Raw genomic sequence first — 144,179 nt, forward strand, 5'->3', positions numbered from 1 at the left:
TTGATTCTCTAGGTACCACGCCAATACAATGCCATCGATTATGGCAACTACGTCATGGAATACATAAAGCGTCTCATTGATGGTGCTTATGGGAAGAGATCTACAAGTTGGGTGAGTTTTGCATAAACAATAGTCCCTTTTTGCTAATTTCATGTTGAAATTAAAGGTCTTCAAGTCATGAAATATCACATTAAGTTCTCTTTTATTGTGTGCAGCTAACAAAGACATGGTTCAAGCATGAGGATGTGTTGGGGTTGAAGGAAGGACTTGTCCACTAGACTAGGAGTGCCTTGGAAGTGGAGAACAAGTGAAGCTCACATTTTGGATCTACTTAACATTTAGGATATATAGATAATGTACTAAACATTTTGGATGTATGGATGCAAATCTACCCTTTCCTATGTAGGGAACATTTTGGATGTATAGATGCAAATCCACCCTTTCCTATGTAGGGAACATTTTGGATGCACAAGCTAAGTTGTGGGTATGTATCGTTGTGATCTAATGCATTAAGGCATTATGAAAAACCCACAAGATTTTTGTGATGAGTGGCTCTCAAATACTTATTTGAATGTAATTTACCTTTAGACAAGACTTCTCTATGATCGAGAAGTAAGCTTGATGGGGGGGATAGAGGGGTGGATATAATCAGAAGTGAACTAGGTGTGAACTAAGGGAAAACTAGAAGTGAACTAAGAGTGAACTATGGTATGCCTAAGAATGTAGGGAACATTTTGGATGCACAAGCTAAGTTGTGGGTATGTATCTTCTCTATGATCGAGAAGTAAGCTTGATGGGGGGGATAGAGGGGTGGATATAATCAGAAGTGAACTAGGTGTGAACTAAGGGAAAACTAGAAGTGAACTAAGAGTGAACTATGGTATGCCTAGGAATGTAGGCTTGATGGAGGGATAGAGGAGTGGATATAATCAGAAGTGAACTAAGGTAAACTAAGGCAAAACTAGAAGTGAACTATGGTATGTCTGGGAATGTTGGCTTGATGGAGGGATAGAGGGGTGGATATAATCAAAAGTGAACTAGGGGTGAACTAAGAGTGAATGTACTAAACACTTTGGATGTATTTATGGCTACTTTGTTCTCAGTATAGAGAGAGATGTAGGGCATTAAAAAACACAACCTTGAGTTCAACTCACGAGAGGAGAGAGAGAGAGAGAGAGAGAGAGAGAGAGAGAGAGAGAGAGAGAGAGAGAGAGAGAGAGAGGCACAGGGGCATGGAAAATCAAGACCTACGTAGGTTGGAGCAACGGGTGAAGCCTAGTTTTTTCAAAATTTTAAAATCTACTTGTTTTTTGTTAACGAACACGCCTCCAGAGCCATTAATGGCATTGAATCCATTTAATTTCCACTTTCTGTGCTAGAGAATCCAACAATTCTCCCTCGTGATAATGGCCAAGGCTCACAGGGGAACCAAGGCCATTGATCCCTTTGCCAGCTGGGTCACATAGTCCTGAAGATGGGTAAGAGCATACCAATTTGATATTAATCACTACGTGTGTACGGGGATGGGTACGTGTGTATTGACTCAACGAGGATGGGTATGTGTGTATCAATGTACTTCCAATTGATACATGTGTATTAACCTTATGTGCATACCAGCTTGTTGGGAATGGATTTGTGACTACTAACCTACAATGAATCAGCGATATGTGCGTCCTGACCTAATGAGGCTCGATATATGTGTACCAATTAAAAGGTAAGCACACCCATATTGGGGGAAAGATAGGTATGTTTGTACTACCGACTAAGAGATTGGTATGTCATGGCGAAGAGATGGATATGTAATAAGAAAATGTATCATAATAAAAGCAAGTTCTTAGGTGGAGATGTTGTCCGCCCACTTCTACAAAGAATAAACTGCCCGTGTATGAAACAGCACTCCACGCGACGAGACATGTTGTTATTACCCCACTATGCATGGAGGGGCTTTTCACAGTTCTCTTCCTTAAAGCTGATTTCCAGAAAGCCCTCTTCTGTACTGCCTTCAGCTCGCTGGTTTGCAGGGATGTCTTCAACTTCAGAGGTCAGACTCTAAAAAATGCCTAACTTATTTTTAATCTCTCTTAACCTTGCCACAAAATTAGTTAACTATATCTTAATCTTTGCAAGAAAAAAGCATATCTTTTCTTAGCATTTTCATTTTAATCTTTGCAAGAAATGCATATATTTTTTTAGCATTAAAAAAAAAATATTTGCAAGAGAAGCATGTTTGCTTTTTTCAAAGCTTCTTTGAAAAGCAATTCTATTCCATGAACTAGAGCTTGCTGTCCAGCCATGTAGAGTAAGAGTAGAGTGATTCCTTTGATGTAGGATGCACATGGTTAACTCCTCTACAAGATAATTGAAAGCGTTAAAGCAAATCAAAGGGCATTTGTAGGAAATGGTACATGCTGTGGCACATACTACACACTACGGAGAGGAGGAGGGGGAAAGGAAATCTCTTTGTTGAATGGTGGAGTACAAAAGTTCATTGCACTTTTCACTCTGTTTGTCATCATGTGGTGGTGAGGAAGGAGCTTCACTAACAAGGTGATTCAAAGACAAAGGTAAGATACTGGAACGCCGACACGGGGGCTACAGATACACTGATGCTTGAATGCTGTGATCCCTATCTCATGGTGACACTCTAGGTGCTTGCGCCCTGAAGTGACTGTCATAATCTACTCTCCAAACCCTTAATAGTGCTCTTAGTGACTCCAGCAAAGTCAGTATAAGCTAAGTTTTGTGATGATGGGCTATGGAAGATATTGTAATTCGACAAATTAGTTTTGTAGTGTGTGGTCTTTAGAATTTGCTTCGTGTATTTATAATGAGAGCTCTACTCATTTTAGGGGTTTTACTTCAGCTTTTTATATATTATTCTCTTGCTTATTTCTATTTTCTTACTCCAACTGGGCTCTTACTATTGAATATATCTTTTTACTTACGTTTGAGATGTTGAGCACCTGCTTCTTCTTCATGTTTGCATGCTATTGGTGCAATTTAATTTGGGAAGAATACCTGGGAGTGATTGGAGATTGAAGTGCACATGTGTTGAGTTTTTGTGGAAGTGACTTGATCTAAGAGAACTCATGAGAGATTAGATTGAGCTTTTTGGATGTAGAGTTCCACAGCACTACTCCTTTCCTTCACTCAACCTCCCACTGGAGCTCAAGGATCACCACTACACATGCTATAAGCTTTATACAATAAGCTTTGCAAGGAGAGAGAAAGCGGCCATTCAACCTTGTAACTCAGAATTATGAACGCAACATCAAGGAGCTCTTTTTGTTCAGGGGTACAAAGGTTTGAAGTCTCATCACCAACTAGAGGAAGAGGAATGGATATAGAATCGGAGGGTAAATATCAAGGAACAATAGGGAAAATATTTGGGTTGCAATGATGTTACCCATGGTAGCATGAGAAGAAGTGGGAGAGAGAACCTAGGAATCAGTGTACAAACACAGAATTGTAGTTGAAGCTAGAAAGAGAGAGTAAGAAAGAGTGAGTGCTTTCAAGCAGCCTCATCAAAGCCTCTTTGTGATGGCACAACTCTAGCAAGTAACTAGTCGAAGTACAATAACTTGCAAACAACGCCATTATGACACCAGCAATATCAAATCCAACTCAGAAGTATTGGAGTGACTTGGAATTTGTGTTGTAGGAGCCACAGAATAACTAGACTCCTCAAGGCTTGAGTGGCACTTGAAGTGCTCCAACTCTCACACTCACTTCCCCCACTTGTGGCAGGGTGGATTTTAATTGTGCCCTGAGTTGTTAAAGAACTATGGATTTGTTGCAGCTTTGCTATATGGTGGTTTCATGTCACATGAAAAGATGGCATGACTTTCAAATCGACCCTTATCAACATGCAAGTTTCCAATATCCCCTTCAATTTGAGCGAGGAGAGGGAGCTTATAATCAGCAACAACCTGCATAACACCATCATAAATCTTTAAGTAAGCAAGCGAAATTAGTGACCAGCAGCAACAAGAGGGCACCTGCTCATGTCCAAGGCATGCAAACTGATCAACAGAAGGCATGCACAATAGGGAGATGATGGATCAAGCTAGCAACACTCTGAATTGACTTAATCTACTGCGTTTGTAAAATTAGATGTTTGGGCTGAGATCAGGGATCTACTTTTTTAATATCATTTTGTACTTGGGAGAGTACTGTTGTATCATATTTTCTATAAATGTACAATAGTTCAGGTAGTTGTGTGTTGTGCATGTGTCTCTTTATTGTGCTGCTCTATCTTCTTTGTTATTCACTTGCACGTTAGGCACGAGCCTACCACGTGTTCCCAGGTTGGAGCTGGCTGCGTAGGAGTGCTCTCCTTTTGACCGACAACCTACCTTTGCTTCTTTAAAGATTGGTTGCAGATACCGGCATATGGATGATCTCTCTGTTTTCCTTATCTGCCTATTTAAAGGTTTCTAATGGCTGATCATTATTTGGTTGGCCATTACTTTTTAGAGTCAAAATTTTTATCATATATGTTATTAGTTGTGTTCATACTGTTCCAAAGATGTCCCATCTATGGGTGCGTGTGTAGGACACTTCTATGCACCTATTGGGCTATCAAATCTGCTTCAATTTGAACCGTGTGCCCTTTGAAGGAGAGAGCATAGGCAGAAGCATAACTAGTAAACATATGGGAGAGTGCAAAGGAGATTGAGAGAGTTGGACAAGATCACCTTTTATAACAGCAGTAAAGCTTTACAATGGCAATAGCCAGCAACTGAGTGTTGAACTATGTGCAAGGGAAGTGGATGATGAGTGAATAATGGGGGAACTCCTTATATAGTACAACAGAGACCTGGCCGATTGCCCTTGGACAAATAAATAGGAGAAAATCCAGTAAAATACCAAATAAATGGTAGATCCCCAAAGCATTGAGATGCATAAATTCTAACACCCCCTCTGCAGCTCATAGTGTGCAAGAGTCAGAAGAAGATGCAACCATGGACCCTCCAGCACCACGAATACTAGAATCACCTCGGAGAGAGCATCCACCAACCTATTTTCTCGAAACAAAATGCCACCACGAACAGCAAGGAACTTTGGTTGGCCACGAATTCCTACACAAGTGTGCAATGAACTCCATGAATAGATGATGAGCTGCTGGACACACCGCGCCCATAATCCCCAACAATGGACAGAACACATCACGCCCCAAAAGCCTCAAACAATGAACTTGGAACAGATCCAGTTCATAATCTCTGTTGTACCAAAGATAACCATGTCTTGCTAGATGTCTAATGCTTGGAACTCCGAATCACGGTCCCCATTCACCATTAAGTGGAGCTGCAATCAGCCCCCCTCTCCTGCCCACAAGCCTCTTTTGGCTGGAAGCACATGGGGGGAAACTGCATGTGTACTAAAGAAGTACACCATTTGGGTTCTCCTGAGCTGGAAGCGCCCTAGGAGCCCTAGAAGTGGTACTAGAATCCTGTGTCGTGTCTTTGCCTTTTCTTTGAGATGAAGCCTTGCCCTTGGTCTTGTCTTTCTTCTTGGACAAACAATCTTTGGACAGATGGCCTCTTTTTCCACAAGTAAAGCAGCGACTCCGACCTTTCTTCTGAACTGAGGAAAGTGCATGGTCAGAACTGTTGACTTACACCTTCAACTGACCCTGTGAGATGAGAACGGACTCCTCCTCCAAAAGTAGGGAGCTAAGATCATCAAAATCCAAGTGAGTGGATGTGACCTGGCACCGCAAAGATCGAGAAATCACATCTCCCATGATCAGGGCTGCGACAACCGTCCATAGCCTCTCACCCTATGAACAACATCACACCCTGACACATCTAGTGCTTCTACATCACAACACAAACTCCCAAACTGTCTCCCGAAAGAGAACTCGCATCACAGCACAGCATACCATACAGTCGACACACTTGTACCAACCCTCTCTACCTTCCAAGGGTACTATCCATCTCTGTCATGGATTCCCTGTCCCCTGTCCAATCAGTAGCAAGGCTGTACCAAACATGTGTCCATTTCTGTACCTTCTGCCTGCATGTGACCTATCTCCTGGAGAACCATAAACATGTTTCCTCGAGAAACCTACGACCTATTTCCACGTGAAACACTTAGGCCTGTTTCCCTTTGGAACCTTTGTTCTGTTTCCATACAGAACCATTCACAGCACCATTCAACAACAGTGCCGACATCGGCATACTTCTAGTTACATGTTCCTTCATGAAACATCTGGAAACATAGAGATGCCCATAACTGTAGGTCCCTCTGTTCCTTTCCAACAGGAAGAAAACAATCTGTTCCATGAGCATGCAGCCATGCGAGCTTGCATCACTCCCATGCCAAGGAACACATTCAAGTGACCTGTACTTGCAGTTGGAAACCGAAGCACATAGCTGAATTTGCAGCCAACCAAAAACAGCCCATAAAAAGTCCTGTAGGCGCCTGTATACTCAGCCACACAGCAACCAACCAATCCTCCAAGAGCCAAAGAAAGAGAGAGAGAAGTAGGCCTGTGTCTCTGCCCTGTAGCGCAGCACAGCAGCCGACTTTACCTCTGCACTTTGCAGCACAGCCCGACTGTAGCTCTTCCAAGAAGCAACCTGTGACTGGCAGCGCAGATCTCCCTCCAGCTGTTTTTTCTAGGACTGAATCAAGCGTTGCCCGCCTACATATCTTTCAAAAGCTTGTATTAGCCCTCAGCATGCAGCCGACAGTCTCTGTGGAGAGAGAGAGAGAGAGAGAGAGAGAGAGAGAGAGAGAGAGAGAACATGCGCCGCCGCCTCATGTTCCTCCTCCTTTTCACCAATAGGGAGGCGCCTGAAAACAGCCCGCCAGCCCCCTTTTCTCCGAAAAAGCAAGAGGATAGAGAAAGGCGTGTCCACCCTCCAAAAGTGTTGAAGCCTCCAAAATTAGCTTTTGGCCCTTGGGCCACCAAAGGTTATAAAACCTTTTAAATTAAAATCTCTTTGTCCCCTTCACACTTGGGGTTGTCCACACATGGGTTTCCTTTTTTTAAACTCGAAACTGATGCCATTCACAGTCCACCATGTCCCCATGCACACCTGCATACTGTCCAGAGAAAAACACAGGGTCGTGACAGCGGGACCTGTTTCCCACTCAGTGTGGTGTATAGTGCAATATCCCCTATCCCTTCTCTCTACCTCTCTCTATCTTCTCTCTCTTTATTTATATCACTTGGATACGCGGTAGAATCTGTCACGACACGCTCCGTTGGGCTTACAGTGGTATCAGAGCAGGATTTCTCTTGAAGAAATTTTCTTGGGGTGACAGAGCCATGTCGAGAGAGGAGGGAAACCAAGGGCCTAATGAAGGGAAAACTATAAGGCCGATCTAGGACTTCAAGATGGGAACCAGGGCCGTCGATCTATTACTCATGAGACCGCAGCCATGTCATCAGCAGAGTACCAAGACTTTCAGTAGTTCAGACGATTTCTCAAAGACAAAGAATTCCTTGCTTGGAGAGCCAAGAAGGAATAGGACCATAGAAGGGCTCAAATGTTTGAAGATTTCATCAAGGATCGAGCCACTGAAGCCGAAGGAGTTGAAGCTGCCAAAGCCCATCTTCGTGCGGAAGGATCTAGAGCCATAAGGTCTGTTTTCCGCGAAGGAGATAGGGAGGCTATTCTTAGGCATGTTCTCTCAGATAGTCTCTTCGGGACAAGCAAGAGAAAGGAAGGCAAAGGAGCCTACCACAATTGGCAAAGTGGACTTCAAGCCAGGAGAGAAGAGTGTCAACTTCGATGCTTTCTATGGTAGGCGGGATACACAAAAAGCTTTATCTTTTATCAAGCAATTTGATGCTGCTTTTAGAGGAGAGGACTACTCCGAAAAGTCAAAGCTTCGCATGGTTTGCATGCATTTGAAGGATGCCACCTTGAATTGGTGGCTAAAAGTAGTACAAGAAGGGACTGAACCGAAGACATGGACCAAGTTCAAGTCTATGTTTAACAAGAAGTTTCTACCCGCAAATTTTGAAGCAGACGTGCAGAAAGAGTGGGATGAGGTAAAGCAGAAAGTTGGTGAGAATGTGGCATCTTACCTTAACAACTTTTCAACAGTTTCTTTGAAGTTTACTTCATATACTCGTATTCCACCACTCATGGAAATGCGTAAGTTTGTGAATGGGCTACAACCCAAGCTTATGCAAGTAGTTTATATGGCCGGACCAAAAGCTTTGGAGGAAGCTCAAGACAAAGCTTTGCAAGCCGAGGCCTTGTACATGCCTTGGATGGACGGTAAGACAAAGAATGACGATCGAGATCCACCTCAAAGAAAGAAGCTTAAAGACCGATCCCCATCAAGAGCCAAGTCTCAAAAGAAGAAGGATGGGAGTGGGGACAAACCCTCACTCTTTTGAAGAAGATAGTCCCTCAAGCAACGTGAGGAATACGCCAAAGAAGGGAAGCGTTTCCAATGTGGAAAGAAGGGACATATGGTTGCAAATTGTCCTGACAAGCCAGTGCAAGAAGCCAGAGAGATCGGAAGATCTTCAAATTGACATCATGACAGGAAGATCGTCAAGAGGTTGGCAGTGGATGCTGGTTTTGAAAAAGAAAGGTGTGGGAATTTTTGTGGAACAAAGCTGATTTTATGCTAGCAAAGGATCAGTGTCGATTATTCTAGATGTATTTAAAGTACAGGCATAGACGTCTTGCGAACAAGACAGATTCAAGAGGGAGGGATTGTAACTTTAGCCCTCTTCATTGTGTATATATATATATATATATATATTGGAATGGAATTGATGATTATTTTGCTTATATAATGGCTATCTGGACATGCTCTAGCTTGGGTGACAACAATGCCAGATAGCCCAAGGAGCAAGATTTGTATTTGGGGGGCAATGATGCCAGATGACCCATTGGATGGCAACGATGCCAGATATCTTGGACTTCGTAGTTGGGCAGTCATTGTGACCAAATAGCCCAAATGATTGTACTGGACTTCACAGTTGGGCGGTCATTGTGACTAGATAGCCCAGATGAGTGTATTGGATTTCATAGTCGCGCGATCAATGCGACCAGATAGCCTAGATGACTATTGATGAACTCTCGAGCGGTCCTAGTGACCAAATGGCCTTGAGGATAGTCTGAGTGGTTTTCCTTGGGAGCCAGATATCTCAGCACGGTTTTTGATGAAACCAGATAGGACAATCCATGAACATGAGGATCATTACTTGTGCTCATGGGGACATGTCACATGGTCTATAAGGTTTGATTAAGAAAAAGCACCCGTCTTGGTCAAAAAGCAAGAAAAAGCAAAAAGTCATTGCGAGCTAGGGGCACTACTGGCAAGAGGAGACTAAGCCGAACCAAAAAGCTAAAAGCCGCTTTTCCAAAAAGCAGCTCTAGGGCCAAAAGCAAGGCCTTGAAGTTAGAAAAGCAGAAGCTCAATAACTTTGACAAAAGGTGAAAAGCAAAAAGGGAAAAAGCAAAGAGTAAAAAGGCAAAAGCAAAGCTTGGATAAAGCTTTTGGCAAAAAGCAAGGCCCTCTTCAAGTATAAAAGAAGCATGAGCCTCTCTTGAGCATCAAGTTGGAGAACAACCTCTTCATCTTTAAGGTGTTGCCATCTCCGTTGATCATGAACCAAACCATGGAGTTTTTCATCGTTGCCCGCTAATTTAGGACGCCTTCATTGGCTGTAGTGCCACGTCATCATCTGTCGGTACGACTATACGGATCCGTATGGACATGTGTGGAGTTGTATGGACTGAAAATTTCAAAAACCTTAAAACTGCTTTTTGGAGGTTTTTATAGCATGAAAATCATTAAAATAGGTTTTATATTAGTTTTCTTTCTAGAAAGAGCTTTTCTATGGTTTTCTTCATCGACAAAGCTGGAGGAGTTTTGGAGATTCCTCATGGGATGAGCGAGTGGTTTTTGGACTTGGATCTAGATCTGGACGTGGATGTGGACGTGGACGTGGACTTGGACTTGGACTTGGACTTTAACTTGGACTTGGATTGGAACTAGAACTTGGACTTGGACTAGAATTTAGAATTTGAATTTGGACTTGGAACTTGGACTTGAACTGTTACGACCCTGTGTTTTTCCCTCTGGACAACAAGCAGGTGGGCACGGGCACGGGCACGGGCACGAGATGGACAAGTGTGAACATGCATCAAGGTTGGGTATGAAAAGGAAACTCATAAATAGTGGCCAACCCAAGTGTGAAAAGGGACAAAAGGGAATTTTATTGTTTATAAGGTTTAATAACCTTTGATGCTTAAAATATTATTATTATTTTTGAGCATGCGTTTTTAACCTTTGCTTTTGGCGTTTTTGAGAAAAAGCGAATTGTTTCTTTATAAGAGGAAGGTGGCGAGCAAGCAGGGAAGGTCGCCGTGGCGTGGCGCATGGTGAGACGGTAGGCGCATCTCCTTGAGCGAGAACTGGCACAAGGTATGAACGGGCGCTGCTGCGCGTACCACAGGCGGCTGTCCTACCAGGTTGCTGCTGCGTATGTGTGTTACCAGGCAGCTGTTCGGGTGACCAGGCGGCTACGAGGCTAAGGCACAAGGGCTACAAGCGGTGGTGTTGCTGCTGCCGCCGCTGCCGTCGGGTGCTGCTGCTGCCGCCGCCGCCGCCGCCGCTGGGTAATGTTGCCACCACCGTCGACTGCTGCTGCTGCTGGGTGCTGATGCGCATGGCCTACAATAGGGCGCTGTTGCGCCTGGGATTCAGGCAGGTGTTGTCATGCACGGGCTTCAGGCAGGCACTGCTGTGTGTAGGCTACAACCAGGTATGGCTGCGCATACGGACTGCATCCAATCGGGTAGCCAGGCAGGTGACTAGGTGGTTGAGCATGGGCTACTACTAGTGAAGAAAAGCGACCAGGTGACTATCTATGGGCTACCGTCAGTCGGGCAGCCAGGCAGGTTTCAGGTAGAGGCTGCACGTGTGGAAGACCAAGTGGCTGTGCATATGGGTTGCAGCTAGCAACAGGAGCCAGGCGGATGCAGGCAGGTTGCATGTGTAGAAGCAGCCAACAAAGACATCTCAAGGCTACTGTTGTATTGGACAGCACGACTCTATCTCTCTCTCTTGGAAGAAGGCGAGCTGAAGGAGGCACCGAGGGGCTAACAACCAAGGGGTTTCTCTCTCTCTCTCTCTCTTCGCGAGCAGGTTTTTGGCACCGTGATTGGTTGGTGCATATGTGGAATTATCTGTCATGGAAACATGACATTGGTCTTTCGAGAAGAAACAGGACTTTGGTATCGAGGAAACGGGCCTATGGTTTATGGGATACAGGTCTTTGGTTTATCTGATACAGGTCTATGGTTTCACGTGGAAAGCATGTCTTTGGATTCATGTGGACAGGTTATAGTTTTCTCGAGGTTACATGCAAGCTGTGACTATAGGGAAGGACATATGGTTTGGTACAGCCCTACTGCTGTTTAGGAAAGGTTTGAGGGATCCATGGTAGAGACGGAGAAGACTTTTTCAAGCAGGGAGATGTTGTACAGGTGTGCCTTCTCTATGGAATGCTGTGCTGTGATAACGAGAGTTCTTATTTGGAAGTCTTGGGTGAAACTATAAGGGATCCTATTGGTAGAGGATTCGACAAGTTGTACTTTGTACTCAAATTTGTTCAAGTAAAGAAATATTGCAAGGGGCGCCACTGCGTTTTGGGGCCAATTGGTGTCCTTGTACTATTTGCAGGAGCACTCTAGCTCCCCTGTTTGTTTTCCTTTTCCAGGTTCCCATGGGTGATGAAGTGTTTTGTGTGCGAGTGTTTGTTTCACCGCCCGTCAGATTTCTGAAGGCCGGTTTCATGAACTTAGACTTGGAAATGAACTTGGACTTGGACATGGACTTGGATTTGGATTCATTGGATTTGGTACTAGCCCAGTGAGAGATACTTGTGGATCATCCTCGTGGTGTGCTCGGCATCAGATATTTCGTGCCTAGACATCGACATTGACTTGGATATCCTACATCCGCATATCTGTTTGTTTTGTATTCATTGATTGTATTGATCTTGGCTAGCGTGCCCGTGGATTGTTCCTGAATAAATTCCTGAAAGGGGGCGGGGCTTGTTCCCCGCTCAGTGTGGTGTATTGTGCAAGATCCCTATTCCCTTCTCTCTCTCTCTCCCCTCTCTCTCTATATCGTTATCTCTTGGACACGTGGTTGAGTTTGTCACGGCATGCCTCGTTGGCGGCTTACAGTGGTATTAGAGCAAGATTTCTCTTGAAGAAACTTTCTTGGGGTGACAGAGCCATGTTGAGAGATGAGGGAAACCAAGGGCCTAATGAAGGGAACAATTATGAGGCCGATCCAGGACTTCAGGATGGAACCAAGGTCCTCGATCCATTACTCATGAGACTGCGGCCATGCCATCAGAATAGTACCATGACTTTCAGTAGTTCAGACAACTTCTCAGAGACGAAGAATTTTTTTTTTTGCTTGGAGAAACAAGAGGGAACATGACTAAAGAAGGGCTCAAATGTTTGAAGATTTCATGAATGATCAAGCCACTGAAGCCGAAGGAGATGAAGCTAACAAAGCCTATTTTCGGGCCAAAAAAGTCACCATTGCAAAAGGATCTAGAGCCACTAGGGCTTTCCTTTAGGTCAAGCAAGAAGACAGAGAGACCGAAAGATCATCAGATTGACATCATGCCATGAAGTTCATCAAGTGGTTTGCAGTGGATGCTAGTCCATTGTGAGTTTTGACAAAGAAAGCCGTGGGATCTTTGTGAACCAAGAAGGCCATGCCGTGGCCAAGATAGAAGATAGGAAGATCATCAGATTGACATCATGCCACGAAGTTCATCAAGTGGTTTGCAGTGGATACTAGTCCATTGTGAGTTTTGACAAAGAAAGCCGTGGGATCTTTGTGAACCAAGAAGGCCATGTTGAGGCCAATGAACGTCAAAGACAACAAGGTAGCAAATGCATTATGTTGGAGAGCCTTGAGCCTTGTGGTTTCTATGGGTTACCTTATGGATTTCACTTTGATAAAGGATCTTTATGCTACCAAAGAGGATTTCAAAGATGTTTTGGAACAGATTGCAGAATGAAGATTTGGTGACTTCTTATGTCATCAAGAAGGTTTTTTTTTTTAAAATGATGCAAACCCGTTTATGTGAAACAAAGGATTTGAGGCCAAAAGTGAACAAAGGAAAGCCATGCTCCACCTTACATAGAGCAAAGAAGCATACTGACTACAACTCAAGCTTTGGAAAGCTACTTTTATTGGCCTTGTATGAGAAAGAACATCGAGTTACATGTTCGAGAATGTTTGGTTTTGTTAAATGGTCAAGTTTTGATCGACAAAAGCTAGCGGCATTATTGCACCAATTGAATGTTCTATGGGAGAGTATTGCTATGGATTTACCTTTGGATTACCAAAGTTGGGAAATGGAAATGATGGTATATGGACCTTTTTCAGGATACCAAGAAGATCAACCATGTATGTCGTCACTTTGACCTTTCAGATGGAGGACACATAATGCCTTCCATGACAGTTTATTGAAACCATGTACAGGTTACCCCTAGAGGAGCCTGTTTTGAAGGATCCACCAGGGGTGGAAGAGCCAGAACAGATTGTGTTTCATTCTATGCGAAAAGAGGAAAGACGGTGCTCAGAAAGTTCCTCTTGGAATTCGAGAGTTATTCGCTATTGGACGCGAATGGATAAAGGAGTACTTCGAGGACTACCAGATATACTTTGACTTTATGAGGAAGCGGTTGGTTCAGATATATTTGAAGTACATGCATATAGACGTCTTGCAATCAAGATAGATTCAAGAGGGAGGGATTGTACCTCTAGCCCTCTTCATTGTATATATATTGGATTAGAATTGATCATTATTCTACTTATAAGGATTACTTGGATATGCTCTAGTTTGGGTGGCAATGATGCTTGATAGCCCAAGGAGCAAGAAGGCAAAGATGCGAGATGACCCATTGACGGCAACGATATCAGAATGAGATTTGTATATGGAAGGCAACGATGCCAGATGGCCTAGATGACTGTATTGGACTTCGCAGTCGGGCGGTCATTGCGACTAGATGGTCGAGGTGGTTGTATTGGACTTCGTAGTCAAGCGGTCATTGCGACTAGATGGCCCAGATGATTGTATTGGATTTCGGAGTCATTGTGACCAGATGGCCCAAATGATTGTATTGGACTTCGCAATCAGGTGGTCATTGCGACTAGATGGCCCAGATGACTATTGGATTTCATAGTCGGGCGATCAATGCGATCGATGGCCTAGATGACTATTGATGAATTCTCGGGTGGTCCCAGTGTGACCAGATGGCCTTGAGTGAACTCTCGGGCAGTCCTAGTGACCAGATGGCCTTGAGCGATAGTCTGAGCGGTTTCCCTTGGGGGACAGATAGATCAGCACGGTTTTCGATGAAACCAGACAGGACAATCCATGAACAGGAGGATCATTACTTGTGCATTGCATACTAATGTATGTTTGAATTTCTTTGACTTTATGTGATGTTTTTGATTAGTGGATGATGCTTGGATTTATGGCATGTGATAGTCCACTGGGCTCCAGATTACCTGGCCAGTACTTGGAGCACCCAGTAGACGCGAATGATACATACTTGTTTGTTGACTAGCTTCTGTCTAGTTTTGGCAGAAGGTAAGTATGTATTTATTATATCTAACACATGTGATAGGCCCTAAAGAAGTACCAAGAATAAAACTATTGGTCAAAGAAAAGGCATTGAAATATTGCGAGATGAGCAGATGACACCGCAGAATGCACAAGCTCACCAGATGGGGCTAGTACCTTGAAACATATGGCCATATTGGAAACATATGGATATATTTGATACATATGGAAGTACTTGATGTACTTGGAACATATGGATATACATGGAACATATGGATGTGCTTCGAACACTCGCAGTCCGCAGTTGAGGACAATTGCGATATAAGAGGGAGGGAATGTAACTATTTGGTCCTCCTAGCTCTATTTCACATGATAAAACCCATGCTCGGACACCAAACATGTGGAAGAAGACACAGAGTAGGGTCCATAAGGTTTGATTAAGAAAAAGCATTAGTCTTGGTCAAAAAGCAAAAAGTCAAACTAGGTTGACTACGAGCCAGGGGCACTACTGGCAAGAGGAGTCTAAGCCGGACCAAAAAGCTAAAAGCTGCTTTTTTAAAAAGCACAAAAAGCAAGGCCTTGAAGTTAGAAAAGCAAAAACTAAACAACTTTGACAAAAGTTGAAAAGCAAAAAGGGAAAAGCAAAGAGTAAAAAGGCAAAAGCAAAGCATGGATAAGCTTTTGGCAAAAAGCAGGGCTCTCTTCAAGTATAAAAGAAGCATGAGCCTCTCTTGAGCATCAAGTTGGAGAACAACCTCTTCATCTTTAAGGTGTTGCCATCTCCGTTGAAGCTTGGAAATCATCTTCTTGATCATGAACCAAACCTGGAGTTTTTCATCATTGCCCGCTGATTCAGAGCGCCTTCATTAGTTGTAGTGCCACGTCATTATCTATCTGTACGATTGTACGGATCCTTACAGCCATGTGCGGTGCTAAATGGACTAAAAATTTTAGAAACCCTAAAATTGTCCCAAAAACCCTAAAAACAGCTTTTTGGAGGTTTTTATCGATTAAAACAGGTTTATATCAATTTTCTTGCCAGAAAGAGCTTTTCCATGGTTTTCTTCATCGACAAGGCTCTAGGAGTTGTGGAGATTACTCATGGGATGAGCGAGTGATTTTTGGACTTGGACTTGGACTTGGACTTGGACTTGGACTTGGATTGGAACTAGAACTTGGACTGAGGGGGAGAGAAAGATGGGAATAGGAGATTCACATGGTACACACGCTGAGCGGGGAACTGGCCCTGCCCCCTCTTCAGGAATTTATTTCAGGAACAATCCACGGCATAGTCACCAGAAACGAGAAATGGGAACGGAAATGTTTGAGGAATGGAAACGGGGAAACGAGTTTTAGGGGTGGAAATGGCCATTTCTTGTGACAATATCAAGGTCGCCATCGCAAGATGCAAAGACTCTGTATAGAAGATGTTGGGGTAAAGGCATTATGCCCACCCTTATAGTGTGTACAAGCCCATAAGTTATAGTACATAGTACACTTAGTACTTTTAATGTACTAAGTGCACTGTGTACTAGTGCAATATACATGTGTGATAGGGGAGTCACACTCTCACACTTGGTGAGTTGACTTATCCCCACAACTCTCTCTCTCTCTCCCTTCTCTCTGTGTATGTCTCCCACATGAACTCTAACCCTAATTAACTCTCCCATTCAACTGGTATCAGAGCTTAGGTAGCTGTCTTGATCCTCTCCCTCTTGGTGCTGATTTTTCTCTATTGGTTTAAAAGCCATTCTGCTAGTCGTACCCTGATTTCTCTGCTGGTCGCCATCCAGACACACGGCAGCAGTGCTGCGTGTGTAGAACTGTTGCTGGCGTTAGACGAGTTGAGTCCTACGAGGCGAAGCGCAAATACACGAACGTGGCGCAGGCTGGCGAGCGTTAGCCACAATGCGTCAACAAACGGAGCGAGGCATTTAGGTGGACTCCGTGAGAGGAAGCGTGTAGCGCTACTAGGCGGAGGCGGCGAAGACAGCAATACGTGAGCGTGGAACGAACACGTGTCCCCGTGAAGGCGAGCTCGTAGCGAACCCGTAGTGCGAAGGGGAGGCAGGCGAGCGTGGAGCTTTTCGTGCATAGAGATCGAAGTGCGGGCGCCTCTGCAGTCGGCTTCATCCAGGTTGTCTTTCGTGCGCCTACCTCCAAGCGCCTGCATCTTAGGCGCCTACAGAAGCAGCAGCAGCCAGCTATCCGTACACGCACAGCAACGAGCAGGCGCATCATCATCAACACACGTGCAGCACTCTTTCTGCAGTAGCATCAGCAAACCCCCCTTTCCTGCAACAAAAAAAATCAGAAAATTATCAGAGGTACATGCTTCAATTTCTTTTTGGGATTTGCAATTGAGCAGGTACTATTATCAATTGAGCAGGTACAGGTGCCAAATTGCTCAATTTTTGAGCAAAATTGGCAAAATTGGGTGACATTGGTCACAATCAGGATCAATTTGCAGGAAATTGGATGTCAAAATTTGGGGCTTTTGATGTAATTGTGCAATTAAGCATTCATACATGCTGTATGATGTGAGAAATCGCACATTCGGGCAAAATTGCAGTAAATTGCAGTGCAAATCAAGGGACTTTTGTGCCGATTGGATTGATTTGCATGCAGGCACTTGCATTTGATGCTTTGGGCAACGTGTTGATGCTTGTCAAGCACTCAATGTGCCTGTAAATCAAGGGGCTTTTATGTACGGGATGTATATGTGGCCAGGGGGAAGCATTATGAAGACTCTGGATGCCTTCATGTGCGTCAATGTACCATGTATGATCAGAAATTGATCTTAAATCAAGGGGCTTTTCAAGATTTTATGCTTGTTGAGCTTGGCAAAGCAGCAGGCAAGACTTTTATGCCTTGAAGAATCCTCAGAAATCAGCTTGCAGTCAAGGGGCTTTTGCCCAATTTCTGTTCGGGACTGTTGTATGCAGTGTTTGGGACTGTAAAAGTCTGATTTTCACTCTTTTGGACAGCCAGGAGAGCATTTATTGCTGCTGTACCTGTTGGTACAGATTTGGTACAGCTTTGTACAAGTTTTGGCATGGCTGTACACTGTTTTGAGTGAGGAAAAGGTTCATTTTCAGCTGCTGTACTTGCCGGTACAGGTTTGGTACATCATTGGTGAGCACTTAGTACTGCTGTACAGTACTTTGGAAGGGGTACAGAGCACATTTAAGGTGCTGTCCTAAATCTGCAGAATCCAGATTTTGGTGATTTCATCACATACAGTGGGAGAAAAGTTGCATTCTTGCTTCCGCAGTGGGAGATATACTTTGGGAGAACAACTGTGAGCACTTTGTGTGCTTTTGGTGTAGTGTTTGCACATTTTGCAGGGAGTCAGGCATTGACAGGTTGCATATTGCTATGGCAACCACAGGTGAGAGCTCTTCATTGCTTCACATCAAGAAGCTTGAAGGCTCACATAACTATGATATTTGGCAAACCCAGTGCTATAATGTGTTGCTCCAGAAGAAGCAGCACAAGCCTATCAAAGAAAGGGGTGTAAAGCCCTATCAAAGAAAGGGGTGTAAAGCCCGCTTCTCTTATTGCTGAAGAGTGGGAAGATATGGATGAGCTGGCAAGATCTACTATCATGTTGTCTGTGTCAGACTCTTTACTTTTCAGCATTCGTGAAGAGAAGACAGCTTGGGGAATGTGGCAGAGATTGCAGGACTTGTATGCCCAGCAAAGTGCCTCAAGCAAAGTGTATTGGTTGAAGAAACTCATAGGTCTTCAGATGAAGGAAGGGGCGTCTATGACAGCCCATCTAAATGAGTTTAATGGTATTGTCAGCCAAGTTATCAATCAAAAGTTGGCAATGGACGATGAGTTCAAAGCCACTTTTCTCTTATGCACTTTGCCAGAGAGTTGGGACACATTCAGGACAGCCACTAGCAATTCGAATGCTATGCTGTCATATGCAGATGTTGAGGGTGCTCTTCTTCAAGAAGAGATGAACAGGAAAAACAACTCTGTTGGAAAGTCCAATGCAATGAATGCACGTGGGAGATCCCAGCAAAGGGGTAAAAGCCAAGAACGGGGAAGGAGCAAGTCTCGATCCAAAAAGGACTTGGAATGCCATTATTGTGGCAAAAAGGGACACATCAAAAAGCAATGCTACAAATGGAAAAATGATCAAAAGGAAAAGGGAAAAGACAAAGACATAGACAAAGATGAAGCCAAAGATGTAAAGCCAAAGGGCAAAAGTGGAGTCAAGATTGAAGAAATCAATGTGTCACATGCAGGTGACAGTGAGGATGAGGTCCTATTCATGTCTTCACTTGATGCCCATTCACTTCTTACAGGAGATGGTCATGGTATGCACTCATGGATCATTGATTCAGGTGCCTCCTTTCATGTCACAGGTTGCAGAGACTTGTTTGTCAGGTATACTGCTGGCAATGAAGGAGTAGTTTATTTGGGTGATAACCATGCATGCAAGATTCTTGGCAGAGGTGATGTGAGGCTTGTGTTTTCAGATGGCTCACAGCTTATGCTCCATGATGTCAGGCATGTGCCTGAGATCAAGAAGAACCTGCTTTCTACTGGACAGCTTGATGATGCTGATTATGTTACCACATTTGGTCGTGGAAAGTGGAAGATTAGTAAGGGCTCACTGGTTGTTGCCAGAGGCTCTAAGGTGGACACTCTTTACTTCATGCATGCAGGTGTTTGTCACCATGCTAATGTAAATGCAACCGAGCTGCCGGAAATCTCTATGTGGCATAGCCGGTTGGGACACACGAGTGTCAAGGGAATGGAGCAATTGTCTCGTTTGGGTTACTTGCCTTCTCTAAAGTTTTCAAGTTTTCAGTTTTGTGAGCATTGTATATATGGTAGGCAACTCCAGTGCCCCCACAAGAAAGCTCTTGGACAGAAAGATGCTCAGTTAGAGCTTGTGCATACAGATGTATGTGAGATGCCTCAGCTTTCTTTGGGAGGGGCAAAATATTTTGTGTCTTTTATTGATGATGCCACACGCAAGGTGTGGGTTTATCCTCTTCGTTTGAAGAGTGATACATTCTCAGTGTTTGAGAAGTTTGTTGCTCTTGTTAAGAATCAAACTGGCAAAACACTGAAGGCTTTGCGTTCCGACAATGGTGGAGAGTATATGTCCAAACAGTTTCAGGACTTTTGTGATGCTAAAGGCATCAAGAGGGAGCTCTCTACTCCTTATGATCCTCCACAAAACGGGACAGCAGAGAGGATGAACAGGACCATTCAAGAGAAGGTCCGTTCTATGTTGTCACATGCTGCGTTACCTCATGGTTTTTGGGCTGAAGCTGTTATGACAGCCGTTCATCTTATAAACAGGTCACCTAACACGAGGCTTGGTGGGAAAGTGCCAGAGGAAGTATGGACAGGGAAGCCTCCGTCATACAAGCACTTGAGAGTGTTTGGTTGCGTTGCGTACGTGCACATACGCAGGGAAATGCGCACCAAACTTGATCCTAAGTCTCACAAATGCATATTCCTAGGATATGGTGACAAAGGTGAAATGGAGTATAGACTTTGGGATCCCGTGAATAGAAAGATTATACGCAGCAATGATGTCATTTTTGATGAAACATGCATGTATAAGGAGCCTGCAAGGCAACAGGAACCTGGCAGAGTCATCTTTGATGATGATGGACACCATGGACAACAACCAAGGGCTGTAAATCAGCCATTACAGCAGCAAAACCAGCCCTTAAATGGTGCTGAAAATGGTCCAAATGGACAGCCAGAGATGGCAGAAGATATCCCTATGGATATCCCACAGTTAGAGGAGATACCGGGCATGATTTTTCAGCCTTATGGCATGGAACAGGAGCCACCAATGGGTGATATGCAGGCTGGACAGCAACCTGCAAATGATGGGCATTGGGTACGGAGGTCCACAAGACCCTCCAGAGCCCCTGACAGGTTTGTTCCAGGGGTTGACTACTTGATGCTCACTGACTGTGGGGAGCCCTCATGTTATAAGGAGGCTTTACAGAGGGCAGACAAGGCTCTTTGGGAGCGTGCCATGAAGTCAGAGATGGATTCTCTGCACAAAAATGGAACATGGAAGTTGGTGCATTTGCCTGCAGGCAAGAAGGTTTTGCCATGCAAATGGGTTTACAGGCTCAAAGTTGCACCAGATGCAAAGCCAAGATACAAAGCCAGGTTAGTGGCTAAGGGCTTCAAGCAGGAATATGGTGTGGACTTTGAGGAGATCTTCTCTCCAGTGGTCAAAATGACCACACTTAGAGCTGTGTTAGCTTTGGTTGCACATGATGATGTGGATTTGATTCAGATGGATGTGAAGACTGCTTTTCTTCACGGTGATCTCCATGAGGAGATATATATGCAACAGCCAGAGGGTTATGCAGTAAGTGGAAAGGAGAAGCTTGTATGCAAGCTGAAAAAGAGTCTTTATGGGCTCAAACAGGCACCAAGGGAATGGTATCATAAATTTGATACATTCATGAAATCCCAGAAATTCAGGAAAAGTGACATAGATCACTGCTTTACACCAAGAAAGCTTTGGATGGCAGTCTATTGATCCTCATCTTGTATGTTGATGATATGTTGATTGCTGGGAAATCTCGTAAGGAGATGGATGCCTTGAAGAAGAGGCTGCATTCGGATTATGCCGGTCATCCAGATAACCGGAAGTCTACTACCGGTTATGTGTTTACATTCACAGGAGTTGCTGTGTCATGGATATCCAGGATGCAGAAGTGCACAGCCTTATCTACTACAGAGGCCGAGTATATTGTAGCCACAGAGGCTTGCAAGGAGGCATTATGGCTATCTCGGTTAGTGGTTGATTTGGGTTATACAGGGGATATTCCATTGTTGCATTGTGACAGTCAGAGTGCCATCCAGTTGGCAAAGAACCCTGTCTTTCATGCAAAGACGAAGCATGTGAATGTGAAGTATCACTTCATCAGAGAGGTGATAGAGAACAAGCAAATTCAGCTTGTTAAGATTCATACGGATGACAACCCGGCTGATCTGTTGACAAAGAGTTTGCCTCCGGAGCGGTTTGCTCACTGCAGACACTTGATGGGCATTGGATGAGGCCAGTTTCAGCCTTGATATGGCCTTGTATATTATCATGTACATGCTGTTTTTTCTTTTCTTTCATTTAAGGGCACTTTGCCTTTAAGTGGGAGGTTGTTGGGATAAAGGCATTATGCCCACCCTTATAGTGTGTACAAGCCCATAAGTTATAGTACATAGTACACTTAGTACTTTTAATGTACTAAGTGCACTATGTGTACTAGTGCAATATACATGTGTGATAGGGGAGTCACACTCTCATACTTGGTGAGTTGACTTATCCCCACAACTCTCTCTCTCTCTCCCTTCTCTTTGTGTATGTCTCCCACATGAACTCTAACCCTAATTAACTCTCCCATTCAGAAGATGGGGTCCATCTGCTCAAACTCCGTACCATGAGTTACCCGATGTTGTACATAGGCACACTCCACTGAGGTGGGCATATCTAGATGAAAGGACTCCACAACCCCCTGTGAAAAAAGATGTCGTTGGACTGGTCCAAGTCCAACCTGATTTTGATCCAAATCCAAAAAACTTTGGAATTACCACTGTGTCCCAGGCACGGTTAGCAACCACAAATCCAAAGCATCCCACCGGGTCCAAAAAACCATCCTTAAAACAACAAACCTGCACATTTTGTTCAAAAGGGAGAGGCATCCTCAGAAGCATCACAAAGAGAGGTAGAGGTAGACTCCTCACAATGAGGAAGGGAAGTAGGAATATAAACTGTAGTGGTAACAAAGTCCTCAAAAGCATCGCTGAGAGCAGAAGACTGTTCCATAAGTAGATTCAAATCCCAAGAATCAGCAACAAATAAGTGATCTATGTGAAAGGATCACACCTCACAGGCAAAACACCCTCCTTTGTTTTGCAAACACTACAAAGAACACAGGCTCGGACATAATAAACTCTACTCAGGATCTCTGAAAAGATCACTACTCTCGTCCAAAACTTGTACACTCCTGTCACACAGAAGAAAGTCTCCACAGATACAAAACAGCTCCTGAAATTGATCCTCAAGTGATGTAGCTGGAGATGGGCCCCCTTTGAGAGTAGAAAGCTCCTTTGGGTAGCAAAAAACGCACATATAAATACTTCTGTTGGTAATAAAGATACCTCGGGGGGGGGGGGTGGGTGGCTGGCCCAACTTTAGCCCCTAGTGCTGTGTCAAGTTGGTTTATGTTTGCAGGATGTATATGCTCATGTAATGTTTCACAATGATGGTAATCATGTATATGCCAAAAATGGTTGATGTATGTATGCTGTTTTGGTAGTGAATTGGTTCCGTGTACACGTGCCCGTTTGTGACAATGGTTCTTTGCTTGAGAAAGACGATTTTTGGGCATACGGAAAGCTTTTTGCTGAGCATACAGATTGTGAAACATGAGCATGCAAGCAGGGTCTGGTGAGCATTTAGATGCACAGCGGTATGCTAAATCCGCATATTCTGACCAGGCCGATGTACTTTTAGAGCTAGAGGCTCTCAAGCATCAAGTTAGACGCTATCGTGAGGAGACAGCTGAATTGCGGTCTCTCAAGAATGACCCTGATGTGCAAAGGGTTTTGAATGAAAAGAAAAAGAAGGGTTCAGGTGACGATGCAGCCTTTGAGGCCATAGCAGCAGAGATGGGATATGAAGATCCTAAAGAGTTGGCCATATCTTATTTGAAAGGCAAAAAGGATGTATTGGGTGATGCAGGTACAAAAAGGACTACTTGCGTGGAAGCACATGCAGATTCCAGTACATCAAGAGATGTAGATCCTTGTCACCGTTATGCATCTTCACGCCGAGAGCGTTCTTCAAGTGAAGATTCTCACCACTCCAAGAGCGTGTCTCGAGTACGTGGGAAGAGACCCAGGCATGAGTCTGCTAAGCCTAGACATGAGGCTAGAGACAGTCTCGTTCTAAAAAGAAAAGCCGAGAGTTCAAGTCAGGAGACAAAGATGTGAAGTTTGAGAACTTCTATGGCAAGTTGGTGTCAAATCCCCATAGGATCTCCTGGTAGAACGCTCCTGGTACAAGACTCGAAACCTGCAAAACAAACCAAACAAATGTGAAGGGGGTGCAGGCCTGACTCACCTTCCAACCTTGACAGCCGTGGGCAAGCCCACAAGTCTTGGTTGTCCCCACTGAGCCACGAGCTGAGCTAACTAGATGAACGTACCAACCAATCTCTACCTCGTGACGTCCCATACCGCCACGAAGCTACCCTTGCGGGCCTCGAGACTGCAGTCGGCCTTGGCTGCGTAAAGCAGGTGCACGTCTGCACTAGATCCAGGCTCCTGACCATAGAGCTCTCACAAAGACACGCGAGACTCTATATCCCTAATGACTAACCTTGGCCACCCTTTTATAGGCTCTTGGCCGGTCATCGGGCGTCCACACTTGGGTGCCTGCCCGTCCATACTTGGGTGCCCGCTCTTTAGTCTATCCCTAACTCAGCTCGCCAATCAGCCTGCCTAGCTCCAAGCTTCCCCAAACCTCAAAGCTAGTCTTATGTGCGTGTAGCACATGGTAGATACACACTGTGCACATGACAGCTGGATACTACGAAGGCGCTTGCAATGAAGATTTCTTTGAGAAGTCTAAACTCAGGTATGTGGGTATGCATCTCAAAGAGACAACTAGTGATTGGTGGATGGCCAAGCTTTTGGATGCAAGGGCTGCCCGCACATGGGATGACTTTAAAATTCAGTTTTATGCTCAATTCTTGCCTCCAAACTTTGCCAAGAATGTACACAAAGAGTGGGATTGGTTGAAGTAGGATGAAGGGGAGTCGGCTAAGAAGCCGGGGGGTAAACGCAATGATTTTGGGTTGTCAAAACAGCAGAGGCTTGATTATGTACGTGATGGGAAATGTTTTGGTTGCGGCAGTAAGGATCACATATTTCCTAAATGCCAAACCCCAAGAATGCAGATTTTAATGTAGAAAAAGCCTCATGTGAATGTTGTGCCCGATGTGCAAGGAAACATGGGGCAACCCCTAGATCATAGATCAATATGTAAAGCATGGGGACAGTTGAGGGATCAGCCCACACTCTTTTTGTTTGATGATGCATCCACATATAATTTTATTTCGGTACAGATGGCTGCTGCCATAGGCTTGAATGTATCAGATTTTGGGACTCAAATGAATGCAAATGCCGCCTTTGAGGGTAAAGGAGTTGATGTAACGCCGATCATTGGCAAACTCCGAATTCATATACAAGGATATCTTGATCATGAGAGTTTCTTAGTTGCTCCTCTCACAGGATGTGATATTTTGTCAGGGATGCCTTGGCATGCTCGTATGGAGCCCAAGAAGGACTATATGTCCAAGAAAATCAGCTTTGTTCATAGAGGTAGAGAGCTTGCTATAGAAACTGGTACTCCAGGTAGCACCATACCTATTATAAGTCATGTTCAAGTTTCCAAAATAATGAAGAAGTCAGCTTGTTCTTACTTGGTTTTTTACGAGAACAATCTGAACATGAGAATGTAAATGTAGATCATCTAACCCGAGAGCGCATAGACTTTTTGCGTGGTTACGGTAATTCTTTCAGGGATGCATTACCATGAGAGTTGCTACCTGAGCGTCCTGAGGATCATCGTATTGATGAGATACCTGGGAGTACGCCCCCGAATAGACCTCCTTACAGGGTGAGTGCAAGTCAACAAGAAGAGATTATGGCACAGGTTAATGACTTTCTTGAGAAAGGGTTGATACGCTGTCACATGCACTTTGCACTTAGTGCATGGTGACAAGATGGCTCATCATCAGAAGTGCAGCAGTTGTACAGTTTTAGAACCCAATAGGATGATAATTGTCGTACGCCGTGACCCCATTGTACATCCTCAGTCCAGGATAAGTCAGGCAGGAGCTACGTAGGTCATTCCTCAGCCTTAGCGGGTCAGTCAGTCAGTCAAGTTCCTTAACCCACTTGGAGAGAATCATTCATGCATGTAGAGTCAGTAGAAGCCTTAGGGTTTGCATCAGAAAGCACTCTGCATCCTGCATAATATGCATTCATATGCCTGTGCATCCTTTAGAACATCCCAGAAGCCTTAGGGAATTTACTAGGATTTATTTGGTATTTTTCCCATATTTTATAGTATTTATTTAGCATTATTTGCATTATTTGTCATTTATAAATATAAACTTTATTAAATGACCAGCCAACTTGACCAACCTCCAGTTAGTATAAATAGGCTTGCATAGGGCTTAGTTTCTCATTCAGTCTTCATTGTGCTAAGAGCTCTCCTCCTTAGCCCCAGGAGTATCCTTGCCTTCAGCCCTAGACTAATCCAGCCCTTGGAGCTTATGAGCTTGCTTCTCCAGCCCCTTGAGAACCTTTGCTTCAGTCAGCCCTAACAGTCCCTACAGCACTAGGCGCCTGCCATCAGCATCTACTTAGCCCAATTCAACGCAGCAGTCCCACAGAATTCAGCAGTTCCGGTTCAGTCCATCTGTGCAGCCCATAGGCGCCTGCAGCCAGCCTGCGTTTTCTGTCCAGCAGCAGCAGTACACTTGTGCGTTTCAGTCCAGCAGCAGATCAGCCTGCGTTTCTGTCCAGCAGTGTACTTCCTGCGTTTCAGTCCAGCAGCATCCCTACAGGTCTGCGTTTCTGTCTACAGCAGTTCTCAGCCCTGAATCATCAGTTTACATCAGTATCCAGCCTTCTGTGCATCATCCATACATGCAGCAGTCATCTGGTGAAGGTAACATAGCATTCATAAGCATTTACAGCATTCTAACATAGCGTAGAACAGTCCACCATCTTCTTTTCTTAGCCTCAGGTGTGCAGCCCTTCCTCATGCCCTTGGGAAGAGTGCATAGGCTCGAGATCAGGTCATCGAGGTGTTTCTACAGCCGTGTAAAGATCAGCCAATCTCCGATCCTCCGAGATCTTGCGTTTGGCTTATCTACAGTCCACAGTCACTCTCTCTAAAGAAATAAAGCAAATACTATCTCGTTATCGGGATAGGGGGCACTTCAGTGGGTAATTCTGGACCCAATCTGGTGTACAGCTCTGATATATCTCTCTCTCATCTCTCTAAAGTTTGAAGTATTAAAGTGGATTGCTAAACTCTCGAAACTCAGGATACAGAAGACGGTGTGAGCATCTGTGTGATAGGATCTTCCAATACAAAGACTTCCGCTGCATATCACATTGGTATCAGATTCAGATTGTCCACACACAACGTATCCTAGCGTGGGGGCATCCTTGGATGGTTAGATTGCGTTTCGGCACGACCACCGACTTCAGCATCATGTCTATAGGAGAGAGTACTCATCAGCCGGAAGACGTCTCCCCCGAACGAGACCTTGTTCTTCCGCCTACAGCAGACACCATAGCTCTTCTTAGAGCTCAGAACCGGCTGCTCATGGAGCGTCTCCAACTCTTGGAGGCAGCAGCAGCACGTCCTTCTACACCTCCAGCAGCACCCAACTACATCTCCCTCTTCTTTCAGATGGAACAACAAAGGAGAGAGGACGAGGCCCGAAGGAAAAGAGAAAAAGCAGAAAGATGGGACTATGAGGAAGCCCAACGCAGGATCGACGAAGACCGGCGTCAGGCTGAACTCGCCGCTCGGGAACACCAATGTGAGCGTGATCGAGAACGTATGTTACTCGAACACCAACGGGAAAAGGAGGCCATACACTTGAGGTATCAGCAGCTCTCCTCAGTCTCCCCAGTCATAGGTGTCACTAGCCAGTAGCCCGCAGCAGCATCAACCACCATCATTCGCAGTCAACCAAACTTCAGTAAGTATGATGGTAAGTGTGATCATTCATCAGTTAATCAATTTATTCATCAGTTTAATGCTCATTTTCCATTAGCTAGGATCACAGACCCACAAGACAAAGTCCACTTAGCGGCTCCCCATCTCACTGGTGAGGTAGTCACTTGGTGGTAGCATTGGTCTAGTATTCATACAGACTAGGCCACAGGTGTCACAGCCTTTGACTGGGACATCTTTGTCCATGACCTGAAGACCAGATTTCTCCTGCCCCAGTACATGACTGGTTTGAAAGACGAGTTCTATGGACTTGGACAGAACGGATCCCCAGTGCTTCAGTTTTCCGGTAAGGTTATTACTTTAGCACAGCAATTAGGATTATCTGAGCAGGCCAAGATGGAGCAATTCATTCGTGGATTGGACTCTAACATTCGGTTCACAGTTTGTAACTTTGAACCAAGTACGTATGACCGAGCTCTGACTCTCGCTCAGAATGAAGAAATGAAGCTTAATGGGGGCAAGCCCAAGCAGGCATCTCAGTCCAGTACCAAACCCCAGCAGCAGCAATCAGCTGCACGGACAGGGAAAGGTAACGCGTCTTCTAAAGATGCTAAGAAGGACAGCAGTACTAGCCCCAGTTCAGGGGGTAAGAAGGATAAATAACCTAAGAAAACCCCTGATGAAAAGGCTAAAGCAGGCATTCTTGGAGGTTATCTTCCTCCAGAGGAGCAAAGGAAGTACCAGTCAGAAAATAGATGTTTTTTCTGTCATATTATAGGGCATGGTAAGAAGGATTGCCACAAATGGCAAGCGGCACAAGCCACCAAAGCTCCTTCTGCCACAGTTGCCACAGCCTTCCCAGCTCCTCTAGCCCCGCCTCCTACCTCAAATGCAGTTCAACGTTTACCTTCCATGCATCCTATACCATCCGTGGTATTTGATGCTAAGCAGGAGGGTCAGAGCGATGCTGCTCAGAAGAGCCTCATCCGAGCTTATGGCTCTGCCCAGGGTCGACAGTTTGTAGTCCTTTTCGATATGGGTAGTTCTGAAGACGCCATCTCTCCCCAGTTGGCTAATAAATTGAGCTGCACATTAGTCCCATATCATCTGGATGTGGACGGGTTTACACCTGGTCTTCGCACCCACATTTCCCAGAAGGCACAGCAATTTACCTTTGAAGTTCAGAAGGCCTCATTTCAACGAGATTTCATCGTCTCACCTCTGTTGGGGTGGGTGACATGATCTTAGGAATTCAGTGGTTCCGTCAGTATGAGCCTATTCCCAATTGGGGGCAAGACACTTTTACTATTTGTAAAGGTTTTCCTGAGCGTGTCATGATTCGTGGGGATAGAAGCATTCTTGGCATCCCATTGATTTCGCATCTCGAGGCCCGACGAGCTATCCGCAAGGGAGCAGAAGGAGCACTCCTGTATGTTCGTGCTCAAACAGCCCCTCCCTCATTAGTAGCATCCGTTACATCTTCAGTCCCTCAGTTAGCAGACCTCCTATCCAGACACCAGGACATTATGCTTAGGGACGATCTCCCGCCCAGTCTCCCACCCTCTCGCCTTGAGGACCATCACATTGATTTGGTCCCTGGATCAGATCCTCCTAGCAGGTTTCCCTATCGTCTTTCCAAGACTTTAGAGGGCGAGTTAGAAAAGCAGTTATCTAAGCTTCTCCGAGCCGGATTCATTCGGCCTTCTTCCTCCCCATTTGCTGCACCTATCCTATTTGTCCAAAAGAAGGACAAGTCTGCACGCCTTTGTGTAGACTACAGGGCATTAAACAAACTCACTATCAAGAATAAGTTTCTTATGCCCAGTACATTTTGGAGCGTTTAGACGGTGCTAAGTTTTTTACTAAGATCGATCTCAAGAGTGGTTACATCAGATCCGCATTTTTGAAGCTGACATTCCAAAAACAGCTTTTCGGACTGAGCGTGGTCACTACGAGTTCATAGTCATGCCTTTTGGGCTTACAAATGCACCCGCAACGTTCAATAAGATGATGTCTAGGATTTTCGCAGTCCACATTGGGAAGTGTGTTTTCATATTCCTTGATGACATACTAGTCTTCTCAGCCACTGCGGAGGAGCATGAGAAAGATGTGGAGAAAGTCTTGCAACTTTTGCGAGATAATCAGCTTTACATAAACGCCAAAAAGTCCATCTTTGGTGTTAAGGAAGTTCAGTATTTGGGCTACATCATCGGTTCCGATGGGATTTGACTGGACCCCTCAAAGGTTCAGGAGATCTTAGATTGGGACATTCCTAAGACCGCCCAAGAAATCCGTTCATTCGTAGGTCTTTGTCAGGCCTATAGTACCCATGTCCATCAGTTTTCCAACCTTGCAGCACCTCTTACCGACTTGCTCAAGGGGGTGAAGACTCGCAAGCAGAAAGTCTCAGTTTTACAGGTAAGGCACTTGATGCATTCCATGCACTCCAGAAAGCTGCCTCAGAAGCACCTGTATTAAAGTTAGCATCATGGGACGAACCTTTTCGAGGTCATCACCGATGCCAGCAATGTAGCCATAGGTGCAGTCCTCCAGTAGGACATAGACCCGTGGCATATTATAGCAGAAAGTTGGATGTCGCCGAAAAGAATTATTCGGTATATGACAAAGAGCTTTTGGGTGTGATCACAGCACTCAAACATTGGAAGCCTTTTCTTTATGGACAGGCTTTCACAGTGAAAACAGACCACCAAGCACTTAAGTGGCTTCAGACTATGCCAAGTGCCTAGTGGAGTGATCGACAGGCCAGGTGGAGTCAAATCTTCCAACAGTTTGGAGATATGATTGAATACATCCCTGGTAAGCATAACCCAGTAGCAGATGCTCTCAGTCGAAAGTCCAGCATCCAGGCAGTCCAAGAAGCTACCATTCTCGAAATCACGGGGAAGGACTTGGATAGTATGAAAAACCAATATGTCGACTCCCCTGAGTTTGGTACTCAGTATAGTTTGGCCCTCACTTCTGAGCCTGACCACTATTCAGTACAGAACAGTTGGTTGTTCTACAAGAACCGTCTCTGTGTTACTCGGGAAAAGCGTTCTGCTCTTCTCCACGATGCCCATGACTCCTTAGTTGGAGGACATAGGGGTATCAACAGTACCCTCGAGAAATTAGAACGGTCCTTTTATTGGCCAAAGATGAGGCGTGATGTCTATGCACATGTACAAGCCTGTAAGATTTGTCAAAAAGTCAAGGTTCCCCATACAAAGAAGGCAGGTTTACTTCAACCTTTGCCTATCCCCGACGGACCTTTCATCGACATATCTATGGACTTTGTAGGGCCTCTACCAGCATCCACTGGATCCCGTAACACTCAGTGTTTTACCATTGTGGATCGCTTTAGTAAATTCTGCATGCTCATCCCATGCAAGCATACGGCCACAGCCGAGGACGTAGCCCGTCTGTTTCTGAAGCATTGGTCTCTAATTTGTGGTTTGCCTAGCACCATAACATCAGATAGAGATTCCAAGTTTACCTCGCATTTCTGGAGGGCATTATTTGAAAACTTCGGAACCAAGTTGCAGTTGTCTAGTGCATTCCATCCCCAGATAGATGGCCAGACAGAAATTTATAACCAGTTGGCCTTTGATGTCCTCAAGTCATACTGTCATGACCAGCAGTCCAAATGGGAACACTATCTTCCATTGGTTCAAGCTATCTTGAACGACACTCATTCATCCAGTGTCGGACGGACTCCATATGAAGCAGCCTTTGGTCGCCATTTTTCTTCTCTTTTGACGAGAATGGTGTCTCCATCTTTAGAGGCTAATAAAACCACGGAAGCATTTTCCGAGATCATTGAGTCAGTCAAGGACCGCTTGACCAAAGCTCAAGAAGCATATAGCAGACATGCAAATAAGTCTAGACGAGATGTCCACTTCAAGGAAGGGGATTGGGTCTTTTTGCGTATCATGAAACAAAGATTGAAACAAGTGGGCAAACGTTGTCCCAAGCTTTCATTCCGTAGTTTTGGCCCTTTTCCAATAGTTAAGAAGTTAAGTGATGTCTCCATGAAGTTAAAGTTGCCTGCCAGTTGGACAATGCATGATGTTTTCCATGTTTCTTGGCTAAAACCATATGTTGGTCCAGAAGTGTTTGATGTTTCAGATGAACAGCAGCCAGACGTGGTAGACGAGGTAGAAGTGATTGAGCCTGAGCAGATCCTTCTTCATCGATGGAAGCATGGTTCCGGTCGACGGATTCGTCAGTTCTATACGAAATTCGGAGATCGAGGCACCCACGAAGCCGTATGGCTCGACGAGGAGTTCTTCCAGGAGTACCCCCAGTTATTGGCGGACTACTAAAAAGCCATGAACCTGCCCCGCCAAGCTAATCAGGAGGGAATGTCACATGCACTCTGCACTCAGTGCATGGTGACAAGATGGCTCATCATCAGAAGTGCAGCAGTTGTACAGTTTTAGAACCCAATAGGATGATAATTGTCGTACGCCGTGACCCCATTGTACATCCTCAGTCCAGGATAAGTCAGGCAGGAGCTACGTAGGTCATTCCTCAGCCTTAGCGGGTCAGTCAGTCAGTCAAGTTCCTTAACCCACTTGGAGAGAATCATTCATGCATGTAGAGTCAGTAGAAGCCTTAGGGTTTGCATCAGAAAGCACTCTGCATCCTGCATAATATGCATTCATATGCCTGTGCATCATTTAGAACATCCCAGAAGCCTTAGGGAATTTACTAGGATTTATCTGGTATTTTTTCCATATTTTATAGTATTTATTTAGCATTATTTGCATTATTTGTCATTTATAAATATAAACTTTATTAAATGACCAGCCAACTTGACCAACCTCCAGTTAGTATAAATAGGCTTGCATAGGGCTTAGTTTCTCATTCAGTCTTCATTGTGCTAAGAGCTCTCCTCCTCAGCCCCAGGAGTATCCTTGCCTTCAGTCCTAGACTAATCCAGCCCTTGGAGCTTATGAGCTTGCTTCTCTAGCCCCTTGAGAACCTTTGCTTCAGTTAGCCCTAACAGTCCCTACAGCACTAGGCGCCTGCCATCAGCATCTACTCAGCCCAATTCAACGCAGTAGTCCCATAGAATTCAGCAATTCCGGTTCAGTCCATCTGTGCAGCCCATAGGCGCCTGCAGCCAGCCTGCGTTTTCTGTCCAGCAGCAGCAGTACCACTTGTGCGAGCAACAGATCAGCCTGCGTTTCTGTCCAGCAGCATCAGTACTTCCTGCGTTTCAGTCCAGCAGCATCCCTACAGGTCTGCGTTTCTGTCTACAGCAGTTCTCAGCCCTGAACCATCAGTTTACATCAGTATCCAGCCTTCTGTGCATCATCCATACATGCAGCAGTCATCTGGTGAAGGTAACATAGCATTCATAAGCATTTACAGCATTCTAACATAGCGTAGAACAGTCCACCATCTTCTTTTCTCAGCCTCAGGTGTGCAGCCCTTCCTCATGCCCTTGGGAAGAGTGCATAGGCTCGAGATCAGGTCATTGAGGTGTTTCTACAGCCGTGTACAGATCAGCCAATCTCCGATCCTCCGAGATCTTGCGTTTGGCTTATCTACAGTCCACAGTCATTCTCTCTAAAGAAATAAAGCAAATACTATCTCGTTATCGGGATAGGGGGCCCTTCAGTGGGTAATTCGGGACCCAATTTGGTGTACAGTTCTCATATATCTCTCTCTCATCTCTTTAAAGTTTGAAGTATTAAAGTGGATTGCTAAACTCACGAAACTCAGGATACAGAAGACGGTGTGAGCATCTGTGTGACAGGATCTTCCAATACAAAGACTTCGGCTGCATATCACATACGCTCTAGTTCATCTCCTTATTGCTCACCTGTGTTGCTGGTGCAAAAGAAAGAGAGGAGGTATAGGATGTGTGTCGATCATCGTGCCCTTAACAAGGTGACGATAAAGAATAGGTTTCGGATACCACGTATCGATGATATTTTGGATAGGTTGGAGGGTGCAACATGTTTTAGCCGCATCGATCTTAAGAGTGGATATCATCAGATACGGGTGGCCCCTCAGGATATTCACAAAACTGCTTTTCGTATGCAGTTTGGGCTTTATGAGTTCTTGGTGGTCCCGTTTGGACTTACCAATGCTCTTGCCACCTTTAATCGTATGATGGATCGTATCTTCAGAGCACACAAAAAGTTCACTGGTACTTTCTTTGATGACATCATTGTGTTCTCTAAAGATAAAGAGCAGCATAAGGAGCATTTGGCCACAGTGTTTGAAGAGCTTCGTTGCCATAAGCTCTACATTAATGGCAAGAAGAGTGAATTTCTTTTGGCTGAAATTCACTACCTTGGTCATATTGTATCCAAGGATGGAGTACGTATGGATCTCGCCAAGTTGCAGGCTATAAAAGATTGGCCAGAATTGAAGAATGTACCTGAGATCAGGAGCTTACTGGGATTATGCTCATATTATCGCCGGTTTATTAAGCTCTTCGCTGAGATTGCTTCACCTTTGCATGATTTAACAAAGAAGAAAGCTACTTTTCACTGGGGTGACAAGCAACGGAATGCCTTTCTCAAGTTAAAGGAAGCAATCATGACTGGATTGGTGTTGATCATTCCAGATTTGCATAAACCCTTCTCGGTGGAATGTGATGCATGTGGGAGTTGTATTGGTGCAGTGATGAACTAGGAAGGCCATGTAGTGGCATATGAGAGCCGTCGGTTGCAACATGCCGAACTCCACTTGCAGGTTTACGAGAAAGAGTTATTGGCAGTGATTCATGCTCTCACGATGTGGAAGCATTATCTTTTCGGAGCTGAATTTACCGTTAAGACTAATCATCAGAGTCTACGGTATTTTCTTACACAGACTGAGAAACATATGAGATGGGCAAACTTCCTATCTATGTTTCATTTTCAGATTTTACATACTCCTGGTAAGAAGAATGTAGTGGCCGATGCACTATTCCGAAGGCCTCAAGTAAGTGCTATTACAGTAGCCTATTAGATATGCGAAATTCTTATCATATAGATGATGATTTTCAGCATATATGGACTGGTTTTCAGCAGGGTATAACAGCCCCGAATTACTCCATACGTGATGGGTATTTGATGTTTCGTAATCGCTTATGTGTACGTAAGGATTTGAGGCAGAAAGTAATGGATGAATGCCATGCACCGCCTTATGCAAGGCATAGAGGAATCCTTGCCACTACACAGGCTTTGGAAGAGAACTTTTTCTAGCCAAGAATGCGTAAAGACATAGATGACTATGTGCCCCAATGCATGGTTTGCCAGAAAGTTAAGTTTGATAGGCATAAGACTCCGGGGTTGATTAAACCGGTTGCCGATTCTGAATCAGCCTTTGGGAGAGTATTGCCATGGATTTTATTACAGGTCTTCCTAAGACGCAACAAGGGAATGATGCCATCTAGACTATTGTGGATAGGTTCAGTAAGCAGGCACATTTTATTCCGGTGTGGAAGACCATAAAGCCAAAGCATATGGCAAAGATATTTATTGCATAGGTTTTCAAGCATCATGGTATGCCAAAGACGATTGTGGGGGATCGTGATCCTTGCACCACAAGTCTCTTTTGGCGAGCATTGTTTGATAACATGGGAACGAAGCTGAATTTCTCTTCTGCATATCATCCAGAGACAGATGGGCAGAGTGAGATTGCAAATTCAGCAGTGCTTGATCTTTTGAAATGCTATGTGGCTGATCGCAAATTAGATTGGGAGAAGTATTTGTCACACTGATAGAGTTTGCTTACAACAATACATTGCATACTTCTACGGACAAGGCGCCCTTTGAGATTGTTTATGGTAAGATTATTTTGCCACCTATCCTTCACATGAAGGATGAGATATTTGCAGTAGATGAGTATGTAAGGGATTTGGATACGGCCTTTGCACAGGTCCGGACAGCCATACAGAGATCCCAGGATAAGCATAAGAAAGTTGCAGATAAGCATAGAAAGCAATTGGAGTTGAAGGATGGAATTGGGTTTTATTGAAATTCCAAAAGGCTCGCCTTCGCAAGCAAACTGGGAAAGATGGTAACTATCCGAAGCTATCTTGCAGGTATTATGGACCATTTCAGATCTTGGAAAAGATCAATGAGGTAGCTTATAGGCTGGTGTTGCCATATCATTGGCGGATTCATAATGCTTTCCATGTCAGTCTCTTGAAGAGATATATTGGTCCTGAGCTGGTGGAGCTGGTTATGGAAGATCAACCCGAGGTTGATGAGGGAAGAGGTATTGTAGCCTGAGCAGATTGTTTTTCACAAGGAACGGAAAGCTGCTAGAGGCAGGCTTGTCCGTAGGTACCTTGTGAAGTTCAGGAACTATCCAGCACTTGATGCGAAGTGGATGGACAACGCATATTTCAAAGACTATCCAGATCTTCTTGCGGCCTACTGGGAAGCTTTTCAATTGCGGGCAACTAATTAGAAGCTGGGGGGAATGTCACCACTTCTCTGGCAGACGTTTGGACTGATGTCATGATTGAATAATGTGGAAGGGCTCCATGGAAGGATTGGTATCCTGGTGTGAGTTCTTGGCATGATTTATGAACTCATGGAAGGGTGGTAACCCAAGTGAGTGACTCTGGACTCATGGAAGGGTGGTTACCCTGGTCAGTACTTTTTGGTCCTGTGTGGACGGTGCCTGTTGTCACTAGCCTGGACATTTCCCAGTATGAAAGGGGTTTGGTGGACTCCAGGATGTCTAAATATTTGGAAAGTACAAGCTTTGGGAATGGTTGATTATCCTAGAATACAAAGGACCACACTCCTAAAATTTAGGAGAGTTGCTATTTTTGGCCCGACTCCGATGGAAATTCTGTTCGCGTCATTACATCTAGAATTGAGCAGATACCAAGAGTTGGCAAAGTGCCTATGACAGAATGTCTACCAGTTGGGATATTTTTAGAGGTAAAGATTATGGAAGGACCCATCTCTTAGATTGGGACATGTGGCAAGAAAGTGGACCAAAGTGAGACAAGTGGCCTGACACTTGTTATAAAGTGGATCAAAGTGAGACAAGTGGCCTCACACTTGTCACTTCAGCTATTGTGTGGCTCTCCACTTGTCATTGCAGCCTTCTCTTGCCATTTTAACTCTTGGGAGGCCCAAATCTATAAATTGGAGTCCTCTCTCTTCATTAATGGAGGCTCTCTTGCTACACACTAGCCTCTACCACCGTTACAGGCTGCCCTAATGATGGCTACTCTCTTTCTCTCTCACTTAAAGGCTGCCCATGAAGAATACCGGCTGTTGGGGACTGTTTTGGAGGCTTCCATCGCAAAGAAATTTAATCATTTATTATGATTTCTAGCCATTGTACTTGTTGTACCAGCTTTTGTATCTACTATACCAGTCCTTGTACTTGTTGTACTTGTTGTACCACCCATTGTATCGACTGTACCAGCTTTTGTACTTACTGTACCAGCCACTATACTTATTGTACTAGTCATTGTACATGTTGTACCAGCATTTGTGCTTACTGTACTTGCTGTACCAGCCATCGTACCGGCTATACGAGCCATTGTACTTGCTGTACCAACCATTGTACCGACTATACCAACCATTGTACCTGCCATACCAGCTGAATGGAGAGTTGTACTTGCTGTACCAGCTCTATTGCATGAAGACCCGTGGTTTTTGGGGAAGAATCAGTACCCACACGGAGGTATATGGATTATATTGTTGGCTCGGCATTTCTACAGCCTATGTTCCGGCTTGGTAGCCTCGTGTTGGGCTGTGTTATGGCATTTGTATATGGATAATCCGGCATCTCCCGTGGGGAGAGTAAGGCCCTCAAAGCTTGTACATGATATTATTCTCCTTGGGTAATAAAATACTCCAAGGGGGGGGGGGGGGGGTCGGCCCATTCCGGCCTCTATGCGGTGTCACACGTGCAAGCTCCACTTTCAGCATTAGTGGATGTTTTGTCCAGCTTTTATGTTTCATGCAAAGTGATGAAGCAAAGTGATGATGATGGATATATATGTTAAGGCTGTGGCCATGTTTAAATGTTTTAATATGCATTGATGGTATCAACAAGTGTGTCAAAGGCCCTAGTCCCCCTGGCACCCGCCGCGAGTTACACCTGTGAACGCGCTAGTTGGATGTACAAGATGTAAGTTGGGAGATTTCATCCACCATGTTTGTGCACCAGCATATGTATGTGAGTTGCACATGCATGGATGACTTGTTTTTGATGCTTGGACATTGCTTGGTATTTTGCCTGTGAATGTCCACGGGTACTGAGGACGCCTGGACAACCCGTGGATATGCGTGTGCACACCTGTTTGGGACTCATATGGTCTCCTTATGTGTTTTGCAGGTGGCAAGTGTGCACACTTAACCCAATTTATTCATTATTTCATGTTACTAAGGTTTATTGGGTGCAGGGTTCACATTCACTTAAAAGTGTGGGCGGACACACTTATAATTTTATAAGTGAGTTCACATCAGGCTGGACTATTTTTAATGAACCAAGGCCAATTATGAGAGATGGGCACCCTGGCACTCCTAAATAGCTCCACGAGTTGCTATTCTGGGTGTGGGAGGGCCAAAGTGGGCAAGCCCTGACTTGTAGAGCACTCATTAGGAAGTCGTGGGCTGTTAGGAGCTGTTTGGACAGGCAAAACAGTAGGTTTACTCATTTGCATGAGCTATAGGTGGAGTACATGCCAAGAGCAAGAGTCCCAGGGTTGGCTGGTTGCTATTTCTCTCTCTACAGGGCTGGCCGACTGCATCTACAGGGCTGCAAGCTGTTAGATTTGGTTCTAGAAGCTTGCGCATGGCTGTTGGGACTGTTTTTTGCTTCTCTGTTGAGAACAGGGCTTGGACGGAGTGAACAGAGCCTCAACAGGAGCTGGCCGACTGTTATAAGGGCCATTATTGGCTGTTTTTACAGGTTTGCAAGAGGTTTCTCGCAACGAAACTTGAGCAAACATGTCCCTAGACAAGTACCAGGCCTGGGGATGTGATCTGGTGGAACCTGTGGGTGGCCAGTGAGCCAAAACCATGGCTGGTTACTGTTTTGCAGGTTTGGGACAGAACTTTGTTAGAGGGTTGGTGACCGCTCTATCAAAGTATAGGAGTGGTTGGTGATCACTCTACCCTGGTTGGTGACCGAGGGTATTTCTACAGGAGCAGTTGGTGATTGCTCAACCTTGGTTGGTGACTGAGGAGTTGCAGGTAATGTGTTTACCTATGTTTTCACAGTTGGATAAATCTGGTGTCGGTTGGATGAGTGTGTACTTTCCGGGCATCCGCATCTTGTACATATAAATACTTCTGTTGGTAATAAAGATATCTCGGGGGGGGGGGGGGGGGGGGTGCTGGCCAACTTCAGCCCCTAGTGCTGTGTCATGTGCAAGTTGGTTTATGTTTGCAGGATGTATATGCTCATGTAATGTTTCACAATGATGGTAATCATGTATATGCTAGGAATGGTTGATGTATGTATGCTGTTTTGGTAGTGAATTGGTTCCGTGTACACGTGCCCATTTGTGACACTGTAGATGCTGCGTTTTATTGTATGGAGGCTGAATTGCTCAAGCGTTGATGCTCCTAGATGCTGATGAGGAAACGCTGAAGGCTGATGTGCTGAATTCTACAATCGCGTATGCTCCTTGTGGTCAAGGCTCCAAGTGTTGAGTGCTTCAGGCTGATTATGATATGAATGAATGAAAGGACTACATGCGCAGCTATTTATATGACAAGGGATGTTGGTCGGCTGGCTATAGGGCTGGCCAACTGCACTTGTCGAGGCAAAAATATATAAATGATGTAAAAATGCCCAATAAATGCCATAAATTATGGGAATAATAGTAGATAAATTCTGATGACTGCTAGATGATATGTGAAGGCTTCTGCAATGGTCTAGATGGCTTACATGCATATGGGATGAATGCTATGCATAAATGCACACATGTCCTGATGCAAACTCTAAGGCTTCTACTGACTCTACATGCATGAATGCATCTCTTCAAGTGGGTTAAGGGACTTGGACCGACTGACTGATTGTCCAAGGTTGAGAATGACCTACGTAGCTTGTGCGGACTGAGGATTACAATGGGGTCATGGCGTACGACAATTATCATCCTAAAAAGGTACTAATAATGTACAATGTTGCACTGATGATGATGAGCCATCTTGTCACCATGCACTACAGTGCAGAGTGCATGTGACAACTGGCTGCTTGCACCGCCCTGTAGTAGATGCTTCTGCCACCTTGTAGCAGTCGCTTGCTGCTGCTGTCCACTATATGCTAGTAGTTGCGTGAACCTCTGCCGCCTGGACGTGTTGTCTTTTTGCCACTTGGCCATACCATATGGTCGTCAACGTTGCTATACATCTCTTGCTGAACTACGCCTACCATAGCTTTGTACCAATTGAGCTGCCATACTGCTTCATAGACTTGTCTTGGTGCGCTCGTGCTTTGTTGTGGGTTGTCCCTTCCAGTTTGGACAACAGAATCTGGAGTTTGGTCAACATATACTACAACATTTATACACATCTCCTGTGTACCTCGTGTACGAGCTTGGAGTTATTTGGATTTGGATCTGGACTTGGACTTGGATTTCGGATATTGCATCTGTTACTAGCTCAGTGAAAGATTCTTGTGGGTCATCCTTGGGGTGTGCTCGGCATCAGAGATCTTGTGCCTCGACTTCAACTTTGACTTGGGATTTCTACATCGACATATTTGTTTGCTTTGTATTCATTGTTGTATTGATCCTGATTAGTGTGCCCGTGGAATGTTCTTGAATAAATTCCTGAAAGGGACTGGGGCATGTTCCCTGCTTAGTGTGGTGAACACCATGTCCAAGCTTCATGTTCCATGGCCAAGCTCTATGTCCAAGTTCCATGTCCAAGCTCTAAACCCACTCGCTCATTCCATGAATAATCTCCACAATTCCTATAGCCTTGTCGATGATGAAAACCCTAGATAAGCTCTTTCTGGTAAGAAAACTGATATAAAATCTGTTTCAATTGTTTTCGGGTGATAAAAACCTCCAAAAAGCAATTTTTAGGGTTTTCGAAAATTTCTGTCTGTACAGTCCCTACAGCTATACGGATCCATACATTCGCATGAAAAGATGGTGATGTGGCACTGCAGTTGCTAGAGGCGCTCTGAAATCAATGGGTAGCGATGAAAAGCTCCATGATTTGGAAGTGTGGTGTGGGTAGGTGGCCATGCACCCACCCCACACACACACTTAAGGGTCTAAGTGTGGCTCCCCACCTTGGCCCATATGTGGGTGCCCCTAATGGGTGCCCACTTTTAAATAAAATGTGAACTTATAACCTTATAAAATGAAAGGTTAGAATTAAAACTATTAAACCAACAAGTGCAATACACTTACCACCTGTTCACACGCAACAAAACTTATCAGAAGACAGAGCAAACTTCACCACTCACTGGCAGGCGTCCCCGCTCAGTAAGTGACACGTCAAACAGGCAAACACAAAAATACAAGTCATGCGAAAACAATTTCAAACATGCAAAACATGAGTGCATGTGCAAATAGTATCATGGACATATCTCCCGTTCATGGAACAAGTACAAAATATCTGTCGGCACAAAAATGGCACGACATAAAACATAAATCCTGGTCTTCCTATGGAGTGACAGTCCCATAGGTAAAACACAGTTCCAGGCACGAGCCTCCCTATGGAGTGACAGTCGCATGGGTAAGACACGGATTGTTAAGCAAAAATACTGGCCTCTTCACATGAGACACTGGCCTGGCCTCAAGTGGAACGAGACACAAAATTGGAGATGGACCAAATGGTCGGCCAATTGGTGACATCCCCCCGGGCTTCTAAAGAGTTGTCGTCAACTGAAAAGCCTGATCTGGCCCCACATATTTCCAAAAAAGACTCACATGAAATGCGTTGTGAATCTTCCAATGACTAGGTAAAGCAAGCCTGTATGACACTTCATTGATCTTTTGAATCACCTTGAAGGGTCCATAATAGCGAGGAGAAAGCCTAGGATATGATCCTTCTCGTCCTGGCCTCTTCCGAAGCCTGGCCTTCTCAAATTTTAGCAAAACCCAATCACCTTCTTTGACTTGCATGTCCCTTCTATGCTTGTCAGCAGCCATTTTATGCTTATCTTGTGACCTTGCAATGGCTGTCCGCACCTGAGCAAAGGCTACATCTAAGTCACGAACATATTCATGAGCTGCAAAAATCTCATCCCTTGTACAAAGGATGGGTGGCAATACCACTCTGCCATAAATAATCTCAAACGAGGCCTTTCCCGTGGAGGCATGGATCGTATTGTTGTAGGCAAACTCAACAAGTGGAAGATACTTCTCCCATGCAGTCTTTTGATCTGCCACATAACACTTCAACAAATCCAACACGGCTGAATTTGCAGCTTCACTTTGGCCATCCGTTTGGGAATGATAAGCTGATGAAAACTCAAGTTTAGTACCCATATTATCAAATAAAGCCCTCCAAAAGAGGCTCGTAGTCCTGGGATCTCTATCCCCAACAATGGATTTAGGCATACCATGATGCTTGAAAATGTTAGCAAGAAAAAGCTTTACCATATGATCAACTTTAATGGTTTTCTTGACGGGCAAGAAATGAGCTTGCTTGCTAAACCTGTCCACAATGGTCCAAATAGCATTATTCCCATGGTGGGATCTAGGCAAGTCCATAATAAAATCCATAGTAATACTTTCCCAAGGTTGCGAGGGAATAGGCAATGGTTGTAGCAAACCTGGAGGTTTTTGCCTTTCAAATTTGACCTTTTGGCAAGTAATACATGCACGTACATAAGCCTCAATGTCTTTACGTATGCTTGGCCAAAGAAATATCTCTCAATCATGCGTGTAGTAGGCATGATACCTCTATGACCAGCATAAGGTGGAGCGTGACATTCCTCCATAACCTTTGGACGCAAATCCTTCACCACACATAGGCAATTATCCTTCATAAGATAACCCTCGTTGATAACATAAGAGGCATGTGAATGACCAGCCATCAAATCAGTCCATATATGGCAAAAATCAGCATCCAAGTGATACAAATCTCGCATAGCAGATAAGTCCTCATGAGAGGCCACTGAGACTGCAGCTACATAAGGCCTCCTAGATAATGCATCTGCTACCACATTTTTCTTTCCCGGAGTATGCACAATCTGAAAATGAAACATGGAAAGAAAGTTTGCCATTCTCATCTGCTTCTCCGAAAGCTTTGTTTGAGATAGAAAATATCTCAAGCTTTGATGATCTGTCTTGACGATAAATTCAGCCCCAAGAAGATAATGTTTCCATATCTTTAAGGCATGAATTACAGCCAAGAGCTCTTTCTCTTAGATATCCATATGAAGCTCAGCATCATGCAAACGACGGCTCTCGTATGCAACTGCATGCCCTTCTTGATTTAGGACAGCCCCTATACAATCGCCACAAGCATCACATTCTACTACGAATGATCTTTGCAAGTCAGGAACAATCAATACGGGTCCAGATATGATAGCATGCTTGAGTTGCAAGAAAGCATCCTGTTCTTTTGAAGTCCATTTGAAAGTGGTTTTCTTCTTTGTGAGATCATGTAGAGGGGTGGCTATCATAGCAAAATGCCTTATGAAACGCCTGTAATATGAACATAATCCCAGAAAACTACGAACTTGATGTACGTTTTGCAATTCTGGCCAATTTCGAATGGTCTCTATCTTTGCAGGATCCATTGTTACTCCATCCTTGGATACAATGTGACCCAAATAATGTATCTCTGAAAGGAAGAACTCACTTTTCTTGGCATTAATGAAAAGTTTATGCTTCCGCAACTCTTCGAACACTGTGACCAAATGAGTTATGTGTTCCTGCTCATTCTTGGAGAAAACCAAGAAGGGCATCACCAAAAATTCATATAATCCAAAGGCTGTCCTGAATGCAGTTTTATGGACATCTTGTGGCACCACTCGTATTTGGTGATAACCACTCTTCAAATCAAGTCGGCTGAAACAAGCCGAACCATCAAGCTTATCCAAAATGTCATCAATACCGGAATTGGGAATCTGTTCTTGATGGTAAGCTTATTTAAAGCTCTATAGTCCACACACATGCGGAATGAGCCGTCTTTCTTTTGAACAAGAAGCACAGGAGAGCAATAAGGTGAGGAACTAGGCTGAACCAAACCTTTCTCTAAAAGCTCATTTACCTGCTTCATGATCTCTTCTTGTTGTGCGGCACTCACACGGTATGCGGGTTTGCTAGGTGGAGAACTACTTGGCACAAGATCTATGCGATGATCTTTGGGCCTTTGGGAAGGTAATTCACCTGGCAGTGCATCAACAAAACAGTCGTTGAATGCATGAAGAAAATTCAGTCTATCATTAGTCATAGCATCCACATTTTGATGACTTGGTACAATGCTATCACGAACAAAAATCAAGTACGCAGAAATACTCTTTTTCATTGCTTTATTAATTTGGATGTGAGATACAAGTGGGATGGAATCCCCTTCTTTGCGAGCATCAATGAAATGCATGCGGCCTTTATGCATAAAAGAAATCACGTTGGTCTTGTACTCTTTGTGGGGCTCAAGCCTATGATGCCATGGCTTGCCCAACAATACATCACATCCATTTAATGGTGCAACTAAGAAATGTTCATTATCAAGGTAGCCCTGGATATGTATGCGCAACTTCCCTATCAATGGGGTAACCTGCACCTCTTTACCAACAAAAGCAACTTCGGCTTCAATCTGAGTTCCCATGTTTTCAACCTCAATACCCAAAGCAGCTGCCGTTTGTATGGAGATGAAGTTATCGGTTGCACAGTCATCAAACATGAATAAGGCGGGCTGATCCTTGATTTGACCCCAAGCCTTGCATACCATCCGCTCTTTTGCATCATGATTTGTGTTTCCTTGCACATCGGGAACTGCATGTACATTAGCCTTGGTCTGCTTGTCCTCATGCTTAGGTTTGCGGTCAGGGCATTGTCGAAACATGTGCTCTTTGCTACCACAAGAAAAACATTTTCCCTCCTTGGCATATTTCTCTCTTTGCTCCGGGGTCAAGCCGAATTTGTTCTTCTTTGGGCCCTGATCTTTAGATGAGGTATTTTCAGCTTTACCTCCCTTGTGGGTCTCTAGGAAGTTCTTTTTAGGTGGCTATCCACCTTTTTGCAGATTTGGGACAGCCTTGTCTTTCCCCTTTGAACCGCCTTGATCTTGCTTAATTTTGAGCACCAATTGCTCCGTAGCAAGAGCAGAGGCTGTGAGCTGTTGCAAAGTATGTTTCGGGTGCGATTCAATGTCCGAACGATAAGTTGGTTGCAATCCAGAGCGAAACTTCCTCTTTCTTTCATTCTTCCAAAACTTGTTGACATACTGTTGCACACTTTCATTATCTCTTTGCTCAAGTCTATTCCACTTTTGGGTGAGAGTTTGCTCCGCATTTGGTGGCAAAAACTGAGCATAGAATCTGTCCTTAAACTCCTTTCAGGTGCAAATGGGTGATCTTTTCAGTGATCCACCAATGAGCAGCGGTCCCCTTCAAAAACATGCTAGCATGGCGTACTTTAGACTTCTCAGTGAAGTCCTCATCGCTAAAAGCAATGTCAAACTGTGCCACAAATGCTAACACTTTGGAAGCATCATGCTCTCCATGAAAAACATCAAACTTAACAGACTTGTCACTTGCTTTAAATTCCTTGAGCTTTCTCGCATGAGGTTCATGGTCCTCTCTTTTTCTTTTCCCTTTATTCAACGGGGCAGCCCTATCTGCATGGGCTTCATGAGCCATCATGGAAGTTTCATGAAGCACGGTGGCATGTGCTCCACGAACTTGAGAATCAGATGCATGTGACTTTCTTGCATAAGGCAATGTCTCTCCATGAGACAACTCAGAAGGCAAAGCTCTTCTAGTGGCAGACCTGTCACCCCTACCATGGGATACATGTCTTGAATGCATGTGACCTTCATGCCCTCCATGAGCACTAGCATACATATACCTGTCAGGCTTTGTGCCTTGTTGAGAAGATGCATGACGAGAGGTGACTGTCACCTCTTCCTTTTGCATAAATGACCTCAACCTTTGAGATGCGGGATCTGTTATAATACTAAATGTATGAATGAGCTTGATCTCATACTCAATGGTGAGCTATGGTGGATGGAAATGAGCCATATCATAAAGCTAGTAATTAAGCACTAGTTAAGCATGATTAGGGAGACTTAATCACAGCATAATAACAACATGAATGGGGCAATAGAATTTGTGTTTCTTCATTAGGAATAGCCTCTTAAATAGGCATGATACAACCTTTACAAAGAGCCAAAAGGCATCTCCTAAAATCTCTCCATCTCCCCAAAGGTCATTGTCCTTTCACACACACAAGAGGTACTACATACATCATTAGTTATGTCATGACAGTTTTCATGTTTATGTTTTTTCAGTTTTTAGAGCTATGCTCCCTATGAGCTATGCTATCTCTTTCATGCAATGTAGAGCTATGCTCCCTATGAGCCATGCTATTTTCTTTTATGCAATGTATTGGTCAAGGAAGGGTATTACACTATGACATGCCTTGATCAAGGAAGGGTGTTAGAAGGAATGATCCAAAGTCATGTCAAATGAACTAAGGTTGAAGGGTACTTCATGGCCTAAGGTTAAAGGCAATGTAAAAGCTAGAGGATCAAGTAAACGAGGTAGATTCTGTCATGAAGGAATGATCCAAAGTCATGTCAAATGAACTAAGGTTGAAGGGTACTTCATGGCCTAAGGTTAAAGGCAATGTAAAAGCTAGAGGATCAAGTAAACGAGGTAGATTCTGTCATGAAGGTTGAAGGGTACTTCATGGCCTAAGGTTAAAGGCAATGTAAAAGCTAGAGGATCAAGTAAACGAGGTAGATTCTGTCATGACAGAATCTACCTCGTTTACTTGATCCTCTAGCTTTTACATTGCCTTTAACCTTAGGCCATGAAGTACCCTTCAACCTTAGTTCATTTGACATGACTTTGGATCATTCCTTCTAACACCCTTCCTTGATCAAGGCATGTCATAGTGTAATACAGGAATGATCCAAAGTCATGTCAAATGAACTAAGGTTGAAGGGTACTTCATGGCCTAAGGTTAAAGGCAATGTAAAAGCTAGAGGATCAAGTAAACGAGGTAGATTCTGTCATGACATAACTAATGATGTATGTAGTACCTCTTGTGTGTGTGAAAGGACAATGACCTTTGGGGAGATGGAGAGATTTTAGGAGATGCCTTTTGGCTCTTTGTAAAGGTTGTATCATGCCTATTTAAGAGGCTATTCCTAATGAAGAAACACGAATTCTATTGCCCCATTCATGTTGTTATTATGCTATGATTAAGTCTCCCTAATCATGCTTAACTAGTGCTTAATTACTAGCTTTATGATATGGCTCATTTCCATCCACCATAGCTCACCATTGAGTATGAGATCAAGCTCATTCATACATTTAGTATTATAACATGGTATCAGAGCCAGGTTTCATCCCTAGGCCTAGTTATCATCATCATCTACAAGGCATTAAACCATGGTCTTCATTTTCATCAAAATGAAGCTTTCCCTTGAAGCTTCAACTACATAACCCTGGTCTTTTGCTGATTGCGGGCTGAATACTCAACCATTTCACAAACTTTTTGGTGCAAAAGAAAGCTAAGAGGCGGCGCTTTCAGCGTGTAGCTGCCCGAGAGTTCAATCGCCAGCATCGCGTCGCCATTACGCCTGCAAATCGGCGCCTTTTTTTGCAAAAAAAACGGCTACAGCAGGAGACATGGTCCATGGTTTACTAATTCCTTTGGTGAGCACTTTAGCAATGATATGAAGCTTATACATATTGAATTTCATGAGCATTGATGCACTGTAGCTGCTGCTTCAAGTCATTCATTAGTTTTCAAAGTGTTTGGAGTGTTGAGGCTCATATCAGTGATTTACTCACTTGTTTTGGATGGTGTTGAGCTCAATAGCTTAGCAAATCACTGCTATTCATTGTGTTCAAAGCATTTTAAGTGAATCATTTGGGAAGACCTTCAATGAAACACTCAAAGTCAACTCTGTTCTAGGGACAGCCTTCATATGAATGGATAAGGTTTGAGCTAATCCAATATGATTTTGTACTTCACTATCATATGGTATTGTGATGATGTAATAATAAACATCACAAATCCTCTTCAACATTATCATGACGGAAAGTGATGCAGAATCCTCAAATGAATCATATGTGAGAAAATCCCTCAAAAGCACAAGAAAAATCAGAAAGCCAAGGATGTGGGTAAAAACTAGAACCTACTACTATCATCATACTAGAGCTTTAGGGTTTGGGGAATTTCTAAGTAACAACATGCACTTGTATGGTGATGGTGCCTTCTAGTTTTTGAACTCTCTTATTTCTCATGAGACTAGACACTGCCATTGTTTGGTAAGACCTTCTCATGGAGATGTCATCTCAAATCCTCATTAAAAAATTCAATGGCCATGACTTCCACACATGGCAAGTCAAAATGAAGTTTTTGTTGATGAAAGATGGTGTTTGGGGCATCGTCAATGGATCTATACCTAAGCCCAACACTAGAGAAGGGTTACATTGGTAATGGTAACTCGTCACAAATAGCTTGGAACACATTTGACATGACTTTGGATCATTCCTTCTAACACCCTTCCTTGATCAAGGCATGTCATAGTGTAATACCCTTCCTTGACCAATACATTGCATAAAAGAAAATAGCATGGCTCATAGGGAGCATAGCTCTACATTGCATGAAAGAGATAGCATAGCTCATAGGGAGCATAGCTCTAAAAACTGAAAAAACATAAACATGAAAACATGTCTCTCCAATACTCCATATCCATGAACATTGTGCCTCATGTGCACCATCATGTGTTGAGCATGGAGACCCAACTCCCATCAGGATCTCCATGCTTCAAGCGAGGTGGATTTCTGAATTTCAGCTCTCCGTCTTCCCCCTCTTTGATGTCACCTTTGTGGAGGAGGTAAGAAAGTGCCAACTCCCTTGGCTTCTTGCCTACTTTCCGTGCCATGGACTCAAAAGTCACATCTACCATTGCATCGGCTTTCCTTGCTTCAATGGCACTTTTCACATGGGGATCTTCATGCAAAAATTTCAGCTCTTGCTCTTGTGCCTGCAAAAGCTTTCTCATATGTTCCATTTCAGCCCTCATTGCATCAGGCTCTTCTTCTTGCATGACTGTTTTTCCTCGAGACAATTGTCCCTTTGAATCACTATCATTTACCCTTTCAAGAGGCTTGTGCCTTCCTCGTAGAGCATCAGAACCACGCGAGGCACTTGATGGGCCCCTCGAATCAGGCACTTCCAAAGGGTTGCCTTGGCTGTCCATTGTGTTAAGTGTGCTAGAAGCGGGGTGTCCAATACACAGGTTCGTTTCCCCACTAAGAAGAGGGAAACTACCGTGCTCTGATACCAATGAAACCGATCCCGTCAAGTGGGAATAGACTCCGTTGGACACCCACACGCGTAATAGCACAACTTAATATCACAATTTGAAATGGACAACTTAATAACAACTGAAATTTGAAATGAAATGAAATGAAATAGATGGACACCAGCACTGGGGCCGGAACGGGCCGACCCCCCCTCAATATATGAAGTATTTAACAAATACAATGCTCCATGGGTCCAATGAACGAGATGATGTCCATGTACAAATGAATACAGTACCAAACAAGAGGCTCGAAGTAGATGTTCGAAGGAGAGCGACCACTTGAGCGGTCCAGTCTCTACGGTCCTGTGCCTTCACTGGACTCCGCGGAGAGTGCCCCACTGGTGTTCCAGGACCACACACAAACAGGCGCTCCCGTACTAACGCCTGGCTCTCCCGATCTCAGCACCTTTGGACCGTGGTTCTCCAAAAGCTTGGACTACCCGGCACCGAACGGGTGTTAGCTGTAGAGAGAATCCCTTATCAGATTTACAACAAAGTTCTTTACTTAAATCTGAATTCACTTACTTGTAGCTCGCAGATGGAAGACAAATACCCGAGGTGTTTGTGTGCAGCTACTAGAAGTAGACACCAGGGTGCAACAGCCTGTCGAAGAGAGGGAGGAGGAGCTGCCAATGTAGAAGGTGTAGCCACTGGAAAAGTGGAGTGGAAACCTAGCTGCAGTGGAGAAGGGGCAGCCGTCTGCAAGGGAGGAGGTGGAGTGCAGCCACCTTGTAGAAGGCACAGCCGCCTGTATGGAGAAGAGATCGCCTGTATGGGAGGAGGAGCAGCCGCCTGCAGGAGAAGAGGAGCAGCCCGCTGAAGATGGACACACAGCCGCCTGCAGGAGGAGGCAGCGCAAGCCTGTATGGAGGTGGAGCGCAGCCTGTATGGTCGCCTGGCTACAGTGGAGAAGGGAGGGCAGCCTGCTGTTGCAGAACCGACGCACAGCCGCCTGCAAAGGGGAGGCAGCGCAGCCTCAGAAGGACAGCAGCCGCCTGTATGCAGAGCACAGCCGCGTGCAGAATAGAAGAAGCAGCCTGCTGGAGAGGATATGCAGTCGTCTTGCTGGTTCTGTCCTTTTACGAGAGAGGTGGTGGCTCTCTTTTGTAGAAATTGGAGAGGAGTTCCACGACCACAGCTGGCCGGCTCCCCAAGGTTGCATGGGGGCGGCCAGCTTCAAAGTGCGGTGTGGGTAGGTGGCCATGCACCCACCCCACACACACACTTAAGGGTCTAAGTGTGGCTCCCCACCTTGGCCCATATGTGGGTGCCCACTTTTAAATGAAATGTGAACTTATAACCTTATAAAATGAAAGGTTAGAATTAAAACTATTAAACCAACAAGTGCAATACACTCCACTTGTTCACACGCAACAAAACTTATCAGAAGACAGAGCAAACTTCACCACTCACTGGCAGGCGTCCCCGCTCAGTAAGTGACATGTCAAACAGGCAAACACAAAAATACAAGTCATGCGAAAACAGTTTATGTATGTCACATGTAGAGTTCAAGATATTAAGGAGATCTGGAATCGGTGTTGGGATTGGTTTCATAGGCCAATCCATGCTGTTGTTTACATGTTGCATCCCCTTTGGAGGAATGAGGAGCAATACCACAATGAGGGGCTAGAGTCGGGATGGACCGAGTACATTACCAAGTTGGTGGGACTGGCAGGTGATATACAGCTTATGAGAAAGCTCGAGGATGAGCTTCTCATTTACCGCAATGGTAGCCATATGTTTGGGCGAGCTACTGCATTGCTCAGGGAGACACAGTTGGAGCCAGTGTCTTGGTGGAAGAAATACGGTATTGGGACACCCAACTTGGTAAGGTTCTTGAATCTTGTATCTTTGTCTTCTATTCTTTCAAAATCTACATTTAAATGCTACTCTCTTTTTGACTAACTTAACATTCTTTTTTATACAATGTAGAGACGGATTGCATAGAGAGTTCTCTCCCAGGATTGCAGTTTAGGGCCTTGTGAGAAGAACTGGAGTATATGGGCTCTTTTTCACACGAAAAAGAGAAACAGACTCTCCACAGCACAATTGGAGAGGCTTGTTTTTTGTCATTGCAATCTCCGATTGCTACAACAAAAGGGTCATCTCATTTAGCCTCGCCAAGTGAATCCAGATAAGATTGATATCATGAAGTGCAAGGAGATTCCCGACATTTCTCAGGAGGAGGGAGACATCTATTCTATGCTCTATGAGGAGATCATGGCTCCGGCTCGCACTACACGATCTTCTTAAGAGGCTAGTACTAGTGGTGCACCTGCACCTCTAGAGGATTAGACATTTGAGGACTCGGCTTCCGGCAGTGACCCTGAGAGTGAGGCTGCAGAGGCAGAAGAGGCAGATGAGGATGAGGATGAGGATGAGGATGAGGATGAGGATGAGGATGAGGATGCAGATAGCAGCTAGCAACTAGCAACTAGCAACTGCTAGCATCATTTTATTTGGACATGTTATTGAGTTTGAACTTTTGACATGTTATTTATTTTGATCTTGGATTTTAAGTCATGACTCATCACCCACGTGGTGATCCTTTTGATTTCTGTTTAGTCATCACCCACGTGATTTGTGATATCATCATATCTTACATGTATTTTGGGGTCTCTTATAAGTTATGTCAACAGTTTTTTCTTTTGTATATTTCAAGTTAAAAATATATATGCTTTTTCTATTTTGTATGAAACCTTTTTGTATCTGTTTCTTACCTTTTATGAAACGTTTTAAAACGTATGAAACCCGTTTCATACCTGCCGTTTCAGAAACACCTGGCAACACTGCGCAGGACAAGCTTCTGAAAGAACTCATCAATCCGCTGGTACCAAGCTCGCGGAGGCTGCTTTCAGACCATACAAAGCTTTCTTTAGCTGGTACACCTGATCCTGTCTGCCAGGAACCTCACAACATACACTTCCTGTGTAAGCTCTCCATTATTCAGGAAAGCCGACTTGATGTCCATCTGAAATACGGGCCATCTATGATGTCCTGCAAGAGCAAGAACGGTGTGAATGGTAGTCATCTGGGCTGTCGGAGCGAAGGTCACATCGAAGTCGACTCCAGGACACTGAGCATAGCCCTTGGCAATCAACCTCGCCTTGTGCTTGTCCAAGGTGCCATTAGCTCGGTACTTCGTTTTGAAGATCCACCGCACACCAATCACCTTATGTTGTTGTGGCCTAGGCACCAAAATCCAAGTGCCATTCCGTTCAATAGCATCCAGCTCTGCTACTGAGAATCCACAGCTGGAGGTGTAACAGAAGCAGGGGGAGGAGGAGGAGGCGGCGAAGGAGAAGATGCAGGAGTCTCGTCGAATATCACATCACGGCTCACAATAACTTTGCTGGCTTGCTGATCATACAAACGATATGCATTGGACATAGAACTGTATCCGAGAAAAGTCATGCGCTGTGACTTCGAGTCCAACTTGGAGCGAGATGCTCCTTAGGCACATGTACATACGTTGAACAACCAAATACCCGCAAATGAACAATAGAGGGCTTCTCACCATGGAAGCCTCATATGGAGTTTTATCTGGAAGAGTAGCAGTAGGAGACCTGTTCTAAATATAGACAGCAGTAGAAGCCGCCTGAGCCCAGAAACGTCGCAGTAACGATGGCTTAAGCATAGCACGGGCTATCTCCATGATGGTCCTATTCTTCCTCTCTGCAAGTCCATTCTGCGATGGAGTAAATGCTGTAGTAAGCTATCTTGGAATGCCATGATCCTTGCAATATTGCTGAAACTCCTGGGAGGTAAACTCACCCCCTCTGTCAGTTCTGAGAGCCTTGACCGAAGAACCAGCCTCTTTTTCCACCTCAACCCTCCAATTACAAAAGTGCTGAAAAGCCTCATCCTTGGACTTCAAAAAGAAGACCTAAGTAAATCTGGAGAAGTCATCCACCATCACGAGCTTGTACAACGCCTTACTCAAAGACGCGGTACTCATAGGACCACATAGGTCTGCATGAACAAGAGCAAGTGATGTCGAAGATCTGTGTGTCGCCTCCTCCGGAATGGCGGTTCGATGTTGCTTCTCTTTTAAACAAGAGGAACAACCAGAAGATGGGAGTCTTGATGGTCGGTAAACTCTCAACCAACCCATCCTTAGAAGCTCGCTATAGAAGTTGATAACTCAAATGGCCAAACCGAGCATGCCAAAGAGCTGAAGAAGAACTAGTAGAGAGCAAAGCGGTCAACTTGTACAAGCCACTATCTTGGACTCCTTGAGCCAAGATGCTACCAGTCTCCTTATCACGAATAGTAATCTCGTAATAACGAGAGGTCACCTCCACACCTTGAGAGCTGTAAGAGCACTCACTGACAAAAGGTTAAATGCCAAATCTGGAATGTACAGAACATCAGAGAAGTACCTCTTGTCCTCGGAGGAGCGGAAGGTGGGGATGGTGCCACGTCCATGAACTAGCACGGAAGAGAATCACCCAAAGTGATTGCCTGTCCTGGCAGTAATTGAACCAACCCCGATGAGGTGTCATGTGAGCAGTAGCACCACTATCCACAATCCAAGACCGCGACTGAGAAGTCACAAGAGCCAGTACACGACGAGCATCGGCTAATAGAAGAATACTATTATCCTTCTTGGTCTGAGACACCGCTGTAGAGGTAGAGTCCTTTGCTTCTTCATCTCGCTTCTTCTTGTGACATTGGGGCTGTTTATGAACCTTCTTGCCACAGTAGTGACACTCAATGTCCTTGTTTTTAGAAGATTTATTTTTGTCTTTGTCTTTATCTTTGTCGTTATCCTTGGAGTTCTTGTAAGAACCCCCTTTCCTTTTCTTTTGTCTATTCTTCCCTTTATCTCGAGCAGCCAAAGCTCCATCAGAACCACTAGAGGTGCTAGTCCACTCCTCAAAGCAAGACTCAATCTGCATAATAGCTGCCAGCTGGCAACTGATAGCATGATGCATGGAAAATCAAAAATCCTAAACCACTCGCGAGTCACTACTATAAGCTCTTGCCATCACTATCTGCATCTAAATCACTTTCATGGGAGAATTCCTCTATCTCCCCCACCCTTGCGACCATCTCCTAGTATGACCACTGGTGGCAAGGATCTCCATAGCTCGGTCACGGCCATGGCCACCTTGTACATATGTATGTGCATGGAGTAGATGAAGTGTCATCTTGCAGATCTAGTACCGCCCAAACTCAATCGGTTCTCTACCATCGACAAACCAAAGCCACATTCCTCTTCAACCCCTTTTTCATCTTCTCATGGTCCCCTTTTCGCTTGAGAGGAGGTGTGTGAAAACATGCCTTTACCTGCCATTTTATCCAGCCCAAAAGGGCATTTTTGGCATTTTATTTGTCTTTGCTGCTGGCCGATAGCTTACCTTGACCGATCAGCAGTCCTTCAACGTATAAAAGCAACTCAAACATTATTCACTTGACACAACGCACATCTGAGTCTTGCTACAGCCGATGCTTCTTCAGGCAGCACATCTTTACCATTCTGGTGCTGCTGGTGCTTCCACATCTACAGGCTGAGCATTCTCTTCAATCAGCGTTTTCCTACAGCTTTAGTCTTGCAACAGTCTTCGTCTACAGCACCTTTGCGTTACTCCGAAGCTGTTTTGCAGTACCTTGTCTACAATACATGAGCATTTCTTAGGTGCTGATCTGCTGTAGCTTTTCGCCTATAGGATATCAGCGTTTTTCTACAGCACATGGGACAGTAGTCCTCTTTGCTACAGTAGAGCTTTCTTGCAGGTTTACTTTAGCATCTACTCCTTCGGGATCGCGGCCCTCTCCGCCCTCATTCATCATCACCGGGACAGCAGCCCTATCTGCTCCTTTACCTCGACATCGGGACGACAGCCCTCTCTGCTCCTTTACCTCGATATCAAGACGGTAGTCCTCTCTACTCATTTCTTCGGGACAACAACCTACCATCTGCCTTGGATTGTGGCCTTCTCCACCCTCTGCATTATCACGGGACAATAGCCCTCTTTGCTCCTTCAGAGCCTCACATTGAGCTCTTGTACTGGATTTCATCATATATATACTCACTCATTTCATGCTGTGTTGATTTGCTCTGATCTCTCATACATTTGGTCCTTTCGTTCTTTTGCCCTCACATCTTCCACCTTTGCATTGATGCCTCCGGAGGCAAAGGCAAATGAAGAAGTGTTTGTATTTCCGTAAACTTTGATGATGAACTGCCATAGGCAAGAAAGACACCTTCCAGAACATGAGTACACCCATGTGTTCCTTGTGACTTTTCCCATGTGTAGTGTCACGTTAACCCACAATAACTGAATAACCCCAATAACACTGTTCCATAGTCACATGGGAACGCCGTTCCATTGGTGTGGAACGGGGGAACGTGGAGGAAGCCACCTTGGGAACGGTGGAACGTGGAGCTACGTGGCTTTTATTTTTTTTTCCCTCATGCGCGAAACGGCAACGTTAATGTTTTTTTTTCTCCACGTTATGGCAGCCGGCAGCGTAATAACGTATCCTCTTTTCTTTTTTTTGGGTTACGGGTGCCCAACGTTTTGGGCACCCTTTAAAAAAGGCCCAAAATTTGGGCCTTTTTTAAAGGGTGCCCAAAACGTTGGGCACCTGTAACCCTTAAAAAAAAGAAAAGAGGATACCTGCTTTGAGCGCCGCCGCCGACCCCTAAAAAAAAACAAATCAAAAAACGAAATTAACGAATAGATTATGCAACGTTCAAAAAAAACGTTGAAACTTGAAAGACGACCTGCAGGCTGCCCTGCAACGTTCAAAAAAAAAAAACGTCAATATCAACGGTAAAAAAAAAAACGTACCTCTCTGGAGTCTGAGAACTTATAAAATCCAGTGCAGCTGCAAGTACAGTGTGCAATGTGCATAGCCAAGTACAATCTCTCTCTCTCATAGCCAAGTACAATCTCTCTCTCTCTCTCTCTCTCTCTCATAAGGGAACCAAGACAGCTTTCTCTCTCTCATAGCCAACTTCCAAGTACAATCTCTCTCTCAAAGCCAAGTACAATCTCTCTCTCTCTCTCTCTCTCATATAATGCCTCCTAAGGGAACCAAGAGAGCCAAGAAGAACGAAGCATGGTCATGGTGGGATGAGGTGGATATTCTTGAGGCCAATCAAGGCGGAGGAGCTAGGAAGTGGAAATGTCGCTATTGTGGCAGCACCAAACATGGGGGAGTCAACAGAGTTCGAGGTCACCTAATCCATGAGCCGGGACAAGAAATCCAACCATGCTTGTCAATCTCAGCTGAGAAAAAGAGAGAGCTAGAAGCTAGGCATAATGAAGTGATTTTTCGTGCTCCTCCTCCAAGAGCTATGGCTGCGAACCCATCATTCTTTACAACTCCTTCAAGCAACTTCTCCACATCCGTAGGCTCTTCTTCCGTGCATCAACCGCCACCCCCCAAAGGCACGCAAAGAACTCTTGCGGGTTCTTGGAATCCACGCAAACGAGAAGCCGTGGATGCAGCTATTGCAAGGTTCTTCTACCATGACCACATCGCTTTCAATGTGGCAAGGTCCCCTTATTTTCGGGAAATGGTTCGTCTCATTGCTGAATTTGGACCAACCTACACTCCCCCTTCTTCGGAGAGCCTTCGAACCACGCTTTTGGCAAAGGAAAAGGAAGCTGTTGAGCAAGCCATGCAAAACGTCAAGGAAGGGTGGCAACGCAACGGTGTCTCCATCATTAGTGATGGATGGAGTGATAGCCAATCTCGCTCTATCCATGGCATCATCGCATACTCTCGAGGGAACACATTTTTTGTGTCTTCCCATGATGCCTCTCCAACGGGCAAGTATGCCGACGTCATCGTGGAGGAGTGGGCAGAGGCAATTGAGCAAGTGGGTCCTCAAGATGTGATCCAGGTCATTGGTGATGGGGAGGCCTCAAATCGAGCTGCAGGCGACCTTCTTTTGGCAAGGTATCCACACATCACATTCACTCCATGCATTGCACATGGCTTGAATAATCTTCTGAAAGACATTGATGGTCTTTCATGGGTAGCACCATGCATAGCAAAGGGAAAAGACATGGTTTCATTCATCACTCGGCACACATTTAGCCTCTCCGAGTTTAGGAAAAGATCCCCAAACTTGGATCTTAAAAAATATTCGGAAACTCGGTTTGCATATAATTTTATTATGCTAGAGAGGCTAGTTGCACTCCATAACATTCTCAAGCAGCTTGTAGTGAGTGATGAGTGGAGCACGTGGCCCACTGCCCATAGCACACAAGGAACAACTTGTTACACCCACATCATGGATGCTCCTTTGTGGGTGAAGATTGAGCATGTTGTCAACATTACGAAGCCCATTATCTACATGCTGCGTATGGTGGATAGGAAAAAACCTTGCATTGGCAAAGTTTATGAGGGCATGGACAAGATGGTGGAGCGTATCCTTTCTTTGGAGCCCGACACAACAAAGAAGGCAGAACTTCAAAGTTTGTGTCAAGCAAGGTGGGACCGATATCACTCACCAATGCATGCAGCTGCATTTGTGATTGATCCAGAGTTTCAAGGCAAAGGCCAGGAATCGGATGAAGAAGTCACAAATGGCTGGGACAAAATCCTTGCCAGATTGGTGCCTGATGCTACGATGAGAAGCAAGATTAGAATTGATTTGGGAAAGTACAGAGCAAAGACAGGTAATTTTGGTTCAGCAGATGCCCAGCAAGATAGGACACTTATGGGAGGTGCTCTTTGGTGGGAGAACTACGGATCGGGTACTCCAGAGCTACAACGGCTTGCAATGCGCATTCTCAGTCAGAATGCAAGTTCTTCTCCAATTGAGCAACTATGGAGTGTTTTTAGCCATGTTGCCTCGAAGAAGAGAAATCGGCTACTCACTACCAGAACAAATGACCTTGTGTATGTGTCAGCCAACTTGCGACTATTAGCCCAGGTTGCTAGTGGTGACTTTGACCATGAGAGCTTCATAGATATGGAGCCACAGTCTGAGTCGGATGATGACGACCCTCCACCTCCACCTGCATCGATGCATGATGCATCTATGGATGATCTAGCTGACATCTTTGCACCTATTTGATATCACCTAGGACTTTAGGTTTCTTTGTTCTTAGCTATCTAGCTTTCACTATGTGGCTGTACATTGTACAAGCTATTGTACTTCTGGTTTTCTAAATATGAACAAGGTCATTGAGTTTGCTATCAAATTCTTGTCTCTTTTTGTCTACTTTCAATTGTATATTTGTCTCTTTTTGCCTACTTTTAATTGTATATTTGTCTACTCATGTGTATTGAAATATGATAACGTGTCGTTCCGGATCCCGTTCCGGATTGCAAGGGGTCCCGTTCCCGTTCCGGATTGGCCCCTCGTTCTCATATCCGTTCCCGTTCCCTGGTGACTATGCTCTGTTCACAGTAGGCTGTTTATCAGGATCTTTATGGCACTTGGAGAAGGCACTCTAATTCTCAATCACAAAAATATACTTGCACAAATTAAAAGCATAAACCTTAATAAACAAAATGAAATAAACAAATTGAGATGGGGAGTAGAGTAGAAGTCACCGTTGACACAAGGTTGGGTTGAATCTCCCCTGGGATGAGTGTGGCTCTTGTGCCACTCACCTATATTTATATGTACTAGAAAAAGCTTGCTTTTTAAAAAGATAACTTCCAAAAAAAATAAAGCACAAGTGCTTTTGAGTTTATGAGCGTGTAAGCTCTACAAAAATATACCAAGCAATAATATAAAGTCTTGGGCCTACCCAAAGTATAAAATACTATTTGGTATATACAAAGGTATTAGGCCTTAGCCTTACAAAAATATTGATGTCTAAATATGAAACCATAAAAGGTGTTCATAGGCATTTGGGCAACCTTTGCAGCCTATGGACAACTCCAAAGTAGCCCTGGCTACAAGGCTTGGCCTGGGGTTGGGTTCATGAAAAAGTGTGGAAGGCCTGATAGGGGGATTCTCATTGGGGTTCCTGGGTCATGTAGTAAGCTGATAGGCTGATCCACTGTGGTCATTGATATCTTTTGCCAGGTTCTAATTTTTGTCTATGAGCAGTTTTAAATTTTATCCATGACATAATGCATACAATTTTTTTTATTTTTGTAAAATTGGAATGGAGCAGGAAGGACGAGATCACTTCATGTTTGGGCCTTATAAAATCGGTATTGATGAGGTTTTTCTCACAACCAACCATTCTTTTGCCTTCGTGAATTTGAGGCCCGTTGTTCCAGGTCAGTGTTTCATAGCATTCATCGTCTTTGTCTTAAGTGCTGCTGAAGGCTCCTGCATGATTGATTTTTATGCCAAAATGCACATATTCCTTTTCTGATGTTTGATATCAAAATATGGGTGATGTTTTAGAGTCTGATTTTTGAGGTCTCGTGTTTTGCAGGTCATATCCTTGGTACTGTTTTGGGCAAGATGGGCCCTTTTTTTTAATATTATGGAGCTGAAAACATACTAAATATTTGTGTGCAAGGATGGTTGCACTAAGAAAGTGTGTGTATCTGTGTTATATCTGATTTTGGATGCCTTTTGCTAACTTTATCATGCTATGTTAAGGTCTTGGCGTGTTCATTTAGTACTCTGTGAGAGGATAAGATCCTACGTCGTATGTGCAAGCACAGCATATCCTTGACTTATCATACACGTGCTTGTTAGCTCAAAGCGAGTGGTACCTCGCTTTTTGGACTTGACCGATGAGGAAGCAACTGATCTATGGCTCACTGCAAAGCGCATTGGTGCTAAGTTGGAGCCTCAGTTTGGTGGAAGCTCTCTCACATTCGCCATTCAGGTGACATGATTTATTGATTTTATTTCATTTTTCACCTTTGTAATTCTTGTACAAATAGTCCCTTAATTTTTCCTTGTGGATGGAACTGGATTTATTGTCTCTATTACACAAAATTGGTACTCATACACTGTTAGTGTGTGCTAAATGAGACTTGGTGGTTTAAGCATGAGCTTTTGGGCATAAATGAAGTGAGAAATCATTAATCCTGACATGCAATTTTTTTCAAAATCTCGTAGGAGTGGTGCATGTCAAGGAAATGCTGGTATCAACAGGCACCTAGAGACCAGAAAGGTTCATATCTCATTATGAATCTTGGCTTTTATAGTGGGCCAATGATTGTACCAACAGTGTACATGCGACCACCACAGACCATATTGAATCTGGGCCTTCCAAAAATGCCCCCTTTGGACTAGGTCAATTACACACACTTCAAGATTTCCACTCGAGTATGGCCATTTGTCAAAGGCCACCCAAGGGATTGCCATAACTTAAGGATGTGAATCACCTCTCCTTTGGTTACTTGCAACTTGCATTAGAGTTGTGTGAGAGTAAATTGCCACCCAAATTCTTCATGACAACATGCTATTTGTGAACCGGAAGAGGGACCAGTGTGGGTTTATTAAGCGTACCTATCCACTATACTTGTGGGAAGTACGGGTACTTAAAGTAAAATAATTAACATTCTTAACATTTAACCAAAAATATTAGCATAACTTTTCCAAGGTTTAAACCTGTTTTAAAAAGAAAAATCAGCTTGACAGGTGTGATGTGTGATACTAACCTAGCTACAGCCCACCCCTCATGTGATGCCTTTTAACCAGTCCATTCTTGATTCACAATTGCATATCACAGCCCACAGTAGACATTAAATTTTAGAATCAGAATTTAGTTTTTAGGTGATCGATGAATCATGAGGTTTGAGTTCAATTTTTCATTTAATATCTCGCATCTAAATTTTGGAAATCAATGCTCAACCCTCGTCACTATCACTATGTGGGTGATGGGTTGCTGTATTCTCTGAGGCCCCATGTATGAGGAGTAACCGTCATGTTGAGCACCTGGGTGCCCGCCAATCCCCAGTTTAGACACCGGATGTTGGCTATGTGTGGGCAGATGGTTAGGAGACAGCTTATGTAGACTTGGCACCATGCCAAGTAGGATGCACGTTAGTACGGGCCGATTGGCCGTACTCCTGGGTAGAAGGAGATCTTTCTGGGACACTTGTCCTTGGGTTGCAGGGCCTGTTTGGGCATCCAGACAATCACAGATGGCTCTGGAAGCTATGCAAAGACCATCGGTATCTGCTGTAGTCTAATATGGTTCTAGTCGGGTGATGTGGTCGGTAGGGTGGCCGACTTACGATATGACTAACCTTGGATACTACATATAGACGCTTCTTCATCTCATATCGAGATCAACAGCTTCAGATCCATCTTCTGTGTTGCGCCCTTGTATGTGCATGACATTCTGTGTCCAGAGTCTACCTAGATCGCCATCAAAGCTCCTTGCCGGAGTGCATGGGTTGGCAGACGCCATCAACTTGTGACTTTGGTTTGCAACATAATTTTAACATTTATTCTCCATATCTGTTGCTTCAAGTTCTTATAATCCGGCAGATCCATTGCAAATAGTACCGCCAGATTCAACTCGTGCTTTGGCGTGGTGGTGGAGGAGGAATGCAGATACTCTGTGTGCCATCGTCGCTAGCATCACTGATATGTGATGACTCCGATTCAACATACTGCAGTTAAGGCTTGGGTGGTTCTACGGAACCAATATGAAACAACAAGTCAGACAAGAATACAGAACCTTTATAATCAGCTAGCATCAGAGAAGCTTTCTAATGGAGAAGTAGCCAAGCAGTTCATTACGTGGAGCAAGGATCTGTGAGATCAGATGGCGATAGTCGGGATCAATAAATCAAGCGAAGATTTGGCACGTGCATTAGGATCTTGCCCTAGAAGTATGATAGCTTGATCACCTCGTTGAACACTCAGGTGAGGAATCCTCTTCTAACTTTTGAAGAGCTTAGTGCCATGCTCGTGGGGAAAGGACTCTGGTAACCCCTCTTCTTCTGGAAAGAAGAAGAAGAAGATCGTGAAATGCTTCTACTATGACAAGCCCATATATATGTAGAAGGCATGTAGGCAGCGGGAGGCAGATGAGAAGAATGATACTCAAAGTAAGTAATTGTGCGGTCAAAGGATAAGTTAAGTAATTGTCGTCAAGCAGAATTGGAGCTCTTTGTGACGACACCCAATGGTTCGTGGATCATCGATAGTGGAGCTTCCCGACACATGACCGGTTACAAGGACTTATATGGTTCCCTATAGCCAGCAATAGAGTCCCTCATGGTAGTGGTTGAGAATGATGCCAAATGTCTAGCAAAAGGCAAAGATGCGATCTCTTGTCTCAAGAAATGGTGATACTAAGAAGTTGTTAGATGTTCTCTATGTACCACAGACATCAACTCTTTGTTCCGGCTATAACGGATCGTCACTTGAGAGTTCATTAATCATCTTGGATGCCAACAGCAATGTTGTTGGGAGAGGCGCAAGGCACAATAATCTGTATGAGTTATCAATGTTTTCTTCACAAGCGATGTGGGCACTAGAGCTGTTTGTGGCATGAGACTTTTGGGCACATGAGCTATGTGGTCTTGAAGGAGATGCAGAAGTCTGGGTTTGTGGATCTACTTACTTTTTTAGAGATGTTAGCTACCTCTGAAGCTTATATGATGGGCAAGCAATATCAACAACCCTTTCTGCAAGAGAACAACAATAGATTTAAGTCTCCTCTAGAGCTTGTACATGCTGATCTTTGTGGTAAGATACCTACTACTGCACTGGGTGGTTCTTCCTATTTTTTGTTATGAATCGATGACTATAGTAGAAAGATGTGGGTGTATTTTCTTTGGAATAAGGCATATGCTTACTCCCTAGCAATAACAAGGTGGCAGAAGGAAAAATTGCATAGTCGTGGACATGGTTCGGAGTATGCTAAAGGGGAAAGGATCACCAAATACTGTTTGGACTGAGGTAGTCGTGCATGTACTCAATAGGAGTTACACCAAGGTAGTGATGGGGATGACCCCTCACAGGCCTACTCTGGCAAGAAGTATTTAGTGTCATATTTCATAACATTTGGATGTGATTGTTTTATGTATGTTCTAGACTCATCAATATAGTATGGAGTCAAAGGGTTACAGACTTTACGACCTTCAAGAAAGGAAGATCATGGTAAGCTGTGATGTGGTGTTCGTGGGACAGCTCCACCACAAGCTCCTACTTCAATGGTGAAGGGGAGGCCAGCACTCATTCCACAGGAGGTGGAATCTGAAGGCTTGTTGAAGCATGGAGGAAAGTGCCATATCCGAAGTAGGTGAAGCAACTTTTTGATGGGAAAGCTCTCCTGGCTCTTGAAGATGAGCTGGTAGTTGCTAGCCGTTCAAAGAAATTAGAGGAGTAGAAGAGGGCATAGGCACTCATTGTCAATATAATGAAGGTGGAGGAGCCAACAAGTTTGGAGGAAATAGAGGTAGATGGAAATTGGAAGTGAGCCATGCAGAATGAGTATGACTCCATCATAGTTGCAATGCGTACTTGTACTCAATGTCATGATCCGTATTGTAGTTTGCGTACTACACGTATACCATATGGGTGTTTCGTACTCTATACAAAATGCACAAGTGTCTATATTAATTGTGAAGTTTTTGTTTGTCCACGACCTTAGTAGGTAGTCTCTATTCCTCATCCATGCATTCATATGTTTTGCCATATAGCCTGCATACATTATGTATACACAAATGTTTTCAATATACCATATTTATACTTATTACCAGTCAAACAAGAAAAAGAGTGGTGTACTTAACGTATACATTATGTATACACAATTGTTTTCAATATATCGTATTTTATACTTAATACCATTCAAACAAGAAAAAGAGTGGCGTACTTAACGTACCTTATCTTATCAGTATTTTGTGTACTTGCATGCAACACGTTTTCTGTGTGTCATACGGATATCTAGTGTTTCTAACCACCTTGGACTTCATCATGAGGAAGTGCACTTGGGATCTAGTGGATCGTCTAGAGATTTGATGGTACATTGGAGAAGTACCAAGGCACGGAAAGTGGCAAAGGGCTTTGCATAGGTCAAGGGATTCAACTTCCAGGAGACATTCGCTCCTATGGTAGATTGACCGCCATTTGTGTAGTACTAGCTTTGGCTGCTCATTAGAAGTGGCCAATAATGTAGATGGATGTGAAGTCCGTCTTTTTGAATGGACATCTCAAGGAGGAGGTGTATGGTGACCAATCCACATGATTTGTGATGTTGCTTGATTCAGAAGGCAAGGTATGTCGACTTCGGAAGGTATTGTACGGGGTGAAGTACGCCTCTTGAGCTTGGTACGAGTAGATCGAGACACATTTTGTGAGTATTGGTCTTTTCAAAGGCCCGTTAGTTGCGAGTTTATACATTTTTTTTGAGTAGGACAGGTACAGTCCTCTGTGGATGACCTCATTTTGACGGGGAACCATGAGGAGAAGATCCAATAGATCAAGGAGATGTTGAGTTCAAAGTTTGAAATGACAGACCTTGGGCTTATGCATTTTTGTTTGGAGATTGTGGTTTGGCGGGAGCTGGCTTACGTTTTTTGTGTCTCAGGAGAAGTATATGTAACAAGCAACCGATATGATCGTGTAACGCACATGTGAGGGACTTCTCCCAAGGATCACCTAATACACAGTCATAAAATAGATTACAAAGATCAAATAAAAGGGGTGCAGGCAAGCACCACCCAAATGTAGATTCGCGTCCGCAAACCTCCCCCGAGCCAAGGGCTAAGGTGAGTCCATGCCAGTCAGCCGTGGCGTCTCATAACACTAGTGCCTACCCACAGGGGCCCTCAGCAAGACTACCCGTGATCTGCCATGTCCATGGCAAGAGTAAGCCTCTTGGTCCAGCTCTAAACCACAATGAATCAGTAATAACCCAAGACACACTTATATAGTGCTTATTGTTACTATAAATAACAATCCAGTCATAAATAGCCAGTAACCTTGGATTTATTAAATCTGAATCCTAGCCACCTGAATCCGCTTGCTTTCCCTAATCCTAGGGCTCCCCTAACCTTGTTGGATTAGTCCCTAACCCGAAGGGTTAGTACTAGGTACAAAACATTCATCCCCACTTAGGACATTTCCACTCTTGGAAATAAATGAAGAAGAATTCATCTACCTGCATCAACTGCCTCCGAAATCAGATTTACACTTGTCTATTAAATCCACAGCCACGTATCAAACAACCAACTCAACCAAAGCTGATGTTCCTCCAACATATGACCATCTAACAAGACAAAAAACAGAACCTTCTCAAGTCCTTGAAGAACATAAACCATCCTTCAATCCAAATAAAAGGGAAACAAGATTAGAAAACCGAATAAAAGGGGTGCAGGCAAACTCACCATCCAACCGTAGGTTGGTGTCCGTGAACCTCTCCCGAGCCAGGGGCTAAGGTTCCACTCCCACAAGTGCATGCCAATCGGCCTTGGTGTTAGTGCTTGTCCATAGGGGCCCTCGACAAGACTACCCATGATCTGCCATGTCCATGGTAGGAGTAAGCCTCTTGGTCCAAGTCCAGACCCACAATGAATAATAACCCAAGTAGTGCTTATTGCTGCCATAAATAATAGTCGAGTCATAAATAGCCAATAACCTTGGATTTATTAAATATGAACCCTAGCCACGTGAATCCGTTTGCTTTCCCTATCCCAGGGCTCCCCTAACCCTGTTGGATTAGTCCCTAACCCCAAGGGTTAGTACTAGGTACATAACAGCAGCACAAGGCCTTCTTTATACCTTTATGTGAAGCAATCCACTTGAATCTTTATTCACAGGAGAGAGAGCTGTAAAGAGAGAATATGAAGAGTCGACACCAGATTGGGTCCCAATCTACCCACTTAAGCCCCCCCTCCCACAAGCAGGAGTAGTTGCTTTATTGTTTTGGAGAACTTTTTAATGCAGAAAACTTATGATGACGGTTGACTGAGGATTCCCAAATACAAGGATGGGGTAGACAAAAATGTCGGTGGTGAACCATCAAATGGATTGAAGAAACAGACTGAACACAACTGTGAAGCCACTTTGGAAGCCTTCATGCACACCCAGATCTGCTGAGGGAGACGCAAGAATGAAGGCTGAATGCTGATGAAGAAGAGGTCGGTATGCCTTGGACTAAAGCGCAATGAAGTGCTTGGCTGTCTATATGTATGCACAAGTCAAAGACTCAAGCACACATGTCTCTGCTCTTGTTTTTCTGCTGAATTGAGTGAGAATGAGATGATTTTAGCTAGGGACTGACGGGCACTTATATGTGCATACCCAGATGCTGTGGGGTTTGTCCATGAAGTTGTCGGCCTATTTTATGTTCCTTAGACTCCACCTTCTCCTATGAGCTACATACCCCTGTGACATCCACCTATGGCCTTCTCTAACATGGAACTGCCTCATTGAAATTCACAATGCATGTGCTAAACAAACCCTCAAGTATCCTGGAATTTGGATAAACCTGGATAGACGTGTTTTTTGGAGATTGGGTTAATTTTTATAATCTCTGTGTGCACATGACATTGAACGATTGTTCTCATTGTTGCTGGTTGGTGGTCTTTTATGGTTATGGAGCATTGCAGGATGGTATCTATGCAGGGCAAACGGTGCCACATGTTCACGTACACATTTTGCCAAGAAAGGTCGGTGACTTTGAAATTATGGACGAGGTTTATGATGAGGTATGCAAAGGGGTTCGGCGCAGACTAGTGTTTAGAGTTTGTTATAGCATTTGAGACAATGTGCTTCTTGTTCGTATAATTTGAAAGTGTGTAAAACTGCACTTTCAGTTGGATAGAAAGGAGAGAGAATTGAAGAAGCAATTGGACCTGGAAGAGGAAAGGAAAGATCGGGAGAGAGAACAGATGGTAGCAGAGGCAGCTGAGCTGCGGAAGCTGTTTTAAAGTAGGAGCTCTATTCACAAAATTCTAAGGATGAGTGGTGGCCACATTGATGCTATGGACACCATCAAGTGACACATAGATATAATTTATGGTATGGGCACCATATAGATGAGCCTTATTGTGGCATCTTACAACTCAAAAACCATCAGCACAAAAGCGACTGGTAGCATGGCATGGTATACTTCATTGGCAAACCATTCAAAAGCAATTTTTCGCGAAGAATCCACATAAGAGGAACTTTGATCTTCGCAACAGCGAAAGCAGCCATTATTTTTGCAGTCTTTACTCACAAAGCTCATCCATGGACATCTCTCATCAAAACCATGTGACTCACTATCTAACCTCTATTAAAAAATTTCACGTCAAAGTAGTTATCCGATCAAAGATTGTTGTGTGTGTGGAGTGCGCGTGTGAGAGCATATCTTGATATAGAGTTCTACACCCACTATTGGGCACTAATGACGTTAGTGGGGATGTCATAGTATCTAGTCCATACTATGAATAATGGAGTTGATAGTTATATAGTCTTGTGGGTTGACTACCATGAGTATATAACATGCACGTTCCTAAAAGGTGAATTTGGGCATGTTCTTGGATTCATCTAGGTATATAATTCAGCCGTATTAGCGAACATGCACTTTTTCACATTGTGAAGTTTTTGTCCGGGTTGCGGCCAGTTGATATTGTGCGTATTCTTTCTATCTTTAATGGTGCATTTGTCCTATCAACTACTTATTTGTTGAACTAATTCTTCCTATTTGCTTCTTCCCTTAGTGCTAGGCTTCATTATGGCCGAGTCTTCCTTGCATCTCCGGAGGTTTGACAGAAACTCAGTACGAAGGGCTTTGTGTGAATATATGCTCTCATGTGTGTGTGTGTGTGTGTGTGTGTGTGTGTGTGTGAGAGCATATCTTGATACAGAGTTCTACACCCACTATTGGGCACTGATGACATTAGTGGGGATGTCGTAGTATCTAGTCCATACTATGCATAATGGAGTTGATAGTTATATAGTCTTGTGGGTTGACTACCGTGAGTATATAACATGCAGGTTCCTAAAAGGTGAATTTGGGCATGTTCTTGGATTCATCTCAGTATATAGTTATCTGATCAAAGATTGTTTGCCAATGTTGTAAAATGTATGGAACATTTTAAAGGTACTAACACCTATGCACAACATCGTGATGCAATTTTTAAAATGGGTTTTGTAGGTCGGAAAGCTAGCTTTTAGCCCTAGTCATTGACGGTGCATCTTATATTTTGTTTGTTTTTTTGTTACATGGGAATAGAACTTTTATTAAAAGTCAGAATTCAAAAGTATGTGGGAGTATTTTATCAGTGTCAAGTCTAGCTGCAAGCTTAGTCAACTAGAATTTATATACACATCAAGGCTTCTTTTTAAGCTTAAGTTATCCACGTACGATATTTCCACTTTCTATAGAGTTGGTAGAAAAAGTTTCTTTGTTTGGAATTTAATTTTTTGAGGATGTCTTAGTAGGATCACATTTTCTTCATGCAATGCACTGATTCTATCACTCTCTAAATCGTATTCCAAATGTCTCTAGCAATTTCTTTTGAGAAAGAAAACTAAAAAGTTCTTATTATTGAGCAATACTCGGGGGGAATTGAAATTTAAAAATGCAAGTGAACTTCGGACCTCTACGCTAGTGTAGCTAGGAAGATGTGTCCATTCCAATGTAGCCATAGCTCCCAAAGAACCAAATATCAAACAAAATGTGGGTAGTAGGGTGTACAATCTTGTGTGTCAAGAAGCCAATTGGTCCAAGAGGATACCTCTTGACATAAGAGTTGAAGGGTTGGGTAAGACTAGGTGCAATGAATACTGGTCTTAGTGGCACTTGCAAACCCATCACCTACATGCTTGAGAGAATGATCATTACTCTTATATCATGACACATAGCTGCCATTGGACCAATGCTTCTCACTCTCTAAGGGTAGCATAGTCAACACGGGGCCAAGAATTTACACCCCACATGCACAACAAACACAAAAACCTACCACAAGAAGAATCATTTAGGGTGAGCCCTCAATTTAACAAGACTGAAGAGCAAAGTTTAAAACAAGTCGCCATTCTATCTTGAGCTTAATGTCAAATAGAGAAAGTTTGACTTTGTGTATATACTTGCTTAAGACTAATAATGGTGATCGGATCATTTTTTAGTTTGGTTGGCCTAGTGTGAAAAAAAGACACTTGTATATGATGATTTTGACACTAAGCAATACACATTCATTCTCTTGCAATAGAATACTTGTGAGCTCCCCCTCTTCTCTACTCATGCTTGGATATATTCTATTGGATTCTTGCATTCTATATGGTTGCTTGCTTGAATAGGTTTGCTTGTAGGTTAGCTTCTTCTTCTCTTCGCTTTTGTGAGAGAAAACCACTGCAAAGGGCATTTTTCTTTTTGCCTCTTCTAGGCATAGAGAGCTTTACCTTCATTCCCTAAGTAAAAGAGCATTTTGGTGTGACAACGGAGTGAGGGCATGATAGATAAGTTGACATACCCACATTAGAGTTGTATTGCGGCTTAAAGGTAAGACCCAACACACGATTTGGCAAAGGCTAAGGTAAGCTCTCAACTTGAATATGACAGATAAGCTGACATACCCACATTAGAGTTGTATTGCGGCTTAAAGGTACGACCCAACACATGATTTGGCAAAGGCTAAACCATGTTTCTTGAACTGTCTCAGCCTTTGGTTGAGGAGCTTTAGGATGAGATAAGCTAACTAAATGCAGACGTAAGTGGAAGAACATCAAAACCCAAGGCGCTATACGGTCCTCCAAGCCCTAGATTCACCAACTAGCTCTATAAACAACACCATAAACTTTATCCTTGGGCGAAGCTTGAGTGAAGGAGCGGGAGCAGAACTAGGAACCTCAAGGTTCGCTTCCTCAAAAAGAGGTCAAACTATTATGGATGTTATAATATTTCAAACATTTGGTGTCGATCTTGAGCTGGGTGTATCATTAGAGACGAGCATTTCACAAAACACCCAACAACGAGCACATATAGTGTAATCAAGAGTCCCACTTTTCGCGAGTTCATTATAGAAGAAGTTTCTTCTCCACAGAGCTAAGTTTTAATTCCTCTCTATCAGACGAGATATAGAGAACATGGGGATGTAAGAGACTACAACATGCGATCTATACAAGAGAACACTCACAAAAAGTATGGTCTTTCATAGCACAAAACTTTAAAAACTCAAATTGCACAATAACAGAGATAGAGAAGAATAGTGTATTACTGAAGTGATATAAGAGATGGCAAATTCCCACACCCATATGCTCCTATGAAAGTAGCTTCGATGATTGATCTAGAATTGCTAAGATGGAGTTGTATGCTAGTAGAAGCTAGGGAGTAAACTCACAAAATGACGACTGATAAACTATGTGAAAAAGAGGCTGGCCGTGTATCTTTATAGGCCTATATACATAGGACATGCCTGCGTAGGTCCACGGTCATAGTCGACGCTACCATCGGTGATGTAGACGTGGCCCATAAAGATGTACTAGTATTTGTGTAGCTCTACGGTGTAGCTACCCCACCTCCCACGGTCATGTGGGCTCACCTTGGGCCCCACAATGTGAGGACAGGGTGTCTAAGAGTAAAGTCTACCTACTCTATGTGTGGATTGTTATGAGATAACCATCAATTGTAGCATGTAGCCTATTTGGCAATGTACCAAATCTAATCCAAGCCGTCTGGTCTCATAGGCCACCATCCCATGTGAATACGAGGATGCTACGCCCAAACTGCTCAACCATGGCTACTCCTCATAATGGGGGCCTTACAAACATGAGCTAGTCGGTGCATGGATAATACAATATGAGGGTGGAGAATTGATATCTAACACACTCCCAATGTCCACTTGATATCTCTAACACACTCCCAATGTCCACCTGAAGGTGGATATTGGGAGTGTGTTAGATATCAATTCATCCCATGTGAATACGAGGATGCTGCGCCCGGACTGCTCAACCATGGCTACTCCTCATAATGGGGGCCTTACAAACATGAGCTAGTCGGTGCATGGATAATACAATATGAGGGTGCAGAATTGATATCTAACACACTCCCAATGTCCACTTGAAGGTGAACTACCTCTGCAGTTTGATGTCGAGTCGACAAAGATGACACTCCATTTGATCCTTGCTAAGAGCCTTTGTGCCTAGTGTCAGAGTCATCCGCCCGATCTGAGTCACAAAAGCCATTGAGTTTCTTGCTCGCAGCATAGGTGATGCCGTACTACTAAGTATCTTGGATGTATTGCAACACCCGCCTACTTGCTTTTTCCAGTGATTCTCCCAAGGCTTTTTGGAGAACCTACTCAAAACACCAACAATAAAACTGATGTCTAGTCTAGTATTACACAAGAAGATAAGACTACCAACAAATTTCTTGTATAAGGTCTCATCCACAAGGTCTGAGGTGTCTTTGATGGACATTGGGGTACAACCTGCCTTGCATTTAGTCATGCCAAATGCCTTGAAAGTATCTCACCTGCATATTTTTGCTAAGAGATAAAAATGTTATCTGGCTTTTGCCAAACCTCAATCCTCAAACAATAATGCATGAGCCCAGGTCTATTATCTCAAGCTCTGCACTAAGTTGTTGTGTTTGTGAGATCTTTTTTTGGTGATCCCATGTCAAGATGAGGTCATCAAGTAGAGAAAAATGACCATATACTCCCTTCCATACAAAAGACATATAAATTTACATCTGAAAGGTTGCGTAAGAGACCAATACTCACAAAGTAAGCATTAATTCTCTCGTACCATATGCTTGTGGGGCTTGTTTTAGCCCATACCTTTCATAACTTGCAAAATTTTCTTTCAAAATTAGGAACCACGAACACAGGTGGTTATTCCCACGTATATCTCCTCCTCGAGATTCCCATTGAGAAAAGAAGATTTTACATCTATTTGGAGAACATGCCATCTCCTTTGCGCTCCCACAAAGCAAGAACGGCGCAGATTATGGTGAACTTGGCTGCTGTAGGAGCAAAAGTTTCCCAAAAGTCAAAACCTTCAACTTGTGCAAAAACTTTGGCCTAACCGTGCTTTGTACTTTTCCAAAGTATCATTAGATCTGTATTTTTCACTTTGTAAACCTACTTAGTGCCTTGGAGAACAATCTAGAAGGTCCCAAGTGTGTTTAAGGATGGAGTCATATTCTGGTTGCATGGTTGCCATCCACTTTGGATCCCCTTGTGCTTTAACAAAGGTGATCAGCTCATAAAACTTCAGTACCTTTATCATAAGAGAAAAATTCAGAAGATTCTCCTAAGGCTGTTTTCTCCTCTAACCCTTTGGATCTACAAACATCTTGAGGCGCATCCTCGATGGGGCCAGAGGTTTTGCTCCATCCAAAAGTTGTACCGTGCTTACGAACATCTTGAGACGCATCCTTGATGGGGCTAGAGGTTCTTCTCCATCCAAAAGTTGTACCACTTAGGGAATGGCTTACCTTTTGTTGCACATTATGCTTTGTTCTTCATCTTCAAAATCCATGTCCATAAGAAATGGGGCGGGCTACCCTCCATCAGAATGCAAGAGGAAGCCCATGGTGCATGTGGAGGTTGTGTTCATTGGTAATTTCCTTGTTGTATGATGAAGAAGATGTAATGTCCTCCTCCATCCATCGTGGTTGTTCTTGGAATACCACATCTCATCTCACTTCTATGATCTTCTTTACCTGAGGGTCGTAGAGCCGATATCCCTTTGACTCCATGATATAATGCAAGAAAATACATTTTTGGCCTTTGGAATCTAATTTGGTTCTTTGAGAATTCGGAACATGTATATAACATTCACACCCAAAAACCTTCAAGTGTGCAACTAAAAGTTTGTTACCCAAGTAGGCCTATAACGGAGTCATCCCTTTGATGCACTCCTGTTAAGAATATACACAGACGTGCTTACTACCTCGGCCAAAAAGGAATTAGGTAGATTTCTACTATTAGGAATACTACTCCTTGCCATCTAAACAATAACACGATTCTTGTGCTCTACAACACCATTTTGCTACGAAGTGTGAGCGATAGTGAGCTGCCGTTTTTATGCATGTATCACTCACTGCTGCTTCAATTTTGTTCTCATCTCAATTTCAACCAATGCAAGCCGTTCCTTAAACTTTCCAAAAGCCTTAGACTTTTTCTTAAGAAAACACACCCAAATTTTCCTATTGCTGTAATCATCTATCAATGTGAAAAAATTAAAAGAACCTCCAAGTGTTATTGTACTCATCTTTCCATAGAGATTAGCGTGTATGAGCTAAAGAGGAGCCTTGGCCCTAAAATTTACCTCTTGTGGAAATGTTTTTCGGTGCTAATTACCCATCATGATAGCTTCACATATTTAGACTGTTAGAAATTGGTGGCAAATGCACAACTAGCTTACCTTTTAGCATCACAGAAAGACTCTACATACTGAGATGCCCAGATCTCTCATGCCAAAGTTTTCTACTACTCAAGTCGGTATGGAGTGCAAATAATCATATAAGTTGTTCCTTAGAATTCCCTTTGCAATGACCTTATCATCTCCATCAAGAATGACTGCTTGTCAAAGTGAACCCACGTCACGGTCCGTGATGGTCGAGAGACAGAAAGGAGGTTTCTTCATATCTAGAACCCAAAGAACATTTGAAATACTTTTTGTATAACCTTCTTTAGACATAAGTGAAATAGTACTTGAACCTTTTATTGGGAAATTTACATCATTTCCCATTACCACCTACCACCATGATGTCATCTCCCACATGCTTAAGGGAGGAATACCAATCCTTTTGACTGGTCATGTGCCTAGAAGCCCCACTATCGATGATCCAAGAATAATCATGTGTTGCAACTTTAGACGTCTCATTGTACACCTTTAATGGAAACAAATAGCTCTATTTCTACAGCATGAGTGGATTTTTCCTTGGTCTTTAGAGTGCCATTCTTGGCATCTGCTTTTTCGTGCACTCTTGAGCAGTGTGCCCTTTCTTGTTATAGTAAAAGCATTTAAAATTTTTCTTCTAATTTTTGAAGAGTTAGAATGCTTACCCTTCTTCTTTATGTTAGCGGAGAAAGCCCGGTCCCCACCATTGCGACTCTGCATCTTCATCTCCTCATCCCGAAGTAGTGAGCTGAATTCCTTGAATGTGAGGAGTAGGCCTGACACCAACATTCAAAGATGTAACAAAACTATCATACTTAGGTGGCAATACCCTTGGACATCGCGATGAGCGAGATCTGGGGAGAGCACACTCATATCAATTGCCATTTGGTCACGGAGATCTTTGAGAAACACCTTACTATTTCACCTTCATTCAACTTCTCTATTAAAGCTGATTTTTGATATTCTGAATCCTTGAGGGATTTTTATGGTCTCATACTGGCTTTGCAACAAGGTCCATGCGTTTACAACTATGGAGACGTTGAAACATGGTTAGTACACTATCTTCCATGCTCTTAACAATGGCATAGAGAGAATCTAAATCCCTTTTGTCTTCAAGCTTGGACAAGATTGATAGCAGGTGGTACATGGTTGTCTACATCCCTTGTTGGTGGCAAGTGAACATCAACACCAATAACAGTGTCCCAAAGCTCATAGGAGGAAAGAATAACCTTAAGCTTGAACTTCAAAGAGGATAAATGGTTCCATTTAGCACCAAATGGTGGTGGGCGGAGGGCCTTGCATGAAGATGCCATTTCTATAAGGGACTCCTAGATAGCAATTAGGAAAAAAAGTTTTGTATACCAAGCCGAAGCTCTGATACCATGTAAGAGAATACAACGTGTGTGGTGTATATAAGAGAACATTCATAAGAAGTAGAATCTTTCACAGCACAAAACTTTACTGAAGTGACACAATAGAGGAAAAATCCCCACACCCGTGTGCTTCTACGTCAATGGTTGATCTAGAACTATTTAGATGGAGGCTATGTGCAAGGATTAAACTCATAGTGATGACTGATGAACTATGTGAAGAAGGGGCAGGCAATGTATCTTTATAGGCCTGTATATTTAGGCTAGCCCTGATATGATCGTGTAGGTCCACAATCATAGTCGATGCCATCGTTCACCATAGTGTAGACTCGGCCATAGTAGCCAAGGGTTTCATAAAATAGGTTTTTGAAACGTGTTTCGAAACATTTCATTGCCAGGCCCAAAAGTATAAAAAAGGTTTCATAACCGCCCCGGGGGGGTATAGTACCCAAAAACAGGAAACCTTCAACAAGTTTTACACAACTTTATAAGACTTTCAACAAACAACATGTCAACTTGAACTTACAGACTTACAAAATTGTAAATAAAAGCAAGACATTGCAATTTGCATACTTCAAAAAACTGAAGTCTGAGACATATTAAAACATTAAAAAAACAGCAGATAAAAAACTCGTTTCAAAAAACCAAAGCGTTTTGAAAAGTTTTGTACTTTCAGTGAAGTCTGAAAAGCGTTTCATTGCTACTATGGACTCGGCCCATAAAAATGTTCCAGAAACTCCATAGCAATTATCCCACCTTTATGGCCATCCAAGCTCATATTGGGTCATGTTTGAGCCCCATAATGTCAAGACTGGGTGTCTAAGAGTAAAGTCTACCTATTCTATGTGTGGATCGTTTATGAAATAATGGTCCAATGTAGGATGTAGCCTATTTGAAAGTGTGCCAAATCTAATCCAAGGCATCTCTAAACCATCTAGCCTTATAAGCCACCTTCCTGTGTGAATATGAGGATATTGAGCACTCGGGCTACTCAAACATGGCTACTCATCATAATGGGGGTTGTACAAAATATGGGCTACTCAAACATGGCTACTCATCATAATGGGGGTTCTACAAAATATGGGCTACTCCATGCTTAGACAATACAATATGAGGATAGAGCATTGATATCCAACAATAGAGCAAGGGTAAAGAGCCAATGTTTGGGACTACCTTGAACCTAAGGGATCTATAAGGATAATCATGTAACCTGTCCTTAGTCAACATAAAGCCTGTAGCCTCAAAGCTAGGCCAGATAGTGCCATTATAGCTGCACAGCCCAACCCCATGGGATAAGAAATCCCAAACCTCGAAACATAGGATTTTGTGAAACCACTCCCATATGTTCCACCATAACGTGAATATACATAAGACATGTTTAGGATGACATTTGAAATGAGAAGGGGGGGTTGTGACAAACAGAAGACATGCTTAGGATGGCATTTGAAATGAGAAGGGGGGGTTGTGAGTGATAAACATAACACCTAGAGGCTCATAATTGGTGGGCACATCTCAAGGATGATTACCAAATTTGTTGATACTAGAGATTCTATTGAGTAACTAGAGAAGTTCGATCAAATTTGTGAGGCCATGGGAAGGATTGATGATCTCACCAAGATCTGCTCATTTGGACTTTACCTTGAAGGCAAAGCAAACTGGGGTTCAAGTCTCTGAACCCACTTGAAAAGGCTAGTACAAGGTCTTTAGACACACGTGTATTCAGTGTGGGATTCTCACCCAATGGAGCCAAATGCAGCCCCATTGCACATATCTGTAACCTCAAGTAAGCAGAAGGAGAGACAATGCGGAACTAAATTGCTAGAGCCAAGAATCCCACATGAGATGTAGTCCTTGAGACTAGATGATGTGTCTCTCATTATTTATGATAGGTCTCAAGAGCAAGATGCTTCACAACCACAAAGATATATAACTCGTCCACCTGAACCAAGAGATAGGGAACACATCATTCCCAAAGCCTCAATGGCTAAGGGTGCCCAACCAATAGTAGCTAGAGTCCTAGTCTCAAGAACATGAGCATGGATGAGTTAGCAGAGATGTGCTCAACCGTTTAGGCTAGTAGGGCAAGGTTAGCCCCAAGGAAACCTCAAGGACACATCCAATCAGTTCCTCAAGGTGGACATCCACACTTATTTCCATGGAGAGATATGGTTTAGTGTGCAAATTGCCATCAAAATTATACAAGTATGGAGTGTCCGACGTTGAGGCCTAGACAACAATGGTTTTGTGCTCATTGCCAAAACTACAGGAATAATGACACATCGCATTATTGGTAGGAAGGAAACCCAATAGGGTGGACTGTGAGACACCACATCATATGCTCTCCATGCTAGTCACTTTCAATCGGCACAAGGTCTAGTGCCTGCATACCAAAACCCCTTATGGAGAGGTATGTATAGACCCCCATGATTTCCATAGCCATTTCTGATAGTACTACCACCTTAGCCGATTCCTCTCTAAGAACAGCACCAGTACAACAATACTCGGTGACTACATTTAGAAACAGACTCAAGAGAGCTATGAGTCTTATGAATAACACGACCCATATAAGTAGCAACATTATGATCCCTATGATGAATATGCTACACCCATAAACTATGCCTCTATGTTGGAAGCTATGTGCAACAAAGAGTGGGAGACCTCAACAATATGGTAAGTAGGCCATGGATGCAATGCTTTTGAGCAAAGGCCCACATCGTATTACACAGTGTCCCCATAAAGACTTTGTAACAAGTCCCCTGAGTTCTTTGAGCACTTTGAATCCTATTGCAAACCCTAACATAATTCCTTATGGAGGCACATGTTATAAGTGTGAATTCAACCATGCTTACAAGGATTGTCCCAAGAGCATGACAATCCCCCGAGTGTTAGAAGCATTAGTTACCATATCAACAAGCTTTAACTTGTTGAGTGTGTAAGGAGGACTTATTCATACACTCCCCCTTAAGGCTATCACAATGCTCTCCAAGACAAGGGCATCAATTAAGGGAACATCCAAGGTTGCCAATAAGCAAAAAGGTCAAGCTTCCACTTCACAACAAGCAACAAAAGAGCCAAAGGAACAAGCTCCAAAGGCTAGAGGAGCCCCTAAAAAGGCTAATAACCCAAAAGCAAAGGTTCAAAAGAAGAAGAGCTCAAAGAGCATGCCAAAAGGTAATGTTTGATGAGTTGTCAAGGACAACAATATTGTGACTATCAAAAGTGGTCTGGACAAGATTTTCAAAGCCGTCTCTCTTTGTGGAGATAGCGAGAGCAATGCTCAAACCTTCTCTTCCCAAATAAAAAAGGCCCATTGATTATTAAAATGTTCAAAAGAATCTCAAGGAGTATCCCAACCCATTGTTAGAGAAGAGAAAATGAGAGAAGTTTAAGAGCTTGTGAGGAAGGTACAAGTAGAATGAGAGCTAGTACTTGAGCAAGTGGTCAACCTAGGAACCACTGACTATGCCTGAGCGTATCCATGACCCTATCCTAGAGCCAATTATAAAACTAATAAGGGAACCTCATTAGTTCTATAAGGCCTTTGTAATGCTCAATATTATAGATCTAATGAGGAAGCCTCTGAGCATACCAAAGGCCTTAACAGAACCCATAGAAATTCTCAAAAGTTGGCCTTTCATGGGTCATCTTAGTCTTACATTTTCTCTGAGAGGTGATTAGTGAATGACTTTATTTTGTCTCATTTGGAGGCATCCCCTCCAAGTATCGTTGTACATCCCTTACACATTGGCACATCCAAGCCCCATCTCAGAGTGAGTAAAAGCCAAGTGTGAATATTTCCCTGCAGGACATGCCTCACAATCTTCTTCTTGTCCCCTGAGAAGTTTCAGTTTCAATAAGTTCTTAAGCCATGCCACATTGAGCATCCTTCCTCCATAACCAAAACCAAAGGACAAATAACAATGCTCATGATTAATATGGGGCACTACTTTGAAGCAACAAAATGAATGTCGTGTTACTTGTCGTGTACAAAGGAATGACAATCTCTCCACGATCTTGGATGATGGTGCTAGTGTCAACATAATCACTAAGGATTGTTGGGAGGCCTGTGGAAGCTCCACTCATAGTAGGCACAAGCCTCGTGGTGGTCACAAGCTTGCCAATGGGAACACAAGTAGACCTTGGCGCATCCTGCAAGATGCAAACATCAAGACATTCAGACTAAGTTTCCACCATACATTCATGGTGATGGATTTTTAGAGAAGAGGATTATACACCGTAATCCTTGGAAGGCCCTGTATGAGAGAAGCAAGGTTGGCTATGCATATTGCGTTATGCCATTTGGCTTGACCAATGCCCCTACCTTTGGAAGATCGTGAAGATATTCATTGATGACCTATGCGTGCACTCAAAGTGGAAGGAGCATCTAGTTCATCTCAGGCTAGTCTTTGAGAGACTTTACCGCATCTTGTTAAACCCCCTTATGCGTTAATTTTGGGCTAAGTACGGTGTCATTCTTGGACACATTATTTTTAAAAATGATATCTCCATAGACAAGAACAAGATTTGTTTGATTTTGAAATTTCCACCATTGATCAACTACAAGGGGGTGCAGAGATTCATGGAGCAAGTAGGGTATTATAGAAGATTCATCTTCTTGTGTACGCCATGAATGCTAGAGCCTTGTATGCCATATATGCTAGACCCTTGTAGAAGCTATTGATTGTCTTTGAATGGACATACAAATGCCAATGGACATATGAGAAATTGAAGAAGGCATTAGCATATTGAGATCCCCGAACTGGGATCTGGTTGTGCATATATATGGATGCTTCAACATTCACTATTAGATGCATGTTAACACAACCGAGGGAGCACAACATGGACTTTCTTGTGACCTTTGCTAGCCCTCAACTCAATGACACTAAATGTCATTACACAACCATTAATAAAGAGGGGTTAGCCATGGTATATGTTGTAAAGAAGTAAGAGAATTACCTCCTAGCTTACCAAGTTTTTTTCTTTGTCAACCATCAGGCATTGCTTCATTTGGTGAAAATGTCTTGTACCATGGGACACAAGGTGCATCACGGGGTGAATCACTAGATGGTTGCTCATTCTTTTAGAATTTGATTTAACTATCACCATGAAAAAACCTTTCAAGAACTTCAAATGGAGAACGTCCTCTAAGAGTGGAAGATGATCTTCCTAATGCTCCACATTGACACCATACGAGAATGGAGTGAAGACATTGCCACTTCTCAGCAATAAATTTTCTTGTCGTTCTTGAGTAAGCCCATTCTAGCAAAGGTAGAAGACAAGGACACGATTGCTCGTAATGTTCTCCAGGTCGGCGGACTACGGTGGAATATAGTCTTTGGAGACATAATTGAGTTTGTTATACACTATGATGAATGCCAAAGTTTTGCACCTTCCAATGGATTGTCCACCAATATCTTTAGGGAGTACCCTCCTTAGTTTCCTCCACACTTTCATAGATAATTTTTGTAACTTCACAGGCACTCAACTCTCACTCAACTTGTCTCCACACATAGAAGCCTTCTCGGAACACCTTGCCGAGTTTGATTTAATTTCACCAAGTGCTCTCATTTACATCTCAATCCCTTTAAGTGTCATTTATTATGGATTCATGGTCCAAGGGACACTCCTAGATCACATCATCTCTTCTGAAGGCTTGGCACTTGATCCCCACAAGATCATCACCATCATCTCTTCTTCTGGAGGCTTTTGGCACTTGACACTTGATCCCAACAAGGTCATCGCCATCCTTGGATTGACCCCTCTTGTTAATCCCAAAGGAACTCGTCTTTATTGGGCACACTAGCTACTATCATTTCTTTGAAGATATGTATGGGGATGTGGTCCTTCCATTGACCTTGCATCACCTTCACCTACCTTAAAAATCTCCTCACAAAATCTCTCATCCTTGCCTCACCAGACTGGAAGATCATCTTCCATGTCCACATAGATGCAAGTCTCACTACTATTAGCACACCCAACCAAGTCAAGAGTACAAAATGGATAGCCCCATCTACTACACCAATTGCCTCCTCATTTAATCTGAACAAAACTACAATGCCACAAAATAGGAAGGCATGGCCATCATCTACACTTGCCAAAATCTTTGTCACTATCTTTTGGCACCCACTTCATTGTCATCTTGGACTACCATGCCCTCAAGTACCTTCTCAACAAACCACCTCAGGCAGTGTTGGTCATGTGTCTAGAGGTGGTTGCACCTATTCCAATGATTTGATTATGAAATTCTACTTCGGCCAAGTAGACATCATGTTATGGCGGTCCATCTCTCTCGCATTCGGCACTAGTGAACCCGCAATATGTACTAATAATAACCTTCCTAATAGTGTCCTCTTTATAGAGTTTTACTCATTACCAATTCTTGTGAGAATTAGATTTTCATAAAAAAAGAAGTGGTTTTGATGGAGATTTCTATTTTGCTTATATTTTCTCTCTTTTTTAAATCTCTTAATGAATGTGTAAATTATTCTTTTAATTATGTTTATATTGTTTGTCTATGTTCATAAAGTATACACATAAACACATAAAAAAGCTATAACCATCATGGGGATATTTCCATTGTGGCCAAGCTCGTAGCCCTTGAGGTTTCCAAGTTTCACAGGGTAGTTGTTTCCATCACTTCCTCCCCTAAGGATTATCACACCTGCCACGTTGCTCACGCAACATATACAAGCTCACTAGCATGCATTAGAGAAGTAGATTAGAGAGGTTAGCACAAGAAAAATAGTCTATTACACACAATGGGAGAGTGTTATATTATGAGAGAAAATTGACTTATAACCATAAGTGTTCACACACTTAAACTGTGGGGCTGAAGGCTCATAAGTGGCCTATTTCTTGTATAATGCTTAATCTCGTAATACATTTGGCCTATTACGTATATAGTCCCCTTAATCTCATAATAGATGCTTAAAGTATATTCACAAGGCTCATAAATGGCCTATTGCTTCTTAACTAAAACTTAATCTCATAATACATGCTTGAAGTACATTCACAAGGAATCCATTCTAGCTTGCTACCACACATGCTTTTGACACATCCTTTTGGTGTATCTTTTCTCTTTGATGCAGAATATTAGTGGCGGCATCTATTAATCCTAAAATGGATTAACACTCCCCCTTTCCTGATGTCAATCACTCATCATCGTGTAGAAGACTTTATTGCAGGAATAATTAAGAGGCTTGATGGTGTTGTCTTGATATTCCTCAAACAATCATTATTCCTCTAGAAGGAATGGGGAATATTGGTTAATAAATTAAAAAGGTAACAATAGGCGGAGGTACATGAATAGGGAGGGGGCCGCAATTGCAATTATCTTTTTATGAGCTTTTTTTCAAAAAAAGTTTTCTCTCTCTTTTTTTTCTCTTTTTTTTTGGGCAATCATAAGTAAGGTTATACTATTTTATTATTGAGGTTAGAAGGGTTCAAAGCTTAGTTAGCAATGGAGGAAAAGAGATGAGGTGTCTGGAGGAACATAGACACAATCATTAGAACGAGAGTGTGAATCTCAGGTCCTCATTTGATTCATTTATAGCCCATTGTGATAATGTAATGATTTTGGTACTTGTGCCTACCAAGGTCTTTAAATAATTTCCTAGAATTTATAGCACCAAGTCTTGTACTGGTGCATAGGTGTGGAGAAGAGAAATCGAAGAGCTTGTATGCCTCTTACGCTAGGGTCAAAGCAATGGAGGAAGCACTAACAAAGCATTGTTTGGGACATGCTGAAAGCACCTCATTTGTGCTTTGAAGGGATTTTCTTATGTTCCAAAAAGTGCATATAGGTTATTTTTTGTTGTTTGTTATTCCGATCGTTACAATAAAAGAGGAGTGGATTGTTAAAAACAGAAAAGCGTGGGACGTTTCGTGTCCCTCTCTCTCTATCACAGTATACTCTCCAGCATAGTGATCTCTTTGAGCAATTAGGCAATTGCTTCTCTCCAGCTGAGCTCTCTCTCTCTCTCTCTCTCTCTCTCTCTCTCTCGCTCCCCCCCCCCTCTCTCTCTCTCTCTCTCTCTCTCTCTCTCTCTCTCTCTCTCTCTCTCTCTCTCACGCACACACACACACACACACACACAAAGCAATCAGGCTCAATCTGAAACACTAAAATGCAGATCTCTCTCTCTCTCTCTCTCTCTCTCTCTCTCACACACACACACACACACACACACACACACAAAGAAATTATGCCTAATCTCTGTCTTTCACTCTCTCTTCGTCTTTCACACACATGCACACAAAGAAATGATGCCTAATCTTTGTATCTGCCTAATCTTATTTGAGGACCTATTTTCTCTCTCTCTCTCTCTCTCTCTCTCTCTCTCTCTCTCTCTCTCTCTCTCATATGGAGAGTGTTGAAGCAATAAGGCTGGAGCAGATTGAAGTAGAACCGATTTCAGATTTACAAATGCAAGGGCAACCACACTCTCAACGGATTTTCACTTCTCCAGACAAGAGCATAATTAGATCTTGGGAGGCTTTTCGATGAAGAGAGCAAAGAGCCACGGCCAAACATAAGACCAAAACGATTATGGTATCAGATGAAGATCGAAGGAACATAGCAAAAGAGAGAATTTGTGTTAAGCAATTGTTATCTTTTGGGAAGAAGATGGGCTCTGAAGTTATGGATGAGGTCTTACAGGATGCACGAATTGCAAAATACGTTGAGGGATGGCATGCCAACTTAGATATGGTTCGTGCATTCAAAGAGTCTATGTACTTGATTAAGACTCCAAAATCAAGTGATGAACTTTTCGTAAAGCGAGGTGCGTTTTGAAGCCCAAAAGAGGCTTTGTTCCAATGAAGGTGAAAGTTCATTAACGACTAGATCTGTGTAAGCGCCAATGCCCTTTAAGCAAGTTTGATGAGGTCAAAGATTTGGTTTATGCCTTTTGGATCGAGAACACCTATGTTTCTCCAAACAAGAAGGATCTCCGTCACATCAACGGATCAGAAGATGCACCTATGAAAAACATCCAATCCACTTTCTTGATGAGACATAGGTAAGTTGCCTATGCAAACTATATAGATGCAAAAATGTTTGTTTTTTAGTATCAATTTTGTCTTATGTGAATATTTTCAGCATTATCATGAATTATACTTCTCTAGACCTGAAAATTCAGCATGCTTTTGTGCTTATGTTGCTCTTGAAAGCATAGAAGTATGCTTATGTAAAGCACTGCACATTCAGTTTGAATGGTGCTGTTAAACCACTACATAGGTGCTTTGAAGCATTGTGCATGAGCTTGACTCAATCTACATGGTGCTTTGTAGTACTGCATATATGCTTGATTCAATGTGTGGTCCTTTGAAGCTTTGCACATGCAAGATGATGTGCTAGACTCAATATGCATGGTGCTTTGAATCACTACACAAATGCATGGTGCTTTGAAGTACTGTACATGAGCTCAATGTTGTGCTTGACTCAATCTACAGGTGCTTTAAAGCACTGCACATATGCTTGATTCTTTTTGCATGGTGCTTTGCCTCACTACACATGTGCTCATGATGAAAGAAGTTGAATATTTTAAAAGCTCAATGATGAGCTTGACTCAATCTGGATGGTGCGTTGAAGCACTGTAGAAATGCTTGATTCAATGTGGATGGTGCGTTGAAGCACTGTAGAAATGCTTGATTCAATGTGCATGGTGCTTTGAAGCATAACATAGGAGCTGAATGTTGTGCTTGACTCAATCTAGAGGGTGCTTTGCACCATTGCACATATGGTTGATTCATTCTGAATGGTGCTTTGAAGCACTGCAAATATGCTTTAAAGGACTACACATATGCTTCATTCATTTTGAATGGTGCTTTGAAGCACTACACATATGCTTGATTCATTCTGAATGGTGCTTTGAAGCTTTGCATGTGTGGTTGATTCATTCTGAATGTGCATACATATTTTTGTGTGTCCCAAACCCTCTGATTCTACATTTCACAAGCTAGGATGCCTAATGGGTGAGTGCGAAAGGAAGCTAGATATTTGTCCAACTGAGCAAGAAAGTTCCATGAAAGTATGCAATGTAAAAATCTTTGAGGACATTATTGTGGGTGCTGACGATGAGGGTAAAGCAAAAGTAAGAAAGGTCCTCTCTCAAAAGGACATTCTTGTTGTTGATGTATGGAAGATGTTGAAAGTTCACACTAAACAGTTCATTGCACACAATTTTGTGTACAGGTGGCAAGCCGAGCAATTTCGACAGTGCATAAAGAACTTTCCGCAAGATGTAATTGTGTCAGTTGTGGATTTTGCTGAGAATTACTCGTTTAAGGAGCAAAATGAGATACAGTCCATGCATTGGCACACCGATCAAGTCACGCTGTTTGTACACATAACCTATCATCTCGCAAGGCTAAAGATGACACAGTGATTAAAGAGGTGCAATTTTATGTCTCAGATGATAAAGCTCATGATACACTCTTTGTGCAACATTGTTTCTTGATGCATTCACAGTGGTTACAGAAAGAAGGCTTGGAATTCAAGAAGCATTGGGTATGGTCTGACGGATGTGCTGCACTTACTCATGAGCAACTCAAGATAGATGGTGTGGATTTGAAGTGTGCGGCAAGTACTAGCTATATTAAAAGGAGAGTCTTGTGACGACTTTTTTGGAATGTACAGATTGGTGATGTGGATAGGTCAAATCCATGGCATTGTGCAGCAATTACCCGCTCTCGCTCACTCCATAGCATTTGTGGATACAACAAGGTTGACTCAACCCAGCTCAAAACCAGGAAGTTATCTTGCTATTGTGATGCATGCATGAGCAATGCAACTAGGATGTGTGTGAAGAAGGCCTATGTAAAGAAATGGAGTCACATAATAGTCATTCCTAAAGAACATGATCCTATTGAAGATGCTACTAGAGATGAACCTATGTTTGAGGGACCAAATGAATTTATTGGAACTTACAAGTAGCGAACAATTTTGTTGTACCTACAGAAAAGGATAATGAAGAGGTTGTGGACTTTTACATGCTGAGGTGTTGTCGTCGTGAGATGCAAGAAGCTACACGGCGCAAAATTAGAGATGCATGGAGAAATGAGTGTTCTCAGGGCTTCCACTATGTTATTGGACATTATTACAAGGCTACAGATGCACAACACTATACTTTGGTGGATCAAGAGCTTGAAGCTATCATCCAATCCCATCTTGTTAGGAGCACCAAGTTTGAACTGCCCCTAAAAGATGAGACAAGTAATATCTACTTCTTGTCTCATCGAGCGTGCATGAGGCTATATATTGTTCACTACCTTATGTAGATGAAAACACTATGCAGCTTTGAAGTTCCATGAACTGCCATTAAAATTAATGCAGCTTTAAAGCACCTTTGTGTTTGACAAGCTTTTTGTGTGTGTGTGTGTGTGTGTGTGTGTGTGTGTAAATGGGTGTGTAATTCTGTGTGTGTGTAACTATTTGTGTGTATAACTCTGTGTGTGTAATTGTGTGTCTAACTTTGTGTTTGTAAATCTGCAAGTGTAAACTGTGTGTGAGTGTGTGTGTCGAACTGTTTGTGAGTGTGTGTGTCTAACTGTGAGTGAGTGAGTGTGTGTGTGTGTGTCTAACTGTGTGTGTGTCCCTCTAACTGTGTGTGTGTAGCTCTGCAGGTGTAACTATGTGTCAAACTGTGTGTAACTATGCATGTGTGTGACTGTGTAGCTATGTGTCTAAATCACCATATGCTGCCACTACATAGGCTGCAACCCTTCAAAAAGAACCCACCCTACTGTGCTTTGGTGCACCAAAATAGGTGCTTAAAAGCATCATGGGTCAATATAAATACATCAATATTAAAAAAATATTTTGCACATGTAAATATAGATATTCTTTGCATTAATTTGCATATCCTTGCCATGAGAGTCACAATATCGACAATTTTTACAGAATACCGTTTTTACAAAAATTTTGGACAAAAGGGGATTCTCAAAACTTTTGGACAAAAGGGGATTCATTCGACAACTAAGATATGCTGTCTTTACTGTAGTCAATTACAAGTTGACTGATGTGATATCGACGGTTCTGTATGGGGTTGAAAGAGATCCACATCTTTGGGAACGACGATTGCGCCCATCTACTTAACCAAGGCAACAAGGTTTTAGTCAAGTACTTTGGATCTTGTGCATCATCTTCGGGAGCAAACTCCTCTGGACAAACGTAGGTGTTGTTCAGATTCCGCAGACTCTTATATCTACTGTCATCCACCTCAACAGGGTGTTGTTGCTATCGTGTTGCGGCAGCTTATGCCAAACAGTCGAGAAGTTCTTCAAAAGCACTGGCTTCTGCCAAAATTTTTGAGGAGCACCAAGCACACACTTGAAGTTTGGCAATAACATCTCACAATCCTCCTACGACAGCACCGGTGTAGCAACACAATATGAAATTAGCCATTGACATTGTAAGACATAATTAAGAGGCTAGATTAAGTACAATCTACTAAAAATTTAGAGTCCATACTTGAAAGAAAACCATTTTCATTCCATAAAGTTGATAAGCAACATGTCATAGCAGATGTAATATTGTGGTATGTGCAAGTGCTCCATAAAATAATATCCCCCAACTCTTTTAAGCCTTTTAGAAAATTTCCTAAATCCACTCTTGATATACACCATAACTTGTTGTCCACCCTGTGTACTCTGAATTCATTCAAATTCTGAAACTTTGAATGACATGGCCGTGTGCCCCACACCCTTTTCATCAGTAGCCCATTCATGTCCACCACAAATAGTCTCCTCTTCTTTGGAATCCCATTAACTATATCTTTCATAACATGACTGCTCACTTCAGGACCAATTGAGAGCTCTTCCATAGCACCAATTACTTTAGCACCAACTGATGAACTACACATATTGGTAGCACTAACATGTTCTGTAGGCTACTCTTGGCAATCCTGATTGAACCTACATATGAACATTGACACACTACTACGTAATTCACAAAATTAGGTCATTATCAAATACAAAAAAAGAGAGACATGTTTCAAATACACAATAGAGGCATAAAGACACATGATTTTGCAAAAGATTAATACATTGAAGATAAATTGTCAGTACATGAGGCGGGGATGGCTGCGTGTACCCCTTCATTTGGGTGTATCTACATGTATGTTCTTCTCAGCTTCAGTCGATGTCCCACTAGAAGAACTTCCATCATCCTGAAAACCCAGATTAAACTTTGCAGGCTTCTTTGCTGGTTTAGGAGAAACCTCCTCAAGGACAATATCCCCCTCTCCTAGATCCGTGACTTCCTTGCCTGCATACAACAATATTCATATCTAATATAAGCTAACAAACATGATAGGGAAAGCAACAAATGAGAAGACTGCCAATGTACAAAGTCACCTTGTTCTTCAGGGGACTTTGCATCTATACATCTGCGCTTTGGAGGTGACCTCACAGGTGGTTGCAACTAACTGTATATCCAATTTTGTCCACTGTGGATCGCTGTGTGTACCCCTTCATTTGGGTGTATCTGCTGCAGGTATGTTCTTCTCAGCTTCAATCGGTGTCCCACTAGAAGCACTTCCATCACCCTAAAAACCCAGATTAGACTTTGTAGGCTTCTTTGCTAGTTTAGGAGAAACCTCCTCAAGGACAATATCCCCCTCTCCTAGATCTGTGACCTCCTTAACTGCATACAACAATATTCATATCTAATATAAGCTAACAAACATGATAGGGAAAGCAACAAATGAGAAGTCTGCCAATGTACAGATGTCACCTAGTTTAGGGGTCTTCACATGCACAGCCTTGTTGATAGACGGCACCTCCTTGTGTCAGTTGTCTCCATCGTCTTGCCATCTCCCACTACACTTCCATGAGAATATGTGATTAAAAAAAGTCAAGACAACAGACTAATCTTCAAATCCTTCAAAACAACAACATATCAAAACATATTAGTTCACATACATTTGAATGGTGTGAGAGTTTCATCCAATTTATCACCAAAGTTGTCCTTGAAGTCCTTAGGCATATATGTTTTGCCTGTAATGTGCAAGAGAAGAATAAACACATAAGTAAACATAAAAATTCAAATATTCTAAATGTGCATCCACACAAACAAGCATAAAAGAAATTATTCAATACCTAAAGCATTGGCGCACTCTTTACCCATAGCATTAAGACCTAACATCCTCAAGGTCCTGTCGAGAACAATCTAGTTGCACTCTAGAGCTACACATTTCTTTACCTCCACACACATGTGCACAAAGCACATGAAATGATAAACATGTCGGCAAGGCAAGGAAAACACCTCGAGTGCACATGCGTTGGAGGCATGACCACACCCACAGCACTCACTAAAGCCAGAAATGCTTATACCCTCCCACCATTCCACATGCGAAGCTGACAAAAGAGGCCGAGCCAGGATACGAGCACTTCCATTAGCCTTATTCTGTAGCTCCGACGCAAAGCTGAAACTCAATCTTGCTTTTTCCAGAGTTCTCTCTTTGGCTTCCAAAGTAGCCTGCCATAGAGTGCACCATAATTAGAGAAACATGAAATCTGTATGCACATCAGTATTAGCACCATGTGATTGAATCAAGCATATGTGCAAAGCTTCAAACCACCATGCAGAAGTAGTGAAGCACATCATTGAGCTAATGTGCTATGCTTTAAAGCACCATGCCCATTGAAACAAGCATTTGTGCAGTGCTTCAAAGCACCATCTAGTATATCATCTTACATGTGTAGTGCTTAAAAGCACCATGCAGATTAAATGAAGCATATGTGTAGTGCTTCAAAGAACCATGCAGTAGGGAAGCATATGTGCGGCAGTACTCCAAAGCACCCTACAAATTGAGTCAAGCATATCATTGAGCTCATGTGATGTGCTTTAAAGCAACATGCTCATTAAAACAAGCATGTGTGCAGTACTTCAAAGCACTATCCAGCACATTATCTTGCATGTGCAGTGCTTCAAAGCACCATGCACATTGTCAAGCATATGTGCAGTAGTGCTTCAAAGCACAATGCATATTGAGTCAAGCACATCATCTTGCATGTATAGTGCTTCAAAGCACCATGCAAAAAGAAGCAAGCATATGTGTAGTGTTGCAAAGCATCATGCAGATTGTATCAAGCACATCATTGAGCTCACGTGTTGTGCTTCAGAGCACCATGCACATAGAATCAAGCATTTGTGCAAGGCTTTAAAGCACCATCCAGCAGATTGACTGAGGCATGCAGTGCTTCAAAGCACCATGCAGATTGAGTAAAGCACATCACTGAGGTCATGTGTTGTGCTTTAAAGCACCATGCTCTATCCAGCATTGCTTTAAAGCACTATCCAACACATCATCTTGCATGTGTAGTGCTTCAAAGCACCAAATCAAACATATGTGCAACAACAGTGCTTCAAAGCTCAATGCATATTGATGATCTTGCAAGTGCAGTCTAAACTGACATTTAAATACAACTAAGGAAAGATAGCTACACCAAAAACAAGAGATAGATATGGTACCTTAGCAGCTGCAACCTTCATATCAAGCTCACGTATCTCATCCTCATTTGGAAACAAATGCTGGACCCTTGAGATTATATGAGAGACACCTTGCATTCCAGCAAGCAATGACTGGATCTCCTCGAAATTGCTCTTTTGGCTGAGTGAACCTTTTGCCAAGTGTAAGGTATTGTTTGCCTCTTGTAGTGATCCTCTTGCTTCTTCGATCTCTAACACCAAATCCGATATCTTCTGGCCCATGGAGACCACCATTTAATTAAGGGGATCTTCTTCTTCCTTGGGAGAGTGGATTGAAGCCAGTAGTTTTCATCTTAGTTAGGAGAGCACATAGTACTACTTGGCCCCATAATGGTGATGATAAAACAAAAAAGATCTAGCTTGTCTAACCTCGCCATCAACTGCCCCTCTAGATCAAATCCCATCTTTAACACTAGCAGTCTCCCCTTCCATGTATTTCAACAAGCTTCACTAAGAAAATCTAGAGCCTCACAACATTAATACCTCCTCAACATCAACCTCTCAACAAAAATCTATCCTCGCTATACCATTAATAATTGTCTCCAAAGTAAGATCCTCAACCACCATAATTTTATTAACCAAGCCTCTCCATCAAACCACACCCCAATCTTATACCACTTCCTATGGTGGTGCCAAGGAACCTGCTCAATGGTTGGTCTAGGTCTATTACTATAAGTACAAGGATACTATGAGGGTAACACTCTCACATCTATTAGCTACCTAAGAATTCGTATGCCTTGGCAATTAACAAATTCCTCGAGTGGTTACACAAAGGCCATGCAAACCCAAGAACAGGAAAGTAAGGCTTGATGATTCACATGAAACCAAAATTGGTTCCGAAAAGATAATGTCCAAATGTTTACCAAAATCATGCCCAAAGCCTCAAGCTCGGTGGTCGAATGATTGCATTCAATAGCACACATAGTTTAACATGCATAATGCCATAACCATTTGTTGTTAAATTCTTGCATTAGTACACTTCCAATAGCTACATCTAGCGCATCTATAAGCACATCATGGAAGGGCTTGACCAGTTTAGAGGTTGCACAATCAGCACCATGACAAGCATGAGCTAGAGGTAATGGAAAGCCAATGCCTTCTTCCTTTTGTAGACATTTATAGCGCTAAGCCACATCTGAGGAACTAATTGAGCTAGAGGTAATGGAAAGCCAATGCCTTCTTCTTTTTGTAAACATTTAGAGCGGTTAAGCCACATCCGAGGAACTAACTATGCTGCCTGATTTAAGCCAATGCCTTCTTCTTTTTATAAACATTTAGGGTGGTTAAGCCACATCCGAGGAACTAACTTTGTTACGTGATTTAAGCTAAAAATTGGCCTAGCTAACACTTAATTAAAAAAAAACTCACAAATTCGCTAAAAAACAAGTACCAAAAAGTTTGTTTTAAGAAAAGCAAGTCTAACATTCTTTATCGTGGTTTATTTCTCTTTAAATTTAGGAAGGAATGCATTTAAGACTTTATACATGCATCATTTATTGAAGGGGCAAGTTCAACATCATTATATGCTATGCATTTAAAATTGAATACATGTAGCATCCATCATGGTGAGTCGTACACACATACATGCCAAGAGGATAATGTATTAGCTCTATGTTCGTCTAGTTCGATGATGATTATCATGAATTACCATCCCTCATTGCTCCTTATCCATTTGCATAGCTCCATTATTTATTAGGGGTGACACCAATGGAGGGCAAGGTAGAGGATCCTAGCATCTCCACAAGAGAGGGTTATCTACTCTTGGATGGCTAAGGGTACCACCAGCAAAGAATTTTGCATTCATTCCCTCGTGCAAGGCTCAAGGGTTCCCAATTTAGTGCACACTATTGTGTGTATCTTGCCTGTTTTGGTTTTTATCTACATGTTGACACATTGTTGTTATATAGAATAAACATGCTCCTTCTTACATTAACTCTATTCAAGTGCATCATGTCATCAGAGTTTGTGTGTTGGTCCTTTTTCATATTAATGTCTCCTCAAGGCTTACAGGTCCTTCGCACATTAACTCTATTCAAATGCATCATGTCATATGTTGATCCTTTTTCATGTTAATGTTTCCTCAAGGCTTACCAACAACTCTCCTTGCTTCAAGACGTGCTGAGCTCCTTGTTTTTTGAAATATCCGCCTTTTGCATGACTTCATGAGGCTAGAAGCTTTTGTCCCTCGAGGACATTTGTTTGTTTGGTGGACTCAGAGTTAGTTGTTTCCCGATGAAGTTTTGATGTGTGGTTCCATTCGGAAGTGAACCCAGCCTATAGTCCGGTTGAGATGAGAGCGAGTTGAGGTTTCCACAACAATAGTGTTCAAACAAGGCGAAGGTGGACTTGTCATCGAATACGAGGCGTGTTCACAAATGGTCATCCAGCCCAAAAATGCACCAGCTTTTCATGATGTGGATGGATTCTCCAATGAGCTTCTGCCATATCAACTACTTGCGGTTTCCCCGCGTTCATCTAAACTGGACCTAAAGAGGGGGTCGGGCATCGGCCATCTTGGCTAGTGGCAAACACTCTACCCAGGGAGTTTCCTCCTTTAGCTCCACATGATGGGGTGGTGTCTCTTGGCAAAAGAAAAAAAGAAAAAAAAGGGAGACTCAAAATTTACTAACCCCCACGACCAAATGAAAGAACCTGTAGTTTGGTGTGGATAAGGCAACAGTTTCACTCTGTGTTCTGTGGTGAGTGTATGGCTGCCTCCATGGCTTCCTGCAGCAGCGCTTCGTGTTGGAACATGGCTGCCCTGCGCGCATCCCTGCCCAGCCGCCATCTCTCTACACTTTCGCAAGCTCGCCTTCGACTCGCGCCACAACAGGCCTTCTGCGGCTTTCACAAACAGAATCCGCTGCAGCTCACCAGAGGTAGGGGAAAGGGTTAGGGTTTCAATGATTAAGGATCATGATTAAGGTTGGGGTCTATGGCCTAGTTTAGGGTTTTGATATTGAGGGAAGCCGTAGCGTCTCGTTGCCTTACCATTGTTGTGTAGAAGCGGTAGAGTATTGATGCGTGAACTGCATGTGCGGAGATGTTAGACTTTCAATGCGACAATGTTAGTGTTAGGTTTAGAACGAAGGTCTCAATGCCTCGGATTTCAGTGCATAGATGGCATCAGGGTTTTGAATTATGATTTCTCGTTTGCAAAGATTTTAGGGTTTACGTTCTGTTGTTTTTTTAGTTTTGAATGCATCAGTTTAAGACTTTCAATACGTGTAGAGATGTAGTATGTCTGAGCTGCCTATGCAGGGATGTTAGGGTTTGGATTTTGATATCTGTTTGCCTGAATGTAGAATTGTCAGAGTTTAGCAGTGGGAGCTTTGGGGTTTCCAACGGTGCTCGCATCTTTGCGATGCGACATGGCAAGAGAATTCCAAAACTCAACAGGCCACCTGACCAGAGGCGTGCCCTCCTGCGTGGCCTCACCACAGAGCTCCTTCGCCATGGAAGGATCAAGACCACCAAAACCCGCGCCAGGGCCATGAGGAAGCATGTGGACCACATGATCACCCTTGCCAAAGGAGGCTCCCTGCATCAACGGCGCCAAGCCCTAGGGTATTTGTATGACAAGAATTTGGTACATGCCCTCTTTGCCGAGGTCCCTGACCGCTATGGTGAGCGCAATGGGGGCTACACTCGCATCATTAGAACCATGCCCAGACGAGGAGACAATGCATCTATGGCATTCATTGAGCTTGTTTGAATGGGCGAGGTCCATCACTCCCTGTTTTCATCCACATTCATCTGAGGGTTTGCTGATCATGTTTGCTTTCCACTTGAAACAAAGCTACATTCCAAACAAGTTTCCGGACATCTTTTGTATGGAGGGCTTTTTTTAATGTAAACTCTTTATCTTTATTTCCAGTTGGACTCAAAATGGCCTCCAAGGACCTTTTTACCGAGGCTAAGCAAGCAACCTTCATGATTTTTTGTATAATTATAGAAGATGGTCTCACTTATGCTCTCTCTAAGCCTTAATTTCAAGGTACTACAGCAAGGCTATGTTGGATCTATTGGGCCTTTGCATGTCTTTCTTACATGCATGTCTTTCTTACATTCACTCACCTCTTGACGCCTTTCATCAAGGTGTTAATGTATTGAATATTTGTTTAAATATGCACGTCTCAGCCCGTCTCGAGTGAAAATCCTGTGAATGTTTTTTTCCTCTTCAGTCTGTTGTTTTATTAAACCTTTCGACTAGAATTAAGAGAGTCACATTCTTTAACCAATTACACAGGTACGTGACATAACTCCCCTTTATTTAAAATCATGTTCACTGCTTCAAAACATGTCCCACCCATGTGAAGCCTTCCTGCGTGGTACATGTCATGAAATATTGACTTTGCCACACTTCTCAGTCTTTTTGTTGGGCGAGGAAGTAGATGGCTGTGGATGGAATCAATGGTGGGGTTGGCAATGGAAGGTATCTAATGGGCTGGCATCTGGTGATCTAGCTTGGATGCTTCATAGCTTGTGGGCTAAGGCTTGAAAATCTCAGGCCTGTCATCGGTCGTATGGGGGGCCATGGACTTTTCCTTGTGACACTGAAGCTCAAGTGGGAGAGAATCAACCACAAACCACTGAAACAAAGTCCAGAAGCAGATATAGTTGTAAGTAGGAAGGAATTTCAGGCGGGTGGCTTCTTTTTCCCACATTTGCAACCTGGAAAGGTTCTTATGTCACCTGTTAAGCTTGAACACTTTTAAGGGTGGATAGGATCCTAACCTGCTGACCCTTCAATATCTGCTTAGCATTTCTTTTAAGACTACCCTTGTTTAATGCAACTGTCTCCCCATTGTTATGAACTGCATCTACTTGCACATTGGACACCATGAGGCGGGACCCTCCATTGCTGTTTGGGGTATGCTCCTTCCTTTCCTGCAGCAGTTGGCGATTTCTCTTTTCACTAGCAGGGTAGCTTTGCTAGCTGTGCTAGCGAGGATCCTCCATTGCTGCTTGGGCTAGGCTCCTTCCTTTCCTGCAGTGGCTCTTTTCACTAGCAGGGTAGCTTTTCACTAGTATGGTAGAGCTTTGCTAGCCATGCAGTGTGTCTCCCACTTAATCATACCTTGTTTTAGAGAGGCTTAGCTCCTGTGGCCAGCTGCAGGTGTCCCTTGTGTCTACTAAAGGAGACTGTTATGCTGTTGTGTAGCCCATGAGGGTGCTGCAAAACCCGAAGCAAAATAATACACTACAAATTGAGGTTTTGAAGTGCTGCCACCTTGGTTGCCTTCTCTACATGCAATCTCGTAATTTTTTACATTGAGCATTTATTTGGAATTCTACATGCAATGCTGAATGCAAAGGGATATGTAGCTAATCCCAATGTGTCTTCACACGTGCTACTACAATTATTGGCATTCTGTAGTAATAAACTTATTGTACTAATGGATAGTTTCCCATATGCCCATTAATCTTTTCAAATATATCCATTAATCTTTCTATGCCCATTAATCTTTTCAAAAACAAATCTAGATGTAACAACCATTCGCAAGCATCAGACAAATGGCTTGATACTAGTGACTATTTAATCTATATTCTACTGTAATGTAGATTATGTGGTGTGAAAAACTATTTCCTTAATAGAGCTCTAAACTTAAGAAAGGGTCCACATAGGTTACAGCCTCATTAATTTAAATTATTTTCCTGCTTTTATTACGCATTAGCACTATCCTAGTCAAGGTTATTTTTTAGAATTAAAAAACTTACTAATTTTTACAAAGTTGGGTATGACTTCACACATATTGCACAATGGCATTTCTTGGCTGGTTCTTCAAAGTTCACACTATAAATGTAAAAAGAGATAGCTCAAGCACGACTCTATAGAAGGTTTGAAAAGGTCCCATTAAATGCTCAAACAAGATGCCTCGAGCCTTTTTGGGTGTGTAACACTTCGTATTGCACAAGAAAGACATAGGACCCAAATTTTTGTTGAAAGGATGCATTGATGTCATGAGAAATCAAGAAATGTGCCTTTGGATGTAGATTTGATGGTAGATGGTCATCTGTAATCATCAAGAGCCATCTTCCCATAAACCTATAGACTAAGGCACAATCCATTTTACAAAAGTCATGCTAGCATCTAAGGAATTTTAGAAAAATGTAATTTTGAACATCAAGACAAAGGAATTTTATATGATATCATAACCCAAATGAGGGCGTTTGGACACAAGAAACATGATGGTGTACTAGATCACAATTCACAAACATGGAATGGACAAGTCACATTGGAAAGCAATTGGTCAAAATTGTTTTTATGGATGGCTATTGGTTCACATGAAGGGTGCGAATACACTCTTCCCTTCCTACATGGATGCTCGCTAACACTAACAAAAATTTGCAACCAATTGGAATAGGCCAAAACAAGGTTCAACATTTGCATGTCCCACCACATCCTAATGGTTTTGAGGATGTGGGTGTCCACATGTTAATGGTTTTGAGGGTAGCTAGATGGGTGCCCATCACATGTTGATGGGTTTGAGGGTGGTTAGATGTGTGTTTGTGAATCTTCACACATGCCTACCTAAAAATTTGATAAAAATAAGCACCCAGTCTCATAAGGTCAACAATGTCTAGGCCAAAACAAGGCTGGACATTTGCATGTCCACCACATCCTAATTCTTTTGAGGACGTCCAAGTGGGTGTTTATGGGTGTCCATCACATGTTAATGGTTTTGAGGGTAGCTAGATGGGTGCCCATCACATGTTAATGGGTTTGAGGGTGGTTAGATGCATGTTTGTGAACCCCCACACGTCTATCTAAAAATTTGATAAAAATAAGCACCCAACCTTAGAAGGTCAATAATGTCTAGGCCTTATTTTGAACTAGAAGCTTATTCCAAAACCTTGCTATAGATCTTGAAGCCAAACAAGCCAAGTCTTGACAAGGTTCCCAATCATGGAATTTGGGGACATGTTATATATGGAAATGAGTTATCTAAGATGGGTGTCAATATACATAATTTAAAGCTGATTGGGGACTTTTTCAAAGGTGTTACCACTCCATAGGTTAACATGGTTTCACCCGCCCAACCTACCATAAAACACTTTGTCATCTTACCTGCTTCTTGAACGGGCACTTATCTTTTATAGGATAGTGTTGGGACATATATAGCGGCCTTATCATGAGCTTAATGTCAAATAGGAAAAGTCTAACTAAGGACTCTCTATATATACTTACTTGACAACTATTAATGGCCGAAACATTTTTAAGTTTGGCTAGCCTAGTGTGAAAACTAGTCACTTGTATATAAGTCATTTTTTGACACTAAGCAATACACAATCTCTCCCTTGTGATAGTCACTTGTATATAAGTCATTTTTTGACACTAAGCAATACACAATCTCTCCCTTGTGATAGTCACTTGTATATAAGTCATTTTTTTGACACTAAGCAATACACAATCTCTCCCTTTGCGATAGAATACTTCTCTTCCCTACCCTTGCTTGCTTATATGCTATTGAATTCATGCATGCTAGATGGATGCTTGCTTTAGTAGGTTTGCTTGTAAGTTTTCCTCTTGCTTTAGCTTCTTCTTCTTCTTCCCCCATGTGTTGTGAGAGAGAACCATTGCAAAGGTTGTCTCTTTTTGCCTCCATCTAGACTTTGAGAGCTCTTCTTTCTTCACCCCATTGTCAAATAATAATTCTGGTGTGATAATGAAGTAAGGACATGATGACGAGCTAGTGCACCCATATCACGAAGTTGCAAATACAGTCCTAAGGTAATGCCCAACAACACATGATTCGGAAAGGCTGATAAACATATTTGGCACCACACCGATGGGGAATAGCCTAGGGCTTTGCTTTGTTCATCTGTCCAATCCAAGCTATTAGGATCACCCATTATTGCTCGATGATGATTAGGAGGTCACACTCCAAAAATCATACAATTTTAGAGTCTTAAATACGTCTAGTTTTTTATTTTTTATTTTGATTTGAAGCTTGTTGCATTAGGGTATTCTAATCAAAAAAAGGCTGGAGAAGAAAAAAGAGTCATACATGGCTAGGGCGGCTGATGCACTAGCACCAAGTGTTGAAAGAAGAAGTCAGTGAACTATGCACAGGATGATTGGGCATTCATTGTGCACTGTAACTATTGATCCTTCTGTCTATGACGTATGCATGTCTGGTACTTTGATAGCTGTGCTAGCACATTACTTCTCAGCATAATTTATTTTCCTCACTTCAGTGCTCCTGAAGGAGGAACACTCACGTGTGCAAACAACTCCTCATATACCTAGTAAAAGGAGTTAGTAAGGTTGTTTTCACTACTGTAAATGGTGGGACAATCACTCTCTCAGAAGTCTTGTTTATGCTAAACATCAAAAAGAACTTGCTGTCAATCTTTGGCATTGCTAGGGCAGACCTAGTGGTCAAATTTGTTGATGGTGGCAGGTGTACGCTTCATGACCAAAGTGATGGAGACATCACTATGGTATTTGGTACTCTAAGCCATGGGCTTTATAGGTTGGATAGGTATTAAAGATTGGCACATAATGCTTGTTCAATTACTACCACATGTGCTATGAGTGATGCGGAGCTATGGCATGCTTGCTTTGGTCATTTGAATTTTGGTAGTTTGTTGCACCTTAAAAGGTAAGATATGGTGTCAGAGTTGCCAAAACTTGAAGCCCCCCCATCAAACATGTATGTGAGGAGTGCATTTTGGGCAAGATACAACATGCATCATTCCCAAAAGATGGAGTAGTTAGGGTTGTCCAGAATTATAGCTTATACATAGTGATGTATGTGGTCCCATGAGGACACCATCGAGCGAGGGATATCTCTACTTTGTGAATTTTATATGATGACTACTCTAGGCACACTTGAGTGTCTCCGTTAAAGACAAAGCTAGAGGTTTTTACATGCTTTAGACACTTTGTTTCTATGGCTGAAAACGTGTCTACATGTAAAGTTGGCACCCTTCGTACAGATTGAGGGGGGAAGTATATATCAAAGGAGTTTTATGTATATATGGCTGAAAGAGGCATAAAACATCAATTCTCAATGCCTTATATACCTCAACAAAATGGTGTGAGAGGAGGAACATATCTCTCATGATGGAGATGGCACGTTGCATGGTTAAAGGCATGTATTTGCCTCATGTTTTTTGGTTAGAGGTAGTTATGTGTGCCACTTATGTGCTAAACAAATGCCCCACCATCAAGGCCTTGTAGACAATTACCCCTTATAAAGCTTGGAATGGCAAGAAGCCCTCTCTGGCTCATTTGTATGTTTTTGGTTGTCTTGCTTATTCTCTTGTGCCTGAGCAACAATGCAATAAGCTGAATGATAAGGCAGTAAAATGTATTTTTGTGGGATGCAACTATGAAAGAAAAGGGTATAGACTCTACCATTCGATTACAAAGCATATAAGACATCTTTGATACACTCCTACCTTTGTACAATGTTGGGCAACCATATGTGGAGCAAATGATTGCTCAAAAAGGTGCTCCAAATCAGCCCATATCGATAGATATAGTCAACTCAAATTTCATTCCACAAATCAGCCTATTGATGAGGAAATTATGGATTAGGAAAGACCAACCATACGGGCATCCAAAAGTGTGCCAAAATGGCTAGTGCAGACATTAGAGGAGGATAGCAAATTTGCTACTTCTTTACCTAGCAGGACACGTGTAGGTTTTCATTATACATCTTATTCTTTCATGGATCATGCTCTTATTGCCAGTATATGAAATGAAGATGAACCTCTTTCCTTTTGAGAAAGCACAGGAAATTGATCATTGGATACATGCCATGCAGGATAAGTACGACTCAATCCTAAAAAATGACACTTGATATTTAGCAGATTTGCCTTATGGTAAAATAGCCATCAGTATAAAGTGGGTTTATATATGTTGATGTCATGTTTCTTAGGGGCCCTAACGAGGAGAAGATCTCAACCTCAAAGGCTGAATTACGTATGTCATTTGAGATGACAAATTTGGGCTTATTGCATTATTATTTGTACATACACTTATGTAACATGATGATGGTTTTATGATGTTGGAGTCAGAGTATATATAGAAGCTTCTTACACGGTTTGTTCTTGAAGACTATAAGCTTGTTACTACACTAGGCAAGTACTAGACTTAGTCTCGGGTGAACCATTTCATACATCCTTTTATCAAAAAGCTATTGATTGCCTTATCTGTCTATGTAATATGAGGCCAAACATTTATTTTGTGATCTCTCAATTGATAAGGTTTATGTACAGTCTCGGAAGTAAGCATTGGGAGGCTGTTAAGCAACTATTCCAATATTTATAAGGCACACTCAGTCCGATTCTATGCTAAGGGGGGTGATATTCAAATGCATGCTTTCAGTGATTCTGATTGGGCTGGATGTTATGACATGCAAGTGTCCATTAGTGGCTTTTTCTTTCATCATGGTGATTCATATATGTCATGGCTTAGCAAGAAGTAGCATCGACAGTGGCCACTTTGAACTATGAAGCTAAGTAAAGAGGACAACAGCTTTTGCAGAGAGCATGTGTATAGCTCAGATGCACACTCAGTCCGATTCTATGCTAAGGGGGGTGATATTCAAATGCATGCTTTCAATGATTCTGATTGGGCTAGATGTTATGACACACAAGTGTCCATTAGTGGCTTTTGCTTTCATCATGGTGATTCATATATGTCATGGCTCAGCAAGAAGTAGCATCGACAATGGCCACTTTGAACTATGAAGCCGAGTAAAGAGAACAACAGCTTTTGTAGAGAACGTGTGTATAACTCAGATGCCTTTTGGCAGAGCTTGGTGTTGACTAATGAAGATTGCCCAAAATAGTAAATTAGGTATTTTTTGGGTCTTAAGTCATCAACCTCCATCTTCACCAACAGCCAGCATGTATTAGCCATTTGCGAGGAACCTAGTGTTTCATGCTCGCACAAAGCACATTAAGATGCATTATCATTATGTCAAGGAGAGGCTCATTCAGATGCATTATCATCACATTAGGGAGAGGCTCATTAGAGGAGAAATAAGGCGGTAAAATGTATTTTTATGGGATACAGCTCAAAAAGCAAAGGGTATAGACTCTATCATCTAGCCACCACAAAGCAAATGTTGGTGGTGAGGTGTTGTCTTTGTTGAGATCTCAATTAAGCCCATGATTTTATGTAAAAACATCAAAATTTATGCTCATAGGACTTCTTTGATACACTCCTACCTTTGTACAATGTCGGGTAGCCATAAGTGGAGCAAATGAATGCTCAAAAAGGTACTATAAATCAGCCCATATTGGCTGAAAATTTGCTCAAGTTTTAGCCCACAGATTAGCTTATTGATGAGGCAATGATAGATGATGTAATGGATGAGGAAAGGGAAGCCATAGAAGTGTCAAAGAATATGCCAAAATGGCTAGTGCAGACATTACACGACATTAAATTAGCTACTCCTTTATCTAGCAGGACACATGAAAGTTCTCATCATACATCTTATTATTTTGTGGATCATGCTCTCATTATCAATATATGTAATGAAGAGGAACTTGTTTCCTTTGAGGAAGTAGAGAAAAATAATCATTGGGGATGTAGGCCATGTAGGATGAGTTACGACTCAATCCTCGAAAATGACACTTGGTATTTAGCAGATTTTCCTTATGGTAAAAAGGCCATTGGTACAAATTGGGTTTATAAGCTAAAGTGTAAAGCTGGTGGTAGTGTTGTGATCGTTATAAGGCAAGGCTAGTTACAAAGGATTATAGTCAAGACAAGGGCATAGATTATGATGAGACCTTTTGCACCCACGTCTCGTATGACTATGATCAGGTGTATTATTGTATTAGTAATGTGTCATGGTTGGAATGTACATCAGTTGGATATCAAGATTGCCTTATTAAATGGTGACTTGCATGATGAGGTTTATGTATCTAAGCCTCATGGTTTTATTGAGAAGGGGCCATAATCTAAAGTATATAGTTTTAGAAAAGCTTTATATGGCCTTTAGTAGGCTCCCAAAGCATGGTATGAGAAGATAAACACATACTTGAATGTAGATGTTTTTTACAACAATTCAACTAAGAGTACCCTCTATGTAAAGAGGATTAAAGATTATTTTTGGTCATCCTTTTATAGATTGATGACATGCTTCTCACAAGACCTAATGAGGATAAGATTTTAGCCTTCAAGGTTGAATTACATGTTCATTTGACATCACATATTTGGGCTCTTTGCATTATTATTTGGGCATACAGTTTATACAGTGTGATGATGGTATTGTGATGTTATAGTCAAAGTATCATGAGCTCCTGCACACTAAGAGAACATGGTTTCTAGATTAAAATTTTGTTTTCCAAAATACCATTTGGTTTAACTACAACCATATATCTACTTGGGATCGTATACATGGCATGCCATCGTATTCCAGTTGACAGCTCAATGGGTGAGATCAAATTGCACCCAAGAATTGCTTAAATCACCAGTCCGTTCCAGTCTCATGCAATTTACTAAGTTGACACTGGATGCTTGACATTTTAAACACAAAGCATCTATCTTTAGATAGCCCCTAGCCAGGGAAATGGCTTCTATGGAAGCATGAATATGTTCACCTCCTTTTCAAAAAAAGAGAGAGCTATAAAACCCTTCACCAATAGGCATCCATGACTTTTTCTCTTGAGCAATAATCCTCCTAAGCCTATACACATTAATGCATAATTCAAATATTTAAAATCACATTTGAACACACCAAACAATAATTACTCAATAAAGTATCACACTTTTGGTTTTCCACACGAGTGGGTTAACTCTTCAAGAAAGTTGGCCAACTCTACATCCCCAACCCCTTGATCATCGTCTCTCATCATAGATGACATAATCTCCTTTGCCACACACATCTGAACCTTTTAGAGACTTGTAATTTTTATCCATCCTAAGGACATCAGCAAACAACTTGTTTGTTTACTCAATCTATTCTTGGCCAAAATACAAGATGTTGATGTTCACCAATATGAAACATAAGTCGTGTCCTCTTATCATCATGGAGCATTACATAGTGCACAGCACATTTTCATGTGTCAATGCAGTATGCAAGCTTTTGATAGAAATGACACACTACACTACATGTTTCAATGCAGTGTGTAGGCTTTTGACAGAAATGACACACTATTTTATTATTTTTATCCTCTACAAGTAGAACAGGTGCAATTTTCTTATAGACCTATCCTCTAGAGCAAGTCCTATTAAATTTTTTGTGATTGGCATAGAAAGAATAAGATATTATGTGGCATTCCAATGAGCCAATACAATAACTCACTCTCACCGTGTTATTGGATGGACATATTGGTAGTTGTGGGCCTTGTCCAAATATGGCCTTTTAATTTTTTTTCATCCCATCCATACGATTTACTTTAGCGAATGTAGGAGGAAACTACATGATGAAATAGGCAGAGACAAGATCTCTTATATTTCAGAAAAGGGAATTGATTACAGGGGAATATGCTGGACATTTTGAGAGGCTCGGGAGGAATCTTACAATTCATATCTTTAACATGATAATGGTCCATTAGACCGAAAAAAAAATTTCTGAACATTCCTCTATGGGAATTTCAGTCAAGTAAGTTCTCAATTTGTCATCCCTTAACTTGATCTACCGAGTCAAGTGTTAACAGTAGCAATCTAACAACACAACCCACTAATCTCATAGTGATTTGCTGAATTCATTATCATCATTCCTGTTATGAATATCATCACAGGGACTCGTCTTATTCATCCTCATTGTGGTTTCGCTCAGCTTATTACATTTCAACTAAATTTCGGAAATCATCATTTTTCAATCAGAATCCAAATCAATTCATCAGTTCTCATACTTCTATGCATGAAAATAAAAATGATAAAAGTAACACTTTTGATATAAAAATTTATCCATTATGCATACTTCTATGCATAAAAATAAAAATGATAAAAGTAACACTTTTGATATAAAAATTTATCCATTATGCATACTTCTATGCATAAAATAAAAATGATAAAAGTAATACTTTTGATATAAAAATTTATCTTTTATGCATAATATAAAAATTTAATTTTCCCATAATTACAATGAAATTCTTTCAATTAATCTAGGATGATAATTCTTAGAATATGGTAGGAAATCCTCTTTTCATGCTTTGAATGAAATTATTTTATGTGTAAATTTTTATAAAATTTTGCCATAGCTCCGCTACTATCTAAATCCTCAAGGTCTACGTGTGAAGACCTCTCATTACCCCTTGGAAATGTTGAGGTCCTAGCACCCTCTAGATCCACGTGTGTAGACTTCTACAACCTCTCATTACCCTTTGGAGATGTTGGGCTCCTAGCATCCTCTAGGTCCACGTGCAGAATTTCACATGTTAAAGTCCACATTATAATACTTTTCATCACACTTTAAAGTTTGTAAAGAAAGGAAAATTTCCTTAACTAAGTTCTGTAGAGGCTTATCTAAATCATTAAGTTGCACCTTTACCGTCTCACCCTTATAGTGCTAAGGGTTTGAGTCTTCAAGGTCTACATGAGAAATGCTTCTCCGCTCTTTATGCTTGTTAGAGTCCCTTGAATATCAAGTGGTATAGGTAATGGATCATCAATCATATATAGCATATCTTTTGGACATGGAAGTCTCTAAAATGGTAGATGTCATAGTTACTAGGCCAATGGGAATCCTTGGTGACTTGAAGATCAAATATTTTCATTCTCGTATCACCACACAAATTAGATTCATACGGTGTCATTTTAGTCCGGAATCCTGATTTGAATCCTAACTTGTCCATGATTAGTCAACTGACCACATGTACTTAAGAAAGGAGGGCCAAATCCTAAACGTTGATCTTAAGGCTTAAAAACTTGTCCCATGAGGAATCCTAAATCGTCCATGATCGCTTAACTGACCATATATACTTAAGAAATGAGGGCCAAATCCTAAACATTGATCTTAAGATAAGCAATTACACCATTTTAGTTCAAATATGTCATCATGTCATGAGAGAAGAGAAGATGGTATTGTCTATGAACCACATTCATTGGAGATGAATTTGACATAAGCGATTGCACCATTTTAGTTCAAGTAGTCATCGGAGAAGAGAAGTTGTTATTGCCTATGAACCAAATTCAAATTCTAACTTTTGTGAGAGCTGGATGCACTTTTTGGCAACTATTAATGTGATGCCCAAAGTAGGTACAAAGTATCTTGATATAGAAAAATTTAAGAATGTGTATATCACTTTACCCACCAACATGGTTAGTGCTAAGATCAGCTACACTGAGAATAAGTCATATAACACTACATTAGCACTTCTAACAATGAGCTTTCTGATTCTTCTTTTAAAGCCTACCAAAATTGAAATGATGGAGGAAGAATAATCACTATCAAGCTAATCACATAAGAAGTACCCCAATATGCTCAATGGTTACAATATGTGGAAGTAGTTGATGTTCATGGCAAATTTGTTGATAATTGGGTGGAAGAAATCCAAAGCTTCACTACCTTGGAAAGACCATAAGTTAAGAACTTGACTAAACAACCTAATCTAAATCTAAGTGAAGGAAACACAATAAGCATTGGCTCAAGTAAAGAAGAAAGACAAATTTATTTTAGTTGATTAAGAGGATAGCAAGAACCTAACTTGAGACAAGTGCCAAATCACTTTAACTACTATGTATGGGAGGACTGTTGTGTGTGCAAGAGGATAGCAAGAACCTAACTTGAGACAAGTGCCAAATCACTTTAACTACTATGTATGGGAGGACTGTTGTGTGTGCATTAGGGCTTAACATCCCATAGAAGGTCAAATGGGCATCTCATATGATGGCTTGGTGTGGGTGAGGTCAAAGAAGTAGACACTATGAAATTGCAAAGGATCTCACCCCCCAATGAAGAAAAAGAGTCTACTCTCTTGAAGGAGTTTGACTATTTTTCATGGAAATTAGAGATGATCCACTCTCTTGAAGGAGTTTGACTATTTTGCATGGAAATTAGAGATGATCCTAAACTCTCTTGAAGGAGTTTGACTATTTTGCATCCATGGAAACTAGAGATGATCCTAAACTCATTTACATTGCAAAGGCTCTCACCCCCACAATGAAGAGAAGGATAAATTAACGTCTTTAAGGAGTTTAAGGACTATAAATTTTCATGGAAATACACGATTAGGAAGGGAACGTCACTGAGATGGTACATTAGACAATTGATGGATCATGTCCAATGAAACAATGTCCAATGACTATTTTCATGGAAACACACAGTTATGAAGGGAGTGTCACTATTATGGTACATTAGACCATAGCCATAATTAATGGATCATGTCCAATGAAACAATGTCCTTTCTTGATGAATCCCAAGTATTCCAAGGTGATCAAAGAAATAAATTCAAAAGCTTGTGGATGGAGGATTCATCTATGAGATTGAGCATTCTAGGTACCACCCATAGCAGTACCTAGTATGCCTAATTAGAATGGAAAAATCAAAGTATGTGTGGTTCTAAATAAAGTCAATGTCGGTAAGCAAAGGATTAAGTATCCACTATCATACATTAAACATGCCCTAGAGGAGCAAGTGGCAAGAAAAGGGGCATACATCTCCTTCCACAGCTTCTAGGGATACAATATCAATAACCCCTGATGTAAAATGGGGTTTTTTCCACAAAATGGGGAACTTATGCTTACAAGGTTAAGGTTTTTATCTTAATCAACACCTAACAACTTTTCAAAGCTTAAGCAGTAGAGTTTATGAGGAATACCTTTTGCAAAGGTTAAGGAGCATAGTTAAGGAATACCTTTACAAATGTTAGGGATCATAGGTTATAAGGAATACCTTTGCAAATATTCATGGATGATATTTATGTTATTTCACTTTGGAAGGAAAAAATGTGCTTTTGACATGTTGGCCACATTCTGTGCAAGAATGGCATATCCACAGATTAGAGCAGAGTCAAAATGATTTTGTAATTGTGCCAACTCAATGGAATCTCCATGAATTAGACTGGATTAGAGCAGAGTCAAAAAAAATTGTAATTTTCGCCTCCAATAAATCACAAGGGAGTAAAACGCTTCATAGGACGCATGGGTTGGATGTATGGTTACTATATCGGTGACTCATTGTGTTCTATGCTAGAATAACAAGGCCACTATACAAACTTCTCATAGTCTTTTAGTGCACAAATGAATACAAGAAAGCCTACCCTGAACTAAAAAGGGCACTTGCTATTACATATATAATTACAAGAAATCCTACCATGAACTCAAAAGGCCACATATGAATATAAGAAACCCTACCATCATGAACTCAAAAGGGCACTTGCTATTGCACATAAAAATACAAAAAATCCTACCATGAACTAAAAATACACTTGCTATTGCACCCATCCTATAGAATCCATTTGAGATCTCATCTTCTATGATCTATGATAGCACGGATACATCAAATTTTGCCATTGGGTGTGTGTTAACATAGCTAAAGAATACAAATTGTACTATTAGCGTGCTTCGCAAGTTGGCAAATTAATGATGTTGAGATGAACTATACAACCATGGAAAGGGAAGGGTTAGCCATGGTATTGTCATTACCTTTTTGCTACTAAATTTGTGTTATTGAAGACCATCAAGCCTTGTTATACTATGTGCTATAAGATGTATCACACATTGATTGCTCATTCTTATGGAATTTGGCTTCACAATCACAATGAAAAATGGTTCACAACATGTTCTTTCCAACCATATATGTTGAGAATCCTAAATGGTGAACTAGGGTTGAGGATAATCTTCTAAATGATCCTCTATTTAAACTTGACTTTGTTCTAGAGTGGAGAGAGGAGATCTCAAACTTTTTAGCTTACGAACTTCAATGACACCTTGAACAAAGATTAAATAAAGCACATAATCAAACAAGTTGGTCCACGTCAATTGATAGCAGGGAAACTATACAAGCTTGGAAAACATGGCAACATTGTCAATGTGTGCAAGAGGATAAATTTGATGTGTTGGAATAAGCACATGTAGGAGTAGCCAAAGGGCATTATGTGGTTGAAACACCATCATTCAACAAATTTTTTTTAAATCTATAGTTTTTACATAGCACACTCATTGGCGACCACAAATCTCACCCACACACTTGTATAAGTACTCTTTTTACTTTGTTTTTCACTAGCCACTTGATTTATTAATAATCACATTTTACTTTATGTCTAAGACTTAATTAATTATAGATTAAAAATGTTTTTTAGTTTTGACATTGTTTCTTACTTTCACATCACTTTTACTATATCACTTTCAATGTTTTAGCATTCTGTCGGATTATTTTTTAACCTCAAAACAAGGTATATGTTGGTGGTGACAAGAATGTCCTCACACTAACACCCTCAAAGTGGTGAAAGAATAGATTGGGATGAGAGCTTGACTCCTACCTCAAGAACAGACTCACGGAAGAGCTACAAGAAACTCATGCGTGGATAAAAGTGATCGTATCAGATGACCCAACCTTCCATGTCTCCTACTATAGCTTGGAATGCTTTAGCATATTCTAGAGACTCGGAGATACAAGATGTGATGACCCATATTGGGTTAGACCATCTTGTCCGCATCCACACATTCCCATGGGTATGAAAATTCCTAGGTGTGTACAATTTGTGTCTACATACAACCAAACACTAAGCAAGGGTGTTTAATTGAATATGACATCTTGCATGTGGTAAATAAATATGTTGGTGGATATATACTCAATCAAGAATACAATTCATCTACCACTCATTATAGATAAGTTCAAGATGCATAAGCTTAGCACAAAGGACAAACAAGTGTACATCACAATGGCCTACATTATCAAGGATCTTTGTACATGGGGATTTTGCAAATACCACACTGTCTTCCAAGGAAAGGAATCGAATCAATAAACTATCAAAAAGATAATCAAATTACTCAAGATAAGCATAGGCATGAACGTAACATAAGTAAAATAGAAGACATAAAAGCACACAAGCATTGGGTTCAATCGCCCCCCCAACATAAGCAGCTCCGCTTTCTCATGTGAGTATTTAAATTATATTAATCAAAATTAGCCCTTAGAGCCATAAATAGCTTTTGCTTCCAAAATTGGGCTTGTACAAAAATTAACCATATTCCAATCTTCAAAAGTAAAAATAAAATTTTTGCCCAACCATATGTACAAATGGGCCTTTTTGAATGATTTTCTGCTTTAAATTTTTCAATCGCCCATTATATCTTGAGATAGTGACCATGTTGTTTAAGAATGTAATTGATTTGGATTCACTATTACATCCCCACGTTATTAGTTTGTATAATTTGACATGATGGGATTTTAAAAAGAAATGTTAAAGTTTGTGCTTATGCTCATCTTTTATCTTACTGTATTATTTTTTATTTTACTATTTATTTCTATACTCATAAGAAATGATTTTTGGATTTTTTTAAGTAAGTGAAAAGTATATAAAGGTGATTAAATTTAACTTTAAGTGTTTCTTATGATTTTCTTAAGTTAAAATGTTCTAGTTTTTACAAGTTTTTAATGGATTTTTTAAAGACGTTCTAGTTTTTTAAAAAATTTAAGCAAGATTTATAACAAGGTTTGGAGAGATAAATAGAGACTTGGAAATTTTGAGACAACATTACAAAGTGGCATTTTTCTTTAGAAATCTTTTAGGGAAATTTTGCAACTTGTTGTCTTTGAAAGCAATAACATTTAGTATTTGTGATTTGTCTCAGTGTATGAATATTTGTGGGTTTTTCCAAGGAAGATACACACGAAACATAAATGCACCCACATTAGCTATTACATCGCCGTGAGAGCACAAGAGGGCAAGGAGCTCTAGTCACCACCCAACCATAGAGGAATGTGGATAAGTGTCCACATTGCCGGGCTTATATAGCAGCCTGCTGCTTCCCACACTAGCCTGGTCGCCCATAGTCCTATGACCCGGGCGCCTCGCCCTTGAACCCTAGACACACTCGCCACATGAACTCGGACGTGTGGACTCCATGTCCGGTCAAGCTCCACCATCGCTAACGGGCGACTCACGCATGCCGTTTTACAGGTTACGTGACATTTACCCCCCCTTCTAAAGAGTTTTCATCCCCGCGAAAAGAAACTGGGGAAAGTTGTTGGGAAGCATATATAGTTGTTCTCACTTGAGATCTTTTCGGATCTATCCTACCACTTAACAATTTCCTGATGGTACACAGTACACCTCGTGTTCTAGTCTTTGAATCTAAGAATTCTCCTTAGTTCATGTGGAAGTGCAGTAACTCCACGGACTCAACTATAACTTTTAGACAAACTACGTTGCCTTGGTGATACATTGTTTTCACATGCCATTGACATGGAAAACTAGGTGTACTTGAGAGCTCTCCGACAACTCAAGTTTGTAGACTACGCTGCCAACCATTTAAAGACTATGCTACTAAATATTTTTAGACTACGCTACCATGCTATGCTACCAACTTGTTGACTCTTCTCCTTGCATAGTTCTACAGCCATCGGAGATCTCGACTAGAGTCCATAAAACAACATAAATAGAGAAAATCTAGTCACATGAACAACAAAAAACATACATATTCCAAAGGTGAGAGGTATTCCTCTCCCCACTAGATTATTCATCTATGCACAAACATGTGCTCTAGAACCTCGTTGGGTTTTTAGTTTGATCACCATCAATCTACGGATGGTTGATTTCACTCTTACTTAGAGTGATATTTAACCTTTGAAGATTTTCCTTCAAAGATGACTATCAAAATTTCCATCTCTACCCAACACTATATCTGTGGGCACGCCATATAGTTTGTAGAGATGTTTGATAAAGAGCCTTTCAAACTCAGATGTTTTCACATCTTATTAGTTGGTCAAATGTTGACCTTTCAAACTCAGATGTTTTCACATCTTATTAGTTGGTCAAATGTTGACCTTTTTACTTTTCCCTTCTCATAAAGAGTTTTCATCCGTGACGAAAACAATTCAAAAAGTTGTAAACAAGTGTCTGTGTGTAGACCATATGGTCATCTACATTTGTAACTTCCTTAATTACTACGACAAGGAAATCAGGACACACAGCACATATTTTCCTTAAGTACTACATCCAAGGAAACATGCAATAATCGTGTCTCATCTGGAACACCAAACCATAGTTTCCACTTGCAACTATGAAAGATGTCAGTAAAACACAAATTGCTATCAAATAACATCATGCCTTTAGTATACGCCAAAAGTTATCAAATCCTCAAGAACCTCATTATGAATGTGCTCCGACATTCAAGGAATTCCTTTACATGTCCTACGACATTAAAGATGTTTTTCTCTTGTGGTTAGAAACCACATGGACTTTAATTCAACAAATTTATGCAACTGTTACAAATCTTTAGCAAATTGTTCATAATGTGGTAAAGTTTAATTGACCATAGAGTTTAAGGAAAGCTACACTTTCCAAAAGTTCTTGCGTTCTTCCAAGAACCATTTACAGATCTTGCAACGAAGATGATTTGCACATAAACATCATCTATGTGATGTATAGTGTCTATACACTACTAGAAAATCAAGAGTGACGTGAACAAATAATGATATCACTTCCAGTCCACGAGTAGATACATGCCTATCCACATGTCTACTCCTGCAACCACTTTGGTTGCTTGGCAATTCATATCTATGTTTCTACGGCCAACCATATCTCTACGGACATGGTTATGGGCTATATATGGTCACATCAGAAAGTTAATAGCACCATCCAGACACACCTCTACAAATGTGGTCTCATTGGACATCTCTACAAGTGTGGGCTATCTATGGTCACATCCAAAAGTTAATAGCACTATCTAGACACACCTTTACAAGTGTGGGCTATCTATGGTCACATCCAAAAGTTAATAGCACTATCTAGACACACCTCTACAAGTGTGGTCCCACTAGACACCAATACTAATGTGAAACAATATCGTAAACTATTTCAATCATGGGAAATGATTTGCTATAAAGCAATAAACGAGAAATTGTTTATCGCTTAACCAGTTTCGCTTAACCAATTTTGCTTAACCAGTTTGTATATACATATGCTACGATATGTGGATTAGGTATGTCTCCAACACACCTTACACTGATAGACAAACAAAAATCAAACTCTGTACTTTGAGACTGCTTTGACGTGAATAACACAACATCCAATTTGTGTTCAATACCAATATGAAGTCTGGCATAGTGGATCCATCATATCATGCCAAATACTCATGGTCAACACACGGGACCATGTCATTAGTTTTTCAATAGCTGTGGCGCCCACAAACTATTTCCAGATCGTGCCAGATTAAGACATCGCTTACTCGTATCTTCTTGGATGCCCATAGGCATGCACAAGAGGTAAAAGCACTCAAATTTCATGATGATGTCGTGTGTGACTACGCACACATGAACAATCGATGACAACTAAAGTGCATGCAAATTTATGCTACGATGATGGCCCAAAACTGCCTACACATGGCTATGTGTGCTATGCCTTATATCATCGTGTGTGTGTGTCTCACACACACACCCCCATTGAAAGCGTGAGAGGTTTCTTTTAGTGGGGACTTCCCCAAACATTTAAATAATAATAATTTTTTTAATTAAGTCAGATTCAAATTTTCTCTATCAAAGAAGGGTATGGCCTGACCGTCAAAGTGGCTGAATATCAATGCCTTAACACCAAGTATGCCACCACTGGCTTTGCCAAGTCACAAGAAGACCAGGTTAACACTTTACTAAACAAGTTGCCGCCTAGTTTCTTTACTTTTGTCACACAGACCATTAGTTTAAAACCTATGCCTAACCTATATGAGTGTGAGTGCCAACTTTTGCGCTTCGCTCAGTTGCAAGACTAGTTTCATCCCAAGAAGTCCTCCTCTTCCTCCTCAAGAGGGGGCCCTTATGTCCAATACCACCTCTAATAAAAAAGGACAACAAGGAAAGGGGAACAACAACTCAGGCAATCAAGGTAGACCTCCCAGCAACAATACCGATTCCAAGAACTTTGCATTAACACCCATTCCCCAATGGCAAAATATTCCCAAAAATAATAGATTTTGCACTTATTGCCAAATGCTTAGACATTTTGATGATGAGTGTGTTTTTAAATCCAAGGAAAATAGAGGCAACACCTCCAACACCACTACCTCCCCAACTGCCAAAATAACCAAGGTGGTAGCAATGCCCCAAATTGGAGATCAAGAACCTACTCTGCTGCTGCTCTGCAGATCTCCCTACCAAGGACCCAACAACAAGGCAATGGTTCGACTTGGCCGCAATCCTCTCAGTGGTGATCCACTGGTCAGGTTGCTCAACCCCAGCCTCCCAGCCAGTTTCTTTCACCACCCCAGAAGAGATGTCTGACTGATCTTCCCTTACACCTCATCCCGGCCCCTCTGCCAATATCGCTCAGGTGTCACATTTAAGGTTAACTCTAGAAACTCCTCCATAAGAAAGAAGAAACAAAGGCCTAGAGACGAGGTTATCCGCGGGGGAAAACCTCTACCTTCATTCAGATCTGTCAGTTACCTGACAATCCTTCTGTGCCCATCATTGAGGCCCATCCAACTCTTCCCCGGTCACTTGGGTAGTTGACAGTGGAGCTACTCACCATATCCAACTCTTCCCTGTGGTCATCCGGTCACTTGGGTCACAAATAAGTACTTATGCATAATACATGATAAGATAGACCAGAAGAAAACAACGATCCTGAGATTGAAGGTGTGTTCCAAGGAGACTGATAAGTCGACACAATTGCCAGTGTCACTAAAACAGGAATGATAACCCATGGACATGGACAACCACACTATGGACATTTTTCTATCAGCTTATTGTCACATCTCATCCAAATTTCACAATAGGTTCTCTTACCTTGTGTCTAAGAAACCTTGAGAGGTGTGATAGAAATGAGTATGGAGATCTCTCCAATGATGGTATGCCCAGATCTACTAGTACATTGTTAAATGCTTTAAACTCTAGAAAGGCTCTTGATCAACATTACCCGCATGATGGTGGATACATGGGTGCTTGTTCAACTATATTTAATGATGTTGGGATAGTAACAGAAGTGTTGAACACAAATCCTAGTTTAGAATTCAAGAAGTTGCCAGAGAATTTGATGTTGCAATTGGAAAATTATGCATCAAAGAACGAGAATCGGTATTTGTTTGCCTATCTATCATTGTTGGTTTTGCCAAAAGGAGTATTTAATATGGTCCACCTAGGATTTTTTTATGGTTAGTCATACACATGAGGATATTGATGCAATGTTTAGTAGGTTTTTGAGAAACTAAGGACTAGCCAAACATTCACCTTCCCATATTTAGTGAAAATATTCAAGGATAGCTAAGTATCTACTCCAACCCCATTCTTGATAAAACAAATGTCCCAAACTTCAAGGGATTCATTGATGGGTACTTGTCTAATGGTGGACAAGATGTGCTAGTGGGGCACTCAAGACCATCACAATTCAGATTCTTCATGCAAGAAAAGGTTCCAGTCATACAACATAAAGTGCATCCTAAATCCATTGAATGGTTGCAAAAGAATGATGAAGTTAGTGCATGTTAGTCTCCTACTATTTAGAATTTAATTGTTTTTTATACTTTTCTTTCAAATTTTATGAATATTTTCTTGGCTACATTGTAGCTTAAACGGTGTTTGTAAACACCGCATATGTGTTATTATCAACCTTGAGTAGCAACACTTTCTCTTTCAAATTTAGTGAAATTACCAAACTCATCGAAATTACCAAAATTTATTTAAAGATATCAATTTCATTTTTTTCCAAAATACATGGATTTTTCCAAATTTCCTAATATGGACACCACATAAACAACCGGCTCATTCCAACCACCAGCTCATTCCAACCACTGGTCGTAACCCCGGCAAAGCACCAAGGCCACACCACCGTGGGTATGAAGCTATCGGCACACTCTCATTCCCTGCTATCGACATTCTGGAAGTAACACTCAATGCCCGATATTTACGTCTTCCCAAAAACCTGCTAAGTATAGGTAACCATTCCCCCTTCCTTTTACTACTTATATTAGCTCCCCACACAGAGTGAGTAGAGCGTTCCCCATGGAGAGTAGAGCTAGTATATTTTGTTGTTGCAACAAGTACTCTCCCAAAAAGTATAAACACATCGTCCTCCTAGATAGCCCAAAACACGTCCTCAGCATGTACATAACAATCGTGCAATTACCCAAAACCTAAGGAATGAATTCATTGAAAACAAGGAATTTTTGTGCACACATCATGGTGGATGGAACCATATCCACCTCATCACCCCTCCATTGAGAGCCCCAAAAGAGGCCTCTAGATCTTCTGGATACATTCGCCAAAATGTCCCTCACCATTCTTGATGACTCTTGCTCCCTACACCCCGAAATTCTTCATTCCTTCCAAGGCATGCCTAGGTCAAAACCCCCCTCACTACCTTTTTAGGGTTGCCTACCCATCAAGATTGAGTGTCACACGATACTCTAATTGTTTAAAGTAGCCCCTTTTCTAGACAAGGTCAACCTCAGGGCCTTTAGAAGCCTATCCCCATGGGGCCCAAATCTCCCTCCCACCCTCCATTGAGTCCTCCCATAATATGAACAATTTTGGGGAGATTGAGATGCCGCATGGGTCACTTCACCAAATCCTACTCTCACTGAGGATCTCATGCATAGAGCTCTACATCTCCCAATCCATGCATCTAAGTTCCATAGTGGGAAGGAGCCATGATTGAGGTTCAACACCTAATCACCAAAAAAACAATGGCCTTAATTCCAATGGGACTAAATTTAACATAGTCATCCCAGAATGGGTGCCCCTGGTCTCTATGCTCACCTTTCTCACTCATCACAAGGCCGGAGACCACCACAAACAGGGTGTCCCTCACCATCCTTGCCAAGTTTCTTTTCAACCAACCAAAAAACTGGACCGAATCCTTCACCTCAATACCAAGCCCCTCAAGACAGCCAAGGTTACTGAAGCCAAGGCACATGAAGCCAAAGAGACTAGATCTTAGATGAGATCAAGAAAGAGAAAGACAAAGTGCTATCCAATTTTCCAAGGAGTGTGATGCTACCCTCGGCCACAACACATGAAGCCATCAAAACCCTCACTAATTTTCCAAGAGGAGTATAACCTTATAGTGAGCAAAGTGGCTAGGGAAGAAGCCTACTAAGGGATCCTCCTCCACAAAGAATCCCTGATATAGCTGAGGCACATGCTGAAATTCATCACATGTAGACCCTTGCCTCATACGACCAACAGAAGCTAGACATGCTTCTCTCATGGGCTACTAATGCATTTGCCCATTATGAGCCAGTATCATATGGAAACCCTTCATTAACCACACTGTGGCTTTATACTTGTTTCAATTCAACATCTTTTTATCGAACCCTATATCCACCCCCACCTTTCACACCATTTTACCCACGTCAACACTGTGCAGCAACCCACCCTTGCTACCCTATTCTTTTTTGACCAAGATATTTTCTTTAAGGACACTACATTTCTATACTCCATGAAGTCCCATCCACTTGTATCTAACCTTCCCACACCTGGTGTCATCTGTTCATCAATTCCACACTCTTTACTCAGGAAGACCATTTCCTTGACCTTACGACAACCCATTCATGCAGACTCACTTCACTCAACCATGATTACCATGAAAACCCTTATTTGTTGAGCAGTGAAGTTTGCCTTCCTAAGCTCTGTTGCATGCCCAATCATCATTATAACACACTAGTCTTCCTTCAACTAGGCTCTTGCCCGCAAAACCACCATTTAGACCATCCATGTGGCTTACTCCTAGGACATCTCCGTAAATGACATACATGAGCCCTTTGCCTTTTTTTAAAGTGATATGCTTGAAGACAAGGAGGTCAAGCTCAACACAAGGAACCCAGGATGGTGGGCACAAGTCCTCTAGTGTAGAAGCTTGCTAAGACAATCAAGCCCCTCATTTGGCGATAGATTGGGTGCCATAGAAAACCCCCCTCATTTGGCGATAGATTGGGTGCCATAGAAAACCCCCCCCCCTCATTTGGCGATAGATTGGGTGCCATAGAAAACCCCCCAACCGAACCAAATTTAACTCCCATAACCTCTCCCATCAAGCAATCCAAAATATCTTCCATGGGAGCCCATTCCTCTTCAACCACTCACCCCCAAGCCTCAATCTTCTCAACCAACTCAACTCCCTCATCAACCATAGCCATGACCCCTCTCCTTGAATCATCTATGAGGGGATAGATCTCAATGAGGAACCACCACAAACTACTCCGAAAGAAGCTAATAAAGATGACGAGAAGGACATAGGGGTGTCCTTTCCTATCCATGAACATTGGCTTACATACCTGTGCCAGATTAGTGAGTAATTAACTAATAGCTTAATGTAGGCATGGATAATCAAAAACCAACAAATTCTCATTAGGCCAATGCCTCAATTTATAGTGTTTACATCCAAGCATCAAATCCCATTGATTTCTCCTTGATTCACTCCACCTCTTTTGCTTGATTCTCTCCACCTCTCCCAGAATATCTCCACACTTCCTAAATCTTCTCATGCTACCCTTTATTCTCTCCCAATAGATTCTTCTCACCTTTTCACAGGTTCTCTCACGTTTACAGATTCTCTTTTACAGCCTCTAACCAAGGGCTTGTTCCCGCACACACACCCTATTCATTTGTATATATTTCAACAATTTCCTTGTGTGTAAAGGTGGTTTGTTGCTGCATACCTCGTTTACCCTTGTCGTCGTCGCAAGGAGACCCAAAGCAATCTTAAATTTGTAAAGCCACCCTAATGAAGTCAGAGTTCATAGACTTGAATCAAGTTTGGGTCTTAGGACTATGTTTGTGAGGTCATTTGTTTGTTTGTGAGGTTAAGGGGCACAGTTTATAAGGAATACCTTTTGAAAGGTTAAGGAGCATCATTCACTCTCAATCCCTATCTCACACACATGGAAGCAATACAATGAAAGGAACAATGTCTAATAATGTAGTCACACAGAAGCTCTCTCTCTCTCTCTCTCTCTCTCTCTCTCTCTCTCTCTCTCTCTCTCTCTTATACATATGATAGATCTGATGCAAGAAGAGAAGACTTGGAAACCTTCTAACATGGTCTTTTTCCTCTTGTCCATCTAATACATCAACTTCACATTCACCTTGCAAATCATAGTGGCCAAGGGTTTTGCTTTTTATCCCATAGCCATGGGGACCAAAGAGGAGATAGTAGAGTGAGAGAATGAGGATTTGGGGTTGTAAGGGCCCTACACCTCCCCGATGCTTATAACTAGTCCTAAGGGGTAATGCCATAGAGCATCTACCTTTGGACAATCTATTTTTTTGTGGCATGAAAAAGAAGACAAAAATAATGTAATGCTAACAATTTCTTAACAAGAATGAGTGTTTGGCTATGATCACCAAATTCTATAGTAAATAGGCAAGGAATTCCCTAAATATATAAGGGCTAAGAGGTATGTGCATTATATGTTCACACACTGACTCAAGTACACAAAGGAGACAATGCAGCAGTAAGGGCTCTTGCTCTACACCGCAAGTGCTTGGGTTCAATACCCGCCCCCTCCTCCCACATGCCATGAGACATGGGGTCTGTCCATTTCAGTACTAATATTTAAAAAAAATCCTCTCAACAAAAAAAAGTACACAAAGGGTTACCATTGGAGCTAGCCTTAAAGTTCACATTAACTGTGCGATCAATCCCTCTTCACATTAACTGTGAAGAGGGATTGATCATAGAGAGGTAAGGGTGTAAAATAGAATAAACATTCAATGAGATAAGCACACTAGTTTGATTGAGAGTCATTGATCATGTTACACAATTATTAAGGGGTGTAGAATAAAATAAACAATCAATGAGGATTGAAGATAAGCACACTAATTCGATTTAGAGGCATTGATCATGTTGCACAATAAAATATTATAATCACGTAAGGGGTGTAGAATGGAATAAACAATCAATGAGGATTGAAGATAAGCACACTAATTCGATTTAGAGGCATTGATCATGTTGCACAGTAATTAAGGGGTGTAGAATAGAATGTTATAATTAGGTAAGGGGTGTAGAATAGAATAAACAATCAATGAAGATTGAAGATAAGCACACTAGTTCGATTGAGATTCATTGATCATGTTGCATAATTATTAAGAGAAGGTTCAAGCTAAAAATATTTGCATTAGAACTCGTCTTATTACTATGAGTAAACATATACATCTCATTATTTGTGAGTAGAAGTATAATATTTATATAGCCAACCACACGATAACTCATAAATCTAGTGTGAACTTAGAGAACTTTCTCCTTGTTCTCTTCATGGGTGTTTTCATGTTGTCTTTCATTGGACCACCCAAAAACTTTCTCATTGCCGTCTTATTTATATTGTTCATTTAACATAATTATTATTGTCATTATGAAGATTCGATTGAGAGGGAGTAAGCTACTAAAGTAGGTGATGAGGATGAAGAACATAAATCATGTAATATGTGATGCTAATTACTATTGGATGAAATAGACATATTATTATCTTTCAACTTTTTAGATTTTGAATGATTTTTCAATCGACCATTATATCTTGAGATGGTGGCCATGTTGTTGATTTGAGAATGTAATTAATTTGGATCCACTATTACATCCCCATGTTATTGATTTCTATAATTTCACATAATGTAATTAATTTGGATCCACTATTACATCCCCATGTTATTGATTTCTATAATTTCACATAATGTAATTTTAAAAAGAAATGTTAAAGTTTGTGTTTATGCTTATATGTTAATCTTTACATACATACATACATACATACACACACACACACACACACACACACACATATATATGTAGATATATATATATATATATATATATATATATATATGTAGATATATATATATGTAGATACATATATATATATATATACATATATATACATACATACATATATATATAACATATATATGTATCTACATATATATATATATCTATCTATATCTACATATGTGTGTGTGTGTGTGTGTGTGTGTGTGTGTGTGTGTGTGTGTGTGTGTGTGTGTCCTCAAGTTATATAACATATAATAATGAAAATATCTAAATAAATAAATTTAATTTTTTAGATTAGTGTTACTCTTAACCAATCTTTTTCTCTTAAAATTAACATAATCTATCCTCCTTAAAATTGATGTAAAAGATTAAAAGTAACTAAGCTTGGAAATTACTTATAGTACTCCATGGTTGTAAAAATCCTATTGTCTACGTTCACAAACCTAGCATCAAGCTTTGTTAGTTGTCCAAATGTTGGATATGTTAACTTAGTAAAAAGAGATAAAGCTGAGACTGCTTTCTATTTAAAGAAACTCTTTGTGGAGGATTAAAAGAGCTCTCATTACTTAGTTCTTACAAGATTGTATGAGCTCATACAAGAACTCCAAAGAATGAATGAAAGGCCTTTGAGCTTATCAACTTAAGGTTATGGGAGCATCTTAAAGATCTAGTACTTTATAAGACGATCTTAGATTTTTTTAAGATAATCATCTTGATGAAGATTATCAAGTTAATCTAAGATTATCTTATTAATCCTTTGAGGTTTTAAGCATGATAGCATCTCATAATAGTGTATATATAACTAGCCTTATATAATCTCATAATTATATAGGATTATCTTATTAATCCTTTATAACTAGCCTTATATAATCTCATAATTATATAGGATTATCTTATTAATCCTATACAATTACATATAACTAGCCTTCTATAATCTCATAATTGTATAGGATTATCTTATTAATCCTTTGAAGTTTTAAGCATGATAGCAGCTCATAATAGTTGTATATATAACTAGCCTTATATAATCTCATAATTGTATATAAAACTAGTCTTATATAATCTCATAATTGTATATTTATGATGATAAAGAGATCTTACCTTATCTTATATTAAGTACTCCTAAGCTCTTAAAAAATCAAGATCATAGATAATCTTAGCTATTAGCTCTTAAAAAATCAAGATCATAGATAAGATTCTTAGATATTAGATCTTTGATCAAATTACAAAATATAAGAACCAAGATTATCATCATGATCCAAGCTTATCTTATAAAAGTATTAAACTTTATCTTGATCTAGGATTATGAACTTGGCATAATATTATCTTCTAATGTCTTATGCTATAAAAGATTGAAGATTCTAATAGGTCTAAGATGATCTTATCAAGTAATCTTATTCTAAGATGTCTGTCTTAATTTAATATCATCTCATAAGATTATAGATCATATAGGACCTTGAATATTATATCATATTAGGTATGATCATATGAGATCTTAGTATTGATCATCTTAGATCTTGATCATATGAGATCTTAATATCAAATCATATTCGGTATTGTTGGATATTTCAGAGTTAGCTAGTCAAGTGTCCTTGTTGATGTGAACACCCTCTAGGTGTGAACGCCCCTTATTAAGGATTATGTCAGAGGATACTACCTATAAATACATTGTACATGGTGTGAGTATTATCATTTATAATACAATCATTGTGTTCATGTGCAATTGCATCTCTCTCTCTCTCTCTCTCTCTCTCTCTCTCTCTCTCTCTCTCTCTCTCTCTCTCTCTCTCTCTCTCTCTCTCTCTCTCTCTCTCTCTCTCTCTCTCTCGCTCGCTCGCCCTGATCACCATCACCTTGGCTAGAGCTTCCATCTCCATCTCCACTATCACCCTGTGATCCTAGCACCATGCTTTTAAATATGGTATCAGAGCTAGGGTATCTCTCTTTTCATCACCCTCCTCCAAGCACCATCGTATTATAAAAACCACATCATGTAGTCACCTTTCTCTACTGCATTTTCTCCCCCCATCATCATGGTGCACTTTTTAGCCCCTATGGTTGCCATCAACCATGCATTTTCCTTGCTCTATAAGCTACTCATGGTCTACGTTTTTGTTGGCTGGTGTCTCAAGATCATAGCCACCTACCACTTGCAGCACTAGCCGACACCACCCACACAGGTGGACCTTCTCTACTAGCGCCACTCTCAACCAACTAAGCAGACAAGGGGACCAAGCATGTCACATAACCTCCTTGCCATGGTGGCTATGCTGCCTTACCCTGTGGCCTGTCGGCTCTAGGTAGATTTCGGGGTGCCTGTGTACGTGGCACCCCGTGGGCTCGATCACCCGGTCAATGGGGGCCGGTGACGGGCCCATTTGTAAACATATGTCCATAAGGTGTTATGGACATGTGTGTATATCACAAGTGTGTGTGCGGTGTAGTGGATAGGAGCTTCGCCTCCCTTAGCAGGGACCTGCGTTCGAATCACAGCAAGCGCACCGACATAATGACGTGTGTTCATAACTCTTTTGCACCACTGTCTACACCGAGGCGGTCACCGACTAGGTGACCGCTCATGCTGGGGCCCACGGGGTGCCACGTACACAAGCACCCCAAAATCTACCTAGAACCTAGCCTGTCCTACTGATCAACCTTGTCTCTTCTCCTGCATTTTTTTTCTCCCTCAGCTCAGGGCCACAAGGAGGGTGGCTATGGTAGTAGATCCAACCACGAGCTGCACCCTTGCCATTGTTGAAAGCTATCCAAGTCATCTCTTCTTGGTTTCAACCCAAGATTCACCCTTGTCATAGCCCAGAGCTCAAAAGTCCATCTTTCTTACTTTAGCTTGTCTGTAGCCATGGTGATCGAGACTGAAACTTTTGCCTTTGAGGTCGAGATCAAGCAGCTACTGAGTCACGTTATCAACAAGGAGATCTTTCACTTCATCTCAGTAAGCAACTCTTCAGATGCTCTTGATAAGGTCCGCTTCGAAAGTGTGATAGTAGACAAGAGCAAGCTTGGTGTCGAGCCGGATCCTTGACAAGGCCACCAACATGCTCACCATCATGTGACAATAGTATTGGCATCATGAGGACAGCAAATTAGGAGTTTATAGAAGCCCTAGCTGCTTGTGCTGATTTGGTATTGGTTTCTACTCAGCTTTCTTGGTGGTTGAGAAGGTGGCATAAGCAACGCAAGGGCAAGAGGAAAACAAAGGCGTGGAGAAGGGGGAACAACATAGATGGGGCTATGGGTGGTTGCAAGCAAGGTAGCATGCACGGCACAACTATGCTTGCAAACTGGTCCAGGTCTTTTGATATGCAAGTCCCATTGAAATCAGTTGACCAACAGATTAGGGGGTTGTCTAGTGTAGATTCTCTCTCCAGAATGCCTCTTTTGTTGTGATGGTATTCACTGTGGAAGTGACACTCATTGACACATCCATGATGCTAAGAAATTGGGCATGTAGTTGGTTGCCTATTAGTAGCCAGCGAATGTAATCTAGAAGTAGTGGCACTATACTTGCTTGTCTAGTCATATTCTTTTTACATGTAACATTCCCATCTTCAATAATAATATATGTCTGTTTAACAGATGAATTTATGGTTCTTTTTATAGTGTAAAAATAATCAATTTTAATAATTGAGCTATTTCCATGGAAGGCTACCAATGATGAGGTGTATGGTCCCGTAGTCCTTGCCGGCTACCAATGATGAGGTGTATGGTCCCGTAGGGATTGCCTAGTCTATGGAGATTGGAAGGCTGAATTCTAGATTATCGACAGAATAAAATAAGCCTTGATCTGGCTATGGATAGATTTGAATCTTGTATCTATTTTTAATTAAGTCCCTTTTTTTCTAGTATTGTTGTATCATTGTTAAGTGGTTGTTTTAATGAACACTGTGTAAGATCTCTAGTTAGGAACTTGTTTATATATGTCGCACAGTAGTGGGTGGAAAGTGGGAGGATGGAATGCCTTGATGGCACCATCCTATGAACGGGTGGACCCGATTAGTTGGGTAGCTTTCCAACAAAATTAATTGAAAGCTCTACACTAGGTAAGTAGGTCCCTGGGCAACCCTACTCTAGAGGCCTAGGTCAGCAGGTGTGCCTTGTATAGATGGGGGGGGGAAGCATTGTTTCTAGGAATCAAGAATAGAGGTTTCTCAAGATAGGTCAATAACTCTATGGGTGATTCGATTTTAAAAGTCATTTAGGAGACCACGATCCCCCTGTGGGATAGAACTAGGTCTAACCTATTAGTTGTAACCTCGCTTCTTTACACTGTCGAGGTGTCTGACGAGTAGGAAATTTTTCTTTTGTTCAACTAAGTAGACTATCTTAAGGATTCCCCATTTTAGGCTAGGAGACCTTACAATTGGTATAAAAGACGATCTTAGTTCCTAGGATTTGTTATTTAAGATTGTTGTGAAATGTATGTTTTACTTAAAATAAATGCTGATTGATAAACTACCTTACTAGTACAATTTGAATTGGTGATTGAATGATTATAGGAAGAGGAAGATGCCTACTCCATATCCCTAGGCTTCCAATGCGTCTTCCATGTTGAAAATACAAGTGAATAGGGTGTGTGCGGGAACAAGCCCTTGGTTAGAGGCTGTAAAAGAGAATGTGTAAATGTGAAAGAACCTGTGAAAAGGTGAGAAGAATCTACTGGGAGAGAATAAAGGGTAGCATGAGAAGATTTAGGAAGTGTGGAGATATTCTGGGAGGAAAAGTGAAGAGGTGGAGAGAATCAGGGAAAAGAGGTGGAGTGAATCATGGAGAAATCAGTGGGATTAGATGCTTGATGTAAACTCTATAAATTGAGGCATTGCCCTAATGAGAATTTGCTGGTTTTTGAGTATCCATGCCTACATTAATCTATTTGTTACTTACCCACTAATTATGTTTTAATTATTTGTTAATTACCCACTAATTACATCTTAATTATTTGTTAATTACCCACTAATTACATCTTAATTATTTGCTAATCACTTTGTTAATGATGTTGATTCAAGTGTTTGATCCACCATAGCTCATCACAATGCTCAAATTTCAACATGGTATCAGAGCCATGCCTAGAATCCATCAGGTTTATGAGCCCATTATTTAATTAATCAAGATTAGTAGATAATTAAGAAATAATCAAAATTTTAGTTATTTTTCGCTTCACCTCTGTACCCCCAGCCAGTGGAGGATCTCATTCACCTTGCACACTCACAATTAGCTTAAACCCTTCTAGCACATGGTAGCCAACCCATTTCTCTTCAAGCTCATCCAAACAAAAGCGCAAACCGCCAAGCAACGAGGGAGAATTCGCGATTTTCGCTGGCGCCTTTTTTTTTAAGAGTTTTTGACATTACTACTTCCACAAATCAAAGGTCTCTAATTCCTCTTAGCCCAAGGTGTTTTCAAGCATGCTCTACAAGCTAGTGAAGACAGAATTCAGTTTCATCAAGTCTACAGTGAGATCCAAGCTCTTCATCCAATCTGCAGAGAGCAGAGCAGGTGACTTTGGTAAAACAGAGATTAAGCTTTCAATATTTGGTCAAATCTTGTGTTTATTGGCTTAATCCTCTACTAGACTCATTGCTACTGATGCCTTTGAAAGAATTTGAGCTCATTTGAAGTCTAAGGCACCAGATCTGGACTCCTCGCATACTCTATTTTCTGCACACAAAATAGTGGATTAATTTGCTAATCAGTGATTAATCAGTGCTATCACTATATTTTGGTGTAATTGAGGGTTCAAATTAACCATTAGGTATCTGATACAGATCCCTATAACTTCAGATTGCAAATCAGAGTTGGTTTGATACTCCAACCATTCCGTACAAATTGGTTACCCTTGATTTAATGTAATGGGAAAATTGTGCTAATAAAATTGTGATAATCATCATTTTGCATTTAACCCTTAGTTAATGCCTGTAAATCTCACTCAAATTCAAGATTATTCACAGCCAAACTTGCATTTGGGAATGTGCATAAGAATGAATGCTATACGCATTATGTATTGGGCACATTGCATCAGTGTAAATATGGGATCAGACACTGCCCTTGTCAAGAATAAGGCAAGAGGTAAGACCTCCCGCATAAATTTGGGTTTGCATTGCATAATGACACAAGATGAACATCAAAAGCCCAAAGGAACTGTCAGCAAAACATTGAAACATGTTGCTCACATGGAGCAAGAAGACCTGACGGACAAGCTCATGGCCCCAGCCATGAAAGAAGAAGAATATCTCTTTCCAAGAGGAAGATCCACACCAAGAAAATCTAAAGGAAGCATTGAAGGAAGACATGGACACGAGAAGAGAAGCTGCCACAAGAAGACTGAAAGAAGAGAAATACATGGACGCATGGAGAGAAGCTGCCCACGACAAGAAGACTGAAGACAAGAGAAGATGTGAGGCTCCAAAGAGTGAGGAGCCATGTGAAAATCTCTGAGAGAGAGAGAGAGAGAGAGAGAGAGACCCCACAACCCAATGTAACCTGCCCCAACAAAGTAAAACCACCTCTGAGCCGATGATGTAGGCCACATGGTAGATGTATGTGTGAGCACTTTAGTCAAGGTCGCGGGCACTTATAGTAGCCTTGGACACATAGAGAGAGAGAGTGTCAAGGACTATGGAGTTTAGGGACTTGAGGCACTGGTCGCGGACTGTCAAGTAAGAAAGAAACTTGATACAGGGTCCAGGTGTGCTGAGATAACTTGAGGGGAGGAGTAGACACTGGTCGCGGACTACCAAGTAAGGGGAGGCAAACTTGGTATAGGGTCTAGGTGTACTAGAGAGTCTTCACTTGGTATAGGGTCTAGGTATACTAGAGAGTATTCACTTGAGGGGAGGTGTTGAAAATACAAGTGAATAGGCTGTGTGCGGGAACAAGCCCTTGGTTAGAGGCTGTAAAAGAGAATGTGTAAATGTGAAAGAACCTGTGAAAAGGTGAGAAGAATTTACTGGGAGAGAATAAAGGGTAGCATGAGAAGATTTAGAAAGTGTGGAGATATTCTGGGAGATATTCTGGGAAAAGTGAAGAGGTGGAGAGAATCAGGGAAAAGAGGTGGAGTGAATCATGGAGAAATCAGTGGGATTAGATGCTTGATGTAAACTCTATAAATTGAGGCATTGCCCTAATGAGAATTTGCTGATTTTTTAGTATCCATGCCTACATTAATCTATTTGTTAATTATCCACTAATTACGTCTTAATTATTTACTAATCACTTTATTAATGATGTTGATTCTAGTGTTTCATCCACCATAGCTCATCACAATGCTCAAATTTCAACATTCCAGACAGCTTGTCGCTCTTTGAATTTTGAATTCCGTGCTACAGATGTAGATACTCGAGAACTTGTCCCTCCCTCATCCCTCTCAGAGAGGGTGGGGTAGAGATCACTTTTGCAATCGTGGAACGAGGTTCTTCATCATCCGAGCAGACTGAATTAGGAACCTCACCATCAATTTAAAGCGGGTTCATTGGATCGAGAAGCTGAAGATGGTCCACTTACTCTGGTTCATGGGTACTCCGAGACCAAACAGTTATGTGACCATAGAGGGGAACTATATACCACAGAACCAGGGTGTGTGACTGTAATGAAATAAGGGGGCCATGGCCTTGTGGGTTAATGGTCATGGGCCAAATATTGTTTGTATATTGTACATGGGCCATGGGCCAAGGACAATAAGATGTAAAAGTGAATGTGGCTTTAGCATGGGCATGGGCACATATCAATGTAGTGTGAAGATTTTGGCTCAAATTCTTCTACAAAGCAACTTAGGGATGCCAACACTACTTCAAATGTGCCCAAGTTTCCTACCGTGTATGGTGGTAGTGGTGGCGGGAAACCTCCTAGTGGTGTGAACAAAAGCAAATTTATGAGCCAACACTACTTCAAATGTGCCCAAGTTTCCTACCGTGTATGGTGGTAGTGGTGGCGGGAAACCTCCTAGTGGTGTGAACAAAAGCAAATTTATGAGGGAGGACTGTTTGAACGAGATGAGGGAGGACTGTTTGAACGAGATGAGAAGCAAAAACTTATGCTTCAAATGTGGAGAAAAGTGGAGCAAGGAGCATGCGAAGTCTTGCAAGGCACGCAATGTCACCATTAACATGATCTTTTCCGAAGAGGTAGATGAAGACAAAGACAAAGAGTTGGAAGCTTTGGAAGAATGTATTGAATGTGATGGTGAACATGATACTACACCGGATGGGGAATTTCCATTTGACCCCGATGGTAATGGCAATGACAAGCTTTGTTATGATGATGGATTTCCTACTCCTATGTGTACTTCGGATGATACTTGCATTGAGCCAGCTCCTATGTGTACTTCGGCAGATGATACTTGCATTGAGCTAGCTCTTTGCTCATTGTCTCATGATTTATATGCCGGTTGCAAAAGGAGCACGTACCTTAAGGGTGAAGGCATACATCAATGGGAGAGTTGCTCATGTTTTGGTGGATAGTGGAAGTACACATAGCTTTGTCAATGCAAAATCCATATGCAGTCTGTGTTTGGCAAATTTGCATAAGGTTCAAGTGGCCAATGGGGAAAAAATGGTATGCCATGATGTGGAGTTGGTGTTTGCACATGACTATGCTTGCAAGGCTGATTTTCTAATGCTTGACTTGGGTCCGATGGACATCATTTTGGGATATGATTGGCTCTCTACACTTGGTTCCATTACCAAGAATTTGCAGCGTGGGTTACATGGAATTTATGCATGAAGGCAGTAGCGTTACATTGTGGGGTAATCACATGCCAAAGTTGAGCCTCATAAATGGCACTCAACTCAAAAGAGAGCTCAAGAAGTTGGGCATGATCTATGTAATACAGCTTTGCAAAGAAGAGGACAATGATGGTAAAAACCAAGTCTCACATGATGGTATGACAAGATTGTTGGAAGAGTATAATGATGTTTTCCAAATGCCCAAATGCTTGCCACCAAAGAGAGATATTGATCATGGCATAGAGCTTGAGCCTAATTCAAGGTCTATCAACAAACCGCCATATAGATTGTCAAAGGTGGAGAAAGACGAGGTGGCCAAGCAAGTCCAAGAGCTCATGGACATGGCATGGGTAGAACCAAGTCAATCACCATTTGCATCACCGGTTTTGTTGGTCAAGAAGAAGGATGTCACATTTCAAATGTGTATTGATTATAGAGATTTGAACAAGATCTCCCATGAAGAATAGGTATCCGATCTCCCATGAAGAATAGGTATCCGATCCCATGGATTGATGACCTATTGGTGGATGAGTTGAAGGGTGCCAAATTCTTCACAAAGATTGACTTGAGGTCCGGCTACCATCAAATAAGGATGAAGAGTGGTGATGAGTTTAAGATGGCATTCTGGATGGAGAGAGGCTTGTATAATTACATGGTGATGCTGTTTGGGCTATGCAATGCACCGGCCACTTTTCAAGCCTTAATGAACAAAGTGCTCCAACCGTTTCTCTTCAAGTTTGTTTTGGTGTTCTTCGACGACATCTTGGTGTATAGCAAAAGTGAAGAGGAGCATTTGGTTCATGTACGCAAAGTGTTGGATGCACTTAGGGCCAACCAATTGTATGCAAAGGAGAGCAAGTGTACGTTCATGGCAAATGAATTGGAGTACCTTCGTCACATTGTGGGCAAAGATGGAATTAGAGTGGACCCAAAGAAGGTAGAGTGTGTGAAGAATTGGCCTACACCTACAAACACTACTCAATTGAGAGGGTTTTTGGGCGTATCTTCATTCTACCGAGATTCATAGAGAAATATACTCATATAGGGACTCCATTGATGGATAAGTTGAAGAAGGAAGCATTCTTTTGGGATGCTACAGCCCATAAGAGTTTTGAAGAGTTGAAGAGGATTACTTCTGCTCCAATTTTGGTATGCCCGGATTGTACAAAGCCTTTCATTATTAGGGGCTGATGCATGTGGAAGAGGAATTGGTGATGTGCTTTACCAAGATCATGGGGTGATTACTTTTGAGAGCCATAAGCTTGGTGACAAAGAGAAGGAGATGCATGTTTATGATCAAGAGATGATTGCTATCTTACATGCAATCAAGAAGTGGCATCACTATCTCTATGGTAGCAAGTTCTATGTGAGGAGTGACCATAGGGTTCTCAAATACTTCCTATCTCAACCAAATCTCTCTCCTAAGCAAAGGAGAGGTGGTTGGCAACCCTTCAAAACTATGACTTTGAGATCACTTATACGAAGGGGAAGGATAATGTGGTGGCGGATTCACTCTCTAGAATGTGGGCATGCACATTATTTGCCATCACGAAGGTTCACAAGGATTGGATTGATGATATCCAAGAGGAGTACATGTTAGATGAAGAGGCCGCAAATATGATGCAAAATTTACAGCATGGTACATGTGATGATTTGCCTCATTTTCAATTGCAAAATGAACTCCTTTACTACAAGGAGAAGGTGTATCTTGTGCCACATTCGGCTTTCAAGCAAAAAGTGATGATTGAGATGCATTCTTCTCCCATGGCAGGACATTTGGGTTTGTTTAAAACCTATGATGCCATTAGAAAGAGATTTCATTGGAAAGGTCTTTGGAGGGATGTGAAGGAGTTTGTCTCCAAATGTATGCCATATCAACTCAACAAAGATCCCACACAAAAGCCCAATGGTTTACTACAGCCCTTACCTATTTCCAAAGGCAAATGGACACACATTGCTATGGATTTTATTACCGGCCTTCCTATCACTAAGAAGGGGTGGGACATCATTTATGTAGTGGTTGATCGGTTGACAAAAGCTGCTCATTTTGTGCTAACAAAAGTGAAGTTTTTGGCATCTATGGTTGCACATCAATTCATGGAGAATGTGTTTCGCATACATGGTATGCCACAACAAATTGTGAGTGACCGAGATGTCAAGTTCATGGGCACATTTTGGCGTACATTGTTTAAGAGCATGGGCACCCAATTGACTCCAAGTACGGCCTATCATCCGAAAATCGATGGTCAAACCGAAAGGGTGAACAAGTGGCTTGAGACTTACTTGAGGCATTATTGCTACTATGAGACACAACATGCATGGGATGAATGGTTGCATTTGGTGGAGTTTGCCTACAATAGCACATACCATGTGAGTATTGGAATGTCGCCTTTTAAGGCTATGTATGGTTACAAGGTGCATGTGCCAATTATAGCATTCAAGAATGATGTGAGTGACCGAGATGTCAAGTTCATGGGCACATTTTGGCGTACATTGTTTGAGAGCATGGGCACCCAATTGACTCCAAGTACGGCCTATCATCCGAAAATCGATGGTCAAACCGAAAGGGTGAACAAGTGGCTTGAGACTTACTTGAGGCATTATTGCTACTATGAGACACAACATGCATGGGATGAATGGTTACATTTGGTGGAGTTTGCCTACAATAGCACATACCATGTGAGTATTGGAATGTCGCCTTTTAAGGCTATGTATGGTTACAAGGTGCATGTGCCAATTATAGCATTCAAGAATGATGTGAATCCCAATGCAAAGGATGAGGTGGAAAGAATGCAAGTTCTTTTGCAAACATGCAAGGAGAACACCAAGAAGTCTCAAGAGAAGATGAAGCACTTTGAAGATGCACATCGGAGACCATTGGAGTTCAAAGAAGGGGATTATGTCTTCTTGAGGATTCCCAAGACTCGGTATGGTTCTCTCAAGGGCAACACAAACACAAAGCTTACACATCGCTTTTATGGACCTTACAAGGTGATAAGGAGAGTTGGAGAAGTGGCCTATCAATGGCGCCACGATAAGGAGAGTTGGAGAAGTGGCCTATCAATGGCGCCACGATAAGGGAGTCACTGAACACTCCCAAACCTCAGATGACATCAAACAAGCTATCAAGGAGTGAAATCTCCCCCCATCTCATGAGTCTATCAAGATGAATAAGTTCTTTAGCCTCAAGTAGCTCAGTTTAACCCTGGAAGAATACTACTCTAAGTTCATCACTCTCCGCAAGTATGCCCCACCCATGACTACCTCCCAGCAGGTGTCCCGCTATGCCAAGGCTTAAATAAACATTTGGATTCTGGACTCAAAGAAATGAGGCCGAGTACATTGCAAGATGCTCTCATACGAGCCAAACCTCTTGTGAAGGAGTTAAAGTCTGGCAAAGCTAGGCCCCAGAAGAGATCTTACCCTGAATCAAACCCTAACTATCAGTCTTACAAGAAGCCCTAGCAAAATGCTCCCTACTACAACCGAAGTCGGCAAACCAACTCTTGTGTTCCCTGCTCGTATACTTCTTCTTCTAGAGAGGTCCTTTTGTGTGTTTCCATTGCAAGAGCTAGGACACTTTAAGGCCAACTGCCCCAAGCCAGCAACAACAGCCTTTCCTCAAAGTGGTCAAGAAAATCAAGGCCGTGGTACCCCCATCCACCAAGGTGTAAGAGGTGGTGGACGTGGCACAGGTCGCGGAGCAGTTTCCCGCTCACTGTGCACCTGTGCTATAAATGAAGAACCAACTTTGGAAATGGCTGAAGAAGAGTGTGCCACCGCCATGTGGTGGTAGAACATCAAGTTCCTAACCAACAACTTGGTGTTATTCAAACCCCAACCACTCATCATGGTAACCCATTCCAACTTTTGATTGATTGCAGTAATACCCATTCATTTATTTCTCCAAGGTGTTTACCCCTCAGCACTAGTCTTGAAACTTCATGATTTCACCAAATAATTTGAGGTGGTTACTAATGCCAGTAGTCTAGCACTTGGTGGTGTCTTAGCCCAAGAAGGAAGACCGGTGGCTTATACTTCTCATAACTGAAGCAATATAAGGCCAACTATGCCACCCATGATTTGGAACTCTTAGCAGTTGTTCATTGCCTCAAGTATGGAAACATTATCTCCTGGTGGGGAATAAGTTCCAGCTTGTAACCGACCACGAGCCTAAGTGGATCTTCACCCGGCCTAACCTCAATATGAGGTAGAGAAGATGGGTTGAAATCCTACAAGAATATGACTTCGACATCAAATTCCCCCTTGGGAAGGATAATGTGGTAGTAGATGCACTTGGCCACAAATCTTTCTTGAGTGCAATTTCTATGCCAAATGATCCCATACTGGTCAAGGTGAAAGAAGTCTCATTTCATGATCCTGATTACCAAAGGATGGTGAACTTAGTCAAAGAAGGGGGAACTTTAGAGAAAGAGAAAAATATAATCAAGGGTTACTTCACCCATGATGGGTGCCTCTACTTCAATCATAGGCTATGTATTCCTAAGGACCCTTCCCTAAAGAAGCTAATCCTCCATGAAGCTCATGACAGCCCCGTCGTAGGGCACCTAGGCTATGCAAAGACCTTGAATTCTCTAAGGAGGAGCTATCATTGGGTAGGCTTGAAAAATGATGTCCTTCGATACTTGAAGCAATGTCTCATGTCAAAGGATCAAATCTGAAAGAGTCAAGATGCTTGGGAAGCTTCAACCCTTGGATATCCCTCAAATGAAGTGGGAATGCATTAGTATGGATTTTTTCACAAGTCTCCCCCCACTGTACAAGGAGGATATGATTCCATTTTTTTAATGGTGGACTTGCTCACCAAATTAGCTCATCTTATACTGTCAAAGAAAACCTTCAAAGCTTCTAAGGTTGCCCAATTATTCATCAAGAAGGTCTTCAACCTTCATGGTTTACCAAAAAGGATAGTTAAAGATCGGGACTCTGACTTCACTTCAAAGTTCTAGAAGGCCTTATTTCAGGCCTTGGGTACTCAACTTTGCTTAAGTACAACTTATCATCCAGAGACCGATTGGCCAGACTAAGAGAGTCAACCAAGTAATTAAAGACATTCTCAGAGCATTTTGCGGGCGGGAGCCAAGAAAATGGATTTAATACCTTTCTCTAGTAGAATTTTCCTATAATACATCTTATCACCAGAGCATAGGGATGTCACCATTTAGATCACTCTATGGCTAGGAATACTTATCTCCTCTAAAATTCTCTGATCCAATCTTAAGAGTTGAGGCATCCAGAAAAATGCTCGAGGAGATGGAAGAGCAGACCAAGGCTATCCAGAAAGATAATGCTCAAGATCGGCAAAAGCATTATGCCGACACACAAGGAGGTCTGAAAGGATCTTCAAGAAAGGAAGGAGACAAAGTTCTTTTGCACGGTCGGCGAGACGATGAGTGCGACCCCAGTAGTGTAGCTCTATGTCACTTGGGAAATATAAGAAGCTCAGTCCAAGATATTGTGGACCCTATACAGTTATCAAGTGTTTGGGCAGAAGTGCCTATAAGCTCCAACTCCCAGCCCATGTTAAGGTCCACAATGTATTTTATGTAAGCTTGTTAAAGCCTTATGTACCCATTCTCGATCATATTCTTGATGATGAGCAAGTTGTAATTCCAACTCAAGGAGTCCTTGAGTTGCAGCCCAGTAGGATCATAGATTCTAGAGAAAGGAAACTCTATAATTGAACTCTTATAGAACATCTATGCAATGGAAAGACTACCCTGAAAAGGATGCAACTTGGGAAGATGAAGCTACACTCTTAAGAGATTACCCTGAATTCATGACTAGATGAGGACATCTCGATTTCTTTAAGGGGGGAAGGATGTACCATGCCCATCTTCAAATAATAATAATATATGTCCATTTAATAGATGAATTTATGGTCCTTTTTATAGTGTAAAAATCATCAATTTTAATAATTGAGCTATTTTCACTTGGAATCTTAAAATTTTGAGTCCGAATTTGGAATCTACGTGCCATTTTACCCTAACATAGGATTTTACAGCATTCAAAAAACGGACACCAGAAAAGCCTCTACGTAAATTTTTATTTAAAGTACGGTAAACTTCCGACCTTAATAAATGCATGTCTGAGTGTCCGATTGATGAGCGGACTGCACCCCTACGACCAAGGAAACACAATGGAGAATTTCATCCAAAAAAAAATCTACAATTTGCCGAACGCACCAACACGCATATCGAGGCCAATGTCCTAAAAAAAGGTCCCCATTTCAAAAAAGATGTCGTACACATACTCGAGCGCCCATAAAATGGCCACGTAAGGACCAAAGGCTGGCCACCCTAGCGTATGGTCCCCATTGGCCACCACATGGACACCCATGCGACCACTAGCTTCTTGGAAGGTACATGCGCACCTGACCTTTGGCCTGTATATGGACACCACCCCTTTTCCCATACTCATGCAGCCACCCGACCTTTGGCCTGTATATGGACACCACCCCTTTTCCCATACTCATGTAGCCACAGACCGATGTACTATCACTATATGCCATCCTTTGCGCCCCACTTTTCTCTCTCTTTACCCGTACCGGTGCCTATATAAACCCCCAATACCCTCTCTATGGTGGTCGACACCACACGACACTTTGAGCGGAGGCTGTACTTGTTGACAGCCTGTACCAAATCCTGTACCAAATAGCCCTCTATAAACCATCTCCCAACAAGCCCTTTTTAGCCCATCTCCAAGTAGGCTCTGCAAATTTGCTTCCAACAGCTAGCCCTTGTCTTGTGGAGGGGGTGTCCTACACTACACTCCCCCCCTCCCCCCCCACATGTGAATAGACTTAAGGGGAACTCTCCTTCTCCCCCCCCCTCCCCCCCCACATGTGAATAGACTTAAGGGGAACTCTCCTTCTCCCCCCTCTAGTTCAACTTCGACCCTTGCCCCAAGCTTAAGGACACTCTACTTTTTGTCTCTCCCCATATAAAGAGACTTAAGCAAGCACACTTTGGCTCTTAGAGGCTCCCACACGAGTGAGTTTTATGCTCATAAAGTGAGAAAACAAACTCCGAATCGCAATCTAACTGAAGCGTTGAGTTCACGATGACACGAGCTATGAGAAGGTGGATAGTATGGCTCCTCCTCGAAGACACAAAATTGGTGCCTCAAGAAGCATGCATAACAACGACCCTAGAGCGAATTCCCCGAACGTGGTCCCAGCTCTTCTCTTGGGAATCCCACATGGAGCCAATGGCCAGGTTAGCTTGATAATTCTTTAAAAAGAGGTTTTTTGATTGATCTTTAATGTTAGCATTAACTAAGTAAGAAAGAGGGTGTTGCTTTTTCTTGTTTTGAATTTACTGAATTTCTTATAAAATTGTCGCTTTCTCAAGAAGATAATGTGGTTTCTTGCATTCTATGATTTAGTTAAACAATTGCGTTGCTATCTTGATTAGGTTAAAGTACAAGTATATCTTCTCCTTGCCTCAATGCTAACCCCGTTCATGTGCTTGGTAGTCGGGCGGCGATGTTAGCAAGGCCCAGAGTCAGAGCCCAAGGTATCCCTCCTACCATTGGGAAGTTGGAACTCACTGGTTTGGACAAGTGTTATGAATGTTGCCTAGTTCTATGGGCCTAGGCTAGTGTGGTAAATTAGCCCAACCTAGCACGTATACATCCCTCTGAGGAGTGGGAGGATCAAGCGTCGAAGCCTGAGAGGGCAACAGGACAACTTGAGTCCTCGTCGACTACCAACGACGACGAGGTGTATGGACCCATAGGGATTGCCTACTCTATAGAGATTGGAAGGCCGAATTCTAGATTATCGACGGAATAAATTACCCTTGATTTAGCTATGGATAGATTTGAACCTTTTTTCTATTTTTAATTAAGCCCCTTGTTTTCTAGTATTGTTCTATCATTGTTAAGTGGCTATTTTAACAAACATTGTGTAAGCTCTCTAATTAAGGAACTTGTTTATATATATTGCATAGCATGGTAGGACTAATTAGAAAGACAAAATTGATGCGTGAGTTGAGTAAAAAGAGGGAGAATGGAATGCCCTGAATGACGACGGCACTATCCGATGGACGGGTGGACTCGATTAGTCAGATAGCTTTCCAACAAAATTAATTGTTGAAAGCTCTATGCTAGGTAAGTAGGTCCCTGGGCAACAACCCTACTCCAGAGAACTAGGCCAATGGCTATGCCTCACATAGATGGGGGAAAAATTTGTTGTTTCTAGGAATCAAGAATAGAGGTTTCTCAAGATAGGTCAATCACTCTATGGGTGATTTGATTTTAAAAGTCACTTAGGAGACCACGCTCCCCCTGCGGGATAGAAATGGGTCTTACCTATTAGCCGTACCCTCACATCTTTACATGGTCAAGGTGTTGACGAGTAGGAAATTTCTCTCTCTCTATGTGTCCAAGGCTACTACAAGTGCCCATGACCTTGACTAAAGTGCTCACACATACATCTATCTACCACGTGGCCTACATCATCGGTGGCTCAAAGGTAGTTTTACTTTGTTGGGGTAGGTTACATTGGGTTGTGGGGTTTCTCTCTCTCTCTCTCTCAAAAAAGATGATCCGACTCCACTTCCTTTGGAGCCTCCATGAAGTTTGCCGATGTCGTTCCTTCTCCACTTGGTTTGCTGTAGCAGTCTCTTGCCATGTGTCCTCGCTTTCCACAGTTGTGGCAAGTGAAGGTCCTTCCTCCTACTCTGCCTCTTCCTCGTCCTCATCCTCGAGAGAATCCTCCTCGGGTGAAAAAATGCTTTTTCTTCTCCTACTGTTGAGTCGAGCCATTTCTTCTCTTTGCCTCTGCTCTCTTGCTCTAGTAGAGCTCCTTCTATCTCATGTAGCTTCAATTCAGGTACATTCTTTAGTGTTGCTACAATGTTTTCATATTCACCTTTGTGCTAGTGCCTCATCATCTTCTACCTTTTTGCCAATGGAGCTGCCAACTGTTGCTTAATGCTTTTATATCTGTTCAAGTGTGTGATTAAAGGTTCACTTTCCTTCATATCCAATTTGTAGAATTGCATTAACAGATTTATCTTTGAATTTTTAGCTTGTGTGCCAAACAATTTATTGAGTTCATCCCATGCATCTTTTGCCCATTGTATCCCTGTGATGTGATGAATGATTTCATCATTTAAACTGAGTGCAATAAGTCCCAATGCTTTTTCATTCCTGCTCTTCCACTCATTTTCCCCTCTCACCTCTGGGCATTCATCTCTTCCCTCAACTAGCCCCCACAGATTTTTCCTCGTGAGCAAATACATGGTTTTTGTCTGCCATGTGTAAAACTGCTCCCCATTAAATTTGGCTATTTCTTGTGCTGTACTCATGATAATGTGCAGGGGATCTTACCTCTTGATCTAATTTCAAGATTCAAGGGCAGTGTCTACCCTTTTACAACTCAATCTGGTGTTTAAGAGATGATTACAATAGATTTATCAGCATAAAATCACCATGATAATGTGAAGGGGGTCTTACCTCTTGATCCAATTTCAAGATTCAAGGACAGTGTCTACCCTTTTACAACTCAATTTGGTGTTTAAGAGATAATTACAATAGATTTATCAGCATAAAATCACCAGAAATTACATTAAATCAAGGGTAACCAATTTGTACGAAATGGTTGGAGTATCAAACCAACTCCAAATTGCAATCTAAAGTTATAGGAATCTGTATCAGATACCTAATGGTTAATTTGAACCCTCAATTGCACCAAAATACAATGATTAGTATTGATTAATCATTGATTAGCAAATTAATCCTCTGTTTTGTGAGCAAAAAACAAAGTATGCGGGGAGCCCAAATCTGAGGCCTTAGAGTTCAAATGAGCCCAGATCTGAGGCCTTAGAGTTCAAATGAGCTCAAATCCTTTCAAGGCCATCAATAGCAATTAGTCTAGTAGAGGATTAAGCCAAAAAACACAAGATTTGACCAAACATTGAATGCTTAATCTCTGTTTTACCAAAGTCACCTGCAAATTTGATGAAGAGCTTGGATCTCACTGTAGACTTGATCAAATTCTGACTTCACCAGCTTGTAGAGCATGCTTGATGAAAACCCCTGGAGCTATGAGGAATTAGACCAATTTAATTGGATGAAGACAAGATCTGCAAATTTCTCAAAAAAAACTACGCTAGAAAAAACGCGATTTCCTCTTGAATGCGCCGGCGGTTTGATGAGATTTTTGCATGGGCTGGAGCCTAATGGTTATGGCTAGCTAGGGCTGAAAGGTTTTGAGCTAATGTTGTGCCTAGAGTGAGAGGGAGCTCCTCCACTGGCTGGGGGTGCAGAGACTAGTTAAAAAAGAGGTGAAAATATTAATTTTCTACTAATCCTAATTAGCAAAGTGATTAGCAAGATAATGGGCTCACAAATTGATGGATTCTAGGCTTGGCTCTGATACCATGTTAAAATTTAAGCAATGTGATGAGCTATGGTGGATCAAATGCTAGAATCAACATCATTAACAAAGTGATTAGATGATAATTAAGATGTGATTAGTGAGTAATTAACAAATAGCTTAATGTAGGCATGGATAATCAAAAACCAGCAAATTCTCATTAGGCCAATGCCTCAATTTATAGTGTTTACATCCAAGCATCTAATCCCACTGATTTCTCCTTGATTCACTCCACCTCTTTTGCTTGATTCTCTCCACCTCTCCCAGAATATCTCCACACCTCCTAAATCTTCTCACGCTACCCTTTATTCTCTCCCAGTAGATTCTTCTCACCTTTTCATAGGTTCTCTCACATTTACAGATTCTCTTTTACAGCCTCTAACCAAGGGCTTGTTCTCGCACACACCCTATTCACTTGTATATTTCAACAATCTCTTGGAGTGCACTGATTACAAGATATGTACAACATCGCCAAGTGTGATGCTTTAAGAGAGCACCACACTTAGCTTACATATCAAGAAAAGTCTTGCCAAGCACCATATCATTTCCAAACAACCCTTATCATGAATTGTTTTCTCTTTGTTAGCTGCCCTTATGCTACCACAAGCTTTCTTGATGCAAGAAGAGGTCATTACATCTGGAGAGTGGCCCTCATGCTACATGTGTTTAAAACAGTTTAGCACATCCTGACCATGCCCCTTCTAAAGAGAGGATGAGTGACTTTGAGTCTCTAAAGAGAGAATGTGTGTGTGCATGCTTGTGTGTGTGTGTGTGTGTGTGAGAGAGAGAGAGAGAGTCAATTGTTTAGGTATGTGCATGTTGGAGTGGTGTGTGAGAGTTTGAACCTACTTTATACCACCAGATCGCAAAACAAAACAAGAAAATAGTGATAGGGTAATAACTTTTCAAGGTGGAGTATCATTTTTCCCCAAAAGATTGGTGGCCATGTGCTTGTGCAAGGTTGAGATAAAGTAAGAAGGCAAGTTGGGTGATCAAGACAATGATCTCGACCTTAAGGGAGATGTCTGCAGAAGGAGGCAAGAGGTGGTGGGTATTCTTGAAGATAAGGAAACACTCCTATAGTTGCACAGCTCTCTTCTCACGTGGATAGTCACATCCCACTTTGTTACTAGGTGGATTGTCACCAGCTTGATTTGGAGTTGGATGAGAATCTCTACATTGTACATGGAAGAAGATCACATGCCACTTTGGTACCAAGTTGCTTGTAAAGGCAAAAAAGATGTATGGCTTCATTGGAGGATTCCACAATATGGTTGCTCTCACACTGCCCGATCTTAGCACTCCTGAAGAAGGATGAGGCTAGCCTAAAGTGCACCCGAGTGATTTCTTCTAAAGAGAACATGCCAAGCTCAGTGGTGGGCGAGCTCATCTCTTAGGTGGCACAAGCAAAGTTGTCACACATGCTTCTCAACAAGAAATCCGCCAGGCATGTCGAGTGCCTCCATCTTCCCTATGACCCTATCCACCAGGGCTAGGTTTTCAGAGGCCTCCTCACGAACTCACATAGCAAAGCTGACTTTCCTGAGTATTTAGGGCCCATGAGGAGGAGTATCTTACTAGGGATCCTGACCTATAAAGCCCTCTTCCAGCTAGGGAATTCATGGAACTATTCTTCCCTAATATATGGCGCCTAACTTATCTACACCACAAGCTTTTTGACCAGCCAATGTCCTCTCCTTTGCAAAACAACAGAAAACGCAAACAATTTCTTGGTTATTTCTCACAGGCCATATAAGCTTTGGCTGTAGTAGCTCCTCTACCTAATGTTTTTCCATGTACTACATGTCTTCAGGGAACTTTACCAAATGGGTAGCATGTTGCTGTTAAAAAGCTATCTTTACAATGCTAGCAAGGGAGCCGTGAGTTTATAGATGAAGTCAATCTCATAACCAATGTACAACACAAGAATCTAATAAAGCTATTGGGAAGTTATGTGGAAGGTCCTGAGAGGATGTTAGTGTACTAGTATCTATGCAACAAAAGTATGGACGCTCTATACTTATGGTACACTTTTTTACCAGCGTTTGTTTTTATCACGCTTCGGTAGCATGCTTTTCTTTTAAAAAAAGCTTGGGTAGCCACGTGGTCTTCTCTCGATGCTTGCTTTTGTGCAAGCATCTTAGGCTACCCAAGGTAATTAAAGGTAGCATCTTAGGCTACCCAAGGTAATTAAAGGTAGCATGAGAGATTTAGGTTTTTTTAATTAACTAAATAATTAATTAATTAAAGGGGAATTAAAGGTGGGGAGAACATCATAGATTGTGTGCTCTTTTTGCATTAAAAAAGGTTAAAAATAAATTTTGTAAAAATAAAAAGAAATTAGGGCCTCTTTTTATAAAAAATAAAACAATAAAAGGCTCAAAAAAGTAAATAAAGGAAAAAGAAAGCACTAGGGGGGTTGGGGGTTAAAGTAAATAAAAGAAAAGAAAAAGGGAAAATATAAATATAAAAGACAAAAAGGAAAAAAAAAAGGGAGGCATTTTTTAGGAAAAAAGGTAAACTTAAAAATAGAATAAAAGAAAATAAAAATAATATAATCTAAAAATCATAAAAAATGAAATTTAAAAAGAAGAAAGGAGGGGAGGTGCTTCAATACAATAAAATAAACAAAAAGGAAAAATAAAATAAAAGAAAATAATTTAAAAGTTAAAAGAAAATAAAAAAACATTTAAACAAAAAGAAAATAAAAAAGAAGAAAAAGAGGGGTACTTCTTTTTTAAGTTGGAAAATAAAATAATAATAAACTTTTAAAAAGCAAATAGGTGGGTTTATATATATATATATATCTATACATATATATATATATATATATATATATATATATATATATGTATATATATACATATATATACATATACATATACATATATATATATATATATGTATATATGTATATATATACATATATATACATATACATATACATATATATATATATATATATGTATATATGTATATATGTATATATACATATATACATATATATATATATATATGTATATGTATATATATATATATACATATATACATATATATATGTATATACATATATACATATATACATATATACATATATATATATATATATATATATATATATGTATATATATATGTATATATGTATATATGTATATATGTATATACATATATATATGTATATATGTATATATATATATATATAGGTGGGTGTATATATATATACACACACACACACATAGAAAAAATATATAAGAGGAAAAAGAGAATTGGGGAAGCCACTTTATAAAAAAAAGGATAAAAAAGAAGAAAAACATAATAAAAAGAAGGATAAAAAGAAGAAAAACATAATTTAAAGAAGGAGAAGATTGCAAAAAAGAAGAGAAATTAATACATGTTACATATATACACATTAGGGTGCATGCTAGTAGGCGAGGGCAGAATTGTTTTCCCATCATGACGAAAGCTTGAATGCTACCACAATCAGCTTGGCTAGTATGCTACCACAATCAGCTTGGCTAGTATGCTTATCTAAACTTTGGCCTTACAACCTAGCGAGTTGACGTTGTGGCGAGGTGCATGGAGGTGTCATGGGACCATGGGGATCCCTTTGGCACTGGGGCATAGTGGAACACTTGGCTCTCTAGGTGGCTCGTCAACAATCTTTGGAACTATCAGATGTAACCATAGTACACGAGCTTGGTGGAATGACCAAGATTTCTTCCACCAACTTCTTAACTGGCACATCAGCCTACCACTCATCTCCATTCCTACCTTGACTTTGGGGGTGGTGTTAGAGGCAGGACCTTACTTGTTGAGAAAACGTGGTGCTCATGCTAGATCAAGTGTGTGGAGAGGAGAGACTTACAAAATACAAGAACAATATCTTGCTTATTAAGTTGTTTATGAATACAACTAGGCCTTGCTCAATACAAAATGCCTCCTAGCTCCACCTTTAAATAGATGAGCTAGTGGACCTTAAGTCCCTTCACACTCACACTCTTTTCTTCCTCTTCTACATAACCTTAGTCTCTTAATACCCCCCCTCAATACCAACTATGAAAGAATGGAATAGGTGGTATTGGACATAGGTTGCCTTTATAACATTAGGCATACAAGGATGTCATAGTGGTGTGGTTAAATATGTTCCTAGAGCCTTAGAGGCTAGTACAATGATGCCATCTAAGTCTTTATTTGATGTCGATGAAGATGTACACCTCAATGATGGTGCACCCCACTCTTTGTGCTTGCTTGACTTCTTGTAGAGTTGACATGCTTTAGACATACATGCCATTGCTTCCACATGCTTTTCACCTTGACCATTCTCACACAATGATCAAAACAAGGCTGCCACCCTTGCTTAAGTGGTTTGCTTATAGATGTTCCTTCAACATGCTTGATGCTTCCTTTAATACCATACCTCCTCCATGGGCAATGAGGGCCTTCCTTTTTAGAGTAATGGTTATGAGGTAGATTTATATGGGAAAGGGAGGGTCTTACCACTTGCCTTATGAATTGGTCAAGGGCAGTGTCTACTCCACAATTACAACAACTTTTGTGCATGTTGGTTACATAATACTCATTAGGGTTTGAAGATACAAGTTTAATGAGAGGGATTAAGTGGTTGAGGTAAATGCTCAAACCAATAAGGTACATCATCCTTGGCTCAAGAAGGAGAGGGCATGGCTCATAATGTTGCCAATGCCTCTTACAAAGACAATGCCAAGAGATGTTTAAAATCATGAGACAAACAACAAGGTAGAGCACTTAGTGATGCTATGCTCAACCTTACAACTCATCTTAGACGATTAAAATGTTGAATATGCAGCGGAATAACATGCCTTGGGCTTGGAAAATGAGAGCATATGGCTTATGACATGCCTATGCCTCTTACAAACAAGAGCCTCAAGGGTGATACACAAAACCATTAAAGATTAGCACTTAATGTATATGTGCCCAACTTTAAACCACTCAAAAATTTGAGTTTGTTGATGAAAAACCAGAAATCTTCAACCTCTTTGGCTTATGGGATGAAGACAATGGTTCATGGTTGCACCGTTTCTCCTTGGAAGAAACGGGTTGACGATGAAGACTTGTAATGTGGCACTTATGGTGTGTGCCCGGCCTCCAATGTTGATGAAGAAGATCCTCCTTAGTGTTAAAGACCTCCTCCTTTGATGTTTAAGACCACATTAGTGTTAAATAACACTTTGTTTGGTGATTAAGATTACCATTAGTGTTTAAAAAACACGATTAGTGCTTAAAAGCACATTTTTAACGTCTAATGACACTTATTTTGGTGATTAAATTCACCATTAGTGTTTAATAACACTCTTAGTGTTTAAAAACATTTTATAATAACTTCCTTTTGCT

The 144,179-nt window shown here is 41.8% G+C and overlaps 2 protein-coding genes across 3 annotated transcripts; both read left to right on the forward strand.

The window, feature by feature from the left end:
- Positions 1-1,846: 1,846 nt before the first annotated feature.
- Positions 1,847-67,261, forward strand: LOC147633432 (bifunctional bis(5'-adenosyl)-triphosphatase/adenylylsulfatase FHIT-like). Of its 2 annotated transcripts, XM_086806508.1 has the most exons (5): positions 1,864-2,041; positions 58,888-58,998; positions 59,413-59,559; positions 66,251-66,349; positions 66,458-67,261. In XM_086806508.1, exons 1-5 carry the CDS (start codon positions 1,886-1,888, stop codon positions 66,569-66,571), a joined length of 627 nt encoding a protein of 208 aa, XP_086662634.1. In that variant the 5' UTR covers positions 1,864-1,885; the 3' UTR covers positions 66,572-67,261. The 2 variants fall into 2 exon arrangements, with proteins under 2 accessions (XP_086662635.1, XP_086662634.1); XM_086806509.1 differs by lacking the exons at positions 66,251-66,349; positions 66,458-67,261 and adding an exon at positions 59,796-66,242 and having other exon boundaries at positions 1,847-2,041.
- Positions 67,262-92,457: 25,196 nt separating this feature from the next.
- On the forward strand, positions 92,458-93,888 carry LOC147633433 (Ribosomal protein L17 family protein). The gene is made up of 2 exons (XM_086806510.1): positions 92,458-92,716; positions 93,143-93,888. The coding sequence occupies exons 1-2, from the start codon at positions 92,545-92,547 to the stop codon at positions 93,550-93,552; spliced, it is 582 nt and encodes a 193-aa protein (XP_086662636.1). The 5' UTR covers positions 92,458-92,544; the 3' UTR covers positions 93,553-93,888.
- Positions 93,889-144,179: the final 50,291 nt, after the last annotated feature.

The sequence above is a fragment of the Cibotium barometz genome, chromosome 12 (assembly GCF_041138505.1).
Source record: "Cibotium barometz isolate CiBa-2024 chromosome 12, ASM4113850v1, whole genome shotgun sequence".
NCBI lineage: Eukaryota > Viridiplantae > Streptophyta > Polypodiopsida > Cyatheales > Cibotiaceae > Cibotium > Cibotium barometz.

What these genes read in the sequence shown, in the direction of transcription:
- LOC147633432 (XM_086806508.1), top strand. Translation starts at nt 1,886, where the DNA reads ATGAAACAGCACTCCACGCGACGAGACATGTTGTTATTACCCCACTAT. An exon ending in GGATGTCTTCAACTTCAGAG is followed by an intron (nt 2,042 to 58,887) that starts GTCAGACTCTAA and finishes GGAATGGAGCAG; the next exon opens with GAAGGACGAGATCACTTCAT. An exon ending in CTCTCACATTCGCCATTCAG is followed by an intron (nt 59,560 to 66,250) that starts GTGACATGATTT and finishes GGAGCATTGCAG; the next exon opens with GATGGTATCTATGCAGGGCA.
- LOC147633433 (XM_086806510.1), top strand. Translation starts at nt 92,545, where the DNA reads ATGGCTGCCTCCATGGCTTCCTGCAGCAGCGCTTCGTGTTGGAACATG. An exon ending in TCCGCTGCAGCTCACCAGAG is followed by an intron (nt 92,717 to 93,142) that starts GTAGGGGAAAGG and finishes GCCTGAATGTAG; the next exon opens with AATTGTCAGAGTTTAGCAGT.